We start from the raw sequence: 143,176 nt of genomic DNA on the forward strand, positions 1-143,176 counted from the left end.
TGTTGCATTTGCAACCAGAAATGGATGAAATCAAAAGGTAAAGGGATGTTGGAGGGAATTTTTAAGCAGCTGGTTTGCTGGTGTGTTCACTGTACCCTAGATGCAGTCAATTTGACATCACTGTATTAATTTGAATGTAAATAGAAAAATACTGCATATCTAGACTGCAGGGATAAATGTCTATAGAGAAGACTCAGTAAAACAACATGCTATTTAATGGAGTTTTCTGGAAATCATTATGAAAGCTGAGTCTTGTGAGAAGGATTCCGAAATGTTCCTATTTTCTGTGAAATGTTCCCTGGTACAGTTAAAAAAAAACTTTAAAAGCACTTCCATGTCTGTTCGCTAAAACAATGATGTACTTGCAACTTAATTTGAGGTTTAGCTATTAAAGCAAATGATCAGCATTTTGCTGCCTGAAGTTTATATTACATATCTATATCTAAAAACATCACTTCGAAAAGACATTTATACCTCTTAAATCTTCCCTAAGTCAGCAACCCTTTCCACCAAATAAAGCACATGTCTAAATGTAGGATTCAGGTTTGTATTTTCAGTAACAGTAATTTTGATTAAACTGTTTGCTTAGCAGATACTGAATGACCAAAGTAGTGATTTTTACATAGCAAATACAATTTTGAAAGCCATTATCATTTACATGGTTTTCCTCCCTTCCTCTTCAGTGCCAGATGAGGTAGGTTTGTAGTCACCATCTCCTTCATAGTCTTCAGATAAATTCAGATGGTAATTCTTTTATTTCTGTACTGCCAATTCCAATGACAAATTATGCTGACCAAAATAGAATTTTTCCTGTGATAATGTTAATTAAAAGATGAATTGTGAATGAGGTGAACAATGACACCCAGTACTTGGTGGATTGATAAGATATAGTTCACTAAGCAAGACATTATTCAGAACAAAAGAGCACACAGTAATCTGAAAACACAGGTTATTTTAGGAATTTGGTTCAGAATTAGAGTATTACAAATACTATCTGACAAACTGTAGGCGATTCTTTGTTCCTTGGAGGCACTAGTGCTATAATATCAGCCCTTTTAGCAATAAATCTGAATAAGCTTATTTCTTTTCCTCACTCTGTCTTTGCATGAGCTTATATTACAAGTGTATAATATTCTAAACATGATGCCAAGGAAAATTATTTTTAAAAAGATACTGAAAGCATAGCATATTGCATAATAACAGCGAACATAGGAGGCATAATGAAAGCATAAAGATACTGTGGCCGTGTTCCCGTCTGGTGAATGCTCTCTGCAACTCTAGCAAAGGCAGTTACATAACTGATTTTTATTGCATTAGGCAACAGCAATATTGCTAAGCAAACTGATGTGCAGAATTAGAAAGCTTCTTCCACAATGGAAATGAAGAAAAAAGATGGAGGAAGGGCTCTCACTTAACATCCAGGGCAAGAGGATGTGCATCTTCATTAGTGGATCATGTCAGAGGGGCAACATGATTTATTTTCATCACCCAGTGCCTTAGAAAAAATACAGTGCCAACTCAGTCCATGATAATTTCACTGCTTTCTGCAGTGTAACATGTCAACAGTCTAGAGCTCAAGCTGGTAAGTTAAAACACCAACCTCTAAAAGAGATTTAACAGGAGTTAAGATAATAGTCTCTAATGAGTTGCACAGGGAGAAAAACTAACATGGGAGCAAAGGGGAAAAAAGCTACATATGCAAAAACGCGCCTGATCTCATCTGTTTTCACTGTAAATTCAGAACACTGCTAGTGTGTATTTAGACATAGCAGCTAATACAGGCTGGGAGATAAATAGATCAAGAGCAGCCCTGCCAAGGACTTGGGGGTGCTGGTGGATGAAAAGCTGGACATGACCCAGCAATGTGCACTGGCAGCTCAGAAAGCCAAATGTGCCCTGGGCTACATCAAAAGGAGCCTGGGCAGCAGGCCAAGGAAGGGGATTCTGCCTCTCTGCTCCCCACTGGTGAGACCCCTCCTGCAGTGCTGTCCAGCTCTGGGGTTCTCAGCACAGCAAGGACATGGACCTGTTGGATGAAGTCCAGAGGAGGCAACCGAGATGGTCAAAGGGATGGAGCACCTGTCCTGTGAGAAAATGCTGAGAGAATTGGGATTGTTCAGCCTGGAGAAGAGAAGGCTTCAGAGTGTCCTAATTGTGGCCTCCCAGTACCTGAAAAGATCCTACAAGAATGATGGAGAGGGACTTTTTACAAGAGCCTGTGGTGACAAGACAAGGGAGAATGAATTCAAACTAAAGAGAGTAGGTTTAGATTATATATTAGGAAGAATTTCTCTGTTGTGAGGGTGGTAAGGCCCTGGAACAGATTGCCCAGAGAAGTTGTGGATGTCCCATCACTCGAAGTGTTTAAGGCCAGGTTGGATGGAGCTTTAGGAAACCTTGTCTAGAGGAAGATGTCCCTGCTAATGGCAGGAGGTTTCAAACTAAGTGATCTTTAAGGTGCCTTCCAACCCAAACCATTCTATGATTTTAGGATACAAAAAGGTCTGTGAGCTGGTACCAAGAAAGTTTATGTTTGTGGCTCAGAAGTGGTCAGCTTTAGCACCTAGGAATGTGCAAGAACCACTTAAAATTTGTTCTGCAGCTAATGCTTTTCACCTGCACTTATTGATGCCAATGAACATACAGGCTTATGTTGCAACCTTCCCCTTTACAGGACTTTCCTTCACATGGTTGACTATTTTTCAAGTTTGAACAAACTTAAATATTCTTGAGACTTCTGCTGCTTGTGTTTGAGCGGCAAAGAAAGTGGCAGGAAGGGGGGTATACAGAGGGGCAGTCAGCCATATGAAGTGTATGAAGTGCCACTGTTGATGTTGTGTTGCCGTTGGACCAGACCCTTGCACTAAGAAAGAGCAGTCACGGTATTTAGCATCCACTACAGCGCAAGCAAGTGCACTGTCAAAGTTCGGGGGCTCAAAGCTGCTCCAGCGGGTGTAGGATATGGTGAGATAGGCAGGTTAAGCAGTCCTCCTGAGCCATGCCCGCTGCGATGGCTCCCTGCAGGAGGCTCCGGCGGGAGGCGAGGCAAGAGCCCCGTTCTCCTTGCTCTTCCCGCTGCCGGCGCCAGGTGTCGGCAGGCGGCGCGGGCACGGCGGTGCAGGAGCGCCCCTCTCCCGCCGCTCCCAGCTCCCGCTCGCTCCAGCCTGCAACCGGAAGGGTGTGGGTGGGCGCTGGGGCTGGAGCAGCCATGCGACTTCACTTTTAAACACCCTCCCCACACACACCCCATCTCAAATCGAGCGTTAACTGCTTAGTGGCTGATACTTCGGGAAATTCAAGGCATTTTTGGAATGAGTCAGATGTTAGAAGAAGAGAAATGTGCTGTGCAGTGCTTGGGGACCATGGATAGGGCTTCGGGTGGCAGGAGAGGCAGGACAGGGAGAAAGCAGAAGTGACCAAGGAGTTGCCTGCAGAGATGGATGGCAGGATGAGCACTGCAGTAATCCTTTGGGAGAAGACCCTGGAGCAACCTCCTGTAGCAAGGTCCCTGCCTCAGCACTGCAGAGGAGCTTCTGAGTGTCGGGAGCAGCTGGGCATCCGATGGTGACACTTGGTGACAGTGCTTGTTCTTGGCTGATGGAGACCAGAATTGTTACTGAACCACTGGAGAAAGAGTTCTTGACTCCATCTGAAGCTACATTTATGTGCGGTTACGGAGAGGATGCACAAAGGAAATGGGAACATACAGCAAACAAGCTAAAGCAGGGTGGATGAAAGATTCATCTGGGAATATGAAAATGCTTTGAACAAGTGAACTAACTCTTCTTTTCCCCTTCATTCACACAACAGAGCAATTTTAAATTAGAACAGGTTGTAACAGATTTAATTTAGATCACCATGGTGCCTAGTATAATGCTACAGCATATTCTAGTTTATCTTTTTCCTTGATTTTAAAGGGCTAAACAGTTTTTAAATTGTGGATTTGTTATAGAATATATGGCTGCTAGGCAGTCCTAACCAATTAGAAATTTTTTACTGCGCCATGATTAATTTTGTTAGATAAAACTACTGAAATACAACTGAAGGTAGAAATAAAAAGCATTTAAGTGCTCTACAGCCATGATTTACTCTTCAGAGATGCATTTAACGTTGTCTCCGGCAGAAGAGCTTCATCCATTTTCCAAACATTCATTTGTTTATTTCAAGATTAGTCTCAGTTATAAACAGACATTAAATCACCTCCAGGCCCTAATACATTGTAATGAAGTATTGTAAACCATGTAGTATGTTGGTTTAAACAATGTAATCAGAAAGCAACAAAACCATTTTCTCCTGGTTTTTGCTGGCTCCCTGACTTCTGTCTGTTCAAAGAAAAGTTCTTTTTAGTCTGTAAATGTCAAGGTCACTCAGAGGTCAAGTTTGTGCTTTCGAGCCATGGTTCCTTTCAGGTTATTGGCTTTGTTTTATTACTGAAAGGAACCATCCATTTTGGCATATAGAGCAATGAAGTCATGTAATCCTATTAAATACAAAACCAACATGTACAAATAATGGTGAGGGTTTGACAATCACACAAAAGCCCCCTTTTTCTGCCCATAGTTAAGCCTGCAGTGGGTAATTAATGGTCCTTCCATGAGCCTGTCTACAGTGGGAAAACTGCCTAACTAGTTTTCAAAACACTTGCTCAAAAACTGGCCAAGAGCCCCTTTTGGGCAAGCTGGCATCCTTCTACTGCGAAGCGCAGGAATGGGAGGGGGACAGAAGCGCCTACCTGTCGCTTTCCATCTCAGAGCAGATCATGGCACTGAAGGAGACAGTCACAATCCTAGGCAGAGGATCCTTGGAAACAGAGAGAATTAATTAACAAAGAAGGAGGAAAGCCTCTTTAGAGAGTTAAGGATAAAAGGAGATAAAAGGAGGTACTTTAAGTTATTAGAAAATAAACTTGCTTTGTTCTCAGGAGAGAGAAGTCAAAAGTGGAGGTTACAGCATGCAAGTTGAGATGTAAGTGGATCATTATGTACTGGGAACAAAAACTAAGACATAAAAAATTAACAACAAATAGATCACTAATTTCCCTATGAGGAATGTTTATGCATAGTGCAAGGTCAGTAGGAGAAAAAATTAGGAAGATGAAATAAGGTATAATCAGAGTTTAACATGGAGCAAAGAAAGTGTAGAATGATTTAAATAAAACTGTCCTCAAAGTGGCACCTACATAAAGGTAACTGAAGGAAAATGCTGAGGATTTTCCTGGTCAGTTAGTTAGGACCAGATGTCAACAGTGGGCTTGCCACGCTGTCTGTTCTGCTTGTCCCTTCTTTGAGGACAGTCAGCTATAGTATGTGAAAACAACTGAAGGTTGCAAACACCAGTTTTCATAAATAACATTCATAACACTATTTTCACATCCCTCAGACAAGCAGAGAGGTTATCGCAACTTTAAAATCTCTGTCTGCTGGCAAGACAAAACATTACCATCCTAGAGTGTATGCAAACATAAGGACTGACTGGATCTATTACTAATAAAAAGAGATGAGATGATTGAGAGTATAGACAGCAATTGCAGATAAGACAAAAAACTGCATGAAATGTAGGCAGGACTGCAGAAATGAACCCCAAGACATACAATTGAATATAACAAACCTTACAGAAGTGGAATGGGAAACTGAGAAATCTATATTACCCAGATTGTGAAACAAGATTTACAAAAGGCTGAACAGTAAAAGTTTCTGGCCTATCATATTGCAAGGACAGATAGACAATAAAGACGCTTGGAGTTTAAGAATTGAACAAGTCCAAGATCTTCAGATAGTCTTCTAATAGGAAGGGAGAAACACTGGCATACCGCCAGGGAAGGACCTCCACGCAGGACTGCTCCTTAAACACAGACTCAAGAGGTTTTTGGGAGACACTTGAGTGAGAACAGTCTCTAATGGTGCAATCTTAAAACAAAACTTCTGTAAGAAGTGTCTCTCAAACCTGGGTTTGCTTCTTGAGTTAAGCATAGTTTAAGAAGGCCACAAGTTCATTATGAGTAATTAGAGCTGAATTTATTTTTTTGCCCTCCTTTGTTTGCACAGCATCACTCAAGTAGTGCATGAAAAGTGAAATACACCCACAACTCCTCATCTGGGGATTTCCTCAGCTGATAGACAATGAGAGTATAATTGGCTCATTTGCCCCTGTCTGGGGTGCAGAGGATTTATCAGCGCCTCAATCTTCAGCTATTGCTAGCTGCTAGATTAGTCAGCTGGCATGGGACTCAAAAATCCATGGAGCTGTACTTGTTCTCCTAAGGGGGTTTAGAGAATGTGTTGGCATGATAAGAGGACATATAAGCTGTAAAATATATACCCAGAGAAACACAAATGTATGCCCTGTTGCTGTTGGAATTTCTCAATAAAGTTTAATGGATTCTGCAGACCAACACATCAACTAAAGCAAAAGTTGGTTTGAGAAACCTCTTTTCCCTCCCCATATTTCTTCCCTCCCCATATTTCTTCAAACTTTTCTAGCAAGCTAGCAATGCTGTAGGTACTGCAGATTTAAAAGACGAGCCTTCTGGTCCCTAGCTTATCCAGTCATTATTGGTGGATTCCAGGGAGCTGTCAGATATGGGAGGACCAGCTCATACTACCCATGGCTAAAAGAAAAATTTGGAGACTTTTTTAGGAAAATTCCACACTTTAGTGACCCAAAGGAAGGTCTCTTCTTTTGTACCTCTGAAAAAAATGTCGTGCCTAATTTTCACCATTACCTCTTTCCTCAACAGAATAGACCCAAAAGTCTGAAAACTTTAGTCTCACAGACTTAAGCTTGCATCAGGAGATTGTTTTGGAGCTTAAAATTTAATTTTATTTATGGGGGTTCCTCGCAGTTCCCTGTCTCACTGCAGCCATACAGTAACTTCACTGCATTTTCTGCTGTTTTTCAGAGCAGCTCTCACGTCCTCAAGTGTTTTGGGGCCACCAAACAAAAGCTGTGACACAGAAATGCAAAGGAGCTTGTCTTCTACTGTAAGAGTATTCCCATCACTGTAAAATTGTGAAACAATTTCTCATTTCTATCTGATGATGTAAAGTGCCCTACATCACTATAAACAGAATATACTGTATATATATTGGATATACAGTATGAGTCTAGCCATGTGAGCATTTTTAAATCTAGACAGCTGTATCCCTACAGTTTAAATGCATATCTGCCCACTGTCACATATGTAAGAAACATATGTAACATATGTAAGTAAGACACAGTGAGACTTTGAAGTAACTGGTATATATGACTATAAAAGATTTGTATAAAAATTCAGGTTACAGTTCTGAATGGGAAAGTTCAGAGCAGAAGATGTGAATGGCTGTTTTCAACTCCTTCAACAAAACCTACACAGGGTACATTCAATTTTGAATTAAATCAGCAAAATAATTTGCTTCTGTGCTGAGGAATATGAAATAGAAAATAGAAATGGCTGAAAGTAGGGTGATGGGATGACAGGGATAGTTCTGATCAGAGGTGGCTGTCTGTGCTCTTCCACACAATATGCAGTGTGCTATTGCCAATATTGCATCCACTTCCAACAGACAAAATTCTGAAAAAGGAACAAAACTTTAATCTTGATTTCAGTTGCCAGTGCAGACTTAGACACATTGCATGCTGCAAGAGAGAACCACAGGGACTTAATCATATCTGTATTTAGATATTATCCTTCTGTTACAGAAAGTTATTTAGATTAAGTGTAACTTAAAGTTAATATGCCAGGCTTCCTTCTACTCTCATCATATGTCTTTTCTATAACCTTTTATATTTAGAATCTCTTTGATTGTAATCAGCTTCATTTTTCCTTCTGTACTCAAAAGTAGGATTTCTCTTCTTCAACAAACACATTAATACAGTTCTCTGTAGCAAGCCATCCTAAAGCCTCTTTTTTATATGTCAATTTTACCACATAACAGATTTTTAAAGCCAAGAGAAAACAATTCAGAAAGATTGATGGGGGCATTCCACAAAAGTAGTAGGAGACAGTACCTTAAATCTGTCATTTTACTGAATTTCAAGTTGATGGTACCTCCGTAAAGGCAGTTTTTATTAAATAGTGTAACTGAACTGAATCTTTGTCTGCAAACAGGACTACGTGTTTCTAGAACAGCAGCAGATTTAGAGTAAGGTGTACTTCTTCATGGAGCAGTTTTCAGCTGTTACCACTGGGAGCGCGTACAAAGCCAGTGGGATAAAGCTTCTTGCATGTCAGACAAAGCTCCAAACATTTCAAATTGGGCATAAGATTTACTTGAACAACACCGGTCAGTCTTCAAGACATAACAAGGTGCAAAGAACCAGGAAAATTTTTTTCATACTTTATCTCTGCAGCTACATTCCTGCATGACACTGGACCACCTGTGTTCCCTACTTTAACCATCTGTAAAATGGAGACAGTATTACTGACTCCTGATTGTATTCCCAGCTCAGATCTACAGTCAATGGTTTTAAATTGCAGAATAGCTCAAAACATACCATCAACTTAAAATCTGGAAATTATTAAAAAAATATATTTTCACTCATGTTACTTTTATAAAGATACATCTGTTTTATATGTTTATGCATTCATAACTTACAAATGCATGTAATATAATTTATGTAATGTGTCTATATTAAACAAATTTGTAAATTTACAAATATATATATCAGTGTACTGTATAAAATAAAACATTTCCTCTTTTCTGGCATGTGAAAAAGCCACACAAACTGGAGCACTGCTCACTAGGACAAGATCCTGCAAGATGGCCCATGTCACTGAGTCCTTTGTGCGCACATGTACATGCCCACAGATTATTCTTGACAGCATGATAGTATAAGCAACTCTTCCAAGAGGAATGGGAACTGGCACAAACCAAATGAAGCAAGAATGTCTCTAGCTCCTTTTCCTCTCTAGGGCTCACATACAATTGCAAAACACTAATAGTGTTACAGAAAAAAAAAAAGTCTTTAAGTCATCACTATTTCTCACTTGCCTATCTGTAATTTCTTAACAAAAATATTCCTAAACACTTTACATGGTTTAATTTGCTTCAGGGCATCCCTGTGAAGTGGCACTGTATCTCCCATGCACCCTACTGCAGCGAGATGCAGAAAAGTCAAAGCCATGTCCCACCAGGAGCTGCCAGGAGGATCCCTCAACCAGCAGCACCCAGCTCCACCAGCACTGGGCCAGAGCCCCAGGAGCTCAACAGCTACTGCAGGTTGTGCTAGAGGAGCAGCTCAGTGGCTCACTGACTGATGGGCAGCTCTGAGCTTTGCTAAAACGTTCCTGAGGTTGAAGTTGAGAGAAAACTAGTGCTTGTGGATTTCCAGAGCCGACCACAGTGAAAACAGCTGTGCAAGTTCAATTTTCCTTTTGTTTTTTGTCTACTACCTGGACCAACCTTCTTAGAGAGCATCTTATATCCCAGATAAGATAGTAGCTGTGGCTTTAAGACAATTAGAGGCAATTTAAAGTGGTGTGGCTGCAAATCCCATTTTTGAGCACACAGTCCTACCTCCTTTTCTGTTGCTTGTCTGGCTGACTCAGTGAAGCTATCTATGGGGAAAATGACAGGACATTTCTGCCAGCACTGGGTGGTGATCAGATTCACTGGGGAAGCAGTGTCAGTGATGGGAGGCAAACCCATGTAGCTGGAGGCAGTAACTTGCATAAGGGATAGCAGGACCCTAGCCATCACAATTCACTTTTGTTTTAGCCTTCATGGAAAGATTCATAGCATCATTCAGACTGTAAAAGACCCTTAGGATCATTGAGTTCAACCATTAATGTAATACTACCAAATCCACCACTCTCCATTAGCACCACATCTTGCAAATCGTTTAAATCCCTTCAGGGATGATAATTCCACCACTTCCCTGGACAACCTGTTCCAATGCTTGACTACTCTTTCCATAAAGAAATTTTTCTTAGTACCCATTCTAAACCTCTCTTGGTGCAACTTGAGGCCATTTTCTCTAGTTCCGTTGCTTGTTAATTGAGTGAAGAGAACAACCCCCACCCTGCTACAGCTTCCTTTGCAGTAGTTGTGGACAGCAGTGAGGTCTCCCTTGAAACTTCTTTTCTCCAGGCTAAGCAACCCCTAGCACTTCACTCAGTCACTCTTCATAAGACTTGTGCTCCAGACATCTTCACCAGCTCTACTGCCCTTGTCTGGACTTGCTCCAGCACCTCAATTTTTTCTTGTAGTGGGGGGCCCTGTGAGCAAGGCTTTCATCAGCAGTCTGAATGAAAGCAGCATGCTTTCATCCTCTCCCCTCCTTGGCATGTTTCCTGCACCATTCCTTATGCTCTGCAATCAGAAAAGCAATCTTGCTGAAAGAAAAAAAATAAAATTAAAAAGTCTTACTTCCAGGATTAGTTTTCAAATTGCAGCAGCATGGTCTGAGATCATACTAGGCTGCCAGTGAAATCCATGACTTCACCTCATATCTGGAATCAGAGCAGCCAGTCCACTGGACTAGGGGCAACTTGGACCAGCAAGGCTGGGATGTTGCTCTTCTGACACAGGCCTGCTCCTCACACAGGTGGTGAAAGTGGAAAAAGGGAAGTACGTGGTAGTTTGCAGTAACTGGGATCCTGATGTATGTCTACTAAAAATTATTCCGCTTTATTTCAACCCTTGGCCATTTTTTCTAACTCGCAATGGATGCAGTCGGAAGTGACACTGAAAAGAGGGCAAGCTATTTTATCCTGGAAGCTCTCCATGTGCTGCGCTTCCTGGTTACAGGACCTAAGAGGGAGAAACCACACCCCAAAGTACATCAAGGCAAGAGCACCAAGGTGAGAGCAGGGGTTGCTAACATTACCTTGAAACAAAGTAGAGATACTGTTTCTTGAGCACAGGGACAAACTGGAATTATGCATTTGTTGTTCTCTGAGCAAGCCCATTGCCAATAATGTATGCTCTTGTGTGTGTCCAGGTTGTGGGAGGCTGCGGCTACTTCCCTTTTGATGCACAAGGAATGTGATCACAGAAAACACATGTTTGGCTTTTTAAAACTATTGTACCAGTGTATAGGTCCTGTAGGACCCCAGTGTGTCTTATGCATCTAAAAGGAAAGAGACAAATGACTGACTAAATCCAAGAGATTCACATGATTCTAAACTGATTTAGAAGAGAATGAACCAGCAACTTCATGCTGGAAAACCCTCAAATTGAAAAAGAAATCAAGGTCAAACATTTAACCACGGGCTGGATCAGTAATTATACCAAAACAATAGATACCAAAGGGCAGATTTGTCATCTCTTGAAATTTCCACAACGGTTTTTATTTTTTTCTGGAAAATAAGGCCATAATCTCAATTATAAATATAAAGACTACATTATGTCAAATGTCAGGTTCTGAAACTGAACTTGCTTTTAAACCTAAATCCATCATTACATTTTATGGCTCAAAAGCTCCCCCTTGAAACAAATCTAAGCCTGTCATTAGTCTTGTTCATTGAACTCAGATAATTACAGTCTGATTATTATTTTTTTTCAGGATAACATCCACAATTCAAAATTCAACCTGGAAACAAGCATCTAAAACCAAGAAACTGGATGAACATCTGTATATTGGCTGCTGCGACTTTGAGCAATAAGATACTTGCATAAATGTGATTATTTTTAAAGGTTTTCTGAAGTGGTTTTATTTTCATTACTCCAGTTGTTGAACAAAGGTATGTTGCCTCCTACCACAGCCATAGTATGTTTTCTTCAGTATTGTCTTTCTTGGAAAGCCTATAAATTCAAGGCAAAATCTTTTAATAAAAACTAAGGTGTTTGGGAAAATAATGACACAGCAATTCTGTGCCAGAAAGGAACGAACCAGGAGGATGATCAGAGACCTCTGTCACTTCTAAACTTCTGTAATGCTTTCATTTCTGAAATAGCCCCGCTTAGAAAAAAATTAAAATGCATTAATTGCTAGCAAGATCCTGACAGAGTGATGGCAGTTACCGTAGGACTCTTGTTGCTCTTGTGCTGTTTGTAGGCGGTGGGAGGTTTCGGAGGCAGATGAGCCACCCAGCCAACTCGCTGCAGGGCATCCCTTGGTCCTCCCCGGCCCTCGGCCGCCCAGCTCCCCCTGTGCTGACCTCCCCCAGGGAGCTCAGCAAAATGGCAGGAACTTAGCCTAGAGAAGGAATAGTACGCAGGCTTGGCGAGCTGAACCAGCTCGGCGGGCAGGGAAGAGAAGGCAAGGTCTCCCTCTTCTGACAGCAGCAAGCGGGCGGCTGGGCCGGCCAGGACCTCACCACGGCTTGAGGACTCCCAGCTTACCAACTCACCAGGTATCCCTGCCAAATCCTTGTTGAACAACATCACAAGCCCATAGAATTATTCTGAGGTTGAATACTGTAAATCGCAGTCTGATTTTTTTATGCAAAAGTGGGAAGGTTGATACTCAAATCCTTCAAAGATTAGAAGAAGGATCAGGAAAACTGAGAACACAAATTAAGGTTTTGTGCTTTTGATGGAGACCAACTCATAACTGGCAGGATAAACACAAAGAATGCAGTCTGGCTATAGGCAGCCCACACAATTTTATGGAAATGTTGTCCAGAGATAAGAGTTTTGTGTAGCTAAACTTGTTATGGCAGAGTAAGATGGGTCCAATTTATAGCACATCAGAAGGCTGCTTGATAATCACAGAATATTCTGGGTTGGAATGGACCCAAAAGGATCAAGTCCAAGTCTTAAGTGAATGGCCCATACTGGAGGCAAACACACAATCTTGGCCTTACTAGCACCATGCTGTAACAAACTAACCTAATGATTCTTCTTTCAAATTTAAATTAGACATTTGCTTCTATTTTGAATTATAGCACAAACCCTTGTGTTTCAGGTAAATCAAGTAACACCTAGCTGATTCAACAGAGATTTGCTTGTATTGATTAATTGGACGAGTAAAGATGCTGAGACAAACCTAGAAAGACTGTTAAATTCCATTGCTTATATTCAGAGGTCATTTTGGAAGTCACAAGTAATCTGGGCTATTCTGCGTTTCAGACTAGACACAAAAAACAAACAGAGGCAAAGCACATGTTGAGTTGAAGTTTTAATTCTATTTTCATCATAGTTTATATGACTTGGGACTCCAGCAAGCAAGCAAGCCAACCATTGAATCCAAAACTTGACATAGATTTTGAAAAGCTCAGCACAGAGAACTTACAATACCTGAAAGATATTCTTCAGTTAAGTAAAAATAAAATTAGTAGTTGGTTAGGAAAAAAGCAAGCCTTTCCCACATTTGCGTATAGTTCAAAGAAATTTAATAGCCAAGGACTGATATACTTTTTCACTCTTGCTCTGATCTGCACTGTAAATCAAAACAATCTCATAAAAGGTTAAATTATTAAGGACAGTGGGCCGATGGAAGTGTCATGCAACCAGGAAACCAGGATGACCATAAAAAGAAAATGAGGCTGCTGGTAACCATTATAATGTAAGGCTGAATCACAAATGCTAACACCAAAGACCTCTTTCTGTTCCAGTTACAACCCTTGAGAGTTTGTCTGTTGGGTTTTTTTTTCCCCTCTTTGAAGGCAGAAGTAGGCCTATAACTATCCTCGTTTCAATTTCTCCCTTCCCAGCTATGGTTTCTTACAGTCTGTCATTGTCCGTGAGCTTAAACAGAACACTGCATAAGCTGTATGCATCACATATCTGTCCCCAAGATATAAAATCCTTCCCTGCGAGGGAACATTTTGGTGCAATCTAATGCAAATGTTGAGCCCAAGGGAAGAAGGACCGATGAGGTATTTCACCAAAATGTTTCTGTAGACTTAAAAAAAAATCATTTACGACTACCAGTGCCAAAGATCAGTGACCACGGGAGCAAGTTACTACATTGCTCGCTGTATTATTAGAGAATTAACTTCTAAATTAACCCAAAGCGGAGGAGCCGCCCTGGAGCCGGAGGGCAGGCGCAGCAGCCCTTCCCGGCTCAGGGCAGGAGAGCTCCCGGGTGAGGGAGAGCGCTCCTTTACCGCGGCCACTTTCCCCCTCCGGCGCCCCGGGGCTGGGGGAGGCCGGGCCACAGCGCCCGCAGCCCCGGGCCCCCACACGGCTGCCCCACTCCGTATGACATCCCCGGCGTCAGGGGGACACCCCCTCCATCCCAGCCCCTCGGCGGCGGGATCCCCTCGGCCCCAGGGCTGGCGCGTTGTCGTCCCCCGGCGCCGCCGCCCGGGCGAGAGCGGGAGCGGTGCCCGGCCCCACCGCCCTGCGGCATGCGGCGGGATCCCGCGGCACCCCCTCGCCCGCACCCCGCCGACCCGGCGGGAGCCGCTGACAGGTCGCCGCCAGTGGCCCCGGCACCTGCGCTGCGCTCACCGCCCTGAGAGGAGGGGCTGCCGGCCAGACCGCGGCGCGGCGGAGCGGGAGGGAGGGAGAGAGGGAGGGAGGCGGCGGCGGCGCACGGCCGGCGGCGGGCGGGCCCCCGGGGGCGGCGGGCGCCCCTCGCCCCGCCGCGGGGCCGGGCGGCCGCGGCGCCACCGACACCTTACTTCCTGCTTCGCTACCCGGGGCCAGACCCATCGCGGCGGAGGGATCCCGCCGCCTCCCGCAGCCTCCTCCCCCTCCTGCTTCTGCTTTTCCCGGCTCCCTGCTGCAAGGAAATTATTTGACAGCGATTTGCTGACATCGGGGTTTTTTTTTTTCTTTCTTTCTTTTTTTTTTCTTTTTTTTTTTTTTTTTTTTTTGCATCACGGACTCGGCAGCGCGGCGGGCGGGGGAGGCCGTGCCGGAGGTAAGTGCCGGTGCCCGGAGCCTCCCCCGGCGCGGGGCCCCCGCCCCGCTCCGCTCCATGTGCCGCCGCCGCCGGGGTGGGTGCCGGGCAGCGGGGCCGCGCCGGGCCGGGCCGGGGGAGTGCGTTTCCTGGCGGAGCGATATTTGTTTACAGGATGGGCGCCGTACTGTAAGTGAAGTAGGACCGAGCCCGGGGCAGCTCCGTAATAAATTAATATCGCGATTTGCTCCCGCCTCGCCACCACGAGCCCCGCGCCCGCCTCCCCCCCCGCCCGCCTGCACTTGTTGCAGACTTCGCGCCAGGTAGGGGCAACGCTTGGCAAGTTTCGTTTTTGCAGGAGCCGGGGCTGCGCTGGACGGAGAGGAGGAAAGAAAAAAAGGGGGGGGTGGGGGTGGGAGGAGGGAGAAAAAAGTTTACAGCTCGCAGTTGACTTTCGGTCTGCAGCGCCGAGGCCCTGCCGGCCGCTGCCGCCTCCTGCCCGTCCGGGCGCGGGCGGGCGGGGGGCGCTGCCCGGTACCTGCCCGGGCCGGGCGGGCAGCGGGGCCGGCGCGGGGCGCCCCCACCGCGGCGCTGCTGCGAGTCCCGGGCGCCGCCGCGCCGTGCCGGGAGCAGAGGCGGGGAAGGGCGGCTCGGCGGGGCTCGCCGCGGAAGTTCTCCGAGCCGCGCTGCCCGTCACGGCCCCTGACACGAGTGGGCGACCCACGCGGTGGTCCTCCCGTCCATCGTCCCGCTGCGCGCTCGGTGCCCCCTCGGGATCAGTGTTGGGAGCGAAGCGATGCCGGGGGCTCGGCTGTGGAGCCCTTCCCGGGCGGCACCGCGTGGGGCGAGCTCGTTCTGGAGGAATGGGAATTTCTCCCTCCATTCCCGCGGGAGAGGAGCGCGCGGCGGGCTGGGCGCTGGTGGGGCGCTCCGGTTTTCTGGCCCGTCAGAATTACAGGGTGGTAAGGAAAAAAAAAACCTCTTAGCCAGGTGTTTAAATACCGGAGAGGTGATTTGCAAGTGAAATTAATCGGCAGTTAACCAGTTAATAAATGGATAATGCCTATTCATCCTTCTGCTGACTTTACAGAGTGGTTTTCACGTCTGCCTGTCAACTAACCAGGCTTGACTGATAGAGATGTAAACCTAGCTGGGTTATTGCCTTCGTCCAGTAAAATCTGACCTGCACTTGCTGTCCTTGCGCATCAGTGCTGGTCATCATTCAGATAGTTACAGGTGAGGTTCATATGTTTTTACAGACTGACACGATGGCAGCAAAATACATAGGATGACCCACAGCTTATGGAAAATAATTTGAAGTGCTTAACTGCATGATTAATGTTTTAAGCAGGTAATGTAATCACTGAGGGGGAAGTTTTATGCCTTTGGTAGCTACAATTTTACTGTAGATAGGGGAAGAGGAGAGAGTTCACCTGGCAAGGTTGGCCTGGCTGCTCAGCAGGGCCACTCTGCTGCCTGTTCCCATCCTGCTTGGGCCTCTGGCTCGGAGAGCTCCTCTGGGGACCAGGGATTTGTCTGCTGCCCTCACTCTGGGTCAGTGTTATGATGAAGTAACCCATCCTTACAGTGTCAGTGTGTGCATGAGTTGTTCCTGCATGTGGTACATGCAGCTGTTTGCTGTCATTGCTTATCTACTTCATGGTCTTGCATGTTCAGTTGGATCAGAATGGAGCCATTGCATTAATAAGGCGCATCTATCTAGAAATAATCCATTTTGCTTTGTTGCCTGCTGAAGTGATGGCATTTAATATGCACTGGTTGGTATGTTACCTTTTTTCTAAGTGTTGTCCAAGGCCCACATATAACAACAGAAGGCCTGCTCCATAGTGCTCTATGCGTGCATACTACGCAGCTTTGCATACAACAAATAAAGACTTTTTTCTAGAATTTAGATAAGTAATTTTTTGTATGAGGAAAATGTGTTTTATGCATTTTTCTTTCTTCTGTAGAGGATATTCTGATAAACTTTGGAAAAATTAAAAGCTTAAGTATAGCCTACTCAAAAAGTCTTGGTGCAAATGAGCACTCTAGAACAAATATGTTCTACCATTTATTAGCAGCTTGTGTTTCTGAAGACCTCTATGAGGACCTGAGCAGCCCTATGGTGTGGTCGTCAAATCCATGTACCTTGAAAAGCCAAAAAACTCAAACACAAGTTTCACTGTGAAGCTTGGTCTGAGTGTGAACTAGAGAACTGGCCTCTTGGTGATACGAGAAGAGTGGAGCATAATCACTCTGCTATATCAGTGTATGTCCTGCTGTTAGCATCCCTCTCTGGGGTAGAGGGATGAGGCCACAGGTAGATAGGCAGGCATCCTGCCTCCAGTGTTTAATATCTTGGGCCAACATGAGCATAAATAAACCACAACATGACTAACCTCTCTACCTAATATTGACTCATGTTGTATTTCGATAGACTGAAGAAGTGTCCATGCCTAAGCCATTTCATTTTCTTAACCTGTATGTTACTGATGATGACCTGCCTATTGAGAATCCTCCAGTATTGATTTAAGACCATAAAGGCAGTCTTTGTTTTAGGTTTGTTTTGCTTTTGGATAGTGCTCAACTAGCTTAGATAGAAAAAAGGAATTCTTAGATTTTAAACTCAAAACTCTGTTGCTTCTCTTCTGGCCATTTAAATTCTTCAAGTGATACAGTGAGGCTTGCTATTATAAATTGGGCTCATTACTTGGCATCTGGTAGGGAGTGTGAGAAAAGTATAAGAGCAGTTCTGTAAAGTACTGTAGGTTTCCAAAAGCAGTAAGTTAACATTTAGCTCTGAATTTTTCATCTTATTTTTTTTGTTTGTTCAAATTAAGTGGGGGATTTGTCACCTAAAAACTTACTCAGCCAAGTGTTTGAGAAGGCCCTTCTCTCCTTTTGCCAATACTGTAATGGGACAGTGTAAAAAAGAAGGGCCCTGCATTGTGCCTCCTTACTATGTGTCATAATAACTGTGAGATAAGGCAGTTTCATTTCAGCTTCCTTAGAAATATGTGTTTGTTTTTTATTTTTTTTAAAAAAACAAGCAGCGTTTGACAGACAGAAAATAATGGTTGGTGTGGAAACAATTTGTTTTCTCCCCTTGCATTCTTTTAAGAGCTGCATAGTTCCAATGAAAAATTATCATCAGAATTACAATTTTTTCTGTCCCTAAAATTAACGGATCCTTTTGCCTGCCCTCCACCTGAAAGAAGTAGGCAAAAGCATGGTGCACATATGAATTCTGCCTGGAGTAGCTGCCACACCCGTGGTTATTTACATAAGGTGAGGAGCTCAAGTGGTCACACTGACTTCCACGGCACTGCTTACAAGGGTAGAGTTACTGTGTGTGAGAGTGGGGGGCGGTCTGCATTCAAAACTAAAGAAAAAGGAAGGCAGCAAATTCCATACGTTTTGCTTTATGTGAAGTTATAAAACCTCTTCTTAACTTGTCCATCTCTGAGAAACCTATTACTGTAATCAGTTGCAGGGCTGTGAGGGGAAATCGGGCCTTCTAAGATAAAGATGAAAATAGCACATTCAAATATATTTTAAGAAAGGCAACTCTTCCTTCAAAGAGTAGGTCTGAACCTTGTTCAAAGAACAATAGCAACAATTTTATTGTTGGTTTTTTTTTTTGTCTTTAACAGCTCTTTGCTTGAAACCAAACAGATTTAAGAGATTCACTGAAAATACTTTTGAGCAGGATGTGTTTAGGCACCAAGCTAACTTATGGAGCTTGTGGGAGTATCTCCTGTTAGATCTGAAATGCTGAGAATGGGCTCTTGAAGCATCATCTCCTCGCTGCTGCCACTGTATTGTCCAGGCTGGCCAGGAGGGCAAAGTGGGTGACACAGTTGGCCAGCAAGTCATAGGGACATCGGTCCTTGTTGGATGTTGGTTTCTGTGGGCAGGAGGAATAGTGTTTCTGATAGCAGTTTCTTTCCTCTCTTTCTGGTTTGCCCACTCCATGGTGAGGGGGATGTGGGATCACCTGGATGTGGTCAAAACAACAGCAGTAGAAGAAAGCCCCAAACCATTGATTTATGTGGGGAAAAACTGGAAAATATGCTCAGGTATGCTGCCACATAATATATATATTATTATGGCCACATAAAATATGCTGCCACAGAAAATTGAAGGAAAATATGTCATTTATGTTACTTTATTCTTGAGAGGATAATGGTGTGAGGAGCTCAGGACATGCTCTTAAATATATGCCCTATTACTATATAATCATGTTTGATTTTTTTTTTTTTTAAAGTTTAAACTCTGCATTTGAGTGGGGGTGTTGCAGGATTTTGGTGTAGTCCTGTAGTGTTAGGTATATTTTGAGGTTCTGAGTGAAATGAGTCTTGTGGTTTCAGCTTACTCTGTAACAAAGAGGAATGTGTCACACACAAACAGCCCACCTAAGTTTTCATAATTGACTGATAATTTACTCTGGAAAGACCCAAAATCCTGATATGAGGCAGATGCAAAAGGTAGTTGATTTTTTTTTTAAAATTTTCTTTTTAGTTTGTCATTCTCCAATTTACAGTTTAAATTTTGTTGGAATTTCAGATGAATCTCTTCTCTTCGGCTTCCCATCCACTGCTCAGGTGGGCTGGTGTCACTTCCCAAGCACACGGTGACAAATGCCGGGTTTCCATGCCCCACCAATGTCTAAAGCAGCCATCCTGGGTCCTGTCACAAATTTTCTCTTGTCTGTTTAGTTCAGCAAGAAAATGGTTTCTGTCTTTCCCCTCCCTCCCCTCATCAACTGCTCATGGTAAGATTTTTTTTATAGAGCCCGCATTGTGATATGTCCTTGAGTTGCAGAGCTGCAAGGTTTTGTTTTCATTTGCCATTTTTTCTCTTCATGTTTAAAGTTCATTGCAACTATAGCAAAGCAAGATTGTTGTAGATGGTCTTTTATGATTCCTTCCTGCCTCCCCCCCACCCCCCCATCAAAAATCTCATGCTCAGTAAAAAGGAAAAACTCAGACTTAAGTACTAAAACTTACTCCAGCTAATCCTGGAGCATAAAGATTGCAAAAATACGGTTTGGGGAAGGACTGCCCCAGCAAAACAGGTAGGTGTAAGTTAAATGTTAAATTATCAGCACCTCCTTTTTGAAAGATCCCTAATGGTGAGGTTTTTGTTCATGCCATCTGGCTAGAACAAGGCTTACCAGGACTCTTAAAGGACAGGGGCCATTTGAGGTGCAGAATTTATATCAGGTACTTTCTTTTTAAGTGAATGTCAAATCCTAGATAATTTCAGCATCAGACTGTGCAAAAAAAGTACCCAACCCTGCAAAGCAAGTTTAAAATTTAAGAATGGCTGCGGTTCTCTGTCTTTTAAAAAAATAAGTAATTATTGTCTTTGTTCTCTACTCCCTCATCTCTTCTTCTCCCCCCCCCCCCAAATTTTCATTGATGGGGAAGTTTCATTTCCTTTATTTTTATATATTTTTAGTGTATGTGTGTTTGGGGGGGCATGAGGGTGGATAGGAAGGAAGTCTGTGTTCTAGTTTTTATATTTAAGACCAAAAAAAAGCTAATGCTGATGTGTTTAGATATTGCTTTAAATGCATTTTCCCCAGTAAACCAAAAATTCTGCCAGTGAATAGTGAATATTATTAGGGCATTGAGGGGTTTTGCAACACTTTTGTGTGGGTGAGGGTACTGTCTGAGTTCCAGTTGTACTAGCAGGAAAGTGTTTTTCCCAGTACTGTCATGTTTCACATGCCAAATCAGAACTAGAAAGTGCATTTTCCTGGAAGGATCTCTATTTACACTTGGAGGGTTATGCCAATTACAGCTACATTAGGCTTTTTTTTTTTTTTTTTTTTTTTTTTTAATAATTCCACGCTTGACCTACATAGTAACTTCTTTCATTTTCTTAACAGAACACCCACTACAATCCTGGAATGTCAGTAGGGTAAACCTGCTGTCCTGTGGGTACTCATAAATGCATATGGGTACTCTTGCAAGAGCATGATCTTAAGTGGGTCCTCATGAAATGAATGCTGCTAGAGCTTTGTCTAACTTGAAATAGCCCTCTGTTCTCCAGGCAGAATTGAATACAGTTTATTGGGGAACAGGACATACATTATGAAGTATGTTATCCATATGTAATAATATTTTTTCACCAAAAGAGATCCCATGTACTTTAATTTTGAATACAATTTTTAAATACTGCAGGTTAGAAAATATTGTATTTCAAATCTGTGAAAGTTTGGGGACATAAGATGAAGTGATTTTAATACACATTTTGATCAGAGACTAAAAGCTATTTATTCTTTCAGACAGTGTGGCAGTTCATGAAGGAGGTAAATGGGGTTTCTTTGGCAAGTGTCTTTAGGTACTGGGTGTGGGAGCATGAGTTGGCAGTGCTGCCTCCTGGACTTGTACCACCAGTGCTTCATTCTGCTGCTACCTTGTTCTCTCTTTCTGCCGGTGGAGAAGATGTCCTAATGGAAGATGTCGTTTGTACCAGAAAAAAACAACCCCGACTAGTAAATAGCGCTGTTCTTATTTTGTAAGCAGATTTGCTACCTATTTGCTCTTTGTGTGAGATTAAAACTACCATTGTTAGCAACAGTAGCAGTGTATTAAATTTAAAAAATGGATGCTGACCGGACTTTACATAGTTCACAATTATGAATACTTGGAAGACCCTACATAGCTAAACTGAACTTTCTTTTCCCTAAAGTGCAGGCTGCCAAAGCCCTGAAGTACTTAAGATATTGACTTAAAAGTTTTGTAAACATAATCTCAATTGCTTCTTTTTTGGTCTGCTTCTTTTATTTTTTGTTTTATCCTGAACGTGGAAGCTGGGCTTACCTTGCAGAGGTGGTGGTGTTTGAGTTGGCCCCTTGCTGCTGTCAGCAAGAAGAGGGCTGCATGTTACACTCTTTTGAGATGCTGAAAGCATCTTCAATGTCTCCTAGGCCACAGTGGGCCTTGAAATAACTGTGAGCTCTGTGGCCATTACCAAAGCTGAGCCTGTAGTCACCTGAACAAGTACACACCATGTATAGCTCAGTGCTGAATGCAGCAGTTTTGTTCCTGCTTGTGCCACTAGTATATTTGGAGGGAAATGTGTGGAAGTATGTTAACTCACTGGCATGATTTTGGGGGATTTTTGGATTACCTTTCAAAAGCTTAGATTCAGTGTTGCAGAGGAACTCTTAGCTGTCTTGATGAAACAAAAATTGTTCATGTTCAGCCATGCTGAGTGGTGCAGCTTTGCAATAGCACTGATGCTTTGACCTGCCACGCAGTTCAAATTCAAGCAAAGGTCTCCCATGTGATTGCTTGCATGTGTCCTCCTATCTCTGTTTTGGATCTGCAATTTCAGTATATGCTTCCAGAATGATTTTTTTATTCATTTCCAATCATTCTTCAAAGATAACTGGCAAAAAACATGAGGCTGGTTGTGATTTTACAGCGGTAGAAGGTAGACAACTTTGATCTTGTTAAATTAATTTTCTTCATGTGTGGGCTGAGTGTGTAGTGAGCTGATTTAGTTTTTATTGATCACTGTAAAAATGTGAATTCAGCATCAGAGCAATGATAATAAACAAGTACTTGCAGTGATATTCTAATGAGTTCCTGGCAAAAGTAAGGTGGAAAACCATCTCAGAGATTGTGCTTTAGTGGGGAGATGCTGAACCAGGATACTTTATTTGAAAGGGTTGAGTGAAGCTGTTTGAAGTTCTAACTCTGTCTGGCAACACATTTGCTGCGAGCAGGAGCATGCCAAGCAGGGCAAGATGCAGTTTTTCATGGAGGCATTTGAGTGTCAAAAATGGCATTCTTGCCTCTGTCTGGAAGGGCTTTCACCCTCCTGATCATGCCAAGGTAAGACAGGCTGTAGGAACCAAGTATCTGCTTTGTTAGAAGGTGTGTCTGAGCACAAGCATTGAAGCACTAAGGACATTTCTGTCTCCATCCGCAGGAATGCCCTGCAAACCATTGCCATGTGTTTCAATAAGTCTGCATGGCAAAGCATCAGGTACTGAGCGGGGGAGTGGAGAGAACTTTCTAAATTAGCAGGCAATTTATGTGTGGAGAAATGAGATTCATATTCATAATTATGTTAAACACATACTCTGAATATGGTAGAGGCATATCTCCATGTAAGGTGGCAGTAATTCTTCTAAGCCAAAATATTTGCAGAAGTATGAGCAGGCAAATTCTCTCATTCTTCCATTGATGCCGTGTTTCCAAGACTTGAAGAGGCTTCTCAGTTGTGATGGTGAACAGTGATTCTCTGTGGTTTTTTTTTGTCAGTTAAGCTTGTTTTATGCTGTCAGAGTTCAGTAAATTGGTATGTGAGCAGCATGGATCACAAGGAAAAAGTATTGCTGCTGTCTGTATGAGTTTGATAAAATTAGAAAATGAGAGGCAAAATTTTTCTCAAGTGAGGAAAAGAAGTATTTTTTAGGACTATGAAATTTTGAAAGAGATGGTTTTTAATAAACTTTAATACTTTTCTAAAGCTGCTGCTATTATAATGAAAGAGCATGAATAAGAGAATATGCCTTGCAGGTAAAACGAAAAAAGATTTCACTGTTTATATGCTTGAAAACCAAAGATACATTGCAGAGGATGAATTTTACAGTTCCTATATTGCTTGTAGTAAAAAGTTAGTCTTTGAAGTTGAAAACAACTTTAAAGAAATAATACACCTGAAAAGGGAGGTGCACAGAAAAAAGACATTGGATTAAGTACTGTTTTGTTAATGAAAAGAATGTAAGTTAAGCCAAATGTGGTTGCCTGCATAGTAAGGTAATGCTTAACATGAGTGGGAATGAGAAAATAAAGCCTTAGCAGACTTTTATTTCAACGATTTCCAACTTTCAGAGGTTTTAATCTGGACATTGCATGCACATATATAAACGATGGACTAATACCACAGAATTGCTCTAATTTATGAAAGGAGCTGCACTTTGATGCTGGAAGTCTGTCAGCATACGATCCCTCGGCTAACTACTTGATCGTTAGTTAAAGTAGGGGTTCATTAAAATAACATGGGCTCATCTGATTTTAAAGGCCACCTCTCAGCCAGTAGGCAGTGGTCCAAAACTAATAAGGTTGCAGTGCAGACGTTATATGGCAATGGCACATAGAGTACTACATAAAGCTGGCTGATGGGAAAGCTTCTGTTGGATTGCGTGCTCAGTGTGGGACCTGCTCTTTCAATTTTTAGTCATCTGTAGCAATGCCTGCTCTTACTGTAGTTGGTTGAACTACCTGTGTGACTGAAAGAAGGAGCAAGGTTGGGTCTGCATATGACTGCAGCTCCTAGTTGTAATTATTTTACTCTGTAAATACTTTTTTAAAAATAAATTTTACTCTGTGTTCTTCTAGTTGAAGTATCGTAATTACAAAATGGATGATGGGCTTCAGTTATGTAAGGAAAATCGTTACATTTAAGTCCTGCGCTATCCTTAGCATAAACAGCTTTTTTTTCTTGCTTTTTTTTTTTTTTTTAACTTTTACTTTCAGGTTATTTCTGGAAAATCTGTACTGCTAATTATGTAAATGGCAAGAAACGAATAAAGAGAACAAAAGAGTGGGGCATCTTATTTTAGGCTTCAGCAAATGCAAAGTCATATGTGGCCATTAGAGCTATCTAGAATATGTACCTGCATTGTTCTGCTACTGCTTTTGTTACCAGCGAAACTTAAACTGGCCATTTCTCACAGGCTTTGTATGTTGGATTGCCAAATGTGGGAACCAGGAAGTTTTTCCAGTAGCAGGGTCAGCTTGTGCCCCCTGGAGAGCCCCTCCCTGCAGGGCTCCTTCCTTGCATACACAGAAGTTTCTTGCTGAAAGAAAATGTAGGGCTTTCTTTTTTTGGTCTTTTTGTTTTTATGCTGTTGTGTAGGCAAACGTGCATTTTCTTAAGGCAATCCTCTGCAAGAGCAGCAAGTTTTTGTACCTGCGCCTTTCACTTGTTCAGGCAGTAAGAAGCTCTCCTTGAAAGGAGGAAAGGCAGATTTCAGACCTGCCTGCTGATCAGAGAGAGAGAGAGGAGAATAGAAGAAGTGGTGTTTGAGTGAATGAACAAACTTTCAAGCTGACTCAGTGATACACGTACAGGGTAGCTGTAAGGATTAGTCACCGCTTTACAGTAAATCTGTGCGGTGCTTGGTGGGGATGTGTCTCTATGGAGCTGCACTTAACAAGCTTTGTAGACTGAGAATGCAGGTAAATGTTATTTCCACAGTATTTTCCCAGTGAACAACAACAAAACAGTGAAACTCAAAGGCTTGTAAATTACTAAGCTGAAGGCAAAAACAATCTTTTGGCTATCTCATGGTGCTGCTATCTTCATCTGTGAAACTAGTAGGAAAATGAATAAATTATGCAACAACTTTTTTTTTTACTATTTAGAAACCTGTGCTTACATGTTATTAATACTGTTCTACTCTGTTCTGTGCAGATTGGTTTTATCTCGGGTTGCTTTTCTTTCAGTAGGTAGGTTTCAAGCTGCATTTGTGTAAAACACCAATTTACATGATTGCAACAGAATAACATTTACAAGGAAGGGTATTCATCTGTTGAAAACACTATTTTCATTTGCCAAACAGAAATTTCAGGAAAATTACCCTGCAGGTTGAATTTTCTTATAAATGTTCTCAAGTTCTCAAATTATTTACTGGCATAATAGGTAAGCACAGCACTTACAGCCGAGTTTCTATTAAGAAGTTACTTTTTGTGGGGGGAAAAAGTGGGGGGCCTTAATTTAAAAAGGTTATTATTTTTAAAAAATGGTAAAATTATTCTGCAGCATTTCCTGAATTACCCAAATTTAGTAAGTTTATTTTTTTTGTACTTTCAGATTGTTCTTTCAGCAGTTTCTTCTCTTTGGTTGAAATTTTTTTGTTTGTTTGGAGGTGTTTTTGGGGGGGTTGTTTGTTTGGGGTTTTTTTTTTTTGGTTTTTTTGTTAATTTAGCTGAGCATCTTTCATAATTCTAAGATTCCCTTTCTTTCTGATCTTCTGACCTGTTTTGCTTGGCTTGTTTAATCTGTCCTTAGAGAATAGTTAATTTCAGCCATAATCATACCAAAAAATCCTTCAGAGCTGCTAGAGCAAGATTTTTTTTTTATATATACTTTGTTTAAAATTACTTCCTCCAAAATAAAAAACCCAAACCAAACATCTTGTTGAAGAGTGAGAACCAGACTCTGCTGGCACTGCTGGGTGGGACGGTGCTGAGGGTGCGTGCCTGTACAAGTGGTTTGGCTCACTGCTCTCCCAGCGAACTGATCCTGTTGAGGGCTTCGAGTCTTCTGAAGAGCAGGAGTGAGGGCTGAAAACATTATTAAGTTTTGGGGTTATCTCACACTGTTTATTTGAAATGGAAGCCAAACAATTTACATATCTCTGTATCTTGGATCTGAAAAAAAAAAAAAGATTTTTTTTTTTTTAAATTTTTTTTTTTCACTAGCCTATGTGTGGAAATGACATCACAGCTTACATCAGCCATGCTAAATTCAGAGGTTTTTTTCTCCTCCCTGTTGGGTTATTAACTGAGCATTAGCTCTGTGCTGCGAGTCTTTCTTTGCTGACTGGCACATCGATAACTTAATTGGAAATGCTCTGACTTTTGTGCGATGAGGAGAAATGAAGATCTGGTGTAAAGCCTTTTGAAACTGGTGGGAATGTAGCTCGTTTCCTTGCTTTGCATGCACCAGACTGGGTGGCCCCCTAATGCTACGGTGTTCCCAGGATCCCTGCTGCAGCAGAAGCAAGCAAAGGACGGCTCTGTGCCTTTTGGCACTTCTGGTGACCAGGTCAGGAGTTTGCTGTGGCACATGGTTGGGTAGGTTATGTCCCCATAACTCTACAGGTCAAAACCTGCCCTTGTGAGACTGAGTAGGTTTTGAACTAAAGCTCTTACGTTGTGGCTGAATGTCCCACGTGCAAAGCTGAGCTCTGTGTCAGGGAGTAGAGAGCTCCTCATCACTACCAGAAATCCCCAGGTTTAGGAGTTGCCCTTCTGGAGTTGATGTAGGGCTGTAGCTGTGGCAAAATGTGAAACGGAGGCATGGGGGTTTCCTGTGAGAGCCTGAGGACCTGGGAGGAGGGAAACAGAAATCAAATTAAAGTTGACATTTTGAAAAGTTGATTGCTGTGTTTTTTAATCATAAAGCAATTTTTAAAGTAAGTCACTTCCCAGAGGAAAAATAAACACATTAAGAAAAGGGAGAAATGTGATGTTGAATTTGTGCATTTGAGTGCAGCAGACTTGGTAGCGAGCTGGTGGTGGTACCAATGTGCACAGAGACAAAGCAAAGGGATAAGCATTGTTCTATCTCTCCTGCTGAATTTCCAGCCATAATGTCCTATATGTACAGCATTGTAATTTATCTTTACTATTTTGGGAGGACTGAGGCTATGGGGATGGGACTCATCCCAATAACTTTAAAAAACCACCAAAAACCAGTGAAACAAACTTATCTGACACTCTGGTGGATGTGGAGAGATTTCCCTGCTTGTCGCACGTTTCAATCAGCAGTCCTCTGCCCGGGAGAAAGACAAGGAGGCCTCCAGGTACTTCCAGCAGGAAGACTTGCAGGAGCAGCTTTGGATTCTGCTCATTGCATGCAGAAGTTACGGATAGCCCTTTGCACGCTTTGTATTTTTTTACGTCTCTTTTTCTGCCGTAGTCAAGAGCAAGGGGATGCAGGAGGAAGGTCTGAGGGATGTGCTGGGAGGGCACGTGTTGGTGTAACCCTCGTGGTTGAGCGGTCATGCTCACATGTGCCATGGAGCTGGTGCAATTACTTGTCTCTTTCAGAGCTTGCAAGGAGCACTTCATTGCTGCATTGCTTATTTGTATGGCCATATGCTATTTTTTTTCCTTACATATGTTCTCTGATAATTGTCAGTAGCAGGTGCCTGCGAGCCAAGGCGGAGCGGTTTTTAAAAATCAGATGCTTAATGAGATCAAAGAATTGTGTGAGTTAAGCACCAGCAAAAAGGCCAGGTTGAAAGCATTGTCCTCTGAAGGTCGTGTTCCTTGCAGAGCAACAGCAGAGCTTTCAGCTCCACCATCCACTTGTAGAGATGTGACCTTTAAGAAGTAGTCAGGAGGTCTAGTTTTGGGTTTTTATATGTGGTTTGGCTAAATCAGGGAAAACACAAAGTCCCTTCTGATGTGTATACCAGCCTCCAGAAACAGAATTGGACATGTGTTGCATCCCTGCTTGGTGACTTGGGTGGTATAGGGCTGGTTGGAGATGTGACATGAAATCACTAGTCTGGCAGACTCCCACTCTTTGAACCTGCCTTTCCCTGTGTTTGTCAAGCATCCCGAGCTGTTCAGGTTGCATAACTGGTCCCCATGGATCATTGCTGTGATAGTAATTGATGATGCTGAATCTCCTTCCATCATCTGAGAAACAGCCATCTGGGGAGACTTGAAGTCGCCCTGGACTTGGAATGATGCAGCTGTGTGCACTGAAAATCATTTTGGGGCATTGCATGACCAGAATCCCCCAGTATCCATGATATTGCTGTCACATCATCTTCCCATCTTCACAAATAGCTCTCTGAATAGCACTCCTTCTGTGTTTCAGCTGGGGGAAACTTAGAGCCGGGTGTAACAGATGTCTAAGTGGCCAACAAGTCAGAAGTACCTTATATTTCAAAGTGTCACGAAAGACATAATGCCCCTAACATTCTTTTGTGGGGGGATTGTTAGTTTGGGGGGTTTTTTTATTCATTTCTGGTAAAGAACTAGTAAAATATAGAGCACATATGGAAATGGCAGACGTTGTTGGGTTTTTGATTTTTTTTTTGTTGTCCTTGTTTCTAAAATTAAGCACACAGGAGTTTGTGAGATCTTGCAAAGAATTTAAATCATATTGCACAGTCATGTGTTCAAGGAATCTTTTTAATCTAGTCACATATATAGTGAATGGATCCAGATTTTAAAAAATACAGGGCAGTAAGGAGAGATAACCCAAACAGAATAAAGATAAAAAGCTGCTAAATATATTTGACTGTACTTACCTAGTTTAGTTTGCTGCCAGTATTCTGTTTCCTTTTTGTTTGGTTGTCCTTCATGTTCTTCCTATGTGAGAAAGAAACCTCTGTATGAGCTGTTCTGCTGATCCCTTGCATAATGCTGGCAACTGAGAATTGGATCACACGACTTGAAGTAGGTCTGTCTCTGTGTCAGAAAACTAACAGTTTCTCCTTCCTGTGGGTGTGCACCCATGCACAGGGGTAGTAAGCTCTTATTCTGCCATGGCTTGTTTCTGTAGTATGTTTCTGAGCTGGATTGTAGGAGGAGTGATCTCGCAGCTTGACCACAAGTGCACTTGGCAATGCTCACATGGGCAGAGCTGGTTGCAGAATTTGGGTCAGCGGGACAGTATCCTGGTGAGCTGTCTGGCACAGGACCTTCTAAGACTGACTAATTGTATTAATTTACCCTCATTTGTGCTATATATACAGTAAAAAAATTACTTCCTTGGATGTTCTTACTTCTGCATCTGCAGAACGTTGATCTTGGACTACTACAAAACCTTTGAAATAATTTTGATGGTGTGTCCTACATGGCTTCAGGGCACAAGCAGCTCCAGTCAGACACACTGAAGTCAAATTTAGGCTTTGTAACTGAAAGAGATGTACAGCACATCATACAACTGTATGTGGCATTGTTTTACCAGTTTCTCATGGTAAATTTAATGAGGAAGTCTTGGGAGGGATATATATATATGCATGTACAAGGCAGATTTGAAAGCAGTGAACACAGGCATATATGCACTGTGTTGTAATTGTTTTCTCTTGGGGGTTTTATTATTTTTGTCCCTTTCACAAACTGTGAACCTTTAATTTTTTGTGTGCTGTTCTTTGGCCCTCTCTGCCAGGGAGGCTCAATCTATCATGTTAAAAGAAATCAATAAAAAGTCTAGAGGTTTATTTATAAAGTAGAGCATAGAGAGAGGGTGCAAAAATTCCATTAAAATGGCAGTTTAGCACTAGCTACATCTCCTTGGGACTAAACTCCAATATTTTAAACTATTAAAATTGTTACAAGAGTGCTTTTAAAGTACCACAAATCACAGTAAAGCTTTCTAGCTGAAACTTGCCTTTATATAGTGCACTAGAGTTTAGCTTATACATGTTTTTGGAGTGTCTGATGCTGCCCTCAAACACCATTTTAGCATCCATTTTAGAGCTTTATTATAGTTAATAATCTTACAGGTTTATCCTCAAGGGGAAATATGTGAATGTAAAAAGTCAGAATTTATTTTCACTCAGAAATGTGAGTGTATGTATGTCTTTGTGCAGATGCAAATCTGAGCAAATTAATTATTTCTGAGAAGTCTATAGGCTTCTTATGAAATTCATCAGGATTGCCTGGCTTGGCACATACTACTTGGTTACAGGAACTTATAAATTCTATGCTGTGGGCTATTTTATGACATAGCAGTTTTCACCAGTGATGTGATGGTCATCTACTTCATCTTTTCTGTCCAAAGAAATAAATGTGTCTGTGTGCTCATAAATATGAAGCTGGAAAGTTTATGGGATACTGTCTGTGCTGAACCTCTCAAATATCAGAAGCAGTGTATCTGGAGTGTAAGCTTTGCCTCCATTCAGCATGCTTTTGAATTTTTTTTTAATAGCTGAAGAAGTTTGATCTTGAAACTGTTGAGTTTAAAATGCAAATGGCACTCTATAGTTTTGTGTTGTACCATCTTCTATCCTGGGATAAAATTGTTCCTAGTGGAAACACCCTTTATTTATTTGCAAAAATACCCAGAAAAAAAAAAAAATGAACTCTTATTTGGGCCAAAAGTAGGCTTCTCCTTCTCCAGGAGACAATGCAGGCTTTTGGAGAGCATGGCTCTTGGTAGGGGCCATGGGAGCAGGCTACATAAATGAGCATGGCAGAAGGCAAAGAAACTCCACCAAACATTTGTGCAAACCTATGCACCCTGTCACACAGTCATGTCTGTACATACAACTTAATAACACAATTCATCATTCCTGCAGTTCCTTCATCATTTTTCCTTTTCTTACTGACCCACAGCCTAGTTTTAGCTTACTTCTCGCTGTTGATTGTGAACATTTTCCTCTTTCCTCCCTATGTGGAGTAACAATCCCACCAAGCTTAAAAACAGCAAAGCTAGTAACACTGCCCTTTCACTGTTAATACATATCTGAAGTTTCAGAAAAAAGGCTCTAACCTGTGTAGTTTGTGTGGTGGAGATGCTAAAGGGAAACCACTAAAGCTTACTTTTCTAAGCACAGACAGCTAAAATCTTTTCTGTAAGATGTTTCTCAGTGAGGCAGAGGAAAGCCTCTAGTTGTGTTGTACAGCCCTGAACATAAGTGATAGTTAGCATCTCTACTTTTGAAAAAAATAAGCAAGTGCTGTTAACGAGGATAAAGCAGAAGAGCATCATTCAGGAAAATGGAGTTTCCTATGAAGTCTGAAGTCAGCAGCCCACTGAAAATGGGATTGCAGGTGAGTTAGGTTTGGCCAAATTGTGTTTGCTGTCAGCTAAGGTTGTCATCCCAACTCTTCTGCTGGGGGGCTCCTCCTCTTTCTGCTTCCTTCCCCTGGGCTTGCTGAGGCCTGTTGGCTCCCTCACCTCTTCGGTGGTGCTGGAAAGTGCCGCTGTGTCCACGCCTGTGCCAAACACTGTGATGTAAGGAGGGGAGTCTAGTGAGAGGTGTGGGAAGAGGCAAGTGAGAGAAGGCAGCGCAACCCAAAGCGTTAAGCTGCAGCCTTTGGAAGGTATTTGTGAGGTCAGGATGCTGCAGCAGTGTGGAGGCTACCTGGGATCATTTAAGAAGTATGATGTCCTTGAAGAGAAATGAGCGTCTTCTCCTCTCACTGTGCCATACTCACAGAGCAGGCTCTGATTCCCTGGTAGGCAGAGAAGCTGGTCATCAAGCTTTGAGTATCCTGTAGTTCAGGTTCCATTTCTCTCCCTTCCTCCCAGTGATGCACATGTCCTCAGTCTAGCAGGATGTTAGTCTCCTTGCCTGCAACATTGACTTTTTGCAGATGGTAGTAAAAGAATCCTTATGGAGTGTTGGTAGTTGTCGGTGCTGTCCTTAAGGAGAGTGGTGCACCTGCAAGGTGCACACTGAGCTGGCTGTGAGCAGCTGGTACACACTTTGTTTAACAGGTTAAATCTGTTGGACTGAATTGCTTCTACTTCTAAAATTTCCTTGGGAAGAGCACTGCTTTTAGCCAACTGCTTTTGGGGTGAGTCTGGTCATTCATTGGCGTCTGGGTCACAGTCTTTGTGCTGGGGTTGGGGCGTCAGCCAGCTTCTAAAGAAAGCCCCCAGTCCACCTAGCAAGATTTTCCTATTGGAGCAATTTGGAGCACTTTTCCCATTGTCCCACTTTCCCCATTGGGGGTGGGGGGTGGTGTGAAGCCATTTTTGTGAGTTTGCCATAGTGAGGAAGTGGTGTGTTTTAGGATGTTGTGATGACCTTGCTGAGTCAAACAGCTGTCCTGGAAAGGATTGTCCTCCTGCAAGTGTGATCCTTTTTAAGTTTGAGGTCTGGCTGTTGTAAGAGCAGCTCTCTTGAGACACTTAAGTCGCTGTTTAACCAAACTGGCAAAACTACATGTCTTTGGCTTTTTGGAAAAACTTTGGAGTTTTCCCCCACTAGGTCTGTTGATCACCTTTCTCAAGGTGACGTTGGAGTACCTGCACTGGCCCTCCCCTGTGCTTGGGGTGGAGCCCACAGTAGGTGAGGGAGGACTCTCAGCTTTTCTGATGCTTATGGCAGAAGAGAGGAAGTGGTAGATACCAATCTTGCCCTCTCACACAGCCTTCCACACGCATCTTGCTGGTGGCCACCCAAACTGTCCCCTAGAGATGCTGCCCTGCCATGACTAATTTCCTGGCTTTTAATTTGAAAATGCAGTTATCAAAGTTACGCCAAGTTCCAGCTTTTATTGTATATGAAAACCTAGAAAGCATGCATCTGGGAAGAGATGTTGGAGATTGGTTGGGTATTTCTGGTCATTTGAAAACAAGAAGGGGATTAGTCAGTGTTGAGGGTTTGAATAATTTAATTGGTGTACCTTGATTTCAAAATCAAAACTAAGTGCACTGGCAGTAGTAGATGCAAAGTCTGTCAGGTACAAAGACTAATCAAGGCTGTTCAAGATTTATACTGTGACTTGTAATGCCATAAAAGCTGAATTGAATGACTGGTGAGATAATCAACCTGTGTGATAAACAGGTTATCTTTCTTCTGCTGTTTATACAAATACTTTTGTTTGTACTGTTTTTTGGACATCAGTATTTAATGACTGTGCACATTAGACATAACTGTTAGTTAAACTTCCTTGGGAAATATTTTAACTAATAGATGTACAAGCATGTGAATCTAGTAAATTCTTTATACATTGTTTTCCCAGCTATAAAAATGTTCCAGTTAAGGGAAATAATTTTTCTTAGTAAGTAAATATTACTCTTAAGGAGAAGATTTTGTATTTTCTTTTGTGTTTTTCCTTTGGGATATGTGTGTGTGTGTGTGTGTGTGTGTGTGTGTGTGTGTGTGTGTGTGTGTGTGTTTTAAAGAAGAGTGCTAAGTGAATAAAAATCCTTGCTTGAAGTATTGGTGAGTTGATAATGCAAGATCAGTTATTTGTATTACTTATATGGTCACTTGTTTAAAAATAAACAAATCTTGATATGCCTTTCATGAATAAAAACAATTACAGATGTTGTAAAATACAAAGCAGAGAGTAGAACAACAGAAGAAAGCTTTAAATGTAGATGCCCTGAATTAGCTGAGATGCCTGGGGAAGCAAATTTTGAAAAGGATTCCTTCTTTATTTGAGCAATTCAATTGTCAGAAATTGTCTAGAAGGAAATTTTTATGGCTTGTACAGTTTCAATATCTGAAAACCATTTTTACCAGATTTTGCATTTATTGGTGAAGCTATAAATAAATGCAGAATAGTTTTGCTGGGCTTCATGGAGTTTTTGTGGATCAGTATCAGCCCAACAGCTCTCAGGGTCTGGCCTCACTTCCTCCTTGGCTGGAAGAGCCAACCCATTTCTTAAAAACTGTGGCAAAACTAGCTGGGACATTAATCTTAGACAAACTGTTTAATTAGGGCCTTTTTTGTTTTGTTTTTAATTAAAAGATATCTTTTTCAGACAGACAGTTTCCTGGGAATGCTGGGACAAACAGTTAACTAAACAGTTTCCCATTACCAGTCTTAGTCCCAGCGTTTGAAAAAGCAAAATACAACATCCTCCCTGCCCCAGCCTCTGAGAAGCCAGCCTTCACTTTCCAGGGGCCACGCCAGCCTGAGCACCTCTGAGGGAAATGTGGAAAATCGAAAACGTAGCAGTTTGGTAAATGAAGTAAAGGGGAAAGGGAAGTTCTCACTGTCTCAGTGTGGAAATCAAGAGAGAAATAACAGGGCTGTCTGTACGTTAGCCTAAAAATCAAGGTTAGGAAGCTCCTTGGATAGTCTGAATTCAGTTTTTTTGCAGGCAACTGCTTTTAGATTGCCTGGCTCTTTAGGAATTGGTTGCTAAATTTTAATTTTAGCAAAAAATGAGTCAGCTGGTTACCTAAAATAACATTTTTATTAATGCCTTGCCCCAGTGTAAAACATTTGGAGTTTATAAAAAAAACAAACCCACTTTTTTTCTGGATTTCTTCTGTCTTTAAAATTGTCTCTATGATCTGACAGCAAGCTGTGAAATGGTTGTGACATTCACTATCTTGACTTAAGCCCTGTATCAAGACTCCATGCCAGGGGGTGCAGTCATGCGATAAACAGAGTAGTGAAACACGTCTTAATTGCTGCATACTCCACTTAGTTGCTTTCTGGGGCCTTTTCTTCGTGGGCTTTTGCAGGATCAGGACCACGAATTAGCTTCTTCATACACTGCTTGTGACCCTTGACTGAACGAGGGAAAGAAAAGATAGACTGTGTACTCATAGAGACATAGCAAATAAAAGGACAGTTCACATTTTATTTTAGCTTCTGGAAGTGCAACTTTTATTGAATTGCTGTTAGGGGAGGCTTGGTGAGATGTAAAGTGGACTTGTCCTGACTTCCTCCAGTGATCCCAGCACTGCCTGTCTTGTGTTTTCTTGGGTTAAGAAAAGTGAAGCGAGGCAGCAGGAAGCAAGGATGTAAACTTCTCAGAAGCAGCAGGAAAATAATGACATCACTGTTTTTTCAAACTTTGAGCAATCTTAAAGTTCTAGAGCCATTTTCATCATCTCTATTTCATGAGGAAAATTGTGTATTTTTGAAAGCACTTGATGTGATCATATTCTTAACTTTTTATAGTGCTGGCATTTACAGACATGGCAACTGCTTTGAAATAGTGTTTCTTTTATTATAGACCTGATTAGTTGGGAGGGAATGGGAATTAGAAATTTTTATAGCAAGTACTGGCAGTATCTCAAGCCCCCCCTTTAAATATCTTCCGCTTTTATTTCTTTTTATTTCAAGTCATTATGTGAGGTGCATATTATCCACTGAAATAGGAAGGACATGAGGCAGTTGGAATTCAGCATTCTTGTGAAGTAATCTGTTTCAGCAAAAAAAGGCTGTGAAATTTTTAATAAAAAGTAAGGAAAAACGTCCTGAAAGTTTCTGACTCTGGAAACCCACTTTTTTCTTCTAAAATTTTACTTGTTGGTGTAATTCTTTAAGGAGGTTGGACTGCTTTTGAAAAAAACGATGCTGAATGAATATCATGGGATAACACAGAAGCCTTTGTAGGATATTCACTGACCTACCTAAGAAACCCAAGAGAGATAATTACAACCTTTGGTAGTCTACATGTAAATGCATTTTGCAAGCGATTTTCCATGCAGAAAATGCAAATCAGTTGCATTGTGGAATCTGGACTGTAAAAGAGATGCCTATTTCAGGCAATTTTTGATGAGTTCCAGATTAAAAAAAATAAAATTTTGGCATATTAAATTATTAGGCATCTTCACTTGGATGTAAGGAAGATTTATGGTGCAATGAAATATTGCTGCAACCTAATTTAGAACTTGACAAATCTGGTTTTATAGGGTTGAATTATAAGGGATACCTCATTACTTGTGGGGAAAACTTCTTTTATTATTGTTATTTGTGATGCCCTGGTCTTCTCTTTGGTTGGGCTGTGCTCTGTAGGAGCTGCTGTGGGCAAGATGTCTCAGCTGATCCTTTTTCAAGCGAGCTGTGCAGGATGAAGTCATAATTAAGGATCACATCCTGGCAGACCTTTCTTACCACATGTGGTTGCTGATTTCAAGTTAAATGTGTTCAGTCCTCATTGCTCCTCTCGGTCAGAAATGTAGTTTTTCTTAAAAGCACAGAATTGTACTTCATTGTCAGATATTCCTTACTGATAGTGAATATCATATACTGTATATACAGTATCAGTAGTTATAGAAAATTTAGCTACACCAAAATTACATGTGTGCTGCTTCTTTTTTATCCTCTGTTCCTTTCTTCTGCATGCAGGCCTCTTGATTGCACAAGGGCATGCTTTGAGCTTAAAGTAAGAGGCAGTTTATGTGGAGTATGACCTGACATTATGGCTTGCACAGTAAATAGAGAACATTAAAAAAAAAAATCACATTATTTTTTCAGTTTAGGAAGTCTGTGAAAAATTTGGGGTAGCTAATATTTTGATCCTCTTTGGAGACCACTGACAGTATTCTTACAGTGTTGTTTATAGGCTCTCAGTTGAGAAAAAAACCTGGAATCTAAGTTTGTGCATTCAGCTAAACTGAAGAGGAAATTTTACCTGCAAATAGTATTTCTTTGTAGGGTAATAGAGAGTTTCTTATGTGCATTGTTTCCCCGTAAAACTGACATGCAGAGTGATTGATCCTAAGCAAATTGCGCACATGTGTAACTACAGCCATCCATGTGCCCATACAGCAGCATGTAAGAAAGGAAAACAAAACCACAGGCTTTGAGTTCAGAAAATAAATCTTTTGAGGACCTTTTCTCCTCATTTCTGTGAAAAAGAAGTCTCAGCTTCTGATGCTGCAGCTCCACAAGTGTGCTTTCTGAGGTGATGTGCCTGCCTCATGGGAGGAGTAAGGCATTGCTGGATGGCTTATGTGGTCAGGTATAAGTAGCAGAGGAAGTGTTTACATTTAGGAGACTCTCATATTGAATACTTAAATGACTTTCTGGTAAGCACAGCTTCAAAAGTTTAAGGAGAGTAGCAGTTTGGTGTGTGTTGAATGTGCACTATGTTATGCACTTAACTTCAACTATAAACCATTTGCTGAGTTTTAGTGACTATGATGTTTAGTCTTTGCCCCCCCCCCCCCCATTTAGACATTAGTAGCCAAGTGTTTTGCCTCTGTACGTAGCCTTAAGTTGCACTTTTTTCTGATGTAGTCATCCGATCAAATTATTTATAAAATGAGGACATCCTTTTGGACTTCATGTGTAAACAGTCTTAAATATGCACACAGGCAGAGAGATTCTTTTCTGTTTATCTGCAGTTGAAGGCTAAACATTAATAAATGCTAACATTAAATAGTGGGGTTTTTTTCCCCCCCTCATTTTTCACTGGAGTTTTCCCTTTAAGGTTCAGATTCCTTCTCTAGATTACCCAAAGAACTTTCCCCTTGCTCTTGATCAAGATGCTGGTTGCAATACGTTTCTGCTACTGTGATCATTGTGAGCTAGAGTAAGCAAGTGGTTCTTCTGGAGTGCTTCCTGCTGGGCAGGTATTAATGTAATTAAAACCATGTCTGCAATGCTGGCACGTGTGTTTGAGGGTAGGATCTACTGTCTTCAGGCAATATGGTGACTCCAGGACTCTTAATTCTGGAGTTAGTGGTGAGAACTGGAAACATGCCACCAGCTCACCAGAGTACCATCTGAAATTTCCTTGGAACCAGGTTGGTCTTGGCCTTGGCTTATTTCTAAGATATCTCAACAGACAGCAAATTTGTGGTATGTATTTGGGGTTGATGGGGAAGGATTCTCAATAAAGACAAGAGGTGACTGATGGTGTCTCAAACTGTTGCAGCAGAGAGACTCTCATTTTGCTCTCTCTGCTTTTTTGAATATGTTTTGCTGGAGTCCTGGAAGGTGCCCATCCAAGAGGCTGCCTTCAGCTGGAGGGGGAGATGGAAAAGCAAGCTGTAAAATGGGGTTTGAGAAATGTGCCTCTTGCATAGTGTTTAAAGGTACCTACTGCTGCCAGGGTAATTTCATTTGTGTGTTTGTTTCAGCTTTTTGGCTTTTGTTTTTTGCCTATTTTAACAAGACTTGAAATGTCCTCTTAGCCAGTGACAGCAAGGTTTGCAAATCAAAACCAAATCTGAGCATAGCACTACACTTGAGTGAGCTGTGCTAATCTAAGACAAGCTTCTGTTTCCTGCTTGGAGCTTCTACCCCATGCTCTTGTTTGGCACATGTACAGCACTGACAGGCACCTTTGAGGCACAGATCAGTTAAAGAAGTGTCTGTGGTGGCAACTGCTCCAAGCTCAGTATTTCATGTGCTGTTTGGCTACCTACTCACAGTTAGGAAGTAGGTCTTTGGAGTCATGTAGGCTAGAGAAGAGTCCTACATTTGTGAATTAACACCTGTAATGGAGTGGTGTCAGGTCCTTTTTGTGTTCTTATGGTTAGACAGAAAGCTTAATCTGCCAATGAAAGTATTTCCCATAAGAACTCAGAGTGCAAGCACTGTGTGAGCAGAATATTTAAGGCAGTGAATATGTTGAACTGACAGAGTCCTGCATAGCCCAGCGCTGCGGTTTGCATAAAAGCAGCCCCTTGAAGACCCTGTGGTCTCATGTTCTGTCAGCAACTCTATGATTGACTTTCACTTTCCCTACAGTAGGAGAAGAGATAGAGAAGAGAATTTGCCATCAGTTTTCTCTGCATTTTTCCAGACAGTTTGGCCTCATCAAATTGTACAGCCTCCCTCTTGTCTGCGTGGGAGAGTACAGACTGCTGCTGGCGGCAAGGAGAGATTAACATTCATCTGTTCTCTCCCCGCTTGCTTTTCCATCCCGTGGGCATGGGAGACTTACGAATGTTCCGCTCCTTTGGGGTGTGTTTCTACTCATTGCCCTGATGGGAAGACCACAGAGACACCAGTAAGGTTGTGCAAGTTTCACATTGCTGATTAAATAGGCACATGAGGAAGTCAAATGTAGTGTTCCCCTAGAAGAGGTCAGAGAGGAAGATGGAAGGACTGCCATAAGCCTTAGGTTGCTCGCTTGCTCAGACATCTCCTTTTCTAGAGTCTGTGCACATTGAAGGCTTCATGCAAAGTCTGCCTCCTCGCTTGGGTCTTCCATGAAAAGTGTGTTTTGACACACTTGGAAAAGTCTGTTCCAAGCAGAGATACTAGCTTCTTTGATGTTTACTCTCTGTTTTTAATGTTGCACGTATAGCCAGAAAATCTGATGGGGAATATGGGGAAAGAAATGATGGGAGGGGTTTGTTTATTTTTGAGGGTTTTTTTAAGGAATTTTTTTTCTGATGTAGAAGCTGAAGTTGATACTGTATAAACGTGTACAGTATCAGTACACAGCAATGGTTGGTAACATTCAGATGTAAGATGAGGAGTTTTACTTTCACTTTGAGGCATTGTGAGGGACTGGGAAAGGTTTTGCAAACACTTCTTTCTGAATGACTCTGCTGCAAGGCAAGCTCTCAGCTTGCCATTTTCCTTTGGTACCCATTTACCCTACCTAGGAGTCAGGTACCATGGTGGGTGCACACCATGAAGAATTATGTATGTGCTTGCTCCTGCTTCCCTCTGCATTACACCAGCCTGCCTGTGCAGGAGCAGCAAGGGCCTCATTGTCCCCAGCATCTTCTGCTGCTGCCAAATTAAGGGGTCTCTCTCAAGTAAGAGCCAGATATCCTTTCTCCTGCTGCTCCCTGTCCTAAACGGGGAGTGGTTGATAGAATTTACTAATTTAGCACTGTGGAAGGTTTGTTCTTGATGAAATGGAGTTGGGAGGTGTTGCTCCTTCTTCACTTAGTAGTTCCTGAAGGAGAGGTAGCAGTAGGCTTCTTCCCATCATTTCCAGTGCTAGCCACTGCCTAGTGGGATGTGGTGAGCCAAGTGCCACCACCACTGGCCTGGAGGTGATGGAGCTGCCAGTATGGACAGAAGTTGTGGGAACTGCAGAATCTGGGGAGCCTTACGAGTGGGCAGCCAGCACCTTGCATGAGGTGGTGGAAGTGTACAAATGTGGTAATTTTTTGAACGGTACAGTGAGCATTTTACCTGGGGTAGTTTGCGTATTGCTTACAGTGGCAGGGAATTTCTGCAGAGCTTGTTTGAACTTCTGAAAGGATGTTGCTAACAGGCATCAAGTGTAGTAAGGTCAGTACAAGAAGAACAAAACCTCCCATTCAGATAAAAGCAGGGAAGGGGAAATACTGCCACGTGTGGGGCTGCTTCAGGCTAAACTGGTCCGTGCAGCAATTTGTGCAGCTCTACAGAAACGTACTATGGGTTTGAGCTTCCCAGCTTAGACAGGTCTATGTTCATGTTCCAGGCTTTGGGAATGCAGGAACGTCACCATCTGTGTCCTACTTCATTTGAAAAAGAAAATTAAAAAAAAAATCTTGAATGCCAGCCATCTGCTGATACTGCATCCAAACTTTATCCCGGTATCTGGGGGCAGAGGAGGAAGATAGTTTCTTAGGGAGAGGCACTGTTCAAAGAGAAAGAGCAGCCTGTACCTGGGGTGCTCCTGGATCCAGAAACCATCAGAGGAGCATGTGCAGGATGGCTTGGCATCTCCGTCCAGCCACTTCCTGGAATACCAAAACAGTCTAGCGTAGAGAGAGTAAATCTGCGTCCCATCCTGCCGACAGTCTGCAACACTTGGTTTATGGGTTATTAAGAGCAGATTTGAGCATTTCTGTGAAGTGGATACCCGGTGATGGATGGTTGAGGGCCACCATATTGATGTTTGACACAAAAAGATATGTCACTTTTTCCTTGTAGCCTGGTCATCGGGCATAATGTTGTTTCAGAAATACACTAGGTTGTGGTTTTCTACAGCCTGCCGATGAAAATAGGCCCACAGTCTCAGTGGGAGCTAATATGGGCCCTTGGCTGGACACAGAGCAAGAGCAGACTTGCTTCTCTTATATTCTTACAACAGATCTCCCCCAGCAAATGCCCACTGTATTTCGATTTGATTATGAAGGTGCTTTTTCTAAAGTCAGTATGTCATTTTTCTATGTTGTATTCTCTTCTCCTCTGTATTACTTCAGTTCAGTGCTGCTTCTGTCCTGGTAGCTCTGTGTGAATGTGAACACAAGGCAGTAGACAGTTAAAAAAAAATCCATTAATTAAAATATTTACATTGGAAGCTGCAAAACATTTACTCTTTGTGTAAAACAAACTTCCCCATTGTTCTTGTATGATTGCTACAGTTGCTCTGAAAATAGCCAGGAAGAGGTTGTGCTCTGAGGAATTTTACTGGGTTGGCAGGGGACTAGGAGGGTAGGGATTCTGAAGTGGGCTCTTGGTCAGTGGCTGTCTTTTGTTCAAATCTTTCTGTAATGTGGACAGAAGACCTTTTTTTCCTAAGGAAAAAACAAAAAAAGTAACCATACAAATAAAAACCAAACCAAACCTATAGTGGTGTAACTGTTGTCATATTATTCTGATAATGCAAAAAAAATTAACGATCATCAGTAGAATCTGAGAAAATGGTATTTACAGCATGAGAGGTTTATTTTTTAGCACTTAGTGTGTACTAGTGTACACTTAGAGGGAAAAAGGAGGCACCCCAGAGCTGGCAGTTTGGACCCTGGCTGGGGACCCACATGCCACCATCCCGTTCTGCTGGTGGGGAAATGGCAGTGCAGCGTGGTGAAGGATGTCACCTCTGCCTGGCACTGAGCACCTGTGGGTTCCTGCTGGGGTCTGTTGGCATCATGGCTACAGCTTCTTGGTGTTGAAAGAAAACCAAGTGAGGGGGTGTACCTGTTTTTTTACTTTAGGCACAGGGACACCTTTAATAGCATCACTACAGGAGAGGCAGGCAAACATGAAAACTGTTTGCTTCAAATCCTGTAATTTCTGCTGAATCTCTCCCCAGATAACTGGACTGAAAAATTAAGCATTTTTTGTTAGGTTTTTTAGTAGTATTCACTTGTGTGCCCTTTCACCATTGCACATTTCTGACATTTTCCACTCTGGCACTGGACTAACAGGCTTCTGGACTTTGTGGGCAGGACACTGAAGGGGCTAAAAGAGAGTTTGGTTGTTTTTTTAGGTCCTTGATTCACACTTCTCACTCTAGGCAGACTCATAGAGATTTTCAGGTTGCCAGATGGAGGTCTCTCTTCTGCCCTAGTGACTCATGGACTGGCTGGATCGCAGGTCATGTTGTCTCTTCTTAACAGTACTGTGGCAAAGTGTTTGTTCAAGCCTGAGTCTATCTAATACAATGTAAATTTTATTAACAATTTTAAGGTTGCACATTTGTTGGTCAGGTATGTGGTATTCTTTCCTCTGATCCCAAGACTGTCATATTTACCTATATTATTATATATTATATATATATTGATTGCTTTGAAAGGTTGATCTGTAAAGGAGTTGGGAAATTAAATGTACTTGACTGGGGTAGGCAAAATTTAAACTTGAGCATGAGAGTTTTGTTCCATCCGTTTCTTGCATGCTTTACTGTTTCTTAAGAGAGGCTGCATGCTGACAGTTTCTTGGCCTGGAGATAAAAAGTGCTGCTTACCCAGGTTTGATAGTCTGATGGAAAATTGTCTCCACAATGTATAACACCGCTGGGATTATTTCTAGCCATTACCGTTGGTCTCATTTTACAACTGTTCACATTATGTAATTTGATGCTCATTTAATTTAATGAGAGGATGCTGCAGACTTACTTATGACTCTGCAGGACAGTCTGTATGCTTTGGCCACCTCTGTTAGCCCTGCCAAAGGAGGAAGAGCATGCTTCTTACAGGACATGTTACAACATCTTTAATACTTTTATTATCCACGCTTCCCAGATTGCCAGCAATGGGAGGGCGACTTGCCTGGGGTGTAGATTAGACTGGAATTGCAGGAGAAGTTTAACCTTTTTTTTTTAACTGCTTATTAGACTTCTGTTGTAGGGTTATCAGGAGGTATTAATGGGCTTTTCCTTTTGTTGCAGATGGGATTTCATGAATTGCTGTATTTTGAATAGGACGAGGAGATGTGTCTCATAAGGTAAGAGAAGAGGGTAAGATAAACATGTTCCTACACAAAACTGTCACGCTATTTGGTTTTTTGGGTTGAGCATAATTTTTTTTCCCCCTGGCAGAGCCCTGCAAATAATTGTGATAATTATTTTTAAGTTAAATCTGACTCTAAGCCTCTGAGCAGAGACCATCTCTGTTCCACACAGCTTCTGACCAGTTCTTTCTCCTGGTGAACTAATGTACAAAGGCCAGAAGACAAAATGGGATACCCTTGCAGATACAGGGGTTAGCAAGATAGTCATGCTATTATTTTAGAGCTTTTTTTTTTTTTAAGTAACAGAGGATGTAGAGAAGTATTGCTTTAGTTTTGAGATGTTGCCTCCCCTCACATCCCCACCCCAGGTATTTAAAAGTTCAAAAGATCTTTGAGCTGTTTTAACTTCTACACTTCAAAACTTGTTTTTCTTGTTGCAGTATTTTCAAATTTGGACTGCTTTTTTATCAGGACAGAGTGTATATAAGTAGAAATGCTCTAGATTTGAATTTGAAATTAATATTTGCTGTCACTAATGTGCTGAAGGATACTGCAAGTTTGCTGATTTTTTAAAATTTATCTTCTAATGGCATTTTTAAATGGTAGTGTTTAGGTGGATACCATTTTCTTTTTGGTTTCTGCTTTAGAAGTTTCCACTGTTAGAGGGGAGTAGGTGTCGCGAAAACTCTTAGGAGCTGGGAGAACCATATTCAAACAATAAACAGCCAAGCATAAAAGTGATATTAGCTAGGGATTGTCACTGTCTTTCAATGTACAATCCACAGTGCAACTGTTCAACTCTATCACTTGTTTGTTTGATTTTTGTCTCGCCCTTCTTCCTGAATTCTATATCTTTTACAGGCCGCAGAAATCCCCCTATTGTTCTTTTTGGCTCTTTGTTGGAAAATGTCATGGAAACAGCTAAATGCATGATGCCATTATATGAGGATCAGGACTAAATTATTTTTTCCTTGGATTCAGACATTTAGCTCTTGTAGAAGCTCTTGAGTTTTCTTGGTTTGTCAGGGATTTATTTGTTCGTTTTTCATATAAGTTTTATTTTCCAAGTAGAGTTAGCCTTTGGAGGGTGGCTGCTCAGGCAAGAGCTGAAAACTTTGAATGACTCTTAGCACTGTGTGATATATACAAGATTCAAGCCACTTGGTGGCTGCCTGTCTTGTTTGGTTTTTTACAAGTGTTAGACATTTTGTTCATTCAAACCACCCTCTTTGATGCTACTGTTGGATCATGTTATGAATATTTTATCGAAAGGCTTACTCTCTACACGAAGGTGGTCTTGTATGTTGGTAAAACCCAGCTCTCCAGGTGAGAGAGCTTGCAGTGTGCAGCACTGTTACACAAAGCACCTCGCATGCATGCCCCGTTTGTTAGGTAAACAAGCTGCTTCACTTGCACGTGTTCCAACCAGTCCTCCTATACTCCAAGAAAGGGTAATTAAAATTGTTTTCAGGACTTCTTAGGGTTTTCAGGAAACGTGCACTGGCACCCCTCTGCATCACCCTGTCACACCGTGCCAGCGGTGCTGCTGTGGCTGGAGGCCAAGTGGTGCCCACTGTGGCACTGCCACTTTGTGCTCTTGTTGAGAAGAAGCATAGCCAGAATGGGACAGGTAGAAGTGCTCATGTTCAGGCAGCTTTGTTCAGATTCAGGTCATTGAGAAGTCTGTTTGTCCAGCGTCAAAGCAATGCTGGGGACTTCGGTGTGCGTCAGCAATTGGGACTGGACAATTTAGTGAGACAACAATTTAGTTATTCATCTGCTAGTATTTCCTGAAGACATTATTCTCGTGTATTATATATGTACTATATAGTGTACATATATTACACTGTTTAATTGTATGTACTGCTCTCTTCTGTGGAGTAAATATTGATAAATCTGTGTGCTGTAGCATGGGCAGCTCTTGTAGCAGAGCTCCTGATTGCTGTTATAATCTCTCTCCCAGGACAATTTCACTCTCCTCTTGTCTTGTAAAACAACCACTGAGGAGGCTATGTTTCTAGCAAGTTTTGCAACTTGAGGCCATGACACCTCCTCTTACCACTGCTTTATTGCCAGCCCCGGGCATGTGCAAATTGTAGGGTAGATCCCAGCAACTGGACTGGCATTAAAGTGAGATTCTGTGATGAAGAAGTAGCACTTTCCACTGGCTGTTGTCTTTCACCTCTAAATTAAATACTCTGTCCTCATTTTGTATGATACCTTCTCAGTAAAATTCAATTCTAAGCTAGGAATGGGTGTATCTTGCTCCCCTTTCTCTGGGAGGGCTTTGTTTATCCTTTCCCCAGCAGCCTGGGCTGGAGAAATGTTACTGTCCCACTCCTGGTCCTCCTGTGTTGCAAGAGGTGTCTGTTCTGGTCATGTTCCTTCTCAAGGCTGCAGGTGTCACTCATTCTTTCAACTACCCCTAACTTCTAAAGATGTCGTCAGTGTTACGTCACTTATTTCATTTTTTAACCTTATGCTCCCTTTCTGGATTCTCTCTCCTCATTTACATTTGGATTTTCATCCTTCCAGACAGTCATCTGGATTCTGCCCCAAACATGCACTCAGGTCTTGACTGTGCCTCCTATCAATGTTTTTGCTCGGTTACTTAGTTTGCATGGGTATTTCCTGACCCATTCCCTTCTGTTTCTTCTTCTGCAGGAGTCAGTCTGAAGCACTCCCGTATTTCTTGCTGCCATTGCAATTAAAGGGGTTTAGATCCCATTTAAAGCAACAATAGATGGTCCAGTCTGTGCAGAAATAATCTTGTTTTAATGCTAACCATGGTGACTTCCTTGTAATGGCTGGCTTTTGGCATCTGTTCTACTGATTACGTGGCAGGGTAGAATAAAAAAAAATGAATAATAGCTCTTTTGATATTCCCGAAGCCTAGTGATGAAATTATGAGACTTGGCAAGCTTGCAGCAATGTTGATGGGTCTCAGACCTCTCACCCAATATTTTCTTTTCCTTCTCCCATATTTCCCTGTGTCTTTATCTTGCTCCAAGCAACCCAGAGTCCTTGTGAATTGCGAGTCCGGTTTCGCATGAGGTCTGCCCAATAGCTCAGATCATAAATATAAAATCATTCTATAAGGTCTAATCTATTTTCGGAGGTACGCTTGTGAGATAAAAATTACTTTGATCGCTGAAACAGCATTGTGTCATTTTTGAGAGGAAATGACAAGAAAGTAACTGTTATCAGGCCTATTTTCACCCACTGTTAGCTTAGACCTGACAAATGGTGTCTGCAGGGTCTCTTAGCAGTTCCAAATTAGGTTGCCAATTAATACTGACTATCTAAAAAGCACTAGGTTGATGTATATTCTATTATTAATAGCTGTTAATGATCTTCATAATAGTAATCTGTTTTGCAAACATATTCTGGTTGTTCTTTTCTAACGAGTCTTGGCAGTGAAACCCCCGATTTTACACATGCAGAACCACAGTAACTCGTTGAAGTGTTTGTGTGGGTTTTGGTATTTTTTTTCAATTTTGGGTGTGTTTGTCTTGTTTACTGGGAGTAACGCTTGATTTTGATGAGACCAAATGGAGGCAAAGTCCAGAAATTACTTCTGTCCAAACTGGTACATTGTGGTTTCTTCTTGTGTTAATGTAGGTCAGCACAAAACACTTTCATCACTGCTAGATGAATTTTAATAATTTCCTTTGACATGGCCAGTGAATACTTTTGTCTCTACAGAAGCCATCTTAACAATACGAAACAATAAGAAAGCTAATTTGAATAAAATGGTAACAGGTAATTTGAGTTTCTTTTCTTGTGTTATTTAGCTGTTATGTCACAATTTGTGGAAAGTACCTGGAAAGCACAAGGAGAAAAATGGGAAATCTCATGCATGAGGAAAAGCCTCTAGATAAGAGTGTGTAGGGGGAGAATATATACATAAATGTAGACATCAAGGTAAATGCTTTTTCCTTTTCTTTTTCTTCCAGAAAATTTGAATATTTGCGCAATCTGATGTTGCAAGTTTTAAATGCTTAACACTTCTAAAAGAATAAATTACTTCCGTGCCTGAATTTGTAGATAACTGTCAGCTTCAAAGGATCAAGTGAGTTGGAAGGAATGTCTGGAGAACTCAGTTTAGGCAGGTATCAGGCAGAATATAGAAATGAGGGGAGTATATCCAGCTAATATAGCAGACACCTAGATGTAATTTTATATATGAATTAAGACCACTTGTGCTACAAAAAGCAGGTACCTGTCATTCTGCTTTTAGTGTAAATGTAGGATACTCACTTCCCCCTCCACATCTCTGTCACACTGGGTTTCCCGAACTGCTTGTTACAAGAATTATGTTGCTTCTGTAAAAATTAAGAATTTAAATTCACCTATTTAATACTTTTCCAACTATCCTTACAAAAAGGACTGCCTTTGGCTTTGGAATATCCTTGTTGTGTGCTGGCTGGCTCTGTAAGATATAAGTAACTTTACATTCTTGACTAAGCAATTAAGAGAAACTAAAATCAGTACTGTAAAATGCACATTAAAACTATAGGGATGAGATGGAAACATCCATTTCAGCTTCTGCTTCAGAAATGAACTGGTCTGAAATTCCCCTGGGAGTGTGTAAAGCACAAAGATGAGGAGTACTTGAGGTGTGCAGTCTCTGGGGTGCTTGTTGCCTCTCTTTCACTCCATCCAGTGAGCCAGGGCACAGCACTAAACCTGGCCAGAGCCACTGGCTTAGACTTTTCCCTAGGGTTATTTTTCTGACCCAGGTTCTCTGAGCTTCGTAGGCACAGGGGGGGTGCCAGGGGGCAGCTCCTGGGGATTGCAGCTTCCCCTTTGGGGTGGGCACCCACTGGAGCAGGACTGTGGGGTGATGGGAGCATCAGTGCTGGTGCGAATCCCTGAGCCCGCCACCCTGGCTGGATGGACACACCCTCCTTTCATTCATCCTTGGTGTTGGTGGTGGGGCTGGGGCTGGGACACGGGAGTGGGGAGCAGGTGACCTGCCCCTGCTACCACACAGGCTACCACCTCTGCAGCTGTGGACTGGCTGCCAATTTCAGTGATTGAAAACAGTGCTGGCAGGCAGAAATTTCCAACTGCAGCTCTGCTAATGACTGGTGTTGTGGTTTTGGGCAACTCCCTTGGTTGTCTTTGAGTCAGCTCCCCTTTCAGTAAAAAGAGGATGATACTTACTGCTGAGGTGATTAATTGTTCTTCAGATGTCAAACTCCTGCCATTTATTCTTACCCTTGGTACGGAGAACCTTCTCTGCTTTTGTTAGGCCTGGCTCCAAGAAAATGACAGCTTGTAGGGACTACTTTGTTTTGTTTTGTCCTTTTTTACCTGTTAATTTAGGAAATGGATATGATTGACTCTCAGCACCAAAATACCAACCACCACTACCAATCTTTTGGATCTTGGCCCCCTCCCTTCCTCTTCTCCTTTCTCTCAGCAACTCCTCTTGACTGTCCATTGTTCATATCAAACCTTTCCTAAACTAAAGACAGGGTGCCAGGTAGAGTTAAAAGGAAAATTTTAGTTGAGGTTCCTAGCAGTGAGGCTAAGGGTTTGCTAATGGTGTACTGGTGAAACACAGAAATGTTCTGCTTTTTTCTCTGAAACCCGTTCCGTGTGACAGTTATGCAGCTTCCAAGCTCAGACTTGGCCACCAACTTCAGACATGCTAGTAACTTGCTGATTTTTAAAAAATATATAAAATAAACAAGTCTATTCTATCTAAATACTATCTAACAATAGTATTTGGCGGAGTGGCTGAGTGAAAAATTTCAAAATTCACATATGAGATTAAATTTAAACTTACCCTCCCCCTCTAGATATTTTAGGAAAAGTATTAGTTAAAGTATCCAGGCAGTGCTCAGAGAACACCAGAAGTTCTAACAGCTAGTTTGCTGTTCATCTCCCAGAAAAAATGTGTTGTCTGGGTTCATGAGAGACCTGCAGCTGCAGGTGGTAACTTCCTGCTCCGGGTGGAAGAGAGATTATGTTGAAGGGGCTGAGAGCTCTCCCTGTTGCACCCATTGGGGTGGTGGGGCTGTGAGGAGCAGCCAGTGCTCCTGGTGGGTGACTGTCTGCAGCCTAGGTGGGACTCTGGTGGCCACCTAGCCTGCACACTAGGTGGGACTCTGGTGGCCCTCCTGATGCTCAGACAGTAGCCAGGGCTTTGGTGACTTGTGGACTTCATAAACCCCAAGGAATGGGCTTGAGTTCTAGAAAATGTAGTCTTTGAAGAACATTCAAAGGCTTCTGTCCCTAAAATGAGCATCTGGTGTCTGTTCATCCTGTCCTGCTAGAGCACATCATGAACTGTCACTCAGTGATTTCTATAGTCAGTCCATAACTTCTGGTGTTACCTTACAGAAACATCCTTTTCTGGCTATAAATAACAGTAGCAGGCTTGCCTTGTTTTTGTTTTTTCTTTTAGTATTGTCTCATCTTTGTTTCTCTTTTGTTTCTCCCTTATCCATGGAGAGATGTAATATAGTACCTGGATGTAGTATAATGCATCGTGCTTCTGTTAAATACAAGCTGCTGTCAGGTAAAAAGTGGAACGAGACATAGATGGATATCATAAACTTTGTTTCTCAAACCTGAAATTTCCATACTTGGAAATCACTTCCTGTGCCTCATTCATCCACACAAAAATTTGAATCTCCAGCACCAACTAACATTAGGTAGAGCAGCAGAACAGTAGATTGCTGTCTGTCTGGAGCTCTGGAAAGAGCCTTGAATAGCCTGAACTGAGGCCTTGGAGCACTTTGAAGACAAATGAACTTTGATTTGAATATTCTAACGGTGTGTAGGGAGCAGCAGGTGCTTCTGAAGAGTTGTGCTCCAAGAGCCGTACTTGTTGGAGTTACCTGAATGCATAGGTCTGTATTTGTGAATTGATAGCACTTCTGAATTGGAAAAGATGTAAATGCCAAAGGAATTGCACAAGATTTTAGTCAGCTGGATTAGATAGAAAATGGTTTTTGGAGAAACTGTATTTAGCAAGCTTACTGTCAATGAGTTTATGAGCATACTACGCATCATATCAATCAACTGTAATTATGTACAGTCAGGCAGAAGAGATTAATTCTGAATTCTTCAAAACCTTTTCATCTGACCAGAAGCATCTTTTGGGGGCCTAGTTTTGGCTAGTGTATTCTTTATCTTCTGAGTAAATTTTGGTAGAGACACTTGGCCATTTTGTTAGTAAGTCACTGATAACCATTATCCTCTTGGATAAGCCAAATATGCAGACTGTTTAAACTCTTGATATAAGATGTATTCTCTGAATCTTCCACTGTTCTTGTGGTATTTTCTTTTCCAGAGTGAATAGACCAGAAATGCATGTTGCCCTTGTTGTTACTGTTTTTTAGATAACACTCTCCCTCCCTGCCTTGCCTTACACAAAATAATGCTCTTATCCATCCAGAGGTTATGCTTCCTCGCTTAGCTGCAGATTTGTGCAGGAAATTTAGTGTCTAGATGGTGTAGATGGTGTCCGCTGTAACCCCCAGTCATTTTTTATAGGATTGCTTGGGGATATCTCTTGGAGTTCTTTTTTTTTTTTTTTTAATTCCTAGAAGTTTGTAATTTTGTGTTATGGCTGTATTAAAACCAGCTGCTGCTCTGACAAACTATACCTAGCTAAAAGTATACTTCACCAGAAAGTAGCCTTTACTAGTTTTTTGCTTACCATTGCTCCAGGTTTCACATTTGGTACAGATGACAAGAATTGGTTTCATATTTTCCTTCTGATCCCTGGTAATTGCAATGGACAGCATCCCATCAGGCCCCCAAAATACCAAGAAAAAAAATACAAGAGGAAGTACATGGTGTCATTACAAATAACAGAGGATTTTGTATCATTGAACTTCTTGTACTCTGCAGTTTAGGTTTGTATGAACATAATTACAGCTTTGAATTCTTTCTTTTAAATATTGCATGTATGTGGGGGAGTAGTTGTTTTGTTTTTGCTAAGTAGCATTTTTCCAGACAATTGCATTCATACCGCTTGTGTTCTTTTTTAAAGGTTAAATTTAATATTGATAGGGTTTTTTGGTCTAGTTTTTATATGAGATTAAGTACCAGACAGTTGCATGTTTACAATCAGCTAATAGTCAAAAGGTACAGTCTCACAAAGACTTGGCTAAAACTAAATGAATAGCTCTCAGTTTCCTGTGGGTGTGGGGTTTAGTGTGTGTGCACTTCTTACCAATAAGGAATGGAGCAGCTTTCTTCTGAGATAGCTATGCTGCCAACTTTTATACCACTGAAGTAATTTTGTTAAACAGGACGAAGAAAAGAAGTTCATAAATTGTCAAAAGGAATTTGACTACAAAGTGTGCCAGCAGGGTTGGGTCTGTTTTTCCTCCTCCATTTTATCAGGAGGAAAGTTGGCTCGTTGCTTTTGTACTTTATTGGCCTTTTGCTTTCAAATGGTGAGCCTCAACAGTATACTGCTTTCATTATCTATTTCAACAGTTGCCTGTGAGTGTAGTATTTGAACACACCTTGTGGAGATTAAAAAGGTCAAGACTTAATTCCTTAGAGATGTTGTACATGGCGTCATTTTGGGCATTTCACTGAAGTGGCTCAAGTAATCGCCTTAGGGCAGTGTGGAAGGGCTGTGAGGATTTGAATGAAGGTAACCCTCCCACCAAAGCCATCTTCTGCTGGTCAAGGAATGCTCTGTTTGGTCTGTCTGTTATAGGCTCAGATGAATTTTACCTCTAATATGTACTAGTGTTGTCACTTCGATCCTGTGCATTGCTAGGTGCTATTCTAATGATGGCATGCTATTTCTTCTACAAAGGAGCAGTGTGCACTGTCTGGCCCTCACCCTAGTCCGTGCTGTTAAAAGACAGGGAAACAAGCAGGCCTGACTGTGTCCCACTTAAACTTCCTCTGAATTTGAGTAGACAACTCGGAAGATCAAATTATCTCTGTCCATTTTCTCTCTGCTTTCTTCTCCTTACTTGCAGTTTAAAATATCATCCACTTTAGTAGCCTTAAGGAGGTAGATGATGAAGTCTTCATTAGAAGTATTCTCTGAAGTTGAATTAGTTATACCATCAATCTCACTAGCAAAGCTCAGTGGAAGTAGAGCTTTTTGACACCATGCCAGGAGGATATCCAACAAGTTTTTACTGATTGAAAAACATGCTTGGGATATACCTGCAGCTTGCTGTGTAACTTTTTCCTTTTATGATCTTTTGGATGGCCCATGCTGCCTAGAAGACTTGGCATTTCTACCAAGAGAGGTTGTTGGAGAACTCTCCAGGCACATCTGCAATATCTCTCTAGCAATTGTTAAATGTGTGCTCCATGTGTCACTGACTCAGGGAGCAGCTGTTGTTCCTCAATTCTGGTTTGAGGGTCAGAGCCAGATGAGGGTGTGTTCTTGCTTCTCCAGTTTTCAGAGGTGGTGTGAGGGAATGAAAGGAATAAGACGGCATGCTCTGAATAACCTTGATGAAGAGTGAGCGTTGAAATGGTTTGTTGCTCTGATTACTTGACATGCAAAAGGAGGTGAAAACTCTTGTTTTATGTAGACTTCAGTAGGATCAGTAGTTAAGGATCATCTGTAGGATGATCTGAAGTTCTGACGTTGGTTTCTGGTGGGACCTGGTATTACATGAGGTTTGAGTGAAAGTAGCAATGGCCACTGTTCAGCAAAAACATAGGTGACAGTGGTTAATACAAGCTATTCTCTTACATTATTAGAGTGTTTTTATTAAAACAAGAAAGATAACTGTATGACCGGATGCTGATGGATTCTGGTGTAAGAATCAAAGCAAGCAATACTCTTCAGGCACTAGTGAGTCACATGCAGTTTGGAGATCCTGTGCTGTCTCTCATGCAAGACAAGTTCACATTTGCATAGACTGCCTTTTTTTCATGCATGGCTTTGGTTTTCAGTACTGATTAAATTTTAAATTATTTCCTTACGTTTTTAGCTGTTGATGTAATATTAAAGTGTTACTTCTTTTCTGATTTCTTGTCCTCTCTCATATATGTGTATATTTTCTCCTTATTAAAGAAGAAAAATAAATTAATAAGCTAATTAAAAATAAAAATAATAAATTAAAAAATAAAATACATTAATTTTATTTAATTCTAGCGTAGCACCTGAAGAACTGTTGAGGGTGGGAGACCGGCCTTCTATGTTACTTTCCTCCTGTTTAAAACAAATTGAGACTTACATGATATTTACTAGCAGTCTCTTGCTGATCCAGGGAAATAATTTTTAAAGACCAGGGCCAGAGAGTATTCTTTTCATTTGGAAGGGGTTAACATGAGCTTTTCATGTTCAGGTGGTGTGGCTGGGACAAAGAAAGACAACCATACAGATTACTGAAGGTGGGAATATGGTTTGTATAAATAGTTTTCTTTGCAGATGATGAACTTTTTCCTTAATCATTTAATTACTTAATTTCAGGAAATCTTTGGGGGAAGAAAATATCTGGGAAGCTCTGGTAGACACCTATATAGGTGTGGCAATAGAAAAAGAAGGGGATGATGACATCTGAAGTTGGATGCAGGGCAAGAAACACTGGAGCAAGGGTTGGCCAGGAATGCTGAAATACAGATTTTGGGGAGGCAGGACAGGAAGATTGCTGCTGGTTAGCCCAACAGCAAGTCACTTCAGCCTCAGAGTTTCCACCTGTGTGAAACAGTGTATAACACAAGCCTCAGAAGTACTGTGAAAGTACTAAATTAATGCTTTCAGTGGAAGATCACAGGATGCTTTGAATAAAGCTTTACAAAAGTGCACAGTGTTCTTACACACAAACTATTTGGTATTAATAGTATCTTTTAAATGACAGGGAAAGTGAAATGTGCCAGATTTGTGAAGCAGGAGAAATGTTTGCTCATTATTTTGGAAGAGATAGAAAGTGCAGATGGAGAAGGGAGGATTGAAACCTAGGTTTGGAGTAAAAAGTCCTATGGGCTGTCATCCCACAAGGGATGTGGTTTGGAAATCCTTCATTTTGTTACCTTGTGTCTGTCAATTGGCTTTGTAGGTGGCTGAGCATATTTCTGAGCAGGCTGAGAGGAAAGAGGGTGTTCACTGGTGCAGAGTAATGCAGGGCAGAGGAAGCTGCTGCACAAACTCTTTATTTGAAGATGTGGCAAACCAGGAACTGCTGTAGTCCTTTGCTTAAATAGGAAGTACATGCAGCCGCAAAAGACAAGTGACTGGCTGGAGGCTATAATAGAAATATGAAGTTGCAAGAAGTAGTCTTTCAGCCTACTTTGATGTTTGGATAATACTTCAGAAGGTTAAAAAAAGGCCAATCAATGTTCAACCTGCCTGCAGAATAACAATTGGCAGCATTTTAACCTGCATGTCCACAGTATGATTGTGCTTCCATCGAATCACTTTGAATGTTTTGGGTTGGACCTTAGCGATGTTCCAGCCCCTCTGCCATGGGCAGGGACACCTTCCACTAGACCAGGTTGCTCAAGCCTCCATGCAGCCTGGCCTGGAACACTTCCAGGGATGGGACATCTACAGCTTCTCTGGGCAGCCTGTGCCAGTGCCTCACCACCCTCACAGGAGAGAGTTTCTTCGAGAAGTAGATGAGAGATCTTCACTGAGATGAAGGGACTCTTCATAGTGGGAGGATCGCTGTAGCCCTGTCTTCAGCTTCAGAGTGTCTCTCTCCTGCCCATGCTCCAGTTCTCCTCTGTCACAGGCTTGATGTGGGCTTACAGAAATGGTTTGGTTTGGTTGAAACCAGCTCACAGAGAATGGGGAAGATTCCCATTGTCTCAGACAGCTGGAGCTTCTTGCTGTATTTCAGCTGTTAACAGTGAGGTGTGACCTTTCTGTGAGCAGGTGAGAAGTGAAAGTCCTGCCTCTCCCTTGCTTGGATATTAGCATGCTCAGAAATGAGGAAATAGCTTTAACTTTGTGACAGAGGCCAAAACACTAAAGAAAACCCCAAACCCACTTATTCAGAGAAGTGAGTCCTCAGCTTTATTATTTAGGAGCAACTACGTGATGGTCAGGGTATGTTCTCCTGATGGACAAGTTGGCCATCCTTTGTTAGGTGTGGCAAGTGAAACATTTCATTTTTAAATGAGCTGTGGTAGTTACATTCTCATATCCTAGGGGAAGGCTTTGTGGCTATTAGGCTGGTAATTAATTCTGGTAATTAATTCTGCTGTTGGGCTAGGGTTCAACAAAGGGTTGCACAGGTTTTATTTAGGCAATACTAACCTGAAGAGTTGTGTTGAAATTTCTTTGACCTTTGTTAAAAAGTTAAAGCCCTATTAAAGTTTAGCCTGGGAGAACACCTTCAGGTCTACATTCTATTCCTGTTCTCAGAATAAATCCATATGGGAAAACCATCACTGAGCACTTGGGTCTGGCATCTAGACCTTTCTTGTAAAGGGAATCCTCTCATAAAAATTGTAACATCAGCTGACCTCACCACCTCTGACTGCTGTGACGATGGATTCAGATTCTTCTGCTCGTGCTCCCCTTCATGCTATTTTTCCAGCACACCATTGCAATGCTGGTGCCATTTGTCTAAAAGATAAAGCGCTCTTACTCTAAAAAAGCGAAAGTAATGCAACTGAATTGCTACTTTTCTCTATATATATTACTTCTATTTAATAATGATAAGAATTCTCTTTTTTGGGCTGAAAGCAGAAGCAGCACTATGTTCTGACTCAAGTTCAACCACAGGGTTGGTTTTTTTTTAATAGTCATTAAATGCTTTATTGTATTTAAAAAAACAAAACAAACATTTTTGTTTTGGAAGAATGAGTATCTGATATGACAGCATAGAGCAAAAGTTTATTATGCATATACAGTTGAAATAAGTTAACTTGTTTAAACTGTACTGTAGAAGCAGTGCTTCAGCATTTGAAAAAGTTTCATGACTTCATATAACCATATCAACATGTTTCCATAGTTAATTTCCAGCCTACAATTGTATTATCCCTTGTCTAATGGAACATCATAATATTAAGTAAACTAATAACCCTAATGTTAATGTTGCTGATGCTTTATTAGATATTACATAAAGAAAAAAAAACCACCAACCAAACACCAAAACGACAACAAAACAACAAACTGCAATCCTGTACTGACTTAACCAGGATATGTTTTAACTTGTTAAGTTTTTCTGTAGGGGAAAGTGGAGGTGACATCTAACAATTCTGTATCCAATTCTCAAAATGGACCAGCACACAACAATATGCTGAACTGCTGGGTATTGTTGCTTGGGAGGACATCAAATATGTACCCAGTGCTGTTCAGTGCTTTTCTGCAGAGATGAATAGACTGTATGCTGGGACTTCATCACATTTATGTATGTCCACATATATGTAGCAAATAGTGAATTAATACAGTGAGTATGAACCAGTGATGAGGCAATGTGATTACTTGGAAAGGGAAGGGAGAAGTAACAGCCTTTAGATGGTAGAACTGAGTTAGTTACGTTTCAAAGTCACTGGTAATTATACTGAACAAAGCTATTTCTTCTTAAATTTTAAAATGCCACCAAAAAGAGGGATCTGGCAAGTATATCCTCTGTCACACAGGGAGTTAATTTCCTTTTGGTGTGGGCTTATTTGAGTAGGCTGAATGTTAGCACAGGCCAGTCCAAGTCTGTGTGTTACGCAGAGGGCAGGGCTCACTACGTTCAGGAGAGAGTTTACATTGGAAGGGAGCTGGGGTGATGGGCAGAAGCTAGCAAAGCACAGAGGCCTTGCAGCACTGCTGAAAGAGTGGGTATGGTTTTTGGATGCAAAATTCAAGCATATATTCTAGGAGCATATAATGTTTTACCAGTGTGTGATGGCACAGGATCATTACTGGAATATAGAGTCCAATTCATACGTGCCTGCAGAAAGCTGAGAGATTGATTACAGTTGGAAAACCTGTTCTACTGTTAGACTTTTCTAAATAAAAGTCTTTGCATGCTTGCTTCAAGTGAAGTGGATGGGTTGTATTTTGCAAATATCTATAGAGGAAAAAGTACAAAACTCTTTAGTTTAGTGGGAGGAGGTGTAATGAGATTAAATAGCTGAAAGTTGAAACCAGATGAATCTGGGCTACTTGTAACACACAAATTATTAAACAGAATAAATTATTCGCTAAAACAGCTCCCATTGGACATGATGCTTTCCTAATCATTTGCTTGGGAATTAGACTACATGTTTTTAGCAAGGGAGAGTATTGCTATGTGTATGTTTATAGCAAGCCATATACCTGCATGTAGGTTTGTGGCACACCTTGGGTGGAAGGTCAGACTGGTGATTGCAGTGGTCTGTTCTGTTTTCCACATCTGTGGGAGGTGAGTGGAGACCACCTGATGCTGTGAAATGCTGTATCAGCTCAATCTCCTGAGTATCATCTCTAGGAGGCTGGTCAGATTTTCTTGGTTTGTTGTTTCTTTTCTCTCTTTGGCAAATCTGCTGGGTTTGATTCATGACTCGGAAGGGAGAAAACAGAATTTAAGTCCTGCCCATCTGTCCATGTGGAGAGTGGCTTCTGTAGCTGGATTACAGGGAGTCCTGAGGGGCTTTGGGGTTTTTTATTTAATAGTTAAGGATGTGGGGATTTTTTGTTTGTTCCTTTGAGGAGGATTAAAGGAGTCAGACAAGTCAAGTTTTGTATGGGTGCAGGCATCCTGCTGGAGAAAAGAATGGGACAAGCAGAATAGAGAGGAAAATGAACTTATGATCAAGGGTGTTATTCAGTTTTTGTTTGATCTTATGGGAAATAGGGGAATTTGCCATGGAAAAAGAAAAGCTAATGCACTGGGGAGCTTCCATCATTAGGCTGGTTTTCCAGATTCACTCCATATAAGTAACAGCGGATTATTTTTCTTTTCCTGGCGACTCTCCGATCATCCATATAAAATAAAATCTGTGTTACTCTAATTTCAAATAGAGAAGGGGTTTCCATCTCTGTGTCAAACTACTGGCACACTTTTTACAATGTGCTGCCATGTGTTCCGCAGGGAGAGGGAGATCAGCACTAGTTGAGTTGCCTTCCTGCCTCTGGATATACCTCTTTGGGTTGGAGTAAAGGATACAAGGTAGAGCTGTGCAACACTGCAGCACCTGGGCAGCGGACCGAAGATGGCAATTTCATATTATTCATAGGGGTGAAAATAAAATTAATGTATGCAATTTAAATGCAAAGGAATTGCACTTCTTGTCCCCATAGTAGTATGTGTAGGAGTTTCTATCTGTAGATATAGAATATATTAATATATCCTGTATAGTGTTGATGGGGAAGCCTTTGGGGGGGGATAAAGTTTTGTGTTTAAATGACAATCCAGTGTTTTCATAGCATTTGTGATGTTACAGCAGAGCTCTGTTTCACTGAATATGGGAAGCTCCCTGAGGATGGCGGAGAAAATACCACTGCCTTCACTTCTGACACGTATTATGTGTGAATTATTTATGGTACTTCACTGCAAATGGAGTGTTCTGTAGTATATTTGTAAATAATGAATTCTTTATAACGGGACATCTGTCTTTGGATCCTGTGTCATGAAACTAGTTTTCTAAATACACTTTATGATAAGATGTCTACCCCTTTACCCAGGCTGTCCTGTAATAAAATATTTTTGTATTCCTGCTATATGTTATCTATTCTGACTTCTAAATGATACATGGATAGATATGTATGTAGAAGTTTGTACTGTTTCTTGTGAGTTGACAGGGTGTTAAGTTCACTTTATAGTTAGTACGTACCTTTGTAAGTAAACAGTCTGATTTTTGTGTTCTGTAAAATGAAGTTAGTGAAAAACTTGTGGACCTCATAAATTAAGTTTACCTCTTCTAACTTTCTTGAAGAGAATGTATTTTGTAAGACAGTACTCATTTTTAAAAATATTTTTTTTAATTAATAACTAGTTTCTGGTGATGCCATTAGTTTGTGGGGGTAACGAAAATGCTACGTGCAGTGTACAGTTCAGAATGGTGAAACAAGAAGTGTGGGATAAATGCCTATTTGGCCCAGTATGTGACTTTGGGGATAACATTTTCCCTTGCTTTTCTGTGCTGCCACATTGGGGGAGTTGAGATTCATCACCAGTGGGTGGCTGAAGGGGTTGGCATTGCCTGTGCTGACCAACTGGCTTGTGCAGCTCTTAGGTGAGCAAAGGCAGTGAAAAGATCCCAGTTGGAAAAATAATTTTCCACATGGGAAAGGCCAGATTGTCAGCAGCCCACTTGAGTAACGTGGTTTTCTGTGTGGTGCACAGTTGGATTGGGCTATCTCAGTGAAGGGGCAGCTGCCTGGAGTCAAGGCTGGGGCCTCTGCAGGACAAATGTGCAGCAGATCCCTGGGCCATATGGGAGGATGGCTGTGCATGGTCAGCATGTAAATGTGACCATAATTGCAAATGGAACAGCTCCATTACCATCTTACCCACATCTGCTGAGCCAGTGTGATTTGTTGGTTACAGTGCCACATGGATGTAAAATGTGCCAAGAGGGAAAAATGCTTTCATGTTGGGATGTTAAAAAAAAATAAATAAAGGAATACTGTATTTTCAACTTCCAAAAAAGTCTTCCATTAAATTACCTTCTGCATACCCTCCCTTGGTGTGAGCCTGGTCCCCTGCTGTCCTCTCCTCATCCCCCCATCACTTCTCTTCCCTTTCTTCTCTCTGCCCCATAATCACTCTTGGGAGCTCAGTACCAGGGACCAGTTTTCCAGCTAATGTACTGTTGTAAGCCTTTTGAATTCCCTCAAAACCAGAAGTTAAGGCCGGGTGCCTGCCTGGCCCTGTGCACTGCTGCAGTTGCTTAGCAGCCAGCGGGAGGCACAGGGGAGGAGCAGCTCGGCCCTCCCTGCATCATCTGCGGGGATGAGACAGGAGAGCACAGTTATTACGGGGGAGCTCTCTTAACATCTTGCTTTCTGCCTCTCCTGCGTGCTCATCCTCACCTGCCTCTCCTGAGGAGGCAGGTTCTCTTCCTGAGAAGCTCAGGAGCTTCTCACCAGTTGGGAAGTGGATGCTCCTGCATTGAAGCAACCCTTGCTGCTTGCAAGGCTCATTGAGGCTCATAGAGGCAGCAAAACCATCCCAGGTGACTGCGAGGCCTTGGTCCAGAGCACTGTGAACATACTGCATGGATGTTTTACCTCTTGAAAGAGTGGCCTTGGTTGGGTGCTTCAGCTCACAAGGTCATGATTTTGCACACTAACCTCTTAAGTTTTCCATTTTCAGTTGTAGGTTACTCATCACTTCTCATCACTTTTCTTTACAGGCTCTGACAGAGTAGTTCTGCTCAGTGTTCCTGTGTTACCTTGGAAAAATCTCCAGCTTTCAGCAAAAAGTTGTGGCCTCTTCTGTCACCAGGAGTGGTAGAAAAGGACATCAGCCCCTGCCTTGGCCACACTGCTGCAAGGTGGTCGAGGTCTTGGATAGAGGATGGTCTGTGACTGGAGAGGCTGAGGTGTGCTGGATTACTCTAAGGTTGCCTCAGGGGAAAAAACACCCTCAGGGAAAACAACACAGCAGATGGCCAGAAATGATGGTGCCTGTTTAACTGCCATGGCAGTTTTGTTACTTTAGGGCTGAAGGCACAGGTCTTTGAAAAAGTATGGGGTACCAAGATATCATTTGTAGAACTTAGGCTTTGTTCTGGAGGGGTTTCTGTAAACCTGACCAGAGAAGAAAGAATTAGGAGTATCTTGCCCTGGTTGTAAATGTCAAGGTAGTGTACTGTCTTGGAGCAGAGGCTGTCTCAAAGCTGTGAAGTGTCCACTGCAGTGGGATCTTTCCTGACTTGTTTCTTCTTTAAGAACATTTATTTCTGATGGGCACCTCAGATTTCAGAGATGTGAATGATGCACACAGAGCAGCTGTTGGCTGTAACAGTCACACATGAGCCAGTTTGGTGTGTCATACTTTTCATTTTAATTCAGATTCCTAGATAGCCACAAAACTAGAGTTGGAGGAATAAGCGCATGACTTGTAAGAAGAAATAAAGTAGTGCTTGGATTTTCTTTTTATAAGGCTAATTGTGTTAATTTGCTTGAGACATAATTATCTCAATGGGATTGATTTGTTTAATTAACTTGGGATGCCTGCAGGTGAAATAGTGAGTATAAATAGAAGGACAGTGGGGAATGCATCACTAATGTTTGTATTGCAGAAGGATTGACTCATATGTAAATGAAGTGCTGCAAGCCTGCCAGGCTAACCTAGTTCTGGGGTGGTTTCTAGATAGAAAAAAAAAATAAAATCTCATGCTGTCATGCATAACACAGGGCTTGTACACTCAGGAGTAAGTTGGTGAGGAGTGCACGCTGTAGTACTAAGGACAAACGTACCTTGCTCCTGTCGTAAATACCTTGCGTACGAGCACTTCCATGAATGTTGCCAAGGGATGGTGTCTGAAGGATGTAGTTTGTGCCAGACCACTGTGATGGCACTGATGCATCCCAGTAGCTTCTTCAGTGTGCCAGTTGTATGTGGTGAGAAATCAGTGCAGTTTCTTGTTCCAAACATTGCAAGGGCCACTTCTGAACAGAGCATGTGAATACCCTGCATGTAGCGTTCCTGGGATGAAAGCCTTGTGGCAAAGCTTTACGTGTTCTCCTGCTCCCAGATTCCTATGCCTTGCTGTGTGGACATACCACTCTGCAGAGGATTAGATGTCTTAATAGACCAGTTCTGCAGCCTGTGTGCGTGTCCTTTGCCTGCTGTTTGCCAGAGCCGTATCCGACACTCTTAGCGTGTCCGTTGTTCTAAGGTGGGTGGTTGTGTTCAAGGCCTGAGGGGGAAATTCTGTGTCTTTCCTGTCAGTTTGGTCCTGTACTGTAAAAATCTTAATTCCTGCAAATAAAGAGGACAGACTGGTGTTTCTGATCTTTTCCCTACCTAAAGTAGATTACTAGTTTTCATAAAATTCTAGTCTTTCTCTGAATCTTTTGGAGATCTTCGTCGTAGCTTGTGGCAAAATATTGGCCAAATTGAATGTTGAATATAAACAGAATAAAACTAGATCAACAGAGCACTGCCACAGAACCAAGCCAACTAAACAAACACACATTTCCTTTAGCAGCTCTACATGTATTGCTGTTTAAAAAATGCCATTGCTCTGCATGACAAGAGCGTATAGAAGCACTGTTGTCTTTGCCACAGTTCCTTTTTTTTTTTACATCCTCAATACTTTTTCCATCTCCCATTAGTGTGGTTGCTTCAAGCTTCTCCATTTCCTTCTGTACAGAAATCTGTCTTTGTTCCAAATTATTCTTGTCCCCATTTTCTGAGGCTTTTACTACATCTGCTATCTCAAGAAGAGATCAGATGATAAGAGCTGAACACAGCACTCTGATGGAGAACACGCTTCTGATTTATGCTGTGGCACAACAGTCTTGTACGTCTTATCCTTTAGATTATCATGCGAATACTTTCGTCTTGAAAATGAAAAAAAAAATAATATTTCTAAGTTGTATCCTTGTATCTCTAGCAGTGGGTTTCCTTTATTTGCTGAGCACTTGATTCAAATATTGAGTTACTCCAGAACCGTTAAACCAAACAATCAGTTTCGAGTGCTTCACATTTTTCATTTAAATGCACTTTGCTTTTTATTGATCTGCAGTGGATTTAATTTGTCCCTTGGTCTGGCCTTGCATGGTTCATCTGGAATTCTTTCCAGTCTTCTCTGGTTTTGAACAACTGTAAATTTTGTCATCTGTAGGATTTTAGCTGTTCAGATTTTTGGTGGGGAGGGGAAAGAAGGTGTTGCCTTCCTGTTTTTCAGTCCGTTCAGGAGTATATCATACACTGCTATCCTGGTATAGAGCTGAGGGCATCCCTCCCTTGACCCTTTTTTTTTGAAAGCTGTTTGTTTTGTTCTCATATATTTTCTGTGTCTCTCTGCTGCTTTCAAATCTACATGCATGCTCTCCCTAATAAACCTCAATTTTCTTAGTAGGATAAAAGGATTTTTCAAATACTGTTTCAAGTACAATTCCCAGCCTCTTTGAATCCATACGTAGGTTAACAAGCCAAAAGTACTCATTAACAGCAAAGAGAAAAGTATGGAAGTGTTTATCTGTTGGAGAAACTAGGCTTGAAAAATTCTATTTTGTTGGAAATGTTAGAGCCCTATGCACCAAATCTATAGCTCTTCAACCTTCAGGACACTCTTGCTCCAGCCTTTGTTTGCCTTATTTTTTGTTATATTCTACATCTTTGTGTAGGCTCATTTTGTTTTGAAGGCAGAGAACTCTTTCTGTCTTGCTGTCACTTGAAATATTTTGTCCTGCTTTATTATTTTCTACCTGAAGGAAAACTATGGTTGGGGTTTTTTGGGTGTTGGGGCGGGGAGAGTGCTGTTTTGATTTTTGTACCAGGTCTCTCAGCTTGTCCTCCCCTGCCTTGTTCTGAAAAGATTCCCATTACATACAGGTCACTCAAAGCCAGGACATCTATCTGTGTTTTAACTGTCTAATAAAAATATTGGAGCCCTCAAGAAATGTCTCACTTCTTCCATCTTGCTGCCAGCCCACAGTGTTGTTACTCTGCTGTAAAGGTAGAGACCTCCATCCTTGTGGTGTTTAACATAGATGCTGTTTTGTCCTGGCTTGCAAATGTGGGTTTCTGTCCTGCATGTCACACGGGGTTTACCAGGCTTTTGACTAGAACTAAGTTTAACCAGTAATGCCAGTTTATCTTTTTCAAGTTGATACTACAGAGGCAAGTGTTGGGACCCTTTGTAACTCACATCAGTGAGGATGGTTTCCTTCCCTTTTGCCTGTTCTGTTTGGGTTAGGGTAAGATGGCAATATCTGAGGATAATTTGACATCTGTTGAAGGAAACATTACAAAGAAACTTTCCTAAAGTTTCTCTGAAGCTCAGGAGTTAAGGAATAACAACTCTCTTCCCCAGGACACAGTTTCTGACCCAGTTACGTAGATTTCACTTTCAGGGCTTCATTGACATAAATGAGTTTTGGTTCTGCCTTAAAACCACTGCAAGAAAAGGTCTTTGTGTAAGTTTCAGTTTATGTTTGGTTTTTTTAATCTATTACACCACTGAAGTATTAAATAACTTAATAAGCAAGAGCTTATTCTTTCCAGTCCATGGCATTCCCCTGAGGAAAAAGTAAATAAGCCTCCTCAGAGGCACTTTGAAAATGATGCTACACAGATGTGTAGCGATGCACACACACATGTGTACACCCAAACAGCACCATGAGCTCTAACATGAAAGCCTGTGATGTCAGGGGTTGAGATTGTAGAGGAGGCACAGTAAGCTGATCTGACTGGAAACTGTCTAATACTGAATTTCATTTCAGAAATCATGGAAGTATCATGCTTCTACCATGTTCCTAGTTATGTGTTCAAAAATATTTTTCCACTGCATGTTATTTCTAATTACTAATTACTTGCATGGAAAAGCCGCAGTGTACTTTTCTACAAAATTGCAAGGAAGTTTGTTCCAAACTCTGCAGAACACTGAAATGAAACATTTGTAGGCATTTTGTTCCTGTTTATAACTTGAATCAGGAAAACATATCAATGTGATTGGTGCATTTAATGGCCTCTCAGGTTTCTTAAAGTTAGGTTCAGAAACTTGCACAATAGATTATAGTAGATTACTGTTGACTAGGTAAAGCAAACTGATTGTGAAAGACACGTCAGGCACTTCAGAGGAAGTTAAATTCAAATGGAAATAATTATTTTTCTTGAGCTGGATATTTACTGGAATACAAGCTGAGTAGTGCAGCTGGGTGGAGGGTGCAGGTTGCGTCTGTTGTAGGGACTGCTTGGGGTAAGGCAGTACTGGTATGAAAAATAGCTAAGGGGCCTGGACATGGACTAAGGTGTATGTTGATTCACATCCTGGGTTTATTTTTAAAATGTCCTCCAGGATGGTGTTTTGAAACTCTGAAGAACCATCAGAGATGGAATGAAAACCAGAAAAGACATCAGGTAGAAAAAAAAAATATTGGAGAACAAGGACGGTTTGGAAGAGGTTCAAGGTTTCTGATAAAACAAAGGCTAGATGTTGCTGTTCTTGAAGTATGCCATGCAAAGCCCCAACTGTCTTTTCACTGCAGGAATGCCTTTCTTTTTTCTGTGGTATTTTAGAAAGCCACATCTTCAAGTAAAATTGAATCTGACGTGCTTTTGTCTTTATATTGTTGACACTGAATTACTTGCTTATTGGATACATGCTTGTCATGCAGACCATCTAAGATGCCACTGTGAGGGTTGGTAACCTTGAAGGATATTTTTTATGTGGTTTTAACTGTAATACATTCTGAAACAAAAAATGCCTTTCTCCATATTACTTGGTAAGATTTAAATATTTTTCCCCTGTTGCCCTCACTGGAGTGCAGAAAATAGGTTGACTGAAAGGCTGACTATCAAATTAAATTTGTTCATGTTTTAAATAACTTTTCACATTGCATCTCTAGAGATTTTTATCCTTGTATCTGCAGAAATGTCATTTGAAATTCTTCCTCCAAGATTTTACCAGGGCAAAATTTCAAAAATGTATGCATTCATTTTCTTCACTTTCTTTCTTCCAGTTCTACACCAAGTTGTGCCTCTTCTCCTTTCTTTTGGGTGTCCTTTCCTAGTGCTACTCACCCAGATGAGTTTAAGCTTAGGATATACAGGCACACCTGCTTCCATGAGGCAACTCTAACACTCCTCTGCATGTGTATGGATTTCTGTTTGCAATAAACCAGCTTGTTTATACCTACTGTTCAAAACATGGCTGGTGACTGGAGGAGCTTCTTAGCACTACATAATATTCTGTGTGAGGGGAGGTGGTTAGAGTTAGGAATAACTAGTCCATAAAGTAGGACGAAGATGTTTTTACAGGAAAACTTGCTCTATTTTGCATCTGTTTCTTTTGAGTGATAAGTCAGGGAAAAAAATAATGATTTTTGCTCTTAACTCTGTGAATTCCTGTAATCTTCAGAAAAGATGTGAATAGAATTTACAAGATTATTGAAGATTATGCAATGGTCTCATATCTGTGAGCAGTTCAGGGAAAAAAGTCACTGCTACTTGTACTGTCACTTAAATATGATATGAGAGAGACACTTCCCTCCCCTGCTTCCTGCCTCCTTTTATGTTCTTTGCAATGTGAATATACTAACATCTATTTGAAAGTTATTTTTGTCACCTCGGCCTTCTCTTTCACATCTACCACAGAAGCAACGCTTGTATCTTGGCGGCATGTGTTTGTTTAATCCAAGGAAGAGCAAAACTTGTTCAGATGACCGCAAAAGCAGAGACAATTGTTTGCCTCAAGACCATGGTGTGTATTTGTTTATCTCACCTTTAAGGTGTTTTGTAATCACTGTTTCCCAGATCCAAAAGATAATGTCCTAGGAGATAACAGCTAATAGATGCAAATACTGTGTGAATTATACTTACACCTACTTGCATCAGTCATGATGTGTGACAACAAAGGACGAAAAAGAAAACAGATAGTGGTCCTTGTAATGCACTGTGTTGAGGGCCCTTGACTTGCCCTGAGACAAACAAACAAACAAACAAAATGGACGAATACAATAGAGTAGAAATTACTTTATTTTTTTTCCCACTCTCAGCTCTTCACCGCGTCTGGTTCCACGTAGATGAGATGGAACTGTTGTTTTCGAGTGTTAAATAATATACATACTTATATAAGAACAAGCTCAATCCCTTTTTTGTGGGAGTGGTACCGTGCGTTAGGATTTTTTTTTTTTTCAGACACGACAGCGGCTTTAAGGGCTGCTGAGATCCTCATAAAATTTTTCCCTCACGATGCTGTCCAGTGGGAAGGACTGGCTGGTCGGTGGCTTGTCCGTGGTGCTTGTCCTGGGGCTTTTGCAGCGTGCCATGGCATTTGCTGCCGCGGTGGCCTGGCAGCACGCGCGGCACTTTGGTACGTTCCGCGGCCGTTCTGATGGAAATGCTTCTTGAAGTGGTTTGCTGTGGGTGGGCAGCTCTATGTGTTTGGGGGCTTTCAGCTGGGTGGGTGGGTGGGTTTGGTGTGTTCCAGTGTTAAATACAATTCTAGAGGTGGCTCTCTTGTGGTTTATCTCTAGAATAGCAGGAAAGTATTAGATCTTTCATATTTGCCTGGCAGAGAGTTTTCCCTCCTCTGTGTTTTGTACCACTTGCATCTGCCTCATCACAGCCTGCTTTCCTGTAACCTTGTCTTCATTAACAACGTACTGTAGCTCCTCTACAAACGAGATGATGTCCCTAGTGCGCTGGTAATGGGTAGCTGTAAAAAGGGCTTAACTGAACCTACTGCTGTTGCAGTTTATTTCAAAAGACAGAAGTATCAATAATAGAATGTTCCAAGTTGTCCTAAGTTTATGCTTCTGACTGGACTAGCTAATTTCCTTAGACAACTGACTTGTCCTTGCTAGGGCAGCTCAGCACTGAATTTCAGTGCTCTGGTCACATTCTCTTCTAGAAACTTTTTCTTGTATTTTCTCTCTTTTTTTTGTTTTCTTCTTTCTTATACTGGCAGTAGAGGAAACCTGGAGACGTGGGCCAGCCAAGCTGTTGGTGGTATCAGTTGCATGATTCTACCCACAGTTACCAGGTAGGGCATCTTTGGAGGGTGATAATGAAGGCATTTATCAGAAGACCCATTTAAATATATTTTGCCCCAGTGCAAAGTGTTTTTTACAAACTTGAATGAATGCTACATCTTAAAGAAATAAAGATCTGCATTTCTTCCTCTTCCAGATGCCAGGCCTTTGTTAATGACGGCAATACAAGATCGTCTCTAGAATCTTCTCTCTGTTAAGAGCAAAATACAGATTGAAACTGTAATCCTGTAGTTAGATGGGTTGCAGAAAGTAACACGTCTCTTACTTCTTTCAGTGAAGTGCTCACTAGCATATGAGCACATGTCTACAGGTAGATCCCTCCTGTGCTGCTGACAGATGCTGCTGTTAGGCATTTTCTATGGTATTAGAAATTCCTTCAAAGTGTTCTGTCAAATGGTAGCCCGAAATGTAGGTGGTTCTTTCTTAAGTGAACCAACAAGCCAGGGAGGGGAGTAGCATTTGAGAGGGCATGCAAGTGTTCAACACAACCTTGTGAATTTGAAAAGATGAAAATTCTTTATCTGGCACAGTTTGGAAAAGTGCTGTTAAACCAGGAAAAAAATTCTTTTGTTTCTGTTTTAAGAATTAAATTTTAAATGGCTGTAGGAATTTCCACGTATGATGTTACATTTTGAATAAAAGTATAGCAAGTTGGACAAGTCTGTTGGATGAGGTCCTTTGTGAAGGGGAAACTGTGGGAGAAATAATGTTATTGTGTGAACCCTTTGACAGAGCAAGCAGATCTGCTGTTCATTACTGGAGTTGGTTTTTTCTGGCTGTTCACTGTGAGCTGGGGGGTAGAAGGGTGAGGGTGGTGTCACTGCAGCCTGGGCTGTTGGCATCTGAGGAGGGAGTGGTGCCATCTGTGAGGGCTGCACCTCAGCCCTGTCACCAAAAGGATTGTGGTGACAAAGTTGAGTTGGTGGCTTGAACACGTGAGGTCAGTCCTTGGTGAACCTGCCCTGATTTCAGGGAGACATTTCAGCCATTCTGGGGGAGAATTCAGTTGCATTTTGCCTGCTTGTGTGCACTAGTTTCTCCCACATAGGGAATTTGTGAGAGAAACCACGGGAGTTGCCCTATACTTCTTTTCACCTTCCTGTGTGCTGCTGCTGCTGCAAGTAGTGCAAAAGGGGCTGCCTGGGCAGACCCCAGATTTGCCTCTTAGAACTGTTCTTCAGTCTGGTTGAAGTCAGTAAATGTGACCTTTCTGAGCAGAAAAGACACGTTTCTATCTCTAGTGGTCACTTCTTGTTTCAGGAGTAGAGAGAATGGGTTTGACTTTATATTTTTGTGGAATGCAGATTTAAATTATTATTAAAATGAGATCTTAGGAGAAAGTGTTTATGTATTTATGGGGGAAAAAAGGACTTTGTTAGACAGTTCTTTGAGGTAAATGTACTTGTCAGAGAATTTATTATTTGAGTCCTGTGGTCTTTCTGAATGCATTTGACATGATCGTTATTCACATGTACCATTTGTTTCCTGTCTCATTATATAAGTTAGCAAACCACTCTAGGGTTGCCTTTACTTTTATTTGCATTAGAAATTGCACTGTAAAAAATGTTCTCCTTGGTTTGTCTGCTGCTGAGCCAAGAGCTGTAAATAAAGTGGTTTCTAATTGAAATCCAGGAGAACCACAGAACCATTATAATTAATGTATACTCTGTTTTTTCTCTTTATTTTTTTAATATTGCCACATAACATTTTTTATAAAATGAACCAAGCTTCTCTTCTTCGTAGTTACCCTTAACTTGAAATAGTCACTTCTTGCTGTTAGTGTTTTCATACACTTTTCTGAATAAATGAATTCTTAAGGCTGGGGAGTTTTTTCTTTTGTTTTGTTTATTTTTTTCTTTTTTAAATTACATAATTTGCTTATCAAGAAGAACAGTTTTGAACAAGAGTAAGGAAAAAATACTTTGTGAGCAAGCTTGGTGTGAGCATGTTGTGATCTATGGGCAGATACTACTGAGAAGTGGTTTTCTGCTTTTGACTGGGAGGGTGGGCACACATTGCCACTCATTTCCATTTTAATGGAATACTCCATCTGCTGTTAAGCCAAGTCTCTTTCTGAACATGAAAGTTTTATGCCAAATGCAACATCAAATCCAGATAAAAGTGGTGGGGTGTTTGCTTCAGCACTCTGTGAATGTTAAAATCCAGTATGTCTAAGAGGGTGGGCAAATCCAGATCATCTTGTGTATCTGGCTCTTTGCTTATTTTAAAATGGCATTTTATACATGTCATTTTGGTTGGTTTTTAATTTGAAACACATAGGCAGGTATTCTTTTGATCTGTAAATGGCTGCTTTGTTGGGGATTTTTTAGGTAACTAGTTTGGTATTATCTGCTTTTTTCATAGAGTTCTCATCACAGATTACCTAATGTGTTGGATTCCTGTCTCTTGTGCTGCATGTTATTTTTACCCTTTTTGCAAAGGCTGGTGCTATGCCACCAAAGAGATATTTTTTTTCTCCCAATGTTAAGGAGATGCAGCAAGTCTGTCATCCATTAAGACAGAATTCAGAATCCATAATACTCATGCATTTTGCTCTAATCATCTGCAGTGTAATTTTTTTATTTTTCTATTCTGCATATTGATGGGGTAATTTTTTATTCAGATATGACAGCCATGAATCATTCGGCAAGTTACTTGATTCACATGGATGATCATGATTTTTTGTTTTTTTAAAGCACCTGGTGGGGATGGCAAGAACTCTTTTCTTGCTCCTTCACCAGATTTACGAGTGGGAGCTGTGAGGGTCTTTGCTTACCTTGCTTATTAGAAACAAAGCAGGTGCTAACAGCCCTGTGAGCCTAGAGTTGGTTGTCTGTGGTGGTCCTTTAAGCATTGGGATGGAGTCAAAATCCTGAATTATGTTAGGATTTCCCATTTCAGCGATAGTCTTTCAGTTTAGGACCTTCCAAAAGACAGGAACTCCCTGGAAATTGTTACATTCTCAATTCCAGGGCAACTTCCTTCTGATACTAACAGAAGCAATTTATCCATTTGAGGATATGGTTAAAATTGAAATGAGCCTACTTGCCAAAGTTTTGCCAAAGTTTCTATTTTTATTGAGCATAAGAGAGCCTATTGAAGCAGAGAAATAGAAGTGAGATCTGGAAGAAGTAGGTGATGGTGATTTAACATAAACAAAATTTTTCAGGTAACACAAACCAGAAACTTCTCAGTGGCTCAGTGTTCTATTATTGTGGGCATATAAAATACACCATTCTTGTGCTTGTGTGAAAGGTCTTTGCCTGGGACAGCAGACCAGTAAAGTCATGTCCACAGAGTTACACTACCATTTTTGTCTCAGGTTGAATGGACTGTGTAACCCCATAAAGATGTAAAAATAGTCATCAACCACAGACTGTAGAGTGAAACTGCATGTATGTTACCACTGAAGAAATTGTACAGACTGCACTCGATTTTTGTGCTTTGAAAAGAATGGATGTCTGTGAGGACTGCCAAATCACCTCTTTCTCACCAGACTCACCAGAAACCTTGAATTAGAGCAATCTAATGTCCATCCATCTCAGGATTTTATGTCTTAAGTAGTCCTGTGTTATCCAGAGAAAATTACTAGTTCTGTATGTTTTACTGTACGAAATATTTTTCAGTTCAGGACTTCATAGCTCACACTAGTGAATAAATCATCCGAATCTCATGTTCAGGTTTTCTTGACAAGAACAGGTGTATCCATTGGAAATAAGGACATAATAATTTATCAAATGGATCTCAGGACTATGCTGTGTACTTGTACTGTGGTTTGCTGATCAATGTAGAGGGACACAACCAGCTGCCTCAGCACCGTCTGCGCATGGAGTACCAGAGAGGTGTTTCTCTTCTTGCACAAGCACAGAAACATTTTCTCCATTCATCATCAGCTCTTAATGTCTTGGTGGGGAAGGAGACCACTCCTGGCTTGTGGCTTCTACTGGTACACACCAGGGGCAAAAAGAGGAGGCTGGAGCTGGCTGTGGAAGTAAGGCACACCAGACCGGCACTCTGTTTTCCATAGGTGTTTGTATTGTGCAAAACCACTGTAATCGTTTTTGACAAGAAAACATTATCTGTGTGTCAGAAGGTCACTGGGGAGTGATGGCTCACACTTGCAGGGCTTCAGAAAGTGTCAGGAAAGTTTGATAATTCAAGGTCTCTGTGAAGGAAGATGACTATGCCGTCTTTCTTCTGGAAAAATGCCAGGAGATCTCGAAGGAGCAGGGCATTGCAATTGGTCTATAGTCTATTAAGACCATTTTAGCCTTGCAGAACTCAGGGAGGATTCTCCAAAAGAGAACTCTGGATTTAATGAGATTGCAGCTGAAACTTTCAGTGAGCAGAGGAATGTCAGTCCACTCTTGGTGGCATGGCTTAACCTCAGCCAGCAACTAAGTACTACACAGCCACACTCTGGTGGGATGGGGAGAAGAATCAGAAAAGGTAAAAGCCATGGCTTAAGATAAGAACAGTTTAATAACTGTAATAAAGTAAAATAAAATAATAACTGTAAGGAAAGGGGAGATAATAGAGAAGGACAAGTGTTACACAGCACAGCTGGTCCCCTACTTCCACATGCCCAGCCAGTCCCTGAGCAGTGGTCCTCCCCCCAGTGTGTATACTGAGCACGATGGTTCTGTGGTGTGGGATATCCCTTTGGCCAGTTCAGCTCAGCTGTCCTCCCTGCCAGCTTCTTGTGCACCTTTGCACTGGCAAAATATGTAAAAATGTAAAAGTCCTTGACTAAGAGTGAGCACTACTTAGCAACAACTAAAATGTGAGGGATGATATTCCATCTCATCCTAAATCCAAAATACAGCACTGTACCAACTACCAGAAAGAAAATTACCTCTGTCCCAGTGGAAATCAAGCTGGCTAAACTAATGTAGAAAAGGGAGTGAGATGCAGCATTTGACGTAGCTAGGCATTGCTGGAAAATATACTAGTAGGATAGCATGAGACTGCATAAACTGATCTGGGTCCTGCATTACCAGAGACATTAATGCAGGGAAAGATGAGGTAAAGAATGGCTTAAGATTTTTATGTGAAATGGTCTTCCTCCAAGGCAATGTCATGTAAATAAACTAAAATGAAAATAAAATCTATACCGGGAGTATCAATATTTAAAAAATAAATAAATCTTTTCAAAGATTGAGATTTTCATGCTGTTGTTACCTGGTACAGCATCTGATACAGACTTTTCTTATAGCCTGAATTTGCAGTCCAGAAATGCTAGGAACGTGACAGAAACAGTACTCTTGATTATCTTTTGTCTTGTGCAGTTACTGCTTTTCCAGAAGGCTTGTCTTCAAATCTACCAGAAGGACAATTGGATTTAAATTTATTTTTTTTATGTTTGACCGTTGCCTATTAAAAAAATAAAACATTGTTTTGTACAAGCCAAAATCATATTATTGTTGTTCTAGCCTGATTCTTGGCATCTGAAGGAAAACAAATCTGTGCATTAGGTATTCAGAGGCAACTTTAAGTCATATGTGCAGTGCCTTCATTATATGTTATTCATTCTTACTGTCTTTTAACTGAAGAACAGTAATAAGAATTCTCCATTGATGAAGGAAGAAATGCAAGGTTGTTCATACATAGAAGAAAATATTTTAATGGTCTTCAAATAGGTCTCTTCAAATAGAGACCTGGGAGGTCTCTGTTTGAAATCTTTATCAGATGGAGCTGCTGTTGAACACCTACCTAACACTCGTGCAGGTTTGTGTTTTCCTCCTGTGGGTGCAGTCTTGGGGGAGGGCTGTTCTGAACGCCCTGGTGATACGCAAGTTTTCAGCCCGCACCTAAGTTAAAGGCCATGAGGTTTGGCCAGGAGGAATAATGTTGTTTCCTTAGCATGGGTGCAGGTGTGCCACTGGAGCTAAGCGCAGGCGAGCAAGGACAAGGCTCAGCATCTCTTCAGGACCTGCAGGCCACGCAGTGGTAGCACCAGCCTTCCCTCTCACCGTGTGCCACTGTGCTTTCAGAGTGGGAATGGGTGTCACAGTGGCAGGGATTCTTGGGAGACTCGTGCCCCTGCTATACTTTCCCTTGTGTCTGGCTGTGTTGAAGCTTTGGGGAGATCCCTAAGCTGCTTACTCTGAGTGAGAGATGCTGAAGCACTGCCCACTGAGGTCTGGCTGGTGTTGCCTGAGCTGCTTTTGCCTCTGATTTGATCAACATACTTCAGTGTCTCTCACCTTTCGTCTCTGCTGAAGTTGTTTTTACCTCCTATCTTAGCTTTTTTAAAATCAACTCACAATCCATCCTCACTCCCATTCTACGGCTCCTGCTTATGTTATCTGGTGTTCACAGTGATGAGGGTTGTTAGAAATGCCATTTTTGCTCGCATTTTTCAGTCATGAAGTCCACAGTCAGAACTAAAAATGCCTGAGGTCCATGGCTTCTCCATTCTCTGGTTGTACTGCTTGTAGCTGCCATTGCTTGGGCAGTTCCCAAGGGTGTTTCAGTGGGGAACATCCATGCTGCTCAGAGTTACAAATTACTTTACCAGTCAGATGTCTTGAGTAGATAATCCAGAGGTTAGAATCTGCTGTAAATGAAAAGTGAACAGAGGGGAAACCACGAGTGTGTCAGCATCACCATCTTCTTTCCAGAATCCTGTGATAAATCTGATAACACTGTTCTGAGAATTGCTTGCCTACTAATTATTGGAAAAGCATTACCTTTTCTTTTTTGTCTGTAATTAGCATTTCAGCTTGAGTCTAAGGCCTGATGATAAATGAGTCTGGTATGCCATAGGTTCAGTAAATTATGAAAATCTGAAGTTTGTGTTTGCTTACTTTCTTTCTCAATAAAACAAACAAAACTTGAGCTGATCTGTGAGTAGAAACGGTGTCAGACGTGATGTGGTCTAAAGGAGGAGGCTGGTTTTATTTCTCCATTTCCTCATTGGGTGGTTCACAATGCGTGTAAACAATGCAATAAATAAATAGCCCAAGTCCAATCTTAGCTAAGATAACCATGAAAAATCTGTTTATGTGTTCCTAAATCAGAAGACAGACATGCATCTCCTACAAACTGATTGGAGAATTATAGAGTAAGTCTTTAAAAGCATGATCTGGAGCAGCCAAGATTTCCAGATAGCACACTCTGAAACTTAATATCCATGTAAAGCAATTGATAATAAATATTGATGTACAAGTCAATATTGTATGTCCATTGAGATAAGTCTTTTGGGGCAGAGAACAAACTGAAAAGTTAAGGTGAGCTCTGTGAAGTGGTACTGATGTTCTATCTGCTGTGCTGGTTTGTGGGGTTTGGGATGCAGAACTTGGTACGTGGCCATCTGAACAACAGCATGTCTGAATGCAAGACTTCTGAAGAGGATTCGTGCTAATCATGTTATCTGGTTTGTTTAAAAATATGAGCTTGCTCTGAAGGTGTTGGAGGTCTTTTGCAGACTATTTGGAGAGATAATTCATAGAGGCTTCTCTAAATGACAGCAGATGGGAAATCATAGAGTTTAGCTGTAGTTTGATGTCTCAAGGAGAGATAAACCAATGGGCAGACTGTAGAAGGTTATTCCAGAGAGGAAACCCCAATGGCTCAAGTAAACAGGACTTGAGAATATGTCCACTGCCACCTCCTAGCAACTAAAACTTACCATGTTCAGTTGGCGCAGCTCCGCTTGATTGGAGGACAATTATGCATAATTCATGCTAGATTCAGGTCACTGTGACCTCAGACAAAATTGCAACATGAAATGTTATCCTTTGGGTCCTCTTGTTGAGCCCCCAGTTCCTTCACCTTCATGCAAAACTCTGTGCCAGGCTGCCAGTGGGATCATAGGGAAGTGTGGTCAGAGCCTGTTGAATCATTGTCTGGGACAATAATTCAAGCTCTATGTGTGATAGACTTGAAAATGGTATGAAAAGGTCAGGCATACATTGCTTTCAGTTGGAGGCGTGATGCTTGGTAATGTTACAGTAATCCTGAAAGATTTCTTGGTCAGTTGGCAAGACAGACACGTAGATGACAAGCAAGTTTATCATCATCTTCACAGTGTTTCCTACTTAAAATTCACAAGAGAAGATGCTCTAGTGATGTACTGTGCCTGCCACAGAGAAGATTCCTTCCCTGGTGCTTGTTAGGCACTCACTGAAAACTCCTTCCTCCTGTCCTGCTAAGAAACAAGATGGCAGTTTGGTCAGAAATTAAGCTTTAGCTGTTGAATTACTTAAAAGACCCTTTTCTTACTTGCTCTTCTGTTCTTCTCACACCCCCCTTCCTGCCCCCAAGGTTGTTCACAAAGTAAACAAAAGCCCAAAACCAACTGAAACAAATAAACCCCCTCTTACCAAATAATTATCTTTAGCCTTCCTAGGAAGGGAGGAGTTACTCTAATCTGTGGGGGTTTGTTTATATTTCTCTCAAATAAGCATTAAGCAGGATGAACTTGCTTCTTGCAGAATGATGTGTGTTTGCCACTTCTGTATCAGTAAAGCGCCTCTTTAAGGCTTTCTGCGTGCTTTGTTACAAGTTGGCAAACCGGAGAGAGTGTTGTGCAGATGGACCAGCATTTAGTCTGGGCAGTACCTTGAATGTGACGTTACAGGGCTGGGAACACGCTTGCTCCAAAACTGAGGTTGTCTTTGAAGAGGAATTGTGGAAGCCAGTACTCAAAGCCTCAGAGGCTGCATGTCTCTACCTGGAGGGTAAATGGGTGAAACAGTTGTAGCTTAGCTAGGAGACCTTTTTGGGAGTATTGTTGTTATCTTTGCAAGTAATAAATGCGAACTCTGAATTTGTTACAAGAAAAGTACCCATAAATTGTGCCTAGCCCTTCTTCCTTGCTTGCCAGCTGAAGGCACTGAGGTATTAAAAAGCATTGCTCTTTCTCCTCTCCTGAGCTACTTCTTATGTGGAATACTCAGAAAGGAAACTGAGGACTGACAAATAATACCCACCCTACAGGAAAGTCAGTGTTAGAGAGAAGATTACTACAGGGATGGCTAAGAGCTTTTAATATAATGAAGAAGAAAATAGTCAGTGGAGCTAATACTTGTGGGGAATAAATTCTTCATAGAAAGTTGAGAAATGTTCTTCTGAAAATGGTAAAAGTAATTGTAAAAGCTGAATGGCATGGCATTTAATTAGGTAAGGAACGAAAGAGGCTAAAAAAAAATAATAACCTGGTATATCAGAAAGCAATTTAAAGTATAAGCTAGGGAAAATGGAATATTTCTGTCACAATAAGATGAATTCCACCACTGCCTGCATTGATTTCATGTCTCAAGTTTTGTTCCAAACAGATCTGTAACTGGAGGGGAATGGGGGTGTGGGAAAGGCGTATTTTTGTTCCCTCGGCCTCCCAAGCTAACCCATTCCTCTGCTCAGCAAGAATGGTGAGAAAGATATGGATAAAAATACAAACAGGATTTAAGAATTTAATTAGCTCTGATGGTCATCCAATCTCCAGTTGTCTGGTAATTGTCTCTTTCAAAGGGATCATTTGAAGCAGAGCTTCATATGCTTTGTGAATGCCAGTAAACTAAGCTTGTTAGTGTGGAGTGCAAAGGCCAGAGCTGAATTCTTGTGGGTATTCACAGCCTTTAATAAATAGTGCGGCAGTGCTGAGGAGGAATCATTCCTTACTCCCACTCGCCCTTAAGATGTTTCCCTTCAATTCAGAAATTAATATTCAGTTGAAAAGTTATTATACATTTTGTGTCTTTCAAAATATTCTTGGCAGCGCATAGGAGTCAGTCTGCAGAGGGGTGGGATGGGTTGGGATTTTTTTTTTCCCCACCCACCTTCTGCAGGGAATATCTGGAGCCAAGAAGTAGCTGGTAGACTTTTAGGTTTGTCTGCTTATTTGTTTGAGGTTGGGGTTTTTTTGCTCTGATAGTTCTGTTTCCTGAGCTGTGGAGCTCCTGCTCCATCTTCTTAGAGCAGGGTTGGCATGTTAGTGTGGCACAAGAGGTCCAGTCATCAGGTTATCAGGCTGTTGACAAGATCTTGCTGTGACATGTTCCCAACTCTGCCAAATTGGAACAAGTAGGGCTAAAGCTCATTATGGGGAGTGCCCACTTAAAATTTTTTTTTGGAGTGATTGGGGAATTTCTTTTAGTAGAGTGTCTGGTTTGAAGTAATTTTGCAAAGGGAAATAATAGTTTGAGTTTTTTTTTGAGGAAACAGAGTTGTTTAATGATGTAATTTTTGGCAGTGATTTTGTTTGAAGTGTTTAAGTCACCTCATAGTTTCAAGTAAGAAACAGAAATTTTGCAGAAGTGTGGGCTTGAGGTATTAAGAACAACGAAAAGAAGGGCTGGCTGAAATGTGTTGCAGAACTTCTTTTACTGAACAATTGGATGATAAAATGCTGGAGGAAATTGCTTGAAGATAAACGAAAGCAATGCATGGAGGAGGAGGAGGGCAGTCACAATATGGTTCTTGCCTGATGAATGCTTCACCAGGTGTTAACTACTCTGAAAGAGAATCAGTGGTTTTCCTGTAAAAATGGCAGTGAAATGATAGACAAAAACAGGTGACAGTACTTGTTAGTGAAGGAACAGAAAACAAAATGGAAAGCATGAAAGTGCTGTTGTGTAACTGTGTGGTGCTCCCCTGTCTTCAATACCGTATGCAGCTCCAGTCCTCCTTGTCTCCCATTTAATCTCCCTCAGTTGGCAAGTGTTGTAAAAAGAAGAAAAATCCAAAGTATGGGGTGACAAAAAGCCACCAGAAGTCCTTGGTCTGGAAGGAGACCTCCAGAAATGGTAAATATCACAAAGAGATGGGGAGTGAGCGTCTGCTGTCCTTCCAAGGAGATGAGCAGGAGACGAGCATAGGAGAGCTGTGAAGGGGAATGTTGGGTTCTGCTGCAGCTCTGGGGCTCTTGTACTGCCAGCTGGGTTGCTCTCCAAATTCAGTAAGGAGAGGACAAGAAGGGGTTATGTGATACGAGGTGTAGGAGGATTTTCTTCTGGATGGGCCAAGCTGAGCCCTGCTCAAGGGAGCTGGGTTTGCGTTCCGGTCAGTGCCAGAGAGCAGGCGCTTGGTGCAGCTGCCGAGGCAGGCACCTCCTGGGTTATGCCTTGGTGTAACTGGTGCTCTTCTCTTGTGTGAGCACCCATTTGCTTTGTGTGACAGGGAGGAACCTGACCAGCAGCTCAAGTCAAAGACAATTTAAACATAATCGCACATTGTACTGTATGTGTTACCTGAAGCCTTGGACCCTACATGTGAAAAACTAATAAATTTTGGAATTTGTAATCTATCTGTGGAATAGCATCTCACCTGTAAGATGCTCTGTTTGTCTAAGCCATTTTCTCTGAAAATAAATGTCATGCAGTATTCCTGAAGCATTTCAAAGATGCAGAAATGAGCACATAAGAATAATTATGCATGCATAGAGAATCCTGTCCTTAGAAGAGAATTTGAATTCCTGGAGTTTTTCTCGGAAGGTGCAAACAAGAAGCTGAACATGGACCAGGGAAAGGGAACAAATTCATGAGACTGATGATTAAGAGAGGACTTCCAGCATCTGAGGAGAGGCTCTGCTCAGATATAGTTGTGTTAGCTGAAGTAATGGTATATGATTGATGATGATAATTCTGGTACTGGTAACTATTTTGTTGCTGATATAGCCACTTGATATTACAATCTTTGTTGGTACAGCTTGTTTAATACATATACTCTGTTGTTGTTCTTATGTTTCTTATCTTACGATGGCTAACTTTTCCCTTTCCCGCTCCAAAACTAATGAAACACTGTTTTATTATAACCAAGCAATTTAGATAAGAAGATGCTCTTTGATACTATGATTTTTATTTTTTTTCCCCCCTTTGGTATATTCTCAGTCATGTTTTGGATGCTCTGGTGATCTGCAGGAAGTCTGAGTTCCAGTTGTAACACCTTGGTTAAGTTCTTAATGTCAAGTGATACAGACGTTAATGCCATTCAAGTAAATCATACAATCACAGAATCCAAGAATGGTTTGGGTTGGAAGGGACCTCGAAGATCATCCAGTTCCAGCCTGTCTGCCATGGTGTTTTGGGGTGACTTTATGATACAGCATCCCCTATTGTCTGCTCTATGCCCAGACACGAGTGCTGTACCTTCGAGCTCGAGGGGGGAGTTCCTCGGTGCGCACTTGGTGTGCAGTGCTCACAGACTTCCCCGTGTTCCCTCTGCTGTGCTGTCCAGCATGCATTGAGGGAGTCCATCTTTGCTTTTTAGCAGGACACCTCCCACTAAACCAGGTTGCTCAGAGCTCCATCCAGCCTGGCTTTGAACACTTTCAGGGGTGGGGAAGTCACAAATTACTGGGGCAACCTGTTCTAGTGCCTCACTATCCTCACAGAAAAGGATTTCTTCCCGATATCTAATCTAAACCTACTCACTTTCAGTTAGAAACCATTCCTCCTGTCCTATCACTAAATTTGCTTTGTGAAGACTCCTGCAGGACTAATTCAGCTTTCATCTATAAATCTTCCTCTTGTGTGTTGCAATAGCATGTAAGCATGCAGAAACTTTGATTTTTCTTCAGCGTAACACGACTGGAAAAAATCCCAAATCTGTCTTTGGTGTGATGCCTAGAGTTCTACTGCTATCCTCCATTTTGTTCCTGGGTAAATACCTACTTTAACTTGCAGTGTGAAGCTTTGCTGATCAATATGTTACAAGCATAGCAAAGTTCAAGAAATTACCTTCATTTCTATCTTGAGATGAGAAATTGATTCAGCTGCATTCTCTTTCTGCTAATTCATCCGTGCTTTACATTCCCATAAAAGGTATTACATGCTCCTTATTTTCCAGCAGCGTCATCAGTCCTAATGAAGAGAGAAGACTGAAAATTTATATTGTGTATATGGGATAGCTGATCTCTGACTTAGCTCTTAATTTGTAAATTTTGCTGTAAGCTCCGCTTCGCAGCTTCTCCTTACTGTGCTTTGTTTGTGCGCAAAATCTAAGGGCTGGGATGAAAGCAAAACTGAAGAATATGGCTAAGGAATATAAAGTTAGATTGCTTTCTAATCTAAACCTCAAAAAAATGAGATGGTGATTAAAATTCGATGGAAAGAATTAAAATGTCATGTGTAAATTTGATGTACATCTGCAGTGATTGTTCCTGCATTAATTATGTTGGGACTATTTTCAGTATTTATCAGCCGTCAGTTCTCTGCCTCTGGCTCTAAAAGGTCCAGAGTTTTACTTTTTAACTGTGTTATTACCTATGAGACCTTTGTACATCTCTGGTAGTTTCTGTAGCCCTACATAGGGGTGGTATTGTAGTTCTAATGATAAAAGTGATATAGTGGGAAAAGCAGCCAGAGCAAATATGAAAAACAGGAAAGGGCTTTCCTGGGTATTTCAGTTGTTGTTTTCCCTTGTGTTCATCAGCCTGGCCTCTGTAGGAAACTACCAGGAATGGTTTGTCTGCACAATATTTTGGCATTTTAGGCTTAATAGTAGCATCATTTGTTCAGAACAGACGGATAAATGACCAAGAAAGCAAAACTATATATTGTGACTTTGGTCATGGTTCATAATTTAGCAGGTTTTTTTAAAGTTAAATTTAAACATATTGGCAGGTTCTAAGTAGCTGTGTTAAACTGAGGCAAAAAATCACGCCATTTCCCTCTTTGCTCCACTGATGTCAATCTCTGTTTTTCTCCATGTGTTTGGGTATTTTTTCTTACAATCAAATAGTATTCAATTTTTAGTCAACTATAAGATTCAATATGCCTCTTATAAACCTAGAGGTGTTTAAATAGCAACATGAAAACCAAGCCATATAAAGCATTAAGAAGATGTGAGTATATTAAAACCTTATTTCAACAAAGATTCTTGGATTCACTTAGAAAAGTTGTGAGCAGACAGGATGCAAATGGGTGGTGAATGGTTTGTGTTCGGTCATGTTTGTTGCAAGACATGGGTGCACACAGGTTTCAGTTACTGGGGCTCAACGTGATAATGTTTTAATCAGAAACTCACTTAGATCCAAGAAAATCCATGTGATGCTAACAGCATTTACCATCAGCTGAGGTGTTCTGTTAAAGAAAGACATTTTAGGCAGGTCAGGCTTGGTAAGGGGCTCCGCTGTCTCTCATGGTGCATGCTTTGGTAGGTTGATGTCTGGATTGAGCTTTGCTGTTTCCTGTGGGCCTGGGGGGAAGATGAAGAGGGAAGCAGAGACTGGTGCTGGGCAGGACAAGGGAGTTGTTTGGGTTCTTCTCCCCCACCTTGCAGGATAACTAAGGGAGGGCATTTGTTCTGTGAAAGGATCTTCTGGACTTGGGCGGTGGCTTCTTGCTGTATGTGGCACCATCACAGTGCTTGGGACCCTCCATCAGAGATTCTAAAAGAATAATTTTAACAAGTGAATGTAGCGTGACAGTGAGAGGAAGTAAATGTTGGTTGCTGTCACTGAGGTTATCTGTGATCATTTCTACATTTTCTTCTTACGCCTGGAATGACTTTCCAAAACCCAGCACGGCTCACTCAATGCAGATGAAGCGTTTTCCACTGATATCAGTGAGCTGTGAATTGAACCCCAAGTTTCACAGAATCACAGAATATGATTTCAGGTCTGTTTCACAGAATCATAGAATACCAGATTGGAAGGTACCTCAAGAATCATCTGTTCCAGTCTGGAAGACCTTGCATGTTCTTGTTTTAATCCGTAAGGTTCTTGTTAGCCCTCCCTTCCAGCCTATTCAGGTCTTCCTGCAGAGTGACTCTTCCTTCTGAAGTGTCTGCTGCCCCATTCAGTCTGGTGTCACTGGCAAACTTTATCAGGGTACATTTGATTCTGTCTTCCAGACCACTTAGGAACGTATTAAAAAGCACTGGGTTCAGTGTTGGGGGACTGCAGTTGTGTCACTTTGCCCTTGGTAAATCCATGCTGGCTTTTCCCAGTCACATGTTTCCTGTGATTTGTGATAACCCCCTGCAGGATTTGTTCTGTAACTTTCCCCAGGGACTGAACTATGGCTGATGGGCCTGTAATTTCTCAGGTCCCTCTTTAAGCTATTCTTGTAGATGGGGTGGCATTAGCTGCCTTTCAGTCTTTTGGGATGTCCCCCTATCCCGTTGACTTCTCAAAGATCATGTAGAGTGGCCTCACAGTGATTTCAGCTGACCTTAACACCGTCAGGTGCTGAAGGCCTTCCCTCAAAGCCATCCAGGCAGCAGCATTGACAAAAACAAATATGTTGTTTTCATTTAGGTAATTTAAAGATGCCTTGTCTAGATACCTCTTCTCCCCTGGGTGACAGCCTGATTGTATCTCCCACATCTTTGACTTTCATTAATCCCTCCCTTCCTGGTTGCTGTACCTGCGCTTGTTTGTGTGATATCTGTCATGTAGGTTGCAAGCTCTGGGCCAGCAAATCTCCTTTCAGGGAGAGCATTTACCCTGCCTCTGGGTTCTGTCAAAGCCGCATGAGGTGCTGTGAAATCTTTATGGTCTCTGCAATAGAGGCAAAATGTTGTTTTATTTATTGTGTCAACATAACCCACTCCTCATTTTGCAGTAGGCACCAAGCTGAGTAAGAAGAAAAGATTCAGTTACTTCTATTTCAGTCTGTAATTTGAAGGTCTGTGGATGTATCAATCCCAGAGATTTGACAATGAAGCAATCTCTCACAGTCAACAAAGGAAAGGGGTTCTTGGTTGTTCTTTAAAGGAGTTGGAGTGCTGATAGTTGCCTTCTGCCATAGGGACTTAAAAGATAGAGTAACCTGGAGAAGTTAGGTTTTTGTTGCAATAGAAAGCTCATTGTCACAAATCTGCTCATGCTTTGGGGCAAGCTGGTGCTGGGAGATAGTCACGTGTGAGGAAAATTTAATTTCCATTCTTTTGTTTTGTTTAGATACGTCACTTTGAGATCGCAGAATGAAAGCAGCATGAAATGTTATGGCAAAGACAGCACAAGAAGATACAAGAATCTCACAAATCTTCAAAAATCAGGTAATGTCAGAGCATAGTATGTCCAGTTTTCCGAAGGCTGTTTTGTTTAATAAGGTTCAGTGCTTTTTGACTATTTTTCAAAATGTGGGCTTTTGTGTCCCTGTGAGTTTATTGATGGACTTCTCAAATCTGGTTAGTTGTGTGGTGGCTGGGTATCTAGTAAAATATTATTTTGTGTTCCACAATATGTATGACACAAGAGATATACACACATTTATATCTTAAAGGACTACTTTGGCTGTATTGTCTCATACAAGCAAAATTATATTAATTTAAGAAAGAAAGAAGCAGCAGCCATGGTGGTCGGGTTTTTTTAGCCATTGGATTTGACTTTGCTCCATTGCTAGGCACCAACATGGTTATTTTAGAGGGATGGACTTTTCAGAGGGTCCTGCAGCTGCATTTCTCAAAATCTCTCCTTTGGGGGAGACACCAGGCTCAAAATAGCTGTTCCCTCCCCACTGAAAGCTTAGCCATATGCTATTTTCCACATTCTACTACTTGTGCTTGGTTTTTTTGATTGTTTATCTGTCTCAGGATGTTTCCTCCTTGCCTGTTTTTGCAAATCCTAGCATATGTTCTTTGACTGTTTCAAAGTATTTCCAGTTACAGAAAAAGGCAATCACATTTTACTGTGCAGAGCATAAACACCACAGAGGTCAGGAAGAAACTGCTTAAGTGCATTACAAGGGTGCTCACCTAAACTAAACTTGGAGGTTTATCATGGCTGTGATCACGGCAGTAGCTGATGGATTAATGTTTGAAAATTTCCCCCTCTCCCCCAAATCAACAGCAGTGACTGAGGTTGTAATGCAGCCACATACAGCAACTGAATGAGGTCTGACCTCTCTGTCCTAAGTTTTCATGTTTGCAGACCCAGGATCTTGCTGGGGAATAACAAATGGCTCAGTTCAGTAATAGAAGTAAACTAAAAAATGAAGCTGAAGACAATTTTGATGATAGGTGTTTATTTTCCAGGAAGTGTTTGGAGAGTATTGCCCTTGATGTAGGACTCTGCAGAAGGGACAAGAGTTCGTCTCAACTAAGCAGTCAGTAAACCCAGGTTAGCTGAAAAGATTTCAAATCCAGTTTCACTCGATCTAGTATGCATTAAAGTACCAGCAAATATTAAAAAGATAAAACTCTTGTGTTTGTCACAGGTGATCAGCCCCTTTAGTTAGTGCTGTCTTTGGTATGCTTTTTAGTCACTTGATCACAGAATATGCAATTCAAGTGCCCTTCTGGCCTTAAGTCAAGGCTTGTATTTTATTTTTATTTCTAATCAGTATTATGAGGAGAGGAGATCACATTATTTTATGTTTGTCATTTTTATGAAGTAATGTGATACCTGCTTCTGTTGCATTCTCCAGACCCTTCAGAGTACCTTAAAATTGTAACACCAATTCACCAACAACAAAGATAATCAGATTTGTTGAAGCAACCTTCTTTGTTTCTTTGGGACTCATGAAATTGTATCTTCTTTAGACTAAATTCAGCTAATGGCTTTATTTAGAAATCAGCCTCCTCTTCTTGAATAACCAGAATTCTGCTAGTTTCGGGAAAAAAAAACATTGTCATTAGATTACCAGTGCCTCAGAATGAATTTCTACATAGATCAAAACAAGAGGAAGATGTTTCTGATTGTTTGTCTTTCTTCTCCCCCTCTTCTAGAGACTTTCCTGAGATGAACAACTGTTGTTTTTCCTGTAGGGTTTGTTGGGTTTTGTGTTTGGTTTTTGGGGTTGTTTATTTTTTGGCTGCCTTTTTTTAAACTTCATTGAAGTAGAGAAATTGCTCGGTTCCTCTCCCAATACCATCATTGTTCTCCCCTCCCCCAAGTCCAATGTGTTTTTTATTAAACTGAATTAGGACATTCTAGTCTCTCTTAAGAGTGGAAATGGGAACAGCTTAAATGAGCAGCCAAATGAGACTCAGCAGCCTTTCCAACTGCACTGCAGAAGCTTAGCTGCAAAAGGGAATCATCATTTTTGAAGGATTTGTGCTACTGTTGAAGAACTACCAGCATTAATATTAAAAAGCAGCTAATCTGTTTTTCCTTTTCCATTTTAAGAGCATGTAACTTTCTTACTATGCTTGCTATAAAAATCAGTCTCCTAAATATTTTGCTTCCTTTCAGTCCTCTTCCCTTTTGTAATTCCTCTATTTGCATACTTTCTCATATACTGAAGTGAGTTTTTTGCTGTTGGTTTTGCCGAAAAACGTCAACCTCTGGGTTTAAATGCAGATACAAGTGTGGGTTTGAGATCTCTGCCATTCAAAACCAGCCAAAACTGAAGTGAAGCAGAACCCCTAGGAGCAATTGTATCTAGGATTGGGATTAAAAGGTTTTCATCCCTAAAATTATTTGTCCTTGAGGTAACTGTAGAAAATTTTTGGTCCTTGAAATCCATATTGCTACTTTGGTGTTAATTCTAACTGAAACAGTGATGAGCCTGGTATCTTCTGACCTTTATTTTCAGTCACTGCCTCTCTTTATTGATATATCAGATGTCTTCAGGATTTCTATAGATACTTTTTCTAAAAAAATGGTCTTTGAGTTAGCATCTCACCTCTCTGTCCCTTTTCCTCTCTGCTGGCTCACCCAACCACCTTGCCTGGTACTGGAAATTATTCATTCTCTTTGAGTACTGTCCTGATTTTTTCACAGGCTTATTTTCTTCACCAAGGGGAAAAAAAAAAAAAAAAAAAGGAGCAGGGGGTTGAACTCTGGCTGCATGAAAAGTTATGAGGGCAAACCTGGTATCTAAATAGCGTACAAGAGCACAGGGGTCTCTGAAATATGCCAGTCTGACTCTCCTAATTCTGTGCTTCTCAGCCTTCCAGCATTACTCTGGTCTGAAGATGTAAGGGCAGTGCCAGCTTCGTATCTGAGAGCTGTGTGTGCAGTGCAGGTGGGTCTGTTCTTGGGTAGCACTCCCTTGCTTTTTAAAGCTGCTTCCCTGGGTAGGGTGGTGTAGTGGCCAGCAGAAAACTGTGCCTGTCTGTGCCCAGCTTAAAGGCTGGGTTATGGCCAGCCCATGGCTGGGCTGCTGGTAGCACTGGTGCTAGCAGAATGCAGGCTGTCAGGGAAGGAACTGCTGTTTATTCCTGTGTCTATCCTAAAGGAAATCAGAGAGCAAGATGATGTGAATGACGGCTGTCTTGGTTTAGGAATATCTTGGCAGGAGATCTGACAGTTCTGAATAACAAAGCAGGTCAATAAAAACATTCCCATAAAAAAGGCTAAAAAATTAATAAGAGAAACACTGGTTTGTTCTATGAAAGCTAAGTAGGGGAAAAATTTAAATGAAAGAAGGGAGAAAGAACTTGATTTCATATCACCTGAAGTTAAGAATGAGGCTTATATTCCAGTGGCAGAAAGACAGTCACTCAAGAGAGCCCTGTCAGCCTGTGTGACTGAGGGGTGGTAATGCACGATTAAACCATGAGAACACATAGCAATGACACATTTCTAAGTGGCCTTAAGTGTTATAAAACACAGTTTAGGCTGCTAAGGGTGGTGGTTAACTTGGCTTTAACAACGTTTTACCATCCCCGAGGGAGGGACACAAGGAAGGATGGTGCCCAGCAAATGAGTGTCTGCTGATGCTGTCACTTGCAAGTAGCTGCAGATAACTCTGTCCTGCAAAAGCTGGTGGAACATGGAGGGATGTGGGCTTTTTTGCCATCTTATTCAGGCTAGTAATTAATTTATAAAAGCATGTAGATTTTTAGCTTAAAGGGACAGTTGAAAATAAGTTGGACATAAGCTTGAAAATAAGCTTGAAATAAGTTGGACAAACTGTAGGATCCAATTCCCTTTTGATACACAGCCATGAAGCCTACTGAGATGGGTTGGATTAGTGCTGTAATAACTTTGCAGCCTTTTAGTGAATCTGCTTCCTTCAGCATTTACTCTTGTACAGTCTTTTGTCATCCCTCTCCATTAACTCAGTTCTGAAACTGGCTCTGGCTGACATTCAGCCCTGGTTTTACAGCACACACCCAGCCCAACTTTTATGCATTGACTTATTTGTAGTGGATGTCTCTTTCTGAAATTCATGTGAATTCAGGCAGTTCAATTGTGTGACTGTCATTTGATCTGTAATTTTACTCAAGTTGAAAAATTCTGCGGGTTTTGGCTTCTGTGGTGTGTGATGGAGTCAGAAGTGTTTATTTTATATAACTATCATCTTGGTGTTTCACTTGCTTGTTGTCTTCTCTAAGTTGATAGAATGGCCTGGGTTGGAAGAGATCTTAAAGGCCATCTAGTTTCAACCCCCTGGCTGTCAGCAGGGACACCTTCCACTAGACCAGGCTGCTCAGAATGCCATCCAACCTTACACACTTCTGAAGATGGGACATCCGCAACTTCTCTGGACAATCTGTTCCAGTGCCTTGTCACCCTCACAGTAAAGAATTTCTTCCTAATATCTAATCTAAACCTTCTCTCTTCCAGTTCAAAGCCATTCCCCCTTGTCCTGGCACTACAGGCTCTTGTAAAAAGTCTCTCTCCATCGTTCTCATAGGCTCCCTTCAGGTGCTGGAAGGCCACAATTAGATCACTGCAAAGCCTTTTCTCCTCCAGGCTGAACAATCCCAGTTCTCTCAGCCTTACCTCATAGGAGAGGTGCTTCTTCCCTCTGATCTTCTTGGTTCCCTCCTCTGGATTCACTCCCAACAGGTCCATGTCCTTCCTGTGCTGGGAACCCTGCAGCTGCTTCTAGCTCTACAGTGAAATACTTTACAAAGGAGAAAAATTGGATCACCTTGATTGAAGACTGATATTTTCTTCCACTTCCACTAGTTTACCAGAATTAAGTTATGGCATGTTTCTTGGAGAGACTATTTGTATTGCTTTTCAGTTACTTGTGTTTGAAGAGAGAGACAGCTGGAGTGTGTAAAGGCATTTCAGCCAGCTTGGTGGGCCCCTGGCTTTCAGTCTGGAGAATGGAGCTGTGCAAGTTGCAGTGGATCTTGTCAAAATGATGAGAAAAGGGTTGAAGCAAACCCTTGTCTCTTTTGAAATCAATTGAACTACCATTAGCATGAGTCCAAATTTCATCCATAAACTTAAGTAGGGTATTTCTCTTTCTAGGCAGCCTACAGAAATGATTGTGTCTGTTGGCATTTGTTTTTATGTTTCTTTGTAATGATTGCCTAATTGGGATGTATCTGTAATGTCAGAAATGTAATAGGTTAAGTAGCATAAATGACTGCTACGAAGAGAAAAAACACACAACTGCAGAACCATTGTTGCTTTAAACTCCTACCAGTTCAGTTGTTCAGTTTAACCATTTAGTAGTCAGAGCTGTTGTGGTAAATGGCAGTGATGGGTGTTTAGGCATTAGTGCTAAACACAAAGGAGAAAAAGCACGCTTTTTTTCCTTTCACTTAAATGGAAATCATTCAGTATGCTGCTAATGGCTTCTCAGTTGGCCAGAGACTAACTTTGGTGCCCCTGAGCCTTAATGATGTTGTGATAGACTTTTTAATCTGACAAGAAATGTATACTGTTAGCATTTTGTTAAAGCTGATAGCAAATGCTGTGTATACAGCATCAAGCCCTTGAATTTAAGCATTTAGTTCAAGTACTAAAAAAAATTTGGTATCTAAGGGACTGGTTGATTACTGATTATGCTTTTATCAATGTGCATATCTGGGGTTTTTTTTCTATTACCTGAAGGTAGAATAACAATGCTTTTTAAACATTTGCATTTTTTTCCCTCCAGATCAGTGATGCCTTTGAAAGGAATGTTTTCATCTTTCTTTTGTTTTTATTTGGGGGGAGGGGAGATGGTTGTTTGAAAATAATGCCATTTTTCTCAACTGTAATTCTCATAGTGACTAAGCTTTCCAGTCTTTCGGTGACTTGATTGGTATTTTAATGTAATATCCCTTACAATTTTTTTCAGCGTTTTACAAATGTTTCTGTATGACTCTGATTATAACTCTGTAATCTAACCAACAGCAGCATGTCTCACCTCTTAAACCAGAGCTGAGTTGAGGATGCTAGAGCTGCTGGAGAGGAAATGTTAATGAACCATTTTAAATTTATTTTTTTTTATTCTGGAGAGGGGAACACAGGTGTTTGTGTTAATGCCACAGATATAAAACTTCTTGACTGCTTTCCAGTGTCCTGAGATCTGTGACAGGTAACCCCCAAGTGAAAGGGTACAGTAAGTAGAATTTGTCAGATGCCCAAGGGACAGCACTTTTTGTGGTGACTACACACTAGCTGTGGCTGCTGGTACAGTCCACAGCATCTGCCACCATGGCGCTCCTGCCCATGGGAAGAGAAGGGGTCAGTGGCCTGGTTGGTCCCTTGATACATTTTTGTAATGAAATCAGGTTGTTTGCTACCTTACATCTCTTACTGTGAGACGTTTGTTCTCCCTCACTGGTTTGTATTGTTTCTTGTCCTTTGACTAATACTTGTCACTTCAGACTTTAAAAAGAGGGGCCAAACTCAAGGAACTTGGTATAAATTACAGCTAGCTCTGTTAATAGGTGAAATGGGACATAGCTCCTATGCAAAAGGTGTATCTGTAGATCCAGTAGTACTGTTTTTATGGGGAGATGTGTTCTGAGCATCTTGACTGAGCTGCTTTAACTTGGCAGGCATAAAAGGAGATGCATGTTACCTCTCTTCCTTTAAACGTTGATGGCCTTTCAGTGTGAAACACCACACAGTGTTTATTTTTATGCCCTTTTAATGTTTTGTGGAGGGTTTGTTTAGTTTCCCTTCATAATTTTTAATAGGAAGTCTTTGAAGTTAGGTTGTGGATGAAAAATCCTGTTGGCAGCCTGACGATTCATTGTTGACTCCTATCTTCTTTAATTGTTCATCTATAAAAATCTGGAAGGGAGTGTGTTCAGAGAAACTGTGAAGCAATGTGTATTTCTGGAAAGGGGAAATAAACTTGCAATTATTCTCAGCTATTATTTGTCACGTGAAGATGTTACATACTAATGGTTGCAGATGGTTTACACAAAAACTATACACACTGCAAACCCTCTTCATTGGGAGCTATGGCTTTCTGTTATACATTATGCTAGAATGGAAAAGGTTTTTTTCTGCCTGCAGCTATGTACTACCCATATTTGCTGTTGCTAGCACAAACTCTCCTTAATATGCATCCAGCAATGGTTAAAATTTTCTCCATTGGTGACTTCATACTTATCCACATAGATGGAGGATTCTTCTAAGGATAAAAAGGTAAGGACATCAGTGTACAGGAGTCTTTGGTGGAGAGCACTGCAATTAAAAAATCAGATGTGAAGGAGGCAGAGTTAAGGTTTTGGTTTAATATTTCTGTGTTCTTGTTCAAGTTCAGGATCTGCTTTTATTTTAAAATGTATTTATGAGTGCATAAGCATACTGTACCTCTGTGCATATGTGTGACTGTAGACACAGTGATTGCTTCATTTTTTGGAGTAGTAAAACAATCCTATCATGTGCTTATGTATTTTTTATTCTTTGTAAACAGTACAGACATCCGTAAAATATTATTTGAATTACAGTTCATACAGTAAAAATTATAAGAGGCTGCATTCAGTATAAATTCGCCTGTTAAAATCACGCAACACAAAGAAGGAAGGGTGAGGAGGTAGAACAGAAGTCAGAGTTAAGCATTCCTGATGTAAGGTGACTGGTCAGAAAAGATTTAAATTGACTGGTTTGGTCTTAGCAGACATACTCCAGGTCAGTCAGCCTCACCTGCATCCCTGGAAAGGTGATGAAACAGCTCATCCTGGATGTTAGCTCTAAGGGTGTGGAGGAAAAGGTTATCAGGAGACCTTCTCAACCAAGGAGAAATAATAGCTTGATGTATCTGATAGCCTTCTGTGTTGGAATGTCTGGCTGCATGGGTAGATGAGGGGAGAGCAGTGCCTATCTTGACTTGAGCAAGGCTTTTGACACTGTCTCCCGTAACATCCTCATAGGTAAGCTCAGGAAGTGTGGGTTAGATGAGTGAGGTGTATTGAGAACTGGCTGAAGGGATGGTCCCAGATTTGTGGACAGTGGTGCAGAGCCTGATTGCAGGTCCATTGCTAGTGGTGTTTCCTAGGGGTCAGTACCGGGTCCAGCCTTGTTCCAGAATGTACTCTCAGCAAGTTTGTTCCTGATACAAAACTGGGAGGAGCATCTGATTTGCAAGAAACCTGTGTAGCTATTCAGCAAGAGCTGGACAGGCTGGAGAGGATCTCAATGAAGTTCCATGAAGGCAGGTGCAGGGTCCTGCACTGTGGAAGAATAACCCCCCCCAAACTAACACAGGGGGCTCAGCTGCTGGGAAGCAGCTCTGCGGAGAAGAACATGGGAGTCCTGGTGGACAGCAAGCTGTCCATGAGCCAACAGTGCCCTTACGGCCAAGGAGGTCAAAGGCATGCAGGGGAGCATGAGGAGAAGCATTGCCAGCAGGTCAAGAGAGGTGATCCTGCCTGTATTTTGCCCTAGTGGAGCCTCATCTGAAGTGCTGTGTCCAGTTCTGGTCTCTCTAGTAATAAAGGCAAGGAAGTACTGGAAAGAGTTTAGTGAAGGGTTGTGGAGGTGATAAGGGAGCTGGAACATCTCTTCTGAGGAGAGGCTGTTTAGCCTGGAGAAGAGAAAATGGGATTTTATCAATGCATGGAAATACCCTAAGGGCAGGTGTCAGGAGGATGGAACCAGGCTTTTTTTTTTTTTTCCCAGTGGTGCCCAGCAACAGAACAAGGGGCAGTGGGCACAAACTGAAACACAGGAAGTTCCAACTAAATATGATCCATGCATCCTTACCTTGAGGGTGTCAGAGCACTGGAACATGCTGCACGGAGAGGCTGTGGAGTCTCCCTCTCTGGAGATAAGCACAGGTGAACTTGTTTTAGAAGGGGATTGAAGAGATGATCTGCAGAGGTCCCTTCCAACCCCAGCTAGTCTGAGATTTTGTTATGACTTGTGTAGTGGTTTAGATTCACCAATTCAAGTTTCCCAGCCAACGCACCAAATAATGTGCAAATAATTTCAAACCACCACACTTGGCTTGATAGTCAACTGTCCGACTCAAACCAGTCATGAGAGCACAGTACAGTACATGGCTGACTAAAACTGCTTGAATGTTTATATACTTTAGGGGAAAAGACAGTTTTGAAGAATAAACTTTTATTGGTTTGGCAGAATGATTTTATCAGAGCACTAGGGGAGAGGCAGGATAATAGGACGAGATGAAGTAATCTAACTGCTCTGAAATAGCCCAGCTGCTACAATTTTGCATCTGATTATGTATTTCAAACTAGAAGATTTTACAGTTTCCTTTGAGGCAATAACAATAACAGTTTATGGAAAGAGCCAGCACTTACCTTGTCTTTCTCTTACTCTGCAGGTGCTTGGCACACTGAACTTACTGATCTGTGTAGGATTTGTGCTGTGGTCCATTTATTGAAGATGTGAAACAACATCAAGTCTGAGATTGGAATTACTGACAGACTGGAGGAAATTTTAGTCCTTGTGATGCACATGGACATGCTGAATTATAAGTAATTCTAGTTTCTCCTCCCCTCCCCTCCCTTCCCCTCACTCAGCTATCTCAGGGTTCATAGAGATTTCAATGGTTTGTGTGCCTGTAAGTTTGGAACAGAAGTGACCAAAAATGGGGGACCAGCAATTGTATAAAACTAATCATACTGCCAACAACAATGAGAACTTGTACTACGAACAACACCAAATGAACTCCCTTCCATCTCTAAATCACAGCTATGGGACATCTGTTATGGATGCTCCCCAGGCGTCCCCCCTCTCCCCTCCATTTCCCCAAGATTCAAGGGACAGTATAGCGTTGCCTGTAGGTTCAAAAAGTCTTGGGTCAATGGATACATCTAGACAAACCAGTTGGACACATTCTGGCTCAGGAAATCATGTCACAGCGAGGAATAGTTTGAATAATCAAAGCTCAATGTGGAGCCCCCTCGGGCAGGGGGAGTCCCATGACGGATACCAATATTCTTACTCCCAACCCAGTGAAAACCGATCGCAAAAAATTACCAGTGGGGTCCTGCACAAATTGGACTCCTTTACACAAGTATTTGCCAACCAAAATCTGAGAATTCAAGTCAACAACATGGCTCAGGTTCTGCACACCGAGTCTTCAATGGTGGATAATTCTGGTGACAGTGCACTCAGGCAGCTGCTGTCCCAGAAGCCGGCAGTCGAGCAGCAACCCGTAACTTCCTCCGTACAAAGATACCAACCAGTGCCACAGCAAACACACCAGAATTTTGCAAGCACACAGCAAAAGCAACAAATGCAAGTCATGCAGCACCAACAGTTGTACTACGACTACCAGCAGCACTTATCACAGATGCAGATGCATTCTGCGTTCCAGCAGGGACAGGCGCACGTTCCACAAATGCAGTCCCAGCAGCTCCTACCGCAACAGATGCAGCACTTGCAGCAGCCTCAGTACTACGCTCAGCCCCAGCAGGGACACCAGCGGCTCTCGATCCAGGACATCCAGCAGCAGCAGCCAGCTCGGCAGCAGCGGCAGTGTCCAGTGCAGATCGCTCAGTATTACCAAACACAACCTGTCATGCAGCAGTTACAGCAGCAGCAGCAGCAGATGCAATTGCCGCTTCCTCCGTATCACAGGGAACCCGATCCAAAGACTATGCATGAACCACACCAATACTCTCAGGATCCCAGTCATCCTGTGCAGCTTATCCAGTTGGGAGCAGTGCCTCAGTATTGCTTCCAAGATCCCCACGAACAGTACAGGCACTTGTACCCCCAGAGTTTACTGCAGCAGCAGCAGCAAGATCAGCAGAAGCAATACCTGAGTGAGAGCAGAGTGCCATCCCTGAACTCCCACATTGGCCTCACTCCACCAGATACCGCCGAGGATCCCGCACGGCAGGAGATTAATTCTGCAGGTAATGCTGTCCCTCATCGAACTCTTTTGCTACCTTCGGGAGTTCATCTGAACAACAAAAGCTCTCAGCAAGACTCTCCCAGTACCACATGGCCTCAGGTAAGTGTTATTTTTTAGATCCATGCCCAGCCAAATTTGTTTGCAGAAAAGTAGCGAAGTGTGGAAACTAAGCGGTTTCGGCAGAGGCAGAAGGTTAGGATGTGAGCTGTGGCCATCTCTGGGATGGGGAACTACTGGGAAACTTCATTACCAGACTTCTGTCTACAGCTCTGGGTTGGCCTTGGGCCAGGCTGGCAGCAGGACAGAACTGTTGCTGCAAGGCTGCTGCTTTCCTTGTGAGAGGCTTTGGGAAGCTCTGCCTTGGTTTCGGGAAGGAGGGACCAAGTTACAACAAAGCCTTCCTGCTAATTTTTCAGCGCTCCAGGCTCAGTTGTTCAGGAGCAGTTAGTCAGCTCTGTTTGCAGAAGTAGTGCTTCTGAGTCAAAGCAAAGGCCTCAAAACGGCAGGTGAGTGAAGAAAACTTGAACTAGCAGTGCTCACAACGGCAGATTTCATGTCTGGCTCTCAACTCAGAGGCTTCTAGTAGTAGTTAAATTGTATGCAAAATGCAGACTTAATTCTTTGAGGACTTTCATTTACACAATATTTCCTGAAAAATTATTTTCTCAACTTTTTCCTCTCTTTTCCATTCTCCTGTTTTGGTAGCAGGTGCAACTGTCAGATGGCAGACTGCAGCCACTGTCCCCAGAACAAAGGTATTTTTAAAAGATTCTTTTTTGTCTTTCTAACTAAATATGAGAAATGCAAAGGAGATCTGTATTTAGAGGGAAAAACATACAGTCTGGATGTGTAATAATCGTTGCTCTTCTAGAAACACCTTTAGTTTTGTGCTTTGTGATTTTAAGTTTGTATGATTTCCAGTATCTCCCCATAGCAATAGGGATCAAATCTCCCATCAAATAAATGCTTTCTTTTTATTTAAAAAAAGCAACCAAACAGGGAGGGAACCAAAAAAAAGAAAACAAACAGGAAGGGAACCAAAGAAAAAACAAAAGCAGGGGAGCTCCAGTGTTGTATTTATACAAAAAGGGTACTGTAGTCTGGATTCGTATCTTTGGCAGCAGAGATCTTCCTTAAGGTCTCACCTCTGAAGGGTCAAGGTGTTCATCAGAGTGGTTGCCTACTGTAAATGAGAGGCATTGTGTCCAAGTACTTGTTAACTGCTGTCACAAGTGGGGAAATGCAGGTCTGTCATACTAGATCTCATGGGTCTCAGATTTTCTGTATTGATGAGCATTTCCTGCTCAAAACTTCCCTTTTCCCCATCTTGGGAGCAGCTGATCTAGGTTATTTGCCACATATTCTACAGCAGTCACCACGTGCTTACTTGCTACTTCATTACCATCTAGCTGTAAAATTTTATTAACTTCTCTGATTAAAAAAGCTCCCTCTGCAACAAAGGGAACATGCCAAACTAATGTTTTTTCTTCTGTTCCACGCTTTAAAAAAATGAAAATAAAAACAGTGGCCAAAACAGAGAAACGTTTCCTGAGAGACCTGATGCGAAGAACAAGCTTATGTGTTCAATATGCTTGAAGGAATTTAAGAGTTTGCCTGCTCTAAATGGTCACATGAGGTCACACGGAGGAGTAAGAGCATCTCCTAACTTCAAACAGGTAGCAGTCCGTTTGACTTCAGTATTTGGCACAATCTTTTTGTGTTGGTGTTTGCTTGCTTTGCCATGCTTTGCTCTGCTGTCAAAACTTGTCCTTCTCAGCACTGTTTTATGTCATAACCCATGGAAGTGGAAATGCACATAATTCTGTTAGTTTGTAGGCCATAAGTCTTGTATTGAAGACAGAGGCAGTGGTGGAGGACAGATCAGTGCTTGTCCTTCTGTTTCTCTGCACGTTACAGAACACGTACCAAGTCATGTCAGGAGTGTCTAATTTTTTTCCTCCTCGTGTTTGTTTATTATATTAGAAATACCAGGAACATCAAGTCTTCCTTATTTTCATTTGAACTACTTGGATGACTAAGGAATATTTATTGGAAGCCTTCCCAGGCTTTAACTGGAGGAACAGAATTGTTGAATCTTTGACAGCTTTCTTCCAAAGTGTTTTACTTGTATAGGTATCAACAAATACCAAACCAAAAATGTGTTTTAATTGTTCTGAATAAAAATAACTTGCCTTGTCAGTCAGTCTTTATCCTGATATTTTAGAAATTCCATCCTAACAGGGAATACCATAGGAAGGCAGAGAGCTACCAGAGTTCTGCAGTTTGTGGTTTTTAGTTGGGTAACGGAGAATTCTGTGTTTGTAGTGATAAAAAGAGACATGTTTGTCTCCCCTCCTGCAAGTTACCTTGTACAGATGTTTCAGGTCATTATTTGTCACCAAGACCGAATCCTATGTAGGAGTCACAAGTAACCTGCAGGCTTCATTTGAGGCAAAGAAAGAGTCCCACGAAGGAACACTGTCGTGTGTTTTGTAACCCTGGCCACTTCTTTTCAGCCACGGTGCACACGTTGCGTAGTGCATCGATCCAGAAGCAGCGCTCCCTCACTCAGGCTGAAAGCCTTTAATTGTCTGTGCAGGATGAAGGAGAGAAACCACCACAGCAGCCGCTGTCTAAAGAGGTGGATGGCCTTGCGCCCATCGTCATGCCAGTGTCTGTCCCTGTAAAGCTTCTGTCACCTGAGCCCAGCACGCAGCCCTCTGCCAGCACTGCCACAGCCACAGACAAGCCTGCCAACTCTGTGTCAGATGACGAGATGCCCGTTCTCGTGAAGATGACTTACTCTCCACCGTGCAGTCCAAAAATGGCCAACCCCTGCTCATCCTCTGTGAGTGCTGTGTTTCTTGCCACTAACTGTCCTGTGCTTGTTAAATCCCTTTGCTTGTAGTGTTGCTACTTTCTAAAACATCTGTATTTTAGAATATTTTCTGGAATCTTTATGATTCCTAACAAATAAAATAAAGTCCTGTAGCATAAGAGCATTTCTTCCTCAATCATTTGAAAATATTAATTTGCCTTTGCTGAGGAATCAAGATCTTAGTTGAAAACAAATAATTTGAAATTGGAATGTGATATTCTTTCATCCCACTAGAACAAAGGGATTTACTATCTTTTTACTGGTTTTGTTTTTCCCTTTTCAGGCTGCTTCATTGTTACATTATTGCTTAAAATCGGCAGTTTTATTTCTTCCTGTTTTCTGAAGTCAAATATATGTGCTTCTCATTTCAGCTAAAGAGAGCGCAGTTCTTAGAGTGTGTGCTCTAAGCAATATGAAATTCGGAGTTTTGCAGTGAAGTAATTTTTCCCTTTCTCCCTGCATGCATCAGCTCTAAGGGTTAATCACTGGGATTTCTGATACAGGAGAAATAGCTTTGCTTAATGCTTTCATTTTGCTTATAAAACTGAAATGGTCAGGCAGCATGAGGAATTGATGAGTGCTTGAATGAGATGTGAGAATGGTCATTATTATTTTCCTGAAGGAGTCCTGGAGCAAGCAATATTTATTTCGTGTTCCGGTGTAGGAATGGATTCTGCTCATTCCTTCAAATCCATTTTGGCAGACTACGCTATGATAAGGGATTACTGGGGAGTATAAGTACTGTATGGTATTATCTGTACAATGCAGAGAAAATATCCTTGTGATATTTTTTGATTTTCCTTCTCCTTGCGAGGCTGATGGACAAATGAGGGATCAGCATATTATACCAGCATGGGTGACTCCTTGCAATATCCACTCCTGACTCTTCATGCAGACATATCCACTAATTTTAAATATATATAATATATGCATGTATGTATTAAATCTTTCTTCTCTTCAAGACTGAGGTTTTACATATAAACTTCCACTTTACTGTGAAAGCAGTCATTTCACAATACTTAGTAACTCAGCAGTAGAATTTTTCATTTCTATTTCTAGTTCCACTAAAGAATAGGGACAGTCTTTTCTGAATCCTTAAGCTCTGAGTGGGAGATCTTCTCTAGAGACACCAGAGTAGGTGGCTTGGGCTTGTGTATTTCTGCAACGTATGTAAAGTGACTGTGATTAAATCTGCCAGTGTTTGGCGAAATGCACATTCACTCCCTCAAAATTATGCTTTTGGTCTTCGTTATTGCCCAAGAAAACCAAACTCACACAGTTCCCTCTCTGGACCCTATCTTTTTGTATAAGCAGTAGCATTGGAAACATTAAAAGATCAAAAGACTCACAGTTTCCTTCTCTTCTCTAAAAAGATTGTGCCATTGGAGAGAGATTTTTTTTTAATACCAAAGAACTGAAGCTGTGTTGCATTTATTTATACCGTGCTCTGAGCTGTCTAGAAGAGCTCCCACAAAACTCATGGAATCAGTAAAATGAAACAGCAAAAAGGGAACTAAATATTCAGCAAGGCTAAAGGATGGTGAGCTGAGGCTAGCAGTCAAGTGAGGTCCATCAGGATCTGTCCAGAGTGGATCTATCAAGGTACAGCAGCAGGGAACAAAAGTATGCATTCTGGATGGGAATCAGTTACTAGAAATTCAGAAAAGTAGGGTAATTCTTCAGGGATGGTTCTGCATTGAGAGCCCATGGACACCACTATCTCCTTTACTGCTCAGTGTGACCTTTTTGGAAAGCAGTGTTGGCATATGTATGCTCTAGGTGAAGCAGTGTAGGAGATGGAGGTGTTTAGGACTTTCTGAAGATGTTACCTTTCTTTGCTTTACACTTGTGAGAAGGGAGTACCAGCTCTTTGACACTTGGAAAGCAAAACAAAATGAGCCCTTAATCAAAGACTTGGATCTGGCCTTCTGGGTCTCTTTTTTAGGTTTTGGGTTGTTTGGATTTTTTCCTTGCGTTTAGGGGTTTTTCGCTCTTTCTGCTTTATGAACGCTAAATGTTCACCATCCTAATGGACTTTATCTGTCATTCCAGATAACTTGCACTGCTCTGAATGTCCATTATCAAAAAAATAATCCTCTGCAAAGCTGCATTTTCTTCCCTGTAGAAGCAAGACTCTTCCAAAACTAATTTTTTTTTTTCAGAGAAAAAAATGTCAACAGCTGTTGGAGAGGATGCAGCCATGATCTAACAGAGAGGACAGGACCTCTGTAATCAAAAACATTTCCTCAAGCTGGAACTTATTAACATAAGGGATAAAGGGTGACAGTGCTAATGCTCGTTTAACGTGATTTTTATTGGGTGAATGTGATTCTCAAGAACCACCCGTGGTGTAAAGATGTATGTTGTCTAAACATACATTGTAGTAATTTGTTTTATGGAGTCATGGAATTTACTAGAAGATGCAGACATTCTGGAGTAACCCAAGTCAAAATTTTCTTCTGCTTCCCAAATTTATTCTAAAGATGGCCTACAGCCTAAATACCTAAAAGCAGTACATTTAATAATACTGTGTTCATCTACCAGCTTTTGTGTGTTCTTAAAACATAACCTGAGGATCTGTTTGTTCCTACCTTATCCCCACTCCTCCAAGAAACCCCGATTCCAGGTTTGCATAAATTCTGCGCCTTCTGCTTCTGTATACTCTAGGGATTTGTTATTAAATTATTTTGAACATTCGAATTCTAGGCATGTTAACAGTGTGTGAACCTCCCAAGTGGTCATCTACTACCCTTTTTTCTCCAAGGAAAGAGGAGAGTTAAGTTCAAGATTTGTTGCAGCTGGACTGTAATCAAGCTGATGGGAATGTAGTGATAAGAGGCAAAGAATTTGAATTTATTACATTTTTCTTCCTTTCCTACTGCTGAGTACTGCAGTAATTTCACTGAGCTCATATGTCCTTCCTGGTCTCACTAAATAAATGCATTAGAAAACCTCTCATATCAAGTTTCTAGTAAACTGTGACTGGGTAATGAAGTATCTTCCACCAATGCAAACAGAAGTGCCCAGAGTGTCTGGGTAGTAATGAAGAAGGGTGTGGGAGACTCATGGTCTGGGAGAGCAGTTCCCTGCACTTTAAAAAGCTGACAGCAGCCTCTCCATGTCTGCCTCTGTGGCTCAGCCCTGTCTTGACCCAGAGAGATTCCTGCTGGAGGTGAAGGGTGATTTGTCCTGGTTTTTCTCACTCCCCTGAGGTTTCCATGTAGTGGCAGATACTGCACTGGCCAGGGTTATTACAGTGGTACCTGAACAACTGCCTGGTGGTAACAGCATTTCTGGGGACATTGCCCAGAGCTGTAGAGGATTGTGTGCAAACCACATTGAAGCATGCCTGGATAATAAGATTCTCTGTGTTTTCATTTAGGAAGCTAGCAAAAAACCTCATCCAAGTGCTGTAAAATTGGAAGAAAATTTCAAACCGTTGCAGGACAAGAAGAAGTATCGGCACAGACCCGAACCTCTCTTCATACCTCCTCCTTCCTTCAACCTCAGCATGTCCCACTCCGGTGCCACTCTGTACCAGAGTCAGCTTCGTTCTCCCCGTGTTCTGGGCGATCACCTGCTGGACCGGACACATGAGCTGCCCCCCTACACTCCACCACCCATGCTCAGTCCCGTCCGGCAAGGGTCTGGTCTCTTCAGCAGTGTTCTCACTTCTTCTCACAGCACATCACATGCTCAGCTGCCACTTACTCCACTGACACCCACTCCACGGGTGCTCCTGTGCCGGTCTAGTAAGTATTGCATTTACAGAGCAGCAGTACAAAGGCAAGATCACCGTCCTCTCTTCTCGTGTCACATTGATGGGTTTTGTGTGTCCTCACATGCATGGCCAGTTCTGCTACTTCACAGGAAAAGTCCACTTTATGTCCATTTTATATATGAAGTCCATACATACTTCACAAAATCTAAGTTTGCCTTGGATTTTGTGAAGTAAAGGGAATAGAGGAGCCTAATCTGCCAATAAGGCTGTGATAATTCCATGTGGTCTGCCTCAAGAAAGGACCACCTTGCCTTTCATTACATCTGGGACTTCTGAAGTGGAAGAAAAAGACCTAGTTTGAGACATGAGGTTCACGTTAAGTATTTATTGTTTAGTACTTCACAAGAAAAGGTGTGTAATCATTCAGAATCAGGGCAGTAGAAACCTCTGCAAGTTCAGACATTTCTATTACCTATAAAAATTTAGACTGTTTCTAAATATCGTTAAAGGGTCATTTTTGCATCATAGACTGGAGTAATGTTGGTGTTAGTAGAGAGGTGGCAGTGCAGCCTGGCAGGGTCATTAGCAACAAAACAGTGATACTCAAATTCCAATCTCTGTTTCAGATAGTATTGATGGAAGTGTCATTCCAGTGACGCCCGGGCCTGGAGAACAGACTGTTGAACCGTAAGGAAAACAATATTTTTTGTCACCACATTTATAGATTAGATCCAACCTAGAACCCATGGCCTAAAGTGTTTTGAACCAGGCAGGAAGTATCCAACTGCTTGATACCATGCTGGGCTGGATTCATTTAATGTTTCTGTGGATGGTGGCTAAGGACATTTAGAGCAAAGTAGCTGTGGAAGATTTAGGTGTCATGGCTCAAAGTTAGTGATGGCTGGGAAGAGTACTGTGAGGAAAATGTTCCAATACAATACCCTTGCTTTTGTGTATATATAAATATATATATATATATATATGGATAGATAGATAGATAGATAGATAGATAGATAGATAGATAGATAGATAGATAGATAGATAGATAGATAGATAGATATCTGTTAAGAGTGGAGTTTTGAGTTTTGGAGTGGTGGTGTTACCTCGTAGGTTCCCAAAGTGCAACAGGGTTGTCCCCCAACAGTGATGGCTCTTTTTGCTCTCTGCTGAAGAGTACCATTCTCTGTGGAACAGAAATCTGCTGTTTCTGATGTCTAGCCTCTTTGCTAGTCGTGCATATAAACTAGCTTGGGTTGTCCCTAAGGTATGATGTCTCAGTATGGCTTAAATTGCATATTGAAATTTTTGTTTTTCCCCAAGAGATCAGTTCTCTCTAGTATTCAAAATACTTATCCCACTGGGAGTAAAGCATTGCATAAAGCAATCTGACACAATTTCCTGCCCCTTCAGTGCAATAAAAGTTGTGTTTGAAATAAAGTGAATACTAATCTGACTTTTATTTTTTCTACACATTGTGTAGTTGAATACTTATTTATTTATTCTTCTTTATAGGCGAATCAATATTGGGTCCAGGTTCCAGGCTGACATTCCTGAGCTGCAGGACAGATTGCTGATGGAGAAAGATGTGCACAAGGCTACTTTGGTTTGGAAACCATGGCCAGAACTGGAGAACAAAGTCTTCCAACAAAGAGGTATAATGACTTGCCATTTTAGAAGTTCCTACGTCAGCCTTTGCCTGTTGGAGAAATACGCATTGATTTCTTGTGTCTGTACTGAACAAAATGTTCAACAGAATATTAATTGCTGAGTGCAGAGCAAGAGACTAGAACTACATGGTATAGGTTCAGAGCAACACGATTATGTAGTGGCATTTAAAGGGAAGTCTGGATGAACTGTTTTCTGGCAGCCAAGGGGGAAAGGTCATCGCTGGGAGGCTGGGTGCTGAACTGCCTGGTAAAGGCAGAGGCCACAGCTGAGAGGCAGCTGATGGATCTGGGCCTGTCCTGTGACCGTAGTTGAGAGGAAATGTGGCAGGCTTGGTGGCTTCTACCAGCCCTGAGAAGAATTTTTTCATGCTTCTGACATGGTTTATTCTGTTTCTCCATCCTGGCTGGAGCCTTCTTGGCACAGGAATGTCACTGGTGTGCGCAGGTCATTGTCTCACAGGCAGATCTCTGGCTCTGGAGTAGCCTGTCCCATCCCAAGGACGTGCTCTGTTACATCCTCTCCCCAGTGATCCTGGGAGATAAGATGCTGAGGAGAAAAAGTGTGAAAGAATCTGCTGCCCTGAACTATGTAGTCTTTGAGAAGCATTACAGAATCCTTAGCTCCAGATGTTTGACTGACAGGCTACTGTATTAGCAGTAAAATGTTGACTTGTTTCTGACAGTGGAAGACCTTTTAAATATGAGCTGTTCCAGTGTGTTACCTGGTGGAGGAACTAACTCAGAATACGCTTTGCACTCTCTCTTTGAAGCAAAAGGAGATATTATGGTAAGATAAAAAGCTGAAAGGAGAGATATGATCCTCTTCTGCAGATAAATTAGCATGCTTTATTAAATGGATTTAGATATGGTTATATAAAAAAGATTTCTGATTGATTTGAAATTATGCTTTAAACATCCTGTAACATTTTTGGGGAATGACTTTTCCCTTTATTCTCTAATAAATTTAAATTTCAAAGCAGTGCCTCTCTGAAGGCTTACTGTATATTTCATATAGATAAGATTACTTAGTTTATAGCCTTGGGGCTTTGAATGTCTCCCAGTGCTTGCTCCAGCCCTGATATTTCACAGGCTTTATATTTGGTCACAGAGAGCTTAGTCCTCCTCTAGCCCTTATAAAAAAACCTTTTTTTGGAGCAGTAATCACATCTACTTATTTGTTCAGAACTATGAGGTAATTGCACACAGTTCTTATATAAATAATGCATTTCAAATATTTGCATTAGTTTAGTGATGGGAATGTTATTAACTAAGGCAAAACATCCATTTTGCCCAGTATTAGGGAAAAGCAAGGCCCCTTGCACCAGTTCCTGGAAAGCCAATATGAAACCAAATGCAGCAAAACATGGGGCTGGAATGAATCTCACTGGATGGGGTAATACAGTGGGTTTTAGCTTGGGTCCCAGTTTCCATAGGCTCTGTTAGCTGTATCTAAGGGGTCTGAGAATGTCAGGATGTGGAATTTGCTTTACAGACAGTCTGCATTTTTAGGGGAAAAAATTTTAGGGATCCATAAATCCTCTGTTCTCCTGATATGAAGGACAATTAGCTATACTTGCAGTCACTCTTGACAGATGTTGACCTACACAGATACTGTAAAATATGTTATGCTATAAATATTAACGCTTTCAAACCAACCACTAAATATTAGTATTAATTAACACTATCGAGGCAAACACTAAATGTATTTACTTGTGGCAAGCAGTAAAGGAGGGAAGGAGCTGGAAGTTGCTAAGTAATAGTCACATTTGTGCTCATTAAGGCAGGACAGGTGCACATTAGGTGCTCTTCTGTGAGGTACAATGTTAATGGGCCTTGGAGTAATTTGATACAATTTTGTAAGACAGAAAAGAGAAAAGAGAGAAAATTAATTCATATCCTCATACCAAATAGTGTTCTAAATGCAGTTTTATGCCACAGCTGATTGCTTTTCCTAATTTTGTTTTTCCCTGCTTTTTCATTTAGGTTGCTCTTGAAAAGCTGCTGTTGAGAAAGCCAGTGAGATTGAAGTGTCATCCTTTGGCAAATTACCACTATGCCGGTAGGTTTTATTGTGATCTTTCTATCTGTTACACAGTCCAAGCCTGGCTTCCCAGGCTGGAGCATGGGATCACGTTGCACTCTCTGCTGTCTGCTGCAGGGATGGCAGCATTTAATAGAGATGATGCGGACAGTGCAAGGCTCCCAGAGCCGTTTGTTGCAAGTTTAGCAGTTTTATATATGACTGACAATGTGCAGAAGCTTTGCATTCATGTTGCTGTGTAGGATTCTAAGGATTTAAAACTGCCTCGGGTGATTCTTTTTCTGATTTAAACTGAAATTTAAAAATTCATTTTAAAACTGGCACTATTTATAATTTAGTATCACTAATGTCTTAATTTTCTGGTACATAAACAATCTGCCATCCTGCCTGCTTCTTCTGAGGTGATGGTGCACAATAAATGAATGTGATAATCATGAGCATCCTTCCAAAGAGGCGGTGCTGTAACTCTTACTAGGATCTTAGTACTGCTTACAGAGCCTCTGTGTGGGGATCTAGTAAAAAAAAGTCTGGGTTGGTGACTTGTTTCATAAAACTCAGCAAGAATTCTGTGAAACAGAAGTGAAATACAAATGTGGTGTTAAGTCATTAGACTTCAGTTGTGTCACCTGAGCAGAGATGGCAAATGTCTCTCCTCTGCAGCCCCCCATGCTACTGCTTAATGCATTGTAGTGGCTAACAACTGCTGAGACACAGAATAAGGTTTTACATAAGACATTTAGAACTTCATCTCCAGTTCAGGCTCAATAGGAAATGAGCTAAGAGTCTTCTGGTGGTCAGTCAATCACAGTGTCCAAGGTCATGTACTCATTTCAGTTACAGTCAATATGCAAGGTAAGCACAGAAGCAGTCTACTTCCTGGCTGAAGAGGAAAGACTGGAAAGACTTCCAAGTTACAAGAAGTCTTCGTAAGGCAACTCCTTAACCCTGTGGCCTGAGAACAAGAACAGAAGCATGTTTGATGGTAGCTGATAATGGCAGTGATTAAATGTGAACATCAGGTTTTTGGTTTTGTTTGAGGGAGGTGGTGCAGTGGTGCCTGTGATAGCAGTTCTGTTGCAGTCCAAAGGGTGAACATGGGAATGAATGGAGAAGGAGGACATCAGCCAGGAACTTTGTTCAGGATCTCTTGCCTGAAGAGATGACACCAAATCATATGTGTAAGACAGTTCAAGGGCATGACAGCAGGAAGATGAGGAGATATCCCACAGCCTCTTCATCAGTAAACAATCCAATTAGCAGAGCAGATAAGAAATTCCTGCCTGTGTGGCAGAGGAGGAATAGTCTTTACTAAAGCAACTTCACAGTAGTTTCAGAAAGAATTCATTGGGATTCAGGGAGGAGCCAAGAGACTGTTTTGTGTAATCTTTCACATGAGATGATACTAATCCTTGGTAACTGGCACTGAGACCTGTGGGCACCTTTGAATCCCTATTTCTTAAGCAGGGAAGAAAGTTTGAGTGTGCTTATCACAGCATGAAATAAAATCTCACCAGTCTGGATTTAAGTGCCATTAAATAACAAGACAAAGCACTACTTTCAAAGGCTATTGCATGTAACATGTGATTACAACTAAAATTGACAGCATTGCTCTAGCACTGTGCAGCAGCTCTTGAATAACATTTTATTTCTGATTGATAATCAGCCACTCGAGGCATATGAGAATTTTTCACAATCTAGCGCATGAATAGCTTTAATATGACTTCAAGTGGCATCATTTTGGGATAACTTCATGTTTTCTGCTCCATATTCAGAAATCATGGCTCTCAGGCTTGCCACATTTAAAGGTGGAATACATTGAAACAGAGCATGCCACTTACCCATGAGTATTTACTCATTGGAGTACCACAAACAACAGATACCCAAACTCATCCTTAGCATTGCCTTTGAATGAGGGTACAGGCAAATAGCTCACCTTTGAAACTTGTTGGCTTGTGAGGGAAGCCACTTGTAAAACTTGAGGATTTTATGTTGTGTGCCAAGCAAGAGAGCTGGACATGCTGGCCCATGGCTCCTTTGAAGAACACCCTAATCTCTGTCCTAAGACTTTGCCATCTGTCAGGATGTTTTCGTTTTAGGAAGAGAGAGGGAGCACCTACCTAATGTAAGAGGGGCACTGGTACAAACACTTGAATTGTTCTCCTTTCAGCAGTGGAGTTTCTCAGGTCTGAAGTTCTGCGGTGAGAACTGCAGGAGAGATGGTCTCTGACACAGGGCACTTCAGGCAGTCTGGGAGCTTCATGTATGTGTTGTGACAGGGTTGTGGGTCAGATCCAGCATATGTTGTACGTAGTGGATTTCAGCTACCTCTCTGTGGGGCACCCTGGGTGTACACACAGTCCCCTTGAAACCCACAAGTTTCACAACCCAAAGCACACAAATGAGTAGAAGATATTTAATGTCAGTTAACCAGTGCAAAGACAGTATGGCAGGTGAAAAACAATTTAGAATAAATATCTAAACATAAAGATCAGCTTTATAATTTGTTCTGTATTCTAAAGCCCCAAATTCTTTTTGCTGCATTGCAGATCTCTCTCTGTGCACGTTCTCTATATCTCCCTCAAGCTAACAAGAGCAAAAGTGGTTTCCCAGCAACCAGAGTTAAAAACAGCTTTTCTTCTGTTTCTTTTCCTACACAGGATTTATTCTATTAATTAGGTTACTTCCAATTAACCCGCATAATCCTATAAGGGTCTCTGCTAATACCACAGCTATTGGGGAAAGTATGCAAGGCCCAAATTCTCCATAGGTATACAACAAAATTAGTTCATGGAAGTGATTCTGTGTTATTATTTTTATTGTGTTGTCTTTTTTGGAGGGTGGGGTAGAGGCAGGAGAGCAGAATGACTAGGGGAAAAAAAAAAGTCTCTCCCAGTGTCATCATGCTTTTTAAAGTTATGTTTTGGCATAATAAGAGTAGCCTCCTGGACTGAATGAGTGCATTTACCCCCTCACAAAGGGAGGGTAAAGGCAAATGACTGACGACTTGTGTAAGAAGGAAATAATGCTGGTTCAGAGTGGGAAAAGATGGAAAGGCAGTGTGTCAGCAGAAATATCTCTGGGTGATAACAGAATAAGTAAAACTCGTGGCTTGAAGCCAGTGCCATTTTCTGATGCTTAAGAGATCTTTAAGTGTAAATCTCTTTGGAAATAGCTAATGCATTCTTATATCCTAGTAGTACTGGAAGAGCCTACAGAAAACAGGTTGCAGAAAAGTTAATTTTGTAGTTTTCAGCATATAAAGGAGTGATGAGATACCTACTCTGAGCTTGTATGGAGCTTGGGAGCTGATGCTAAAAAACAAAACATTTGTAGTTAATAACATTGATTTTTTTTTTTTTTAGACAAAAGTAACTTGTAGAGTTCAACACCGTGTGTGGTCCCAAGACCCAAGTTAATTGAAATCAGCACAGAGACAAGCTTTTCTATGGAGAGCAGTAACATTGACAAGAATATTAGGGAATTCTTTTCATAAAAGTTTTAGACTTTTCAGAAATTCTCAGACTGAAGTAGAATCTTCTCGTGGTGTAAGTCATTTCAAAGGCATCCACTTTATGACTACTTGCATATCCTTCCTTTAATGTATGTAATTCTGCCCACTCCTAACAAACAGAACAGTGCTGTAGAGCAATCCTGTGTTCCTTCTGTTTGACTAATATTGAGAAAGCATAAATTCAGTTCAATTTAAATGTTGATTTCACATTTTCATGGGCAGTTAGGCCAGGGGACCAAACACAGAATAACAATATTCAGAAGTTTTATATACAGCTTTCATTAAATAATGAAAACCACAATGTGCATATTGCACACTGCTACAGTCTCTACCTACTTGTGACCTCTGCCACAGAGGATTTAAATGTTTTATCCCAAACCATGCAAGTGAAGAGCTGCAAAAGGATATTACAAAAGGATCTTAAAAAAGGATCTTACAAAAGGAGAACAAAAGGATATATGAACTTCTGTGTCTTCAAATGTAAAGTGGCATACATGGGAATAAACAATTCAAGCCTTACATAGGAAATTATGAGCTCTGTAGTGGTACTTCTCAATTAGAATGAAAGTTTGGGATTGTAATGCTAGTTCTAAGAAAGTATCTGCTGTATTTTACAACAGCTAAAAAATAGTCAAGTGCTAAGAGGATAGAACACACGGTGATGCCACAGTGAAAGTCTGGATTTTATGTGGACTTCTGTGTGCCTTTCTGGTCCTCTTGTCTTTATAGGAATGTTTTAGTATTGGAAAAGGTTCAGAGGGGGATAGTAGTAGTGATCAAAAGTTTGGGAGTGATAGGGCACAGAATTTTGAATAGCGTGGAGGTGGTGGTCAAGGTTGGGTTCACTTTCTCCTCCACTTAAAGAATGAAGGGTCATCCAGTGAATCTACTGGGAGCCAGGAAACAAAGAAAGAGTGATGGCTCTTCATGCAGAGGGTCCACTGACCTGTGAAACTCCTTGGCAAAGGATGTTTTGAGTATGAGAAGTTTAATTGGTTGAAAGGAAGAGTGGCTCAGCCACTTACAAGGGTAGTTACTAAATAAGCAAATTGCAACAGACTCAGGAAATCCCCTGTGGTCAGAGATTAGGAAAAATTAGGGAGATGTACTGTATTTGCTTGCCCTGATCTTACTGTTTCCTAGGCAACTGCCTGTCACCACTGCTGGAACCAAATACTGGTTAGATGGACTTTAGGTCTGTGTCAGTACACCCATGCTTGTATTTGGGTAGCGGCAATCACTCATGTGCCTGAGCCTTCCTGGTTCTCATTTCAGATATGGCATCAACGTAAAGGGGGTGAGTTTTATCGTTCATAATGATTTCACTTTCTTTTTAAGGCTCTGACAAATGGACACATCAAGAAAGGAGACTGTTCAAAGAGGCATTGTCCACCTACAGCAAAGATTTCATATTTGTACAGAAAATGGTAAGGTTATTTCTATTCTATCAATTTCTGGGTTTTTTTTTTCCTTTTGCTCTATTCTGTTCATTATCCCACCAGTACCAGACCAGCTGATTGCAGGCACAGAGGCAGCAGTGGTTACAAGAACACCGATAGGAGTGGTATAGTCATTGTATATACTTGTGCATTAGATACCAGTAAAAAACAGTTACAAATAAAAAAAATTTGTTCCTCTTGTTATTACATGTGAAAGTTTTCACACCTGGAATCCAAATCATGGCATTTTATGTGTGGGACAAGTATGGTTTTCCATTATCGTCTTGGTGTTCTCTGGCAGTTTGTTACAAGGTGCCAGAGTCACTGGCATTGAACCTGGTGCCAAAAAGGGTTGAAACCTGTTACTAATGAGAAAACATGTTTGGGCTTACTTTTCATGGTCTGCCACAAAGCAGAAAGGACAAAGTTAATAAGTTTCAGGGCACAGTACCCTACTTGTTAGCTCAAATGTTGAAAAATATGTGGGTTTATGCTTAAGTCTTACTTCTTGGATTTCTCAGTGGTACTGTATAACTGAGCTACAAGAGTACATTCTGAGTCATTTTCTGTCTGGACTTTAGAGAATCCCAGAGAAATCTACTGAAGTTGAAAAAGTCAACGCAAATTTGACTAAAAAAATTTAAAAAATAATTATTCTACAATAATGCTCCTGTTGCAGTCAAACTGCTTTTTTTTTTTTTTTCATCCTTTGAATGTTTGAGGAATAAACCTCTTGGAATATATTAAAATTGTGTTGAATGAAAGCAAAAAATTAAGACTGGACTAAGGAATTCTGCAATTCCTTAACTACAGGTTAAGTCTAAGACAGTTGCACAATGTGTGGAATACTACTATACATGGAAGAAAATCTTGCGTTTGGGACGGAAACACAGAACACGTTTAGAGAAGAAAAGAGATGAATGCTTGGTAAGTCTGAAAGAAGATGAGAAAGTTTAACACTTGATAATTTCTGTTTGTCCTGTTTGGAGGAAGAGGTTGAATTAGGTGACATGGGTATCTTCCAATAGAAATTATTCCATAACTCTAGGTTTTGTTAAGTTATGTATGAACATTTCGTGACCTCAGCAACACCAAGATTTGTGTGGCTGGACTGCAACCAGATAAAAGTGCATTATCTAATTTTAGTCCAGAGAAAGCTCTGTATATTATCCCTGTGCCTGAGTGTGCTCCTAAAGGCTGCTCTAACATTCCAGTACACATGCCACTTGGGATGTGTTGGTTTGTGGGTTGGGGTTTTTTTGGTTGGTTGTTTTGGGGTTTTGTTAAAGTAACTTGACTACAAGTACAGTGTACATGGCCTTTCTGATGGCAGGAGGACAGTACTGCACCTGGCATCTAGATCCTTGGAGTCACAGCTCCCTAATACATACAGAGGCTGTCTTGCCTGGAGTACTGCAGAGAAGCTTTATGTGCTATAGCTTATCCATTAAGGGGTGGTACCTCCAGTAAGACCGGAAGTTCATTCAGGATGGGAAGAAATACTGATACTGGGAAGCACACGTGACTAAACAATATGCTGTTCCATAAATGTGTATGCCCTACTATCTGTGCTATCTTTGCCCATATTTCTAGTGTTCCTTAAATGCACTGTCTGTTTTAGACAAGTGGAGAAGAGGAAGTGTTAGAGGAAGATGAGGAGATTGAAGAAGACAGAAAGGAAGAAAGGGAAATGCAGAAGTCACCTGACCCACCAGCAATCTCTCTTGTTGGACCTATAGATGTACCTGCCGTTCAGGGTCTTTCACTGTCTTCATCCTCCTTCATCTGTGAAATGCCAAACTGTGGCGCTGTATGTGTGTTTGGTATATTTAAGGGGGAGAGGGGGGTGGTGGTGGTGGTTGTATGTGTAGGCCAGTGAATTGTGATTTTGGCTGCTTTTAATTCCCACCCCACAAAATATAAGCAGTCTGTTCTGTACAGAAAACTGAATTCTGAGATGATGTACCAGTTGGAAATACTATATGGCAACAGCTCCAGTTAGGTTATACAGTTTTAATAATAGGATAGCTCACTGCTTTGTTTTATTGTGACTATCTTCAACTATAGTGGTATATTGCTGAAAGCAAGCACCATTTGAGTGAGTAGATGGTGCATATTAGACCTGTACAGTTGTTCTGTTGTGATACGCATTCAGCATCCTACTTTCTGCAGTTCCTTGTTTTCTCGTGATTTCATGGGGTTTATTGTTTCGTGTGTGCTGTTTTTCTTCCCTCCCCTCCACCCTGCTCCCTGCCAGGTGTTCAGTTCCCGACAAGCGCTGAATGGCCACGCTCGCATTCACGGAGGTACGAACCAGGTGACAAAAACACGCTGCACCATTCCTGGCACTAAGCAGAAATCTGGTACGCAGAGCGGATACTGCTCCATCAAGAGCTCACCTGCCCACAGCACAACAAGCGGCGAGACCGACCCAACGACAATTTTTCCTTGCAAGGAGTGTGGCAGGTAAGTGTGACTGTCTGCAGTACAGCATCGCCTCTGCCTATTTAGATTCCAGATCAGCAGTGCTGTGAAAAAAACTTTGTATTTTGTTCTGATTGTCTTGGAAGAAGTTTGCCCCCTAGATGATATGTTCTCTTACCAAAACTTTCAGAGGTAGGTTTGCATGACATTTTAGATGCCCCCTGCAGTATTTACTCCCATTTCCCACTTACCTGCTAGAATTTCTACATCTAACATGCCAGCTTCCTGCTTCATCACAGACTTGAATGTGACAGTGGGCAACTTTTTCTGTGTTTCTCTACTTGAGTTTGTCCATCCTAACATGGTAATCCTTCACATTTTCCCTGTTGTGCAAGATGGTTGTGAAACCAATAGAGGGAAAATTAGGATGTGCATAGACACTGAAGCAGGTGTGGGAGCTACAAACTACCTCTGGCAAAATCAGAGTAGGCCATTTTGATACCATCAGGATGTATAAATCTGGTAATATGTCCCTGAAATTCACACCATGGCATTGCAGACTTCACTGACTGCTATTTCAGGACAAGGAAGCAAATGTACTGATAAGTTGTTGAGTCTTTTTTGGCTCACTTCATCAAAAGCAGTGCATTTTAATCTGGTTTTTTTTCCCTTTAAAATTTAGGGTCTTCTTCAAAATCAAAAGCCGCAATGCTCATATGAAGACTCACAGACAACAAGAAGAACAGCAAAGGCAGAAGGCTCAGAAAGCTGCTGTGGCAGCAGAAATGGCAGCCACTATTGCAAGAACTACTGGGCCAGCTGGGCATAGTTTGATCCCCCTGGATCACATGAGTTTGGTTAAACATGTTGAAAATGTTGGTGACATTGATGATGATGTTGTTCCGGATCTGGGTGATGTCATGGAAGAGAATGAAGTTATGGATGCTGACCTCTTACTGGATGATGAAGATCCAGATCTACTGCAGGATGATGCTGAGTTGTAAATAAAGTCATTTGATAGACAGCTACTGAGCACACCCTGAATGGATCAATCAGGAAACCTGGACTGCTTGTTTATTCCCACTGATTGTAAACTACCTGTTGAAAATTATAATTCTTTTATCCAGGTCTAGAAAAAAAAAATCTGCTTTTTTCCCTTTTTTTTTATTAATTTGTGTTTTGGGGGAAGAAATAAATAATTGGTACAAATATTCTTATAAGCTGTTTTTATCTGAGCTCTTTTTGCTGATAACTTCCAAGGCCACTAATTACAGAAGTTCATGGTTCTGCTATCAGTTCCTACCAGATGGTCCTGGTAGAATCTTTAGTCTTTAACTCTTCCAAGTTTCATTTTACCCCCATTACAAGAATAAATTTCACACACTTCTGATGAAACATTTTTTTTGCCTATATTGGATCATTTCCAGCATCTTCTAGAGAGTAAATGTCATCTCTCTTAAAGATATGATTACATTATTTGTCTTTGTGCTGCCATTTTAGGCGAGATGGAGGAAAAAAAAATCTGGTTTTAACTGTGAAAGAGTTTGTAATATCACAGTTCATTTTCAGTTCTATCTTGGTTACACCGGACGTTTTAGACCTTCCATTTTAGCAAGGTTTTTATCTGCTGATTTTAAAATGACCTAATTTCAAGGATTGAAGAAAGAAAATGATTGTTCTGTGGTTCACACCCTCTGATGGGAACACTGAATCAGAAACGCTGCCTTGGTAATCAGATTGCACTGGAAATATTGTCCCATGACAATAAATCACACTGTGGAATAGCCATCTCGGTGGTTTTTGGGGAGTGTGCTTGAGCAATGCTTGCTCTCTCACCAGGCAAACACAGGGAAGCATTCTTGCCATTGGAAAAGAAACTGATACACTTTCAGCACCTAGGTATAATGTGTTATTCTTGTGCCATTTTTCAGTCCTCTTCATTACATCAAATTCAGCTGCTGTTTGTTTATTATAAACATGCTGCAAAGGTGAGTTGATGTTGCTGTTTAATGACCATTTCTCCTCCCTTAGGTTCCGATCTACATGCTGGACACATGACACAGTTTATATAAATTTAGATTTGGTTCTCCGATTAAACAGGATCTTGAAAGAATTGTACGTTGCAGAATAAAAAAATTAAAGAAGAAATGCAGTTAGGTTGAGTGGACCTTCAATTACAGAATGTGAATGCTGATTGCAGAGCGCTCACAGGCAGCAGCACCGGTTTTCTTGTGAATTTTGCACAGTAGAGGACTATTGTTAACTTTATAAGATGTATTTCAGATCTTCTAGGATTCAGGTCTGTTTGGGTGGGGTTTTTTTATGGGTTAGGTTTTGTTTTATTTTATTTGGTTCTTTTTGCCATATTCCTAATACCTTCACCAGAATCTGAGGGATGGTGGGTCTTACTTTCCACTTGTTATCCTTGTTTAACTATGCAAAATGAGGGTAAATCATGACACTTTTATAGGAGTTACTGGACCGCACAAGTTCAGAACCAGTGAAACCCACTGACAGAGAGAGGTGCCTTCTCTGTCAAAGCCAAATAAGTGAAGCCAAATGACCATTAGTTTCTACTTAAGGTCAAATGTTCTGATGCTAAAGAACAACTCTTCAGGAGAATGGAAATAACTTCTTAGTTTTCGGTTAGTGAAGTTCCTGTGTACGTGGTTGTTTTAGTGTTTTGGGGGTTTTCCAGAGGTTTTTGCGGTATGGTTTGACCAGTGGGTGGAATTTCACTCCTGTCACGTAAGAGGTGATGTTCTCACTCGTACCCTTGAGCTTCAGGAGATCAGGCAGCAGCAGCCTTTTCTTCCCCAACCTGCCACTTGGCACATTCCCCAGCAGTTCCTGTCCATGCTGTGAGATTTTACTTTTACCATTGCCATATGCAACCCAGGTTCAGCAGTCTGGGTGCTGAGCTGTGTACCAACAGTGAGACCCACTGATAAAAAAAATCTCATAGATAGTGCAAGTCTTTGTGGTTTGCAAAGTGGAGGCTTTTGTGAGCATTAAAATGTGTTGGCTTTCAGGAGCCTCTGTTAGAAACAGCCCAGCAGAGTCTACTCTTCTTCTCCCAAGCTTGTATAATTTTGAACTGTTAATAAAGGATCTTTGTGAGAAAGGCTCTACACTAGAAATTGGACAGTTTTTCAGTTCCTGGTGGTTAAAACCTGTTTAAGCAAAATGATGATTGAAATCAGAGTTCTGCTTGAAGAACTGGCTGAAATACGGTAGAAACTTAGGAGCTTGATTCTGAAGAGCAGCTCTATATTAAAGAGTGACAGTGGCACTTTTTTAGTAACAATTGGACAGGACTTGTGCTAAACTTAGTATCTATAAATATATATATATATATACATGCATACATACACCTGGTTAAGTAACATTAATTGGGTGCTGTTGTATTGTACAGCCGAGAATATAATAGAACAACAATAACCAAAGAAGTTATACATAAAGGAAAAAAAACAAAAGAAATGCACATTTCCTAAGCAGTACATTATTTAGGCCTCAAACATTGACTTCGTCATTATTAAGTGTTGCATTGGCTGATGTTAAATGTGCTGTTCTATTTGTACGTGAGCTGAAATAGTTTTGTTTCAGAACATTTTTTTCTTGCTGATGGTTGATAATGGAAAACTTCATTATTGGAGCTAGTCCTCTTTGATAAAACCTGTACATACAGAAAACATATTTTATGAGAAAAATCTTATTTTCAATATTTAACTGTTATTTTATTAGAAGATGGTTGTGTAAATATTTTAGGCGTTTTAGTGTAAAAAGCGAACTGTAATTTGAGGTGGCAGAGGAAGTAACAAAATAAAAAATATATACATTTGATAGAGCTTGTGATCTATGCTGGTTTCAGGTTCCCGTTGTTAGCATTTGACTTGCACTCAGTTTTAGGTTAATCTCATTCTACACTGCCTACCTGCTGTGTGCATTTAAGGATGATTTAGTGGCATAAATTACTACTTATTTCTCCACCCCATTTAAAGATTTGGTACGGATCAGAAGCTGTGTTGTACTATTAACCGCTCTTTGTACGTGTAAAAAAGAAAGGGGTTTATGTGCGATTTCCAGTCATTTTTGTATTTCGGTAAAATGGTCGGATGGGTTTTGCTCTAACGGGCTTGTATCCTTTTCTAAAATATTTTAAGAGCGGGGAGAAGGTTCAGAACTAGGGTTCGTGTAATTGGTTTTGGTTTGGTTTTTTTCAAAGGATTCCTAGAGAACAGGACGGGGAGCGCCTGTGAGGGGACTGGTGGCCGCTGTCGGCGGGAAGCGGCTGAGGGGGAGCCGCTCCGTCGGTGCTGCCCTGAGGCCGCGCTCGGGAGAGGCGGGAACCGGGGTGAGGAGCTGAGCTGGGGCTGTACGGCTCCTTTCGCGCCGTGCGAGCTCCCAGCTCGCCTCCACACCTCCGAGCGCTGCCCCGCGGCCTGAGCCTCCCCTGCGGGGGGAGGAGGTGCGGGATGCGGCCGCTCTTCTCCTTCCGGGCGATGCAGGGCGGGCTGGGGCGGAGCCAAGATGGCGGCGGGGTGGCTGTGGCGGCGGCTGTGTCAGGTGCGGCGTGTGGCGGGAGAGGGGACGGCGTAGCCCCGTCCTCTTCCACGTCCTTTTCCTCGGCGTCTTCATTCCTGAGGGGAGTGGGAAAAGGGGACGTGGCAAATGCCATCCTTCGGGCTCCGGGAGGGTTGGCGCTGTACGGCGTGGGACTGCACGCCATCATCGCCTGGCGAGTCCTCAGAACTCTTCCCTGCAGTTCTGTGGTTTTCCCGCAGTTAGTCCGGGTGGAAAGGATAGTGAAGTTTAGGTGACTTGGAGGCCGTGTGCTAGGCGAGTTTCTAGTTTTAAAATTTTCAAAGGTTGGAAGTTACAAAATAATAGGAGAGCATTTTGTACTGACGATGTTTGCTAGTTTGGACTTAAAAACAGTAACTGCTTTCTCTCAAAATGAGAAAATTTGATTTTCTGAAGCTCTAAACTGTGTTCAGTGTATGCCGTGTGTTCTGGACTTGCTTTGCTGACGTCTGTCTCCCCCTGACACTTCAGAGGCTCTCAGCCAAACAAAATTAAGGGTGTTTTGCACTAGGAGAGGGGTAATTATGTTTTGTGCAAAGTCTTGGTTCTGTTATGTTGCAGTCTTTGCACCTTCTATGATAGCCATTAGCAAGAGCACATCATGAAGGTGTTTATGAATTCCTGCCCACTGAATGCCTTATCTACTACCTGAGTGTATCATTTTGTCAAAATTTGCATAGAGCACCTTTAATTTAATGTTACAAAAACTTGTGATTTGATGCATGTCTGCTTGGTTAGTAACAAAGGGAGATGGCATGTGGTAGGAATAACATGCACAATCAGAATATTGGAAAGGCTGCAGACCTTAGTGTGTGGGATAGGACTATACTGTTCCGTTAGGGTTTATTTTATTCATTTTTATGGCATGAAGAGTGAAATTTTTGTACCTAAAACCACATAGCACAGTACACTGTAAGAGCATATATTTTTGCATGCAAACAATAAATCCTTATTACCAGGTCAAGCAGTTATAAGTAAAATAATACATAGCATAGACTGCATATGCACATGCATGAAAAACCCAAAACAGATAAAAAATTAAGTTATTATTACAGTTAATAGCATTACATTTGTCATCTGGGGTCAGATTCTGTGTCATGTACTTGCACAAACAGCTTAAGCCCTGCACACAATAGTCTTTTATGCTCATGGGCTTGTCTGCTTCCTGAAGTGTCAGGTGATTGTTACTGTGCTTCATATTGGCATTGAATGTAAGGAAGGCAGCATTCTGACTTCAGGGAAAGAGAATTGAGGTGAAAATGTCAGCATAATTTTGTCATAAAATCTTAGGCCTGGATTGGAAGGGACCCTTATGACCGTCTATTTCCAACCCCCTGCCATTTGCAGGGACACCTGCTAGACCAGGTTGCTCAGAGCCCCATCCAGCCTGGCCTTGAACACTCCCAGGCATGGAGCATCCACAGCTTCTCTGGGCAGCCTGTTCCAGTGCCTTACTACCCTCACAGGAAGGAATTGTATTCTCATATCTAATCTACCCATACCCTCTTTTAGTGTGAAGCCATCCCCGCTTGTCCTGTCATCCCCTCATGTCCCTCTGTTTTATTAGATGTCATTAGACAATTACTAGCTGTATTTCACTACTTTTAGGTACTACAGTTCAGGTAGTTCCCCACATAAACTTTGAAACTTTCTGAATATCAACTACAGTGACAAATAATCAGTGCTCCTAAAACTGCCTATTTTGTTACGCACTTAAAGAATATAACAGTAGTTACATTGGAATTGGAAGCAGCATTTGTAGGATAAGTTGCAACTGAGGCAGAATTACTTCAGGAGACAGCTTTGCTCTGTATGATGCATATTGGAAAAGGTTAGCATCATAGCATCAGTAGTAGCATCACAGGGTCAGCTGTGCATACCCATGGGCAACTACAGTAAGATTACCTGAAAAAGTATAAAGTCTGGATTATTTGATTAAACAGTCACCTATGTAACTCTTGGGAGGGGTATCTGTCTTCTCTCTTCAAGCTGTGATTCCAGCACATGTCAAGAAAGAGCATCAAGGGGAAAGATAAGTAACTAATTTCAGCATTCTGCTGCAGCCCTGAGGTTCTGTTAAGCAAGAGTTCCATTCCCCCCACCTGCCCTTGAGCAGTCTATAATTTTGCCAAATTAAGAATTAGTGGAAGGAAGCTAGAAGACACATAATGTTCAGAAGGGAACAATTATTCTAGTATGAAAGATAGTAATGTTACATGATGAACAACTATATTCCTTTTCTAACACAGAAAATCATGTTACATTTTAAACATGGTTCATTTACTTGTAATAAGTATTTCTATTTAAATGTTCTCTTCAAAATAACAAGTGTTCAAAATCACAAGGAACTTTTTTTCTGAAAAAAACCAGTAAATTTCCAGTAAAATTCACAGACTAAATTTTTGCATTTATAGGATACTTTTTTCAGTTGCTTTTTAAAGTCCTACTTAGACTTGTCACTTGACAAAACTTACATATATTGTACCATGAAAGTAAAACCAAAGGGAAAATATTATTGTATACAGAAATAGCATCCGATGCCACAAAAATACATTTTTCTGTTAAAAATATGCTTTTGATTGCTATTCAAGTGCCTCAGTAGTAAGTGCATACTGTTACTGTGCCCTTAACATGCTTCTTTTTTTAGGGCTATTGTATTCTGAAATACATTTCCATGCTTCTGTTTTCCTGTGTTTTCCAATGGAGCAAACTTCCTAGTTTGTTAAATCAGTGCCTAGGAATGTGCTGTGCTTTGGCGTGCAAAAAAGTAATCTTTAATAAACCTGTGTTAACTGGCTGCTTTCTGGTTTGGGGAAAAACCCCACAACATAACCTATCTGTTTTATACAGGGATCAGCTTTTCCTGTCAGTTATGCAAGCAGAATTATGCAAAAGCAGTATTTTCTTCCGTAAGTGTAACAGCCCCTCCTCCTTCCACTGCTCCTCTGTAGTCCCTGAAAAAATGAAATCCAACTTTAAAAAATTATTTTATGCTTTTCCCATGACTTTATTTCTAGGAGCTCCAACTTGATGGGAGCACGGCTGTCTGGATCCTATGGTGATACACAGGAGCCTAAGACTAATCCTTTGGTGAGTGTTCTGTAACACAGTATTTTGTATATTAACTCAGTAATAAAGAGGACATTAAGAAACACTTGAATTGTTCTCTTGCAGCTTTTTGAAGGTCTGTCTGAGTGGTGTCACATTTGTCATAGAGAAAAAAATAATTTAGATTACTGGTATTTGAGATTTTCTGGTTGTTTTGTTGTTTTTTTTTCCCAAGAAGATTTCTGTAGCTCACAGTTACCTCTCAGTAACTTTCCCCCTTTTCTATTCAGCTGTAACTCTTATGAAATACCAACATTTTGGCCATATTCAGTTCAATGTCTGCAGCAGTTTAGCAGCCTTTTGACAAGGGCTTCAGAAACATCTGACAGGCAGTATTAGATCTACAGTGCTGATCCAGTTTTCCTGCTGTGGCTGGTACATGCTGGATTTAGTGTGATAAACTGCCTAGGAGTGAACCTCTGGGAAAGTCAGCACTTCTGCACTCATTAAAGCTCTTCCAGTTAATCAGCAAGCCCAGACCATCACAAATTGATGCTCTAACTGAAAGCCATAAACTTACACTTTTACAAACCTGAAGGATAATACACAAATAAATGGGGGAGACTGCTGTCTTTAAAGTAGTCTTGGAGCTGACTTAGTAAAGTGAGAATTCTGGTTGCTGTCTGTAATGTTCTATTTAATTTCCATACCGCAGCAAACTCTTGGGTATTTACATACTGCTATATAAAATACAAATATTGCTCCAGACTTGCTTCAACAATGAGTTTCGTTCTTAGTGTTTTCCTCCTTATATCTCTCTGGCAATCCTTTTTTGGATGAAGAAATTTTACCTAAATGTTCAGAAGTTAGCTATCTCTTCACACTTTGCCTTCCCTGTTAGAGTGAGACCTGTCAGTCAAGGAAATACAGTCAGACTCTGTTAGACAAACTAAAATAAGCAGCTCAACAGGTTGTGGGGTGTTTTTGCTCTCTTACAAACGGGGCATGCAGGCTAAGGAAATACGCAGTGCATGCATTATTTAAGGAGACCATGGTGTGGTAACTCCTGTTCTTCCTTCAAAACTGCAGGTGTCTATTTCAGATGAGCCAGAAACACTGTACAAGAGATTGTCCATTTTAGTTAAAGGCCACGATAAAGCTGTGTTGGACAGTTATGAATATTTTGCAGTGCTTGCAGCTAAAGAACTTGGCATCTCTGTTGAAAAAGTGTAAGTAACTGATCTCTAGAGTGATACGATATGGAGTGAGATGCTTCTGCTGTCATCTACTGTAATTCAGGTCCTTTCCTTAGAAGTATTTTTTTTATTTTTGTAAGAAATGGCTATAATCTGACATTTTTTTCTCAGCTTCTAGATTTAACACTTCTTTGATGGCAGGACAGTGATGAGAAAGCAGCAGCAGTTCTGCGCTCAGCACTGCCATAGTGGAAGTGCTTTTTATCTACATGAAGGATGCTGACAGTGCTTTCAGTGCAGCTGTCAGTGCTGTAGCTTCCCTGACCCAATGCTAGTTAATACCTGAGTGTTAACCATGCCCATGTGAGTTAATACAAACTGTACTAGTGTTTCATATTTCCTTGTAGATCTTCTAAATGTCAAGTAAGAACAGATTTCAGCATAATCTTTCAGATAAACTTGTATTATCATCCTTTATGTAACATGAAAATTTCTTTTTCTTCTTTGCTCAGAGATAAGCCCCCAAAGACAATAGAACGATTTACACTTCTCAAATCTGTACACATTTACAAGAAGCACAGAGTTCAGTATGAAATGAGAACACATTACATGTGTTTAGAGGTAAGAAAGAAGGAAACAAAATTGTTCTAGGTGCACAATTCAGAGATATTACTACATGCTAATGCACAAATGAAAATGTTTTGGGGACGAGAATGCAGGAAAATATTGGAAAACAGCTGACCTACTTACATAAAACACGAGTTATTCTGAATGCACAGCCTACATAATTTTTGGACCAAAATGTTTATTTTGACCATCATCTTAACAGCTGAAAGAATGACTAAAGAAAGTAAGGTAGAATTGAGGGTTACCTTTATGTGTGTTATGCTTTTGGTTTCCAAAAGTCATTAGGATGAGAGTTTTCTCAGGAAGGGAAGAAGATTGCCGGTCACTAAGGGTTCTGTTCTTTATCTGTGAATTGGTTTGAAGTTTTTGAGCAGACATACTTTTGTCCTATGTAGCATCATGTGGCAAACTAAAACTGCATGTAGGAAATAGAAGAAAGGAAGCATAGACAAACCACCAGCTTTGTGGCCGATGACACAGACATGTGTATGGTTTAGAATGCAGCTGTGGTTGACTTTCTTAGAAGAAAGTTTACTGCCAGCATTTTGTGGCTCCTGGGTGTCTTACTGTATATTTGCACAGTGCTTAGCAAAATGGGACTGTGAGTCCCCTGACATGAGTGCAGTACGAGTGGCTGCCCACAGACCAAAAGCACTATTTTTGCCTTCCAGGAAAAACTAAAATATCAGTAATTCAGTGGAACCAGGAGAAACTAAAATGTCAGTATTTCAGTGGAAATGAGTTGCAGGATTTATAACAGTCTTGAACTTTGGGAGTATAGAAAAGCTGGTGATTCTTGCATAATCTGTAATTAATTTCATCTGGTACCAGCAGTATTAAGATCCACCACTTCCATCATAGTCAGTACATGTGCTCCCAGGCAGCGTGTGCAGTTCTGGAGTGAAGTGACTATGTTTGTATGAGGGTTGAGTACAGATGAACTGCCTTTGTTCAAAATATTATGGAAGCTGGCATCCTGTAAGAGGTTTGGTCCCATAGCAAGGGCTAAAGAAGCTAGGGAATTTTTTTCTTATTTTCTTTGAAGTGTTATTAATTGTAGTTCATTAAAAAAAATTCTTTCTGTTTTAGTTGAAATACCTAACAAGCAGTACTGCTGCAGTTTACTTGGAGTATGTGCAAAGAAACTTACCGGAAGGGGTTGCCATGGAAGTGAAAAAGGTCTGTTTCCACCCCACATTATTAACTTTTATGAGTCCTGATGCAAGTACCACTAACTACTGAAGTCTTCAGAAAGTCAGCCGAGAAAATGGATGTAGTTTGATAGGAAAATTTGCTGAAGTATATTACATGTTAAAGAGGCTGTATTGCTTGGAAGTGCCACTAGGTGGCGTTTTAAATCTGATTCATGTCTCAATCCAGAATAAATAAAGTAGTTAGATGTTAGCTGGCTGGTACAGTAAATGGTTGTTTTTCTTTCCTTTAGACTAAGATAGAGAAAATACCAGAACACATTCGGAAACCTGTCTGGGATACATTACCTCAAGAAACTGAAGTGAAGTCATGAACACACTTGGCTCCATTCATACTGAAATTCATTGCTCCTATCAACCTCATTTACTGAGACAGTCCATTGTTAAATAAAGGTTCTCTTATAAAGAAATTATATAAACTCTTGTTTCATTAAGTTATTTTGCTCATAACTCCAGTACATATGGACTGAACTGTTCTAAAGTTTGACTGTGTTGTGTGATCAGTCACGATGGTCATTTATAAGTTTGTAGAAAGGTATAGTTTATTTTTACTTACATATGTAAAAGTATGTGTATATATACATAAATAGAAATTCACTGTCTCCTTTTGATACTAGATGGCTTCTGAATGCTGAAATAATTGCAAATCCACTTAATGTTTGTGTAATGTTTAATATTATGGATGCCAGATTGTTATCAGTTTACCAATTCTGGATAAACTAGTTTGTTGGATAAACTATTTCCCATCTTCTTTTCTCCTACTTATACCACATTTCTCCAGTTTTGCTTCCTGACACATTTCTCAGCGAGTGCCAACAGCAACACTCCAACCATTGATTCAGGTTTTCTCAAGTAATCATCTTTCTGCTGAGCAGCTCCTCTGATTTTTAGTCAGAAAATTTGTAGTTGCAATAAAAACCCCATTCTTCATACCATTTATAGACATCAGAGTTTGAGCATGCTCTGTTGTGTTCTTAGGAGTCAGACATCCAAAGTTTAAATGATCCCTGTCTGAAGTGCCCACTTTTGCATCCATATAGCAAAACTGTCAGGATCAGCAATTTCATTCCCTTAAACAAAGGCAGTATGTGCCATATGGGATGTTCTGTGCATCACAGCAGATCAGTGTGCTTCACAGGAATGTACATCACATTCCTACCTTGCTAGAATTCCAGTTTGAATATGAAAGGAGTGATTCACAGAAAGAGAAGACATGAACTCCTTTCTTACCTTTCTCTTTGCTACAAGCCAGCATTGTAGCATACACATCTTTCTCTTCATTACATCCAAAGAAGTGCATACAATATAAATAAATAAGCATTTGACTTTATAAGCTATATATGACAGTCCATTGTGTAATTTACACTGCCTAAGTAACTTAGGGTAAGAATTGAAGTTTTAGCTCTCCATTCATGAATTTAGATAGAAAGGGTGTGACCAATGCATTTGTTCCAATTAAAAACACACTAAAATGAAAAAAATCTCACAAGGGAAAGGGCAAAACCAGAGGTGGAAAAGCAGGTGTGAAGAAAGGAATGAAAGGCAGTTGCTGTGAGACAAAAGAGTGAAGGCAATAAGCCAGCAAGGAGAAATCTGTTCTGTTTAGATTAGTAGAGTTCTCTAAAATAAAGGAAGTGGCTTTTAGAAACCATCTGTCTCTGGAGCGTCATGCAGATAAAAGTGCTGGAGATAAACAGGTAGCAGCAGCAGACGTCTGCTGACAGGGTTTAGTTGCCGTTGCTGACAGAATGGGGTCAGCAGAACAGCTTTCAAATAATGCAAGCTTTTCTCCTTCATTTTCTTTCCAATATTATTGCTGGAATCAGAGATGCTGGTAAAAAGAACATTGCTGGTGATATGTTACCATGTTAGCAAGTAGGAGCTCCAGGGTGATTTTACAAGTTCATTTTAAAAATTTGATTTAAAATTTTCAAGTGGAAAGATCTAATTTAAGAAAGAGATCATATAACAGTGGTTACATGTTCACTGCTCTATGGGATATCAGCATCAGTGCTGCTTTACTGCCAATGCCTCACCACAGAGAAACTGAGGTGTTCATTTCCTGGGAAACACATCTAAGACACACATTAATGGCACCACAGTGTTTCAAGTAATTTAATCCTAAACATCCTAAAAAATCTACTGCTCAGGTAGAATTCTCACACAAGGAATGGGGAGGAGGGAGGAAGGAGTTGAGCAGAAAGTGGGAAACAGTCCCATGAGTATCACTGGTTTCAATGGTCAAATTGAAGTTGGGATGGAGAGATGAAAAAGGAGTCAGAGTAGACTTCAAGCTACAGGACCAAATCTTCTAAGCTGCTAGAAAAACTTTCCCATTCTGGTGAAAAGAAGTGTGAATAAGTGGCCACAGAAACAAGTGCTGGCATTCAGAACATCACAGAATGAGATCCATGTGTTTTTAATTCATAAGGCAACATCCAAAAGCAGACTGAAACTCCACAAAGTAGTGTGAAGTATCATCATAGCCAGAATTTTGGAAAGTGTGCAAACAACACTGGAGTCTGAGCTACAGGACCAAGGTCCTATAATTTTCTCCTTTCAACACACAAGAGTGCAATCCTCAGAGTTCCTGAGCTCTCCTGATTCAGCTCTGAGGAGACTCCTGCTCTTCCTGCTGTCTCCCAATGCCAAACTGTAAATCAAGAAACATTTCTGCAACACAAAAATATACTGCCTTTTTCACATTCATGACAGAAGTGGGATTGATTTGCAGTAATTTTCCTGTTACAGAGCATGGCTGCCGACTTCACCAAAAAACCCTGGTAGCTGGAAATCGTTTATTTTAGTGTTGTTACATAACATGTTGGCTTTGACAGAACCTGCCAAGGGAATTTCTGCTGCTGGGTACAGCCAACTGGTGTTGCTGCCTGTATGCTGTGGGTACTGGGAAAAGCAGGTCGGTAGAATGGATTAAGACAATTTCCTCCAAACCAGAGGGGTTTATTGAACGTACAGACCGTGAGATTAACAACACACAGGAGTAACTCCTAGAGGCTTCTGTGTAACTGAAGTTAATGTGCTTGCTTGCTTCAGTCAAATACATGGATGCCTTCAGGTCAAGATAGCCAAGAAGCTACAGTCCAAATGCTGAACTCTTTTTCCGTGTATTTTTCTTCCAAAATATTCCGTGCCTCCATCCTATTTGGAATTACGTTGCTCTCACTTCTTGTACTCCCATAGACAGACAAACCTACTGTGTGTGCTTTGCATTTTACAACACCATTTACAGCCCCTCATTACAACAGACTAGAGGAATTACAGCTAGGTCATACAGAAACACGGGGATATAAGGAATACAAAGAAGTTTAATGTTTAATGCAAAGAACTGAAAATTACTTTATTTGATACAATTTATGATTGCTTCTGAAAAACTCTCCACACGCAGTGAAGCACGCTTAAGCAGCGCTTACGTACGATTCAGAAGTGACTTGTCAGAAGAGCCAGAATTTAGTGGGGTTTCATTTGGAGCTTTTGATTGCGCCTTTTAGAATAAGGCCGTCTGAATATTAAGCACTTGCGTTGGGTCTCTGTCTCTAGCCTGGTTACAGAGGTTTTCCCAGAGAATTTTAGCAAAGCACTGCAGATCACGGGTCAGCTGGACAAGGTGCTGTAGCTCCATTAGCGTGTACCTGCGCTCCGCCAGCCCGGGCAGCGCCCGCCCCGCTGCCACCACGCTGCTCGCCGGCCTCACCCCGGCTCCGGCGGCGGAAACGCGTCACGGCCCGCACCAAGCTCGGGGAGGCGCGCCGCAGCTTCGGGACGGGGTTGAATTTGGACGCAGTCTGGAACAAGTGTTTCCTGCCGGTACTTCGTGTTCCCCAGCGCGGTTCGCAGGCACAAACGCGCTCCCGGCACGGCACGCGGGCCGCTGCCGGAGGGGCCAGGCCGGGCCCCTGAGCTCTCCCCCCTCCGCCTCTCCTTCCAGCCGCCCCCGGCCCCGCCTTTCCAGGCTGCGCCGCCCGCCCCGGCATCACCGTGCGGCGCCGGGCTGCGGGCACCGCCCCGCCGTGCGACAGCGCAGCGCGCCGGGCACCCACGTGGAGCGGGCCGGGCCGGCATGGGCAAGCGGCGAGCCGGGCGGGAGCTGCTGCGCAGCCTGAGCAAGAAGCAGAAGAAGCACCTGCGGGAGTTCGGCGAGGAGCACCCGTTCTATGACAAGTGAGTGCCGGGCTGGGCCAGCCCGCGCCGGGCCGCCCCTTCCCCCGGTGCGGGGCTGCAGGGCCGAGGAGCCGCGCTCAGCCCGGGGCCGCTCCCTCTCACGCTTCCCCTGGGCTCCCGAGGGAAGGAGGGGAGTGGCAGCTGCATGGCGCACTGCCGCTCCTGAACCGGGAGTCTCGAAAGCAGAACGGAAAGCAGGAAATCTCGGCTCGGATTTTCTTGCAATAAATGTAAACTCTTGTGGTGCAGCCCGGAAGCTGCCACGAGGAGTCGGGAGGCGGAGGAGTGCGAGGTGGACTCCCATTTTGATAGCAGGCTGGTCTCTTGGCTTGTCAGGGTTCCAGCTTTCCCACTGGTTAGTCCGTGCTCTTTTCTGATCTCGGAAAGAGTATGAAGAGAGAGCGGCGAAGATTTGTGTGACAAGAGCCATTCCCTTCTCCGTGGGATGCCCGGCTGTCAAAATGACCACCTTCCTTTTATACCCATGTGTAAACTTCTGAGGAAAGAGTTGCTTAGTCCAGATGTTGTGTGGTGTGTGGTGCTGCTGTAAAACCTTTAGGAGCACGCACACAGTGTTAAGGTTTGTTGTTTGTGTGTCCCCTGGGACCCTCCTGGCCTGTGTGGATTTGGGATGGAAGGCCTGCTGGAGGCAATGTCCTGTGTGTCACCCTGTACGGTGATGCTCAGGCCCACACAAGACTGCATCTTTTTGAAAGAATTGAGGTTAGTTTAAGCCCGACTTATACAGTGACTTCTTTGAAGAACTGCAGTCCCAACGCTGGTTAATTAATGCTGGTTTTCCTTTAATTTGTGTCTTTTTCCCACTTCACAGACCAATATTTGGTACTAGAAGTAGTTTTTGGTTAACTTTTTTAAAAACTACCCCTGTAGCTAGGTTCTTTTAATTCCTTTTGAGACATCATCTTCTGATTAAGACTGGATTTTACTTCAGAATTTTTGTTGATCAGCTGTAATGCCTGAGCACTTAGGCTTCATGTACAGAGGGTCGCATCACCTGAGAGGGTGATCCTTAAGGGTAAATGCCCAGTCTGTTTTCTTAGGGAGACATGTGTAATGGTTTGGTTTTAAGCTTTCCTTTAACTTCCTTAAACTTGCACAATTGATCAATTCACTCTTCCCCTAATTTCTTTCATCCTGTGTGGAACATTATTGGCAGAATAAGGTATTTTAGTGCTTTCTTTACAGGGTTTCTGGAAGAGCAGAAGCAACTCAAATATGTGAACTGGTAATGTATTTTTACTCCTTCCTTATTTTTATCTTTGTATAGTTCAGTGAAATGAAAAACTTAGCATTTCATGTTTCCAGCTTATTCAGGCTGATTAAGTTGTTCCACTTAGAAGAACAGGATTTAGGAGAAAAAGATCAATGTGGTTTTTTTTGTGGCTCTGAATTGTTTTCTGTAATGTCTAACTCAAAACTGTAATACCATCAGAGGGCAGAAGCAGCAGGAAATAACAGCAGTTCTTACTTTTTTGTGTATTACTTAGTCACAGTGAAAATTAGATCATGCTTTAAGTTGTTTCAATAATGTTGATAAACTTAGTGTTGCATGAGTTAGGAGACTTTGTTCTCTGTTGAACGTAGAAATATATTAATACTTATTCTTCTTCAGATTGCCAGTGCTTTACTTTTGTTTCAGTCAGGATTTGGGAACCTCCTTTATCATCAGATTAATAAAAAATTTCAAAGTTTTAATTTGGAAAAATTAATTACTCTGTTTCATTTGTTTTCTTTAGCAATTTGGGGTATTAATATAGTATTTACTGATTTTTTTTTTTTCCTTTTTGGGCTAAAAGAAACTAAGAAAGGAGTAAGTGGTGTTGTGTTGATACTCATGGTTTCACTGTATTTTTGCCTATAATATGGACATTGGTTTGTGCAAGCCCAGGACAGAACTGGATCAAGTCTGGCTTGCTCAAAGTGTAGAGCTGTACAGCTGAACTAAACCCGACCAACTTCCCAGGGAACTGTTTTCCACTGACAGCTTTTTCACTTACATTCTTGAGAGCCAGAAGCATTTCCAGCATGCTCTGTTCCTTGTATGGGTGCCTTTCTACAATTTTCAATCTGTGTGTGGTTTTCTTAGAAGAATCTGGTGCTGGTTCAGCAAATACCTTGTCTGTGAAGATCAAATGTCCTCACTCAGCTGAGATGGAAAGCACTGGGTTTTGTGATACTCCAAGTCAAACTGGTGCAGAAAGAGGCACTTCAGTCTGTCTCCCAAGATGCTTTCAAAATCTAAATGGAGGTGTCCAGCATAATTATTGGCATAAAATGGTGGGTCTTGAAAACCCCATTGCATCTGTGAGAGGGTAAACATAATAGTGCAAGTAGAAGTAAGGATATTTGCTCGCTGCTTTATAGGCTGTTACTGTTGTTGCGTTTATACTTGTGTTTTTCTTTCCAGTCTGAGGATTCTGATAAATCAAGTGCAGAAAGCGATTCAGAGACTGAAGTGGAACAGGTCTCTGGGTATCATAAGCTCCTGGCTACCCTGAAGTCCTCACCTGAGTCTGAGAGTGAGGAAGAGGAAGATGAAAGTGAATCAGAAGAAGCTGAGGAAAGTGAGGCAGAAATGGACGGTGGAGGGTCCCAGGAGACTGAAGAAGCAGAGGGAGGTGAAGAAGATAAGAATGATGTTCCAGAGGAGGAAGAAGGTAGTTTGTCTTTTCCCATGCTTCTTTGGTAAATGTTGTTTGACTAACGTATGTTTTTAGCCAAGTTTCTGGTATAGACTGGCTTGTTGGCTGGGTGCTCTTCTGCCTTGGAGACTCTGTTGCTCCATTGGCTCTGTGTGGGTGGGAGCAGCAGCTGCTGAAGGATTTAGCAGGGGAAAGGGTAGCTGTGCTCATTTTCCGCCAGACAGCCTGCTGCTGCTTCCTCAGATGTTGTTTGTGCGGCAGCACAGAGGAAATCCACATGGAGCAGCAGACCAGGGGTTCTCACCCACTCATGGGAGACGCAAGCTGTTCTCTCAAGCAGCATCTGGTTTGGCTGTGCCACCGAGAGGAGGGAAAGGTTTGCATCACAGCACAGGAAAGAATATGGAAATTGGAAGGAAACCTCCACTTTTACAATGAGGCATCTGCATTGATGAAGTCTGCAAAGAAATGCTGGGAGAGAGGAGTCAATCTTTAATCATTTCCAGTTATTTGGGGTCTTTGGAAACAAAAAGTTAAATTCCACAAATTATGTAACATTTGGCATGCTAGCCAAAAGTCATCTTTATTGTAGAATACAAAGCATGCTTTTATTTTTTTTCGATAGAGTTTTGGGAGGAAAAAATCAGTAACTCAAAGGGAACAGCATCTACAGACAGTAACTTTTCCAGGAGAAAATAACCTGTTTCTTTCTGGCAACTGACAGACACAGACACAGCAGAGCAGATGCTCAGCCAGGAGCAGGCTGATGGCACAGATATCTCTTGTGACCCACGTCATGGAGTAATTGAGGAGTTTACTGATGTGAAACATGAATCTGAATTTAGCTTGGAAACCAATTTCATGGAAGAGGAGAGTGGAGATTGCAATGCAGATAGAAGAGACAGCAGTTCTTCACAAGGTCTTTCAGCAGGTAAAAAGTTGATTGTGTCTGTGTTTAGGGATCTGCCTTTAGAGGAGTATCTGTAAACATGTTTAAATTGTCCAACACCCTAGCAGTAGGCTGTACAACTTCTAAGTTCTTCCACTACATTATTCACGGTACTGCCCACATGTCAGATGGTTACATAAGGGACCCTTAATGCAGCTGTGCAGCTGAACCATTTGTTCTCTGTAGCCCCTGGGGACTGGGATTCGTGTGGGGTTTCTGCTATGACTGGTGAAGTTTGAAGTATCAAGGACTAGAAAAGTGTGTGGAGGGTGTTGTTCTGCTGCTTTAATAGTAGTTTTAAAAGCCACTGTAATACAAAGAGCTCTGCAAGCCTGCACTTGACTAGGGAAGATATTCTTGGCACAAATAGCACAGGAGATAATCACAAAGCTGACCTGTGAGGGCATCCTTCACATCTCAGTGGAGTTAGAGGTCAGATTCTGAGAAGCTTGGATCAGCCACAGTAATTTAGACAAAGCGCTCTCAGAATTTTGAAGGTTATGCAGAGGAATCTGGTTGCACCAGGATCAGGAGAGTATGAAGCCTCAGCAGAGCACATGTAATGTCTTTTAAGGGTGTATCCCAGAATCTCAGTGCACTGATGGATGCATCTGAAGCCCAGGTATTGGAGTTGTCCCACCATATGTAACAAAATAACTGTGTTGCAGGGATGTGCGATCCTTCAGCGACATGGCACACCCTGGCACTTGCACAGCTTCTGCTCATATTTAATGCTCTGTGCCTTTAATATCAGATGGCGTAGTTTGAGAGAGAGAAATATGTTTGTAGCATCCCTAGTGATGCTGGCTTGTCATCTTGGAGCAGCAGCTGACATTAGATCTGGGAGGCAGCCTGGGTGATACATGAAATGTGTGGAAGCATCAAAGGGCCATGTGATAGAAAAAACAGCTCGTTCTTGTTACCATGAGAATATGACTTAGGCTGTTGGCATTGCATTTTAATGAGAACAGTAGCTCTCCAACTGCATGCTAAGTATCCTAACAGCTTTGTTCCACCTATAAATGATGCACTACTTCTCAGTGGGTTCTTGTAGCTTGGAAGTGTCTTTATAATCTGTTGCAGAAAATTAATCACCTAAGATAGCAGAAAGGGGATGAATTTCTTCTCTGATCCCAGGGTTACTAAAATTCCTGAAAATGCATCCCATTATTCCCTCTACTTTATTGGGAAAATGCTGGAATCAGTAAAACTCAACTAAGGAGAGACCCTGCAGTACAATTAAATGATATCCAGTTCATTTGCATTTCTGGAAAGATTTTCTCAATTTTTTTTCAGCGTCATGATCAGTAAATATCTTGACTTTTGCCTGGGTAACTTGTGTGTGGGCTGGCTATTTGTTGGCGAGCACCAGTGTTCCCTAATTAGTTTTCTTTATGCAGCAAATGCTGCTGTGCTGCAAGCAGGATACAGGGCTTGGCTTTCAAAATTAACTTTGCATGTGACTTTGTGCGTGCCAGTGTCTTTGAGTATAATATGGTTTAACAGTTCTTTGCCTCTCCTTTCCTTTTAAAAAATAGATGCTGATTAAATAAATCAATTTTTTTCTCACTCCAGGCAATTTTTGCTCCCCTTCTCCAAAAGTTGCCTAATATTTCTCTGTTTAATTACGAACTGTGTTCATATTACTGGCCAAAGCCCTGGGCAGAGCTATTTGTAAATTAGGAAGGTTAGCAAGTTCACTTGGGACTTTATTATTGACAGCCTTTTTCACCTGCAAGCAATGGACATGTCAGAGCTTAAGGCAAAAAATTGCCACTGTTTTCCACTACATTATTGTTTTCCTGTCTAACATTTGATTAGTGCTTGAAAATTCTAGTACTTCCATAAGTGCTTCTTTTTCTTTTTTAAAAGCAATCTGTCAAATCTGTTCTCTCTGTTCTTTGCAGAGAGAATTTGACATCCTTTCTCTCATCTCCAAGTGCTTTGAAATAACTAGGTTTAATTGTGGTGTTGGCCAGCATGGAAACTGTTCATCTCATTTGCAAATCCATTCTGCAACTCGATTCTACTATTAGCTGCAATAGTTCTCAGGCTATTTTTTTGTTGTTACTGTAAATAGATCCATTTAAACAGCACATGGACAAAGAACTTGAGGAAAAGGAAATAGAGAAAATGTCTACGCTTCCTAAAACTTCAAGTCAAAGCCAGGTAATAATGTTCTGTAGTCATCCAGCATTCCTAAGGTTGCCTGGATTAAAACGATCCTTTTTTTATACAGGTGAAGTAGATCACAATTGTTGTTAATAACTGATGGCACTAGAATTATTGAGATTTTGTCACTGTGTTGTTGTTGAACTGTTTTCTTCTTCACTTACTGCTGACCAAGAGTTAAAATGTGCACTCTGCTGTTCTGGAGGCATACGGTGATACATCGGAAACACGTAGCTTTAGCGTTTGAGCTGTAGTCCCAAAACCTTGACAAGGGGTGGAAACAGAGCTCGTTTCTGAGAGGTGACAGCACAGTGCCAGGGATGTGCTCTGCAGTTGAGCTTCTGAGGTGACCATGTACACTTTTAAAAGTACTTATGATGCACTTTCACATTCTTGCTTCAGGATGGCTCTGTCCCTGTACACATTTACAAGCCAGTGAAGGGGAATTTATTACTTACATTACTTCATTACTTAATTCTGGCAATAACATGTGAATTACAGTACCAGAAAACCACCTCAGTATTTGACAGAGAATATTGGTTTTCAGAATACTCATTTTTAGAAAAACCTTTGCTTCATAACTTTTCCACATCTGATTTTGTTTTGGAGAGTTGCCTTCCATTCTGCTTAGCCATATGCTGGGTGACATTCATTGGAATATACCCAATGGTTAGTTAGTCAGAGAAAAAGCTGTGATTTTTTTTTTTTTTTTTTTTTTCCAGTTTAATTTATTTTTTTGGCACATGGTGGCCAAAATTACCAGTGCCACCTGAAGCAATGCATGATATATCTTTGCTTAAATTGCTGTAGCTACTTTACGGGGACAGTTGGGGACAACTTGCATAGCAGAAGGCTTAAAGTTTAGAGTTTTCCCCTAGTACACTGATAGCTTTTCAAAATCAGACAGACATCCAACAAGTCTGCATTTAACAACTGAATCACAACTTCTGGGATTAGCCCCTAATGGGTTTGTTTTCTTCTTTGATCAAAGTATGTACCTCAGTGGGGCCAATTGGTAAGCACAGTTGGACTCCAGGGTTCTAATCTTGTCCCTGCTTTGAGCCACTGATTTGCTGGGCAGGTTAGGCAGAAAATTCCTGTTTCCTCTGGCCTGGTAACAGTTACAGACATATTGCAAAATCCATCCATATTTACCAAGCTGAAATTTATTGTTATTTATCCTGGCAGACTCTAAAAGGGATTGTATATTGAAAAAAAGGTTTCCACTTGTATTATGAAAAGATAAATTACCTAATTTCATGAACTTGATTAAAGTTGATATCACCAGCTGTGGTGTTATGCTTTCAAGTGTGCAAGGTTTGGTACATATGACTCCTCAGTGTTGTTGGGTTATTATTTTTCAGTGGCCGAGGCTGGGTCAACTAATTTTTTCTTCCACTTTGGAGAAACATAAAACTTTGAAAGCGGACAAAGAAGTTGATGTGAAACAACTTCATCTCCACAAGCCTTTGGAATCCACTTGGCCAAAAGTGAATAAACAATTTCTGTCTGCGGTGGACAAACCACTTGATTCCTCTTTTACCCCATTACAAAGAGAGCTTTTCTGTATCATGAATTCATACCGGGACTTGTTCTATCCAGAAAGAAATGCTTTAACAAATGGAGAAGAGATCCGGCACACTTACTGCCTGCATGCCTTGAACCATGTCCTCAAGGCCAATGCCCAGGTGCTCAGCAACAATGCCAAACGGAGGGATCGAAAGCCAGGGACTGACACCGATGACCACAGGGATCAGGGGCTCACCAGGCCCAAGGTAAGAGAGCTCTGAATCCCTGGTCCCCACCCTGGCCACCTGCTCTGGCTGTACAAACATCCTGGTAGTAGTTTACCCACAAGTATTTCTGTTGCTGTTCTCTCAGGTGATGTGTTCCCTGGCATGTGCTTTTCTAGATCCCTTTATCATGCCTGGAAGCTGTCCTCCATGGCCAGGGAAAATGCCGTGTGAGAAGCAGTGAGCTCAGGGTTGTTAGCCAGCCTGGTTCTATGCCAAGCCATAAGTTTGACTTTTTTTGATTCCCTATCACCATAGACTGACAAGTTTTCCTGCTTCCATATTTAAATCTGCCAGTGCAGACAGGTGCCTCCACATCAATCTTCAGTATCAGTGCAGGTAGTGTAGGCTGTCACTCAATGTGGCATGTGCCAGAAATTCTTTTGTCCTTAGGCACTTGGAAGGACTTGCCTGCATGGAAGGATCTTTCTGTACCTAGGAATACCTCAGGGAATCCCAGCCTTGCTGTCAAGGCCACCTGTTTTAACTGGGGGAGTGGGCCTCAAACCAGTCCTCCCAGGATTTGCAGCATCCCATAGTTGATAACCAGGTGGATTCAGCTATGGCAGCCTGTCACCAGTGTGCCAGCTGCCTGTTGAACAGTTCCAGAGTTGGATTTCAGTGTTTGCTGCATGCCTGGAAAATCTTTGGTTTCCGTGTTGACTCCCCCATCAGCTATTTATGTTTTGGGGTTCTGTGCAGAGACTGTTGCCATCCACACAAGGGCCAGCCCTTGACCCTGTCTTTGTGTTACAAGGCAAGCTCTTGCTTGCCTGGGGCTTAGGGAGGAGAGGAGAACGTGCTTAGTTTTCAGTTCCCCTGTACTGGTACCCTGAGTGAGCTGGGGAACCAGGCTGAGCTGCTGGCCACGACCAGTCCAAGAGCAGTGCATCTTCCCTCCATGCTGCTTGTCAGAATGCTTCTGTTTGATTGTTGATCACGGGGGCAGATCCAAGCCAGAAGTTTAATTAATGTACATTTAATGGCGACTTAATGGGTTATTCTCTTGTAACTGTTGATCTGCTCAGGTACTGATGATAGTGCCCTTCAGGGAATGTGCTCTGCGGATTGTGCATATTATCATCAGTCTCCTTGAAGTGAATGACAAGAAAAAAATAGATGTAAGTAATAAAAAGCGCTTCAAGGGGGAGTTTGGCTCTGACCCAGAAGAGAAGCCCCCCAACCTGAAAAGACCTGAAGATTATGAAGCCGTCTTTGCTGGCAACATTGATGACCACTTCAGAATTGGTAATGACCTACTGAACAGATGATTTTTAGCTTGTACAGAACTACTAAGTAGCAAATTTTTCCCCAAATGCCTAAGAGCTATCAGGGCTGGAAGTTCTGGTGAGATTCTAAGCTGTGTGGTATTCCTGCTGATTTTGCCCTGGCAACCTGGATTTTTCTGAAAATCTTTCTTGCCTTGCCAGAACTTAAAAAGGAAGAGAAAATAGAGAAGTAATTATTTTCACATCAAGTTCAGAATAATTTAAAATGCAATGACAGCTTTATTCTAGCAGGACTGCCCACACCTCATTTTGGAGATAGCCTTGATTATGCAGCAAAATCTTTTCATGTTATAAAAAAAAAAAATCTTTTGGGTTTAATTAGCCTGTTCACAATGTCTCGTGTAATGGTTGGAACAAAATTAAAGCTCAATACTGAGTAAAGCAGTTTTCTGCTGTGCTTCCCGTGGTTTTCATGGAAGCAAATGGGTAGCAGCAAGTAGGAGTGTTGGACAAGCAGAAAATGTGAGACTGTTTCATAATACTGTAATCTTATGCTGTTTAGTAACTCAGTATGCAGAGAACTAGCTAGTGGCTTGGTTCCTGGAGCTGCTAAGATGAGAAGGCAGTTTTTCTAACTTGACAGATCAGAGGCTTTTGAAATAGTGCACCTTGAAAGATAAATTGGCACCCCAAGAAATGTAATGATACAGTGGAAGATGTGAGCAGGTCGCACTCAGTCTTTCTTCCTTCCCCAGTGAATATCTCTCAGATGAGAGCATCTTACTTTCAGTAGCATAATAATTTTCCTTTTAGTCCTCTCCCATACCACACTCTACTTGTTCGACTTACTGAGTGTTAAGAAATGATTGAAGAAACTTTCAGTGCTGTTAACTTGCAGAAGCAAATTATAGAAGCAGAATAATTTCTCTTTCTTACTGTGCTGCACACCCTGTTACTTCTGCACAAAGATCTAATTTAAAGCACATTTGTTATGCCTTACTGAAACCACCACTCACATTTTTAAACAGAAAAAAAGACTTGATGTTTCTAAACTGTGTATATGCTGTGACAAGTGATATCTTCTTCCTGGAAATTCAACCAATTGAACCTTTATGATTTTATTTCTTTTTCCATTTTTATCCTTGGGTTGAAATAGACAGCAGGAGGGGCCCCTACTGCTGCCTCTGAAATTGTTGGAAGGGTCTTCAGCTGTACCTGTGCTACCTGCCTTCACACGGACAAGGAGAGAAGTTGGAGATACTTTGTTGGGCAGATTGAAGGGGATGGTTTGAATGTGGTCAGGACTAGCTGCATTTTTAAGGCCAGAAAAGTGTGGGTTTTAGAAATACTGCCATGTAGCTATGACACAAACTCCTTTGATTCCTTCCCTTTGGTATCTGTAACGTGAGAGCTGATGGCATAAACTGGTTCAGAATGTACCCTGCAACACATAGTGTGAGAAGCAGTATAGGTGCAAGACTTTAGTCACTGGAACATGAAGAACCTTGTCCTTTGTGGTTTGGTAGCAAATCTTTTAGCCCTGTGAATAAAGGCAGTTGATAGTCAAGAGATACACCCCAAATCTTTCATGACAGATTTAAGTAATATATAAATAATTCCTAAAGGCAGAGACCAAAGTTCAGGATTCAGGGAGGAAGGAGTAGTTCATAATTTTTGGTTTGTTTTTTTTTTTTTTTTCTTAAGTTGTTCAGTCTCCTCATTACCCTGTTCAGCAGAAAATCAGAAACAATGTGTTTCAGTTAAAAATTTTCATTCAGATGATCAAAAATATTTTTAAAAATAATACAGAAATGCTTTGCTAAACTACATGAAAATTTTCCTAATGCTTGTCAAATGGGGTAAGTACTTTCTGGGGAGAGTTTCAGACAGATTACTTGTGTCCAGCTGTATTCATCAGTGTGGGAAGAGGAAATGGGGGAAATTACTGCTCTAGAGCCTCCTGGAAGAATGTTGTTGATAATTGATGTTAACTGAGAAGTTGCTGTTGGTGTTGTTGGACAGGGGTTGCGATCCTGCAGAAGAGCATGAGACTCTATGCACCCTTCTACTCCTCAGACATCATCATTGCCTCTCCCCTGGGCATCAGGACTGTCATTGGTGCAGAGGGGGAGAAGAAGAGAGACTTCGATTTTCTGTCATCAATAGAAATCCTCATAATTGATCAAGCTGACATTTACCTGATGCAGAACTGGGAACACGTTCTGGTGAGTTTTCCATATCTGTATTCATTTTTGTGCTGTGCTGTGTCTTGCTGGTCTGATGTTAGTCAGTTTCGGCAGTGAGCAGTATAGCTGTTTTTTACTGATTTGATTCTGGGCGTGGATGTTCATTTTTTTTTTCCTCCCTTCACCCTGATATTTTCCTTTTACTAAGAATATTCTTTCTACAAATTTTGGGTAGTATTCAGGACATGTTTTCTTTGAAACCTAGTTTGGTGCTTTAGTAGTATATTTCATCAAAGGTGTTTTTTGGACAGTTTTAATTATCTTGCAGCAGGAGAATGATGATTCCTGTAATCACATCTGGGAGAAATTATGCCAGCTGTCTGACTGCCCAGTGTCTCAATCAGATTGCAGCCATGTGAGGAATCTGTGCAGCCTAATTCGGGTTCCCCCAGGAAGCAAGAGGAGCTGGTGCATGTCTCCACTGACTGCAGACATACTAAGCATTAGTCATGTCCAGAGTTAAACAGTATGAAGGGTTTCCTGTACATTTAATGCAAATAGAGCTCTTGGATTGTGGCTAGTACCCCTCGTTTTTGGCTTTTGGTTAATAGAAGTTTTCAGGATTGAAATGGTAAGGTTTTCTTTTCCACATAAAAACATGTCAGAGGTACCTGGACCAGAAATTTTGACTACACAATGTCACTGTGCATTTTGGATGAGTCCAGAAGGTGGTCTTTGCTCAGGAGTCACAGAAAAAGGGCACATGAGCCTACACAATATCCAAGGAATGAGTCTTGGAGCCTGCGTTCTGTTTTTCCCATTAGGTGCAACTGCCTGCCAAGTGGTGGCAGGGATGCCAGTCCTAGGCATTGTTATTGTTCCCTGAGGGCAAAATGCAGTGAATTTCATCAAACTCTCCCCAAATGTGATGAGAGCTGAGCTCTGCTTGGGCTTCTTTTAGCTCAGAAACCAATGGGCCCATTGACTTTAATACAAACAAATCCATTATACTTGCCCCAGGAGAATATTAGAAGGTTACTGCTCCTGGTGACTAAAGAGGTAGCTTTCAGTTCTGTGTCAGGAAATCAAGTAAATTGCTCTTGCTGTGGTCAATAAATTCCAGACAGTGGTGTCTTGGGAGATGCTGCTTGTTTATATTCTGTGCTGCCTTGCTGGTCCCTGCCCTCTTTCCTACTGCAGTTAAGGCTTTTGCAGGCAGTCAGGAATGTCAGCAGTGATGTGTCTCCATCTGTCTGTGCAGCACCTGATGAAGCACATTAACCTGCTGCCTCTGGATTCCCATGGGGTGGACTTTTCCCGAGTGCGGATGCTGAATCTCAACAACTGGTCCAAGTACTACCGGCAGACGCTGCTGTTCAGTGCTCTCCAGGACCCCCAGATTAACTCTGTCTTCAACAAACACTGCTTCAATTATGTTGGGCAGGTGAGTAACTGGAATGCTGGTGTGGAAGGGAGGGGGAGAGGAAAAGAAAACCCAACACGTAGAAAAATTCTGCAACTCAGTTGCTGACCGTGTATGCCTACTATTTCCCTCATCCATCTGAATCTCCATGACATTGCATACTGTGCCAGAGGCACAAAGAACTGCTTCTCAGATAGTGATGCTTATTTGATACTTTTATTTCATAGTAGCTGCTGCTTCATGTCAGAAATCGGATTTTTTTTTAATTTGACAGAGTCAAGTTATTTTGTTTTACTTATTTTGTTGTTAAACAGAGAGTTCATCTGCTTCCTTTTTATCTCCTACTGTGTAAGATGCATGTATTGTTAGTATTTTGAAAGAAACAGGAACTAAGTAAAAACTTCAGGAGACTGTCTCAGATATCTGGGATTCAGTGCATAAGCAGTCATTGTGTGTTTAACAGACCTGGTTTGTTTATCATGACTGTAGTTTTGTACTTGAGTTTTCTTAAAAACAGCCTTGTGCTGTCAGATGCCAGCTGCAGAAAGCCGACTGCAGTGTGCCTGCCTTTGGAATGCTGCTTCCCTAAACGTCCAACTTCCTTCTCACAGGTGGCTGTCCGCAACGTGCCGCTCACTGGCTCCATCAGCCACGTGGTGGTCCAGCTTCCTCATGTTTTTCGGAGATTAGAAGCTGACAGTGTATCTTCTGTGATAGATGCAAGGTACTGTGTGTCTCAGACTGTTTTGCTGTGCCCTAATGACTGCAATTTCAGATTTAGTGGAGTGTCCTGCAGAGTACACTGTGGGTTCACCACAGAAGTACATCTTCCTCAGCCCTCAGGTGTGGGCTGGGCTCTGCACAGGTGGAGGGGAATACTGACCTTCTTCTTGCCAAAGGCTCTGGAGAATAGGATCTGGGGAAGGAATACCAATCTCTACTGTAATTGTGTAGTGCTGCTAAAGTCTTTTATCTTCTACACATGTAAAAATCCTGTGAAGTTAAAAGAAGAAAAAATGTAGTGAAAATCTTTGGCAGTCTGTTGTTTGATGATATACATTCATTAAACTCATATACGTGAGTTTCCTGAGCTCATCAGAATTAGAAAGCTGAAGTTTAACCCTGGTTAAAACGTATCTCTTTTTTTTAAATTGAGGTTTCAGTTTTTCATTGACAAAGTTCTGCCCGAGTACCGCGACGCCATCATGTCCCACACGCTCATTTATGTCCCATCCTACTTTGACTACGTGCGCCTTCGAAACTACTTCAAGAAAGAGGACCTGAATTTCACTCACATCTGTGAATACACGAAAAAGTCTGCTGTCTGCAGAGCAAGGCGCTTCTTTCTCAAGGGAGAGAAGCAGTTTTTATTGTTCACTGAACGTTTCCACTTCTACAAAAGGTGAATTGCAGACCAAGTTTTCCCTCTGAGTTGTGTGTGTGCTCTTCTGAAGGTAGAGTCTGACCTTAGTCATAGATGGGCTGTGCTGCTTTTTGAATCTGTTGGATCCTTCTGAGGACTTCTTTGACTGAAGTCAGAGTTGTTAAGTTTACTTTCAAGTTTTTGCCTGTTGTCCAGTCCCTTTGCAGAGGCTTTAGTATTTTGTTATGAGCAAAGCTTTATTCAGGAAGGTAAGTGCTGTCAAGTTCCAGTGATATCAGGACAGGATAATATTGCCTGCAAATGGCAGGCCTTTTATTGTCCTATTTATTTTTGAGCCTTTTATTTGTGTTCGTCTGTGCCACAATAATTGTATAAAATTTTGGAAGTAGTATATAATTGATTCAATAATACAATACAGCAAGCTGAGGCCACTTGGAAAATTTGCTACATCCTGACTTGAGTTGTTTACGGGTTCCTAATGGAATATTTTTTTTTTCTGCTAGAAGATGTTTTGGCAAATACAAAAAGTTTCATTAGGCTTAGTCTGATCAGGCTTCACAATATTAAAATCCAAGCTGAAGAGGCTGAATACTTTGTAAATTGGTGGTGGTTGGTACTTTAGAGGAGGTCATTGTGCATGGCAGTGTGAGCTTTTCCCCCTAAATTCTACTTCTCTCTTTAGTCTTCAGTCCATGACACAGGGTTTATAAAGTTGAGCTACAGCTGATGTGCATTGGGGTTGATGGAAATTGGAAGACTCAAGAGAGGATTGATGTTTTAACGTGCATATTTTGTAAAATTTGCCTCAAATTTTTTTGTTTTTTTTGTTTTTTCTGCTACAGGTATACAATAAAAGGCATTAGGAACCTCATTTTCTATGAGTTACCAACATACTCCCATTTCTACAGTGAGATTTGTAACATGCTGAAGGCCACAGACAATGGGGTGGATGCTACTTGGACTTGTACTGCGCTCTACTCCAAGTATGATGCTCAGAAATTGGCTGCAGTGGTTGGCATAGACCGCACAGCTCAAATGCTACAGTCCAAGAAGAATGTGCACCTCTTTGTTACAGGAGAAAATGATTAAGTGATTCTACAGACTGGATGATAGGATTGACCTGCATTTTATTCCTAATGCAGACTTTTATACTGCTTTTTAAAAAAGTATTAAACTTTTAACTCCCTTTTGTTAAATATTCTGTTGAAATTGTTTGTATAGTAGTAAATTTTGTATTTCAGTACTCTTCCCAACAAGAAATGAAGGATGCCATTTGAAAAAGCACAGCTTAGGAGGTGTTTGCTATGAAACAAAATCAATCCAGAACTATTTTTCTTGTATATTAAAAAAATCATGGGTCAGTTAGATTCATGCAGTGATAAATTGTCGCTGCTGAACACGAAATGATTCACACAGACACAGCTCAATGTGTGATAGGAAAAAGAGAGCAATTTATTCCGTGGTTCCAGTATTTATAGATTCTCAACAACGACCAGGGAGTGGATAGTCAGGTTACCACCTTCCCACCCACACTGGTCATGAGAAACGTCCATCAAAAGACATTTCTTTAATGGAATGTATAAACATCTATGTTTATAGTTACTTTCCTGGGAAAGTGGCTAGAAACTATGAAAACAAGATCAGAAGGCTTAATTCTCAGGGTGACAATAAATAGCTTTTGATTAGACTGTTTAATTTCATTTTCCAGTGTAGCAAATGCACCTTCTTTTCTCAAAGGGAAGTTTTTCTTCTTGTCTAGGATAAGAAAAATGCCCAAATATTTAATGAGTCACTATTCTGTAAGCCTGCACAAGGGAGGTGCAGGCAAGGCTTCTATAGCACAAGTGTGTTGCTGAATGAGAGTTGGACTTGCTTCAAGTTGACACTTGTGAGAATTCTTAAATGTGCTTGGGTAGGAGCTATGGGTTTGTGTTTTTCTTGGAGTGATCTAAATATCTCTGCCTCCTATTTCCAACAGACCCTCTTGCTGTTCAGTTTTACCAGGGATAAGTACAAAACTTACCTGCAGGGGATGCAGTTTGCAAATGCCCATGGAATGGTATCTGGCAACACAGGTGGAGGTGAGGTAGTTGGTTTGTCTGGTTTTTCTCCTGATGGTTGCATGGACAACATGGAGACATGGTGCTGCCTTTTTCTTTCTCTTCCAGGAAGCTAAGTCTAATTTAAAGGGAGCTAAAAGTAGAAGGATTAGTTTTTGTAAGCACGTGCTAGGACTGCAGGAAGATTGTTCTCTGGAGGGGCAGGGGAGCCCTGCGTCAGCCCAAATGCAAGGAGGAAGTATCCTGTAATAAGCTTTGAGGGAATTCTTGTCTAGGAGGCTTAAATAAATACACCGAAGTGAAAGAGACTCCTTGAGTAAATGAGGCACATACTTTCTGCCAATTTTTGTTATATTCCTGATTCCTATACTCAAAGGCTGTGATCTCGAGTAGTTATAATTATAACGTTATAACGTGAAAATCCATGCAGTTTCTTGCTTTGCATTTTAAGCAATGTCAA

The 143,176-nt window shown here is 41.5% G+C and overlaps 3 protein-coding genes across 9 annotated transcripts; all 3 read left to right on the forward strand.

Moving 5' to 3' along the window:
* The first annotated feature begins 14,662 nt into the window (after window positions 1-14,662).
* TRERF1 (transcriptional regulating factor 1) lies at window positions 14,663-113,225 on the forward strand. 6 transcript variants are annotated; one of them, XM_058836116.1, is made up of 18 exons: window positions 14,697-15,035; window positions 42,871-42,926; window positions 83,330-83,427; window positions 86,264-86,339; window positions 92,790-94,430; window positions 95,037-95,086; window positions 95,857-96,007; window positions 96,931-97,179; window positions 100,592-100,961; window positions 101,557-101,617; window positions 102,443-102,582; window positions 103,281-103,384; window positions 104,581-104,656; window positions 109,488-109,576; window positions 110,402-110,515; window positions 111,210-111,398; window positions 111,846-112,054; window positions 112,695-113,225. In XM_058836116.1, the coding sequence occupies exons 5-18, from the start codon at window positions 93,057-93,059 to the stop codon at window positions 113,014-113,016; spliced, it is 3,498 nt and encodes a 1,165-aa protein (XP_058692099.1). In that variant the 5' UTR covers window positions 14,697-15,035; window positions 42,871-42,926; window positions 83,330-83,427; window positions 86,264-86,339; window positions 92,790-93,056; the 3' UTR covers window positions 113,017-113,225. The 6 variants fall into 6 exon arrangements, with proteins under 6 accessions (XP_058692098.1, XP_058692099.1, XP_058692097.1 ...); XM_058836115.1 differs by lacking the exon at window positions 86,264-86,339 and having other exon boundaries at window positions 14,663-14,733; XM_058836114.1 differs by lacking the exon at window positions 86,264-86,339.
* Window positions 113,226-116,465: 3,240 nt separating this feature from the next.
* On the forward strand, window positions 116,466-123,404 carry MRPS10 (mitochondrial ribosomal protein S10). Its single transcript, XM_058836524.1, has 7 exons — window positions 116,466-116,578; window positions 119,447-119,505; window positions 119,614-119,686; window positions 120,734-120,873; window positions 121,353-121,461; window positions 122,557-122,646; window positions 122,912-123,404. Exons 1-7 carry the CDS (start codon window positions 116,543-116,545, stop codon window positions 122,990-122,992), a joined length of 588 nt encoding a protein of 195 aa, XP_058692507.1. The 5' UTR covers window positions 116,466-116,542; the 3' UTR covers window positions 122,993-123,404.
* Window positions 123,405-126,432: 3,028 nt separating this feature from the next.
* Window positions 126,433-142,029, forward strand: UTP25 (UTP25 small subunit processome component). 2 transcript variants are annotated; one of them, XM_058836129.1, is made up of 13 exons: window positions 126,433-126,503; window positions 126,625-126,857; window positions 128,064-128,103; window positions 129,286-129,535; window positions 130,245-130,451; window positions 132,550-132,638; window positions 134,006-134,416; window positions 135,463-135,682; window positions 137,686-137,888; window positions 139,111-139,293; window positions 139,884-139,996; window positions 140,429-140,674; window positions 141,499-142,029. In XM_058836129.1, exons 2-13 carry the CDS (start codon window positions 126,757-126,759, stop codon window positions 141,743-141,745), a joined length of 2,310 nt encoding a protein of 769 aa, XP_058692112.1. In that variant the 5' UTR covers window positions 126,433-126,503; window positions 126,625-126,756; the 3' UTR covers window positions 141,746-142,029. The 2 variants fall into 2 exon arrangements, with proteins under 2 accessions (XP_058692112.1, XP_058692113.1); XM_058836130.1 differs by lacking the exon at window positions 126,433-126,503 and having other exon boundaries at window positions 126,630-126,857; window positions 130,251-130,451.
* The last annotated feature ends 1,147 nt before the right edge of the window (window positions 142,030-143,176 follow it).

Source organism: Poecile atricapillus, chromosome 3 (genome assembly GCF_030490865.1).
Source record: "Poecile atricapillus isolate bPoeAtr1 chromosome 3, bPoeAtr1.hap1, whole genome shotgun sequence".
NCBI classification, from domain to species: Eukaryota; Metazoa; Chordata; class Aves; order Passeriformes; family Paridae; genus Poecile; species Poecile atricapillus.

Excerpts from the sequence above, each read along its gene's own strand:
- TRERF1 (XM_058836115.1), top strand. The coding sequence starts at position 93,057 with ATGGGGGACCAGCAATTGTATAAAACTAATCATACTGCCAACAACAAT. Across the intron at positions 97,180-100,591 it reads CCAACCCCTGCTCATCCTCT|GAAGCTAGCAAAAAACCTCA; the intron begins GTGAGTGCTGTG and ends GTTTTCATTTAG. Across the intron at positions 110,516-111,209 it reads AGAAAAGAGATGAATGCTTG|ACAAGTGGAGAAGAGGAAGT; the intron begins GTAAGTCTGAAA and ends TGTCTGTTTTAG.
- MRPS10 (XM_058836524.1), top strand. The coding sequence starts at position 116,543 with ATGGCGGCGGGGTGGCTGTGGCGGCGGCTGTGTCAG. Across the intron at positions 119,506-119,613 it reads CAAAAGCAGTATTTTCTTCC|GAGCTCCAACTTGATGGGAG; the intron begins GTAAGTGTAACA and ends CTTTATTTCTAG. Across the intron at positions 120,874-121,352 it reads GGCATCTCTGTTGAAAAAGT|AGATAAGCCCCCAAAGACAA; the intron begins GTAAGTAACTGA and ends TTCTTTGCTCAG.
- UTP25 (XM_058836129.1), top strand. The coding sequence starts at position 126,757 with ATGGGCAAGCGGCGAGCCGGGCGGGAGCTGCTGCGCAGCCTGAGCAAG. Across the intron at positions 129,536-130,244 it reads TGTTCCAGAGGAGGAAGAAG|ACACAGACACAGCAGAGCAG; the intron begins GTAGTTTGTCTT and ends GGCAACTGACAG. Across the intron at positions 139,294-139,883 it reads GCTTCAATTATGTTGGGCAG|GTGGCTGTCCGCAACGTGCC; the intron begins GTGAGTAACTGG and ends TCCTTCTCACAG.